Consider the following 121,896-nt stretch of genomic DNA (forward strand, 5'->3'; position numbering starts at 1 on the left):
TATACATTTTTAAAATGACAACTCCAGAAAGGGATGGTATGATTAGAGAAGCCGAGGAAAGGGCTAGAAAGGGAAAAGCAATAGTTAGAGAGGAAATACATGAGGAGGTACAAACTAAAACTCAAAATGATAATGTAGAAATGGAGGATATTGATTACGATGATTATGGAATTCCATATGGGGAATTCACTAAACTTGAAACTCGAATGCAAAATATAGAAACACAGTTAGGGGTTATCAGTGAAACATTAAAAACCCTAGCTGAAGCTATAACAAAGATAGCCAATTCTCAATCGGTATCTATTATTGAAAAATCACCGATTCCTCCTAATCAAGTTGAGAGGTCTACCTCTCGACTTAGAGAAACCTCAAACATCCTTAAGGACTTAAAACTGCCAATTTTCAATGGGGAAGAAAAGGAGCGTAATAAAGATGTGATTAATATGTTCTTGCAAAAATGGCAAGACTTTCATCGACTCAGGAATACACCTCCTAAAAATCAAGTCGTGGAAGCAAGTCTTTCCCTTGGAAATAAAGCCTATAAATGGTGGATGAGCCTCAGGGAGAGTGATAAAATTCCTAGATATTGGACTGAGTTTGAACAAGCCTTCCTAAAAGAGTTTTTACCAAAAAATGAATTAGAAAGAGCGTGGGAGGCTTGGGACATTTGCACTATGGGTAAAAACACTCTAGTCCAATACATAGCGAATTATAGGGAGGCAATCCTTAAGCTAAAGGGAATTGATGAATTCCAAAAGATAAGGGGTTTCATGAGAGGTCTCAAAGACAGAAGTGAAATACTTGGGACATATAATATCCCAAGAAGGGGTTCATATGGACCCTGACAAAGTAAGGGCCATATTGCAATGGCCACATCCTACAAATCTAGAAGAATTACAAATATTCTTAGGTTTGTCAGGATTCTATAGGAGATTCATCCAAGATTACGCTAAGATTGATGTTCCGATGATGGACCAGCTTAAGGGGAAGGGAAGCACCTTCATATGGGATGAACCTCAAAAGAGAAGTTTTGAAAAATTAAAGGTAGCTATAGCGGTAGCTCCTGTCTTAAAAGTGGTGGATCCCAATGAACCATTCGTGGTTGAGACAGATGCCAGTGATTTTGTTGTTGGGGCAGTACAAAAAGGTCGACCAGTGGATTTTGAAAGCAAAAAGCTAGATCGTGCCCAACGGAATTACTCGGCATATGAGAAGGAACTATATGCTATAGTCTATGCTTTAAAGAAGTGGAGACACTATTTATATGGTGCAAAATTTGAGATCATATTTCATCAAGAAAGCATTAAATGGATTTGTAATCAGCCAGAGCTTAAAGGTAGAAAAGCTAGATGGGCTGAGTTAATGCAAGAGTTTGATATAAAATTGACATATAGGAAAGGGAAGTTTAATGTGGTAGCAGACTCTCTTAGCCGAATGCCGAATGTTAATGAATTGAGTTTTACTCAATTTCAGAATGATTTCCTAGAGTCCTTAAAAGGGAAATGTGAATTTGATCCTCACTTCTCTGAAATATGGAAAGCAATTAAAAACAGGGATCCAAGTAATCGAGAGGCTTTCATTGAGGAGTCGCATGGAAATGGCGACACACCACAGGTTGGTGATAAAGGACTCAAGTGGAGAAAATATACTATTGAAGATGGCTACCTACTCTATAAGGGCAGAGTATGTGTCTCGGATGATAATGACATTAGGCACCAAATCCTTTTTGAATGTCATGATAGTCCGAGTGCTGGACACCCGCGAATTCAGAAGACATATGTACTTCTGGAAAGACAAATCTTTTGGCCTGGAATAGGTAAGGACGTTCAAGATTATGTATTGAAGTGCCAAAAATGCCAGGTCAATAAGGCTGAACGCCTTAAGGTAGGAGGTCTCCTACACCCATTGAAGATTCCATCTGGCAAATGGGAAAGCATCTCCATGGATTTCATTATGGGACTACCTAGGACACAGAGGGGGCACAACTCTGTGTGGGTAATTGTGGATCGGTTGACCAAGATGACTCATTTTATTCCTGTCAATGAAGACGTTAAAACTCCAAAATTAGCTAGGCTATTTGTGGAGCATATCTATAGATTGTATGTGCTACCAGCCGGTATTGTTAGTGACCGGGATAGCAAATTTAATAGCCATTTTTGGAGGGCTGTGTTTAAGAGATTGGAAACTTCATTGAATATGAGCACCGCGGAACATCCACAGAGTGATGGTCAAACTGAAAGAGTCAATCAGATCATTGAGGATATGCTTCGAGCATATGTAAATAAATGGCAAACTAATTGGGAATAGTATTTGCCCATATTAGAATTTGCATATAACAGTGCCAAACATTCAGCTACAAGTTTTAGTCCATTCATGATGATGTATGGATTTCAACCTAGAGCCCCAATGACAGTGGGACTTGAAAAAGAGAAGGTTCAAGCGGCCAAAGACTTTCTTGATGATATGAATCAAATGCTTAAGTTAGCTAAAGATAGCATAAGAAGAGCTCAAGATAGAGCACAAAGTTATGCAAACCCCCACCGTAGAAAGTTGGAGTTTGAAGTAAATGAGAAAGTCTACCTTAAGGTACCTGAATCTTCAGAATCTCTAAAAACAGGTAAATGTCCGAAGTTATCTCCTAGGTATTGTGGACCATTCACAATACTTAAGAGGATTGGAGAACTTGCTTACAAATTAGCCTTACCTGAGGGATGTAGAGTACATCCAATTTTTCATGTTAGTAGGCTAAAAAGAAAATTAGGAGATGATGATAATCTCATTGGAAATGAAGTCCTAGTTGAACTTATTGAACCCGTATCTTTACCACATGAACCAGAAAGAATTTTAGATACACAAGAAAAAAGAACGTGACATACTATATGGAAAGAATGTCTGATTAAGTGGAAAGATAGATCTGAAGAGAGTTCAACATGGGAAAAGGTAAGCAATCTCCAGAGGAGGTTTCCCAATTTTGTTTTCCAGGACGTAAACAATTCTTAAGGGGAAGGGAATGTTACGTCAACTGTAATACCGTGACATCGGTGTAACGGGGAAACCATGAGGGCTTGACAATACTTACCCGTGTGGCTAATGAGGGCTAGGGTCTAGGGGGAAATCCTAGGCCTAGGCAATTAATGGAAGGGTGCATTAGTTGAACCTAAAGGGGGGTTTAATGGTAAGGTCCACTTGGACACATGGCACCATGAGTGTTGGCCACTTGGGAGGTATTGAGCAAGGGGGAGGATTCTAGAAAGAGAGTTCCACATGGTAAGTAAAAAACCAGAGGGATCTCACGGGATTCCACGGTTGGGTGGAAAACCAGCAGAAGCCCTCGAGGTCACAGGTCTTATATCACTTGACTAAATAGAAATTGAAACTAAAAAGTGCTCATCTAGATAGATGACTGACTTGCCATTGTGGTTGTCACATTTTCATTAAGATAGACTTAAACAAATAGTAGAAGATTCAAGAGTTGAGAAATCAAAAAATTCAAGGCAAATGAATTCTAATTTATATGCAAAAAGAATGATCATTTAGTAAAAAAGGGGGCTTCATTTTTAATTGAGAGTACAATAAAAGGTCATCTTGAAGTGAATTTTTGCAAGCTAATGTTGTGTCTTGACAAAACTTTGATGCTCCATGTGCTTTGAATTATTGTGTTGTTGAAAGTTCTCACATACAAGCTGTAGAAAATTTCCTAATTTTTAACCCTCCTTCCACCTTTACTATGTAATATGCACAAGGCATATGTGATATGTACAAGGCATATATGTTTATGCACAATGCATGTGTTATTATGCACAAGGCAAACATACCACTTTCATGCAAGATGTCATTGTAGGTTCTATGTATCAGTTGCTTTGGTGAACTGGAAGTATGTATAGATGGAAGAGCCTCTTCTTGTATCTAATTGATAGTTTACTCTTGTGATTTGAGAGGAAAATATAAAACCAATTGTGAGTAAAATAAAGTAGAGTGGTGTTAACCGCAATGGTTCATGTAAGCGGAGAAGTAGGAGTGGGTGTGAGGTAGGTGATATTCTATCTACCTTGGAGCCATATGGGTCCAAGTTCTTATAATAAGAGAGTGAGAGAAGTGAAAGAGAGTACAAGGGTTAGACCTCCCTTCAAAAGGTGGAATGTATAAAAGGCAAGAAGTTTGAGTTTAGTCTTCATTGTGTACATGCAACTTTTGGAATACAAGCTCTCTCATTCCCTTCATTCTTTGGTGATTGATACTTCTTGCTTCCACTGTGTGTTTCCTTGTGATTGGAACTCCCCTACCTTCAAAATTACCTCCCTGATTGGAACTCTCCAACCTTCAGAATTACCTTCCCCTTCGCATCCCCATCCCCATCCCCTTCTCTCTTTCCCTTCCCTTTTTTGTCCTCCCTCTCTTCACTCTCGTGGAATCACAGTGACATAATTTAGTGACATAATGCTTGGGTGACATAAGTGTGAGGCTCGTGCATAAAAACATCCCACAAGGAGCTTCTCAAGAGTGGAGACTCCGATGGCATTCTTCCAAGATCCCCATGATACATGTTTCACAGTTGGAGACTAACATTCTTAGCGCCATTGCTGGGGAGTTTCAAGTATGCTTCTGTATTGCATAAGATTTCTATCATTAAGCACGCATTGCACAATGCTTTCTAGCATAACTAGGAGTGTTGTTAGTGGAGTATAGAATTGGATTGAAGGGAGAAAGTGTGTATTTGAAGTTAAAAAGTGAAAAATGTCATGTCTACTTCTATGGTGATTTTTTAGTGTTTTCTGTCATCAAATTATAGGAATAGCTAGCTTGGGTGATTACTAAGGTTAATGTGGTTTCAAATCTCATTGAAAAACACTAAAACATGAAGTTGAATCAAATTTGGTTGAGGTGTGAGTTTGTTCCTAGCCACCCCCTTTGAAACTCTCCCATTTGTCGCTTTCAACTTTTTTTTTTTTTTTGGAGTTCTTTATGTGAGTAGGTAGAATAGGTAGCTTAGCACCCCCTAGTGCTCAAAAACCTTGCAAAGGAACTCAAAAATTCTCAAAGACCACCAAAAACCATAGCCATACTTTGGGTTGTTGCTTTATGGCTAACGCAATGATGATCTAACATAGCGCCTTGACACGTGGACTACCAGTTGTCCAACCACCCCCACCCACCTCACCTAAATACACATAGCATTAAATGAACTCACAATTGTCACATCAAAAGTCAACCTACTGCTTTGAGGTGAACGCAGTGACTCTGAGCCTTTTGCATTAAGGAGTCATCCACTGTTGTGTTATATACTTGTTGCATTTCTAGTTGTTACTTTACCAATCATCATGTTAACTCACCCACCTCTATGTTAGGAGTCAATTCTTTAAGCATCAAGAAGTTGCTGCTTTAAGGCTAATGCAATGTCTCATGAGGTCCCTACTTTAAGTCTAATGCACTGATCAAATAACACTACAACGACTCAAGAAGTTGCTACTTTAAGAACCTGTAATGTTAAGAAGTCATTGCTTTAAGGCTAACGCAGCGTTTGCTGCCTTAAGGCTCGAAAGACACATTGATTGACTCTGATTGGGGAAACCAAGCTTAGTGAGCAACACATGCATTTGAGGTCTAGTATGGTGATAGGAATTGACCCAGAGCTAGAATAAAATGCTTCTAATAGTATTCTTACCAGCCCATCAAACGTCACACTATCAGTTTCATCTTGGATCTTGACCTTAAGTTCTTATTTGGTACATGGTCCCGCATACACAGAGTCCTTGAGTTTGGATGATTCCATGAGCTTTGACACTGAAATGGGGGAAAACCTGAATCTTGAGGCTACTATGCTCCTAATTCCAACTCTATTAGGTAGGCTAATAGGAATTGGCCCAAAGTTAGAAGATAGCACTTCAAATAACATCCTAACTAGCCCATCAAACATTGCACTATTAGTTCCATCTAAGATCTTGACCTTAAGTTCTTATTCAGTACATGGTCTTGCATACATGGAGTCCTCGAGTTTGAAGGATTCCATGAGCTTTGATGTTGAAATGGGGGAAATCCTGAATCTTGGGGCTACTATGGCTCTTAATTCCAGCTCTATTAGGCCCCAGTCCCCCACACCACCAAACATAGCCTCACGATTAAGGGAGTCATTCTCTAATTTAATGGGTCAGTTTGGCAAGCCCGAGTATTTGAAGAGCAACAAAATCCTCTGCCAACTTTTGCATCAACTAATGCTCGAAGTAACCCCATGCCTGCCTTGACTGTGGGACCTACAAGGCTACATGCTCAATTCTATGAGGGTGAACCATACTTTACTAGAACCTCTAAGCCTTGTGTACCTAGGTTTTGGTCACTGATTCTTAAAGGGCAAGGAAATGATAAGATGGACTTTGAGAAAAATACTCTTTCTCACCCAATGGCCCCTTGTCCCAATCTATACCAAACTTGGGCATGAGCCCGCAAAGGCAATTCTTTCTCTACGATCACACCTTATAAGCCGATTCTTAACGTGAACATACCCATGCTAAGGTGCATACTGATGAGGCTAATACACGTGAGCCCACCATGTGTGTTGGCTACAGGTCCTATTAGGCTACGACTATCTAACACAATACCTACACGGCTGACAATCCACCCCAAGGGCCACCCATTATGGCTCCATGCCAACCCCTCAAGCACCTTCGCCTACACCACAAACAATACTAGCAGATGAGGCTATGAGGATCCTTGTGCAAGCACTAGAAAGGGGGGCCATGCCACAAGTTGTTATGGGAAGAGATACTAATGCTTCAAGAATCTACCTAGCCACCCACCATATCCAAGCTCATAACTGACATCTTAGGAGAAGGAGATCTAATATCCCATGTTGAAAGTTAGAATAGATTCGGGGACATTGGTGACTTAGACAAGGTGGCCCAGCAACTCAAGGGTGAGTTGGGATGTGAAGACCTCGGTAATCCTCACTCGTTCTACTCACTTTGCAAGATGTGGAAATAACGAGACTTCTCACTGTAGGTACCCGAAGTCTATGCCCCCACCTATTTATCAACAGAAGCAACCCTACCTTTTATCGCACCACCAAACCAGTACAACTAGGACCAATTACTTATACATGGAGCCCCCTTAGCCAACAAAGGGCCACCTAGGGTTCAAAACCTATCATTTTCACCATTGTCCTAGGATTGCAACCCTTGCCACACCATGGATTACTCCTATAAAATAGGTTATCATTGACTAGCCACCAAGTGAGTGGGAGGATCCTAACTATGACGTTTTGGTGTCCAATCCCTCACCATACAAAAGTTCTATTTATCAGACTAGCTAGGTAATCCATGCAAGACAAACAATATATTCCAGTGTATCAAACTGGATGTATCTCCATGCAACCACAACGGTGGGTTGTTGGAGCTATTTTAGCGCTATTTTGGTCCTAAACCAAGGAAATTGTATTCCTACTTTACTGGTATTTTAGTTCTTATTGCAGTAAATCCTAAATGAGGGCAAAAGTATTCTGAGCCACCGCGGCAGTGGCTGGAGGCCTGGTGGTGCCATCCAGATAATTCACTACAATTCATCGAGTAACAATTGAGAAAAAGAGATTACAATGTACATCGACATCCAATAACATGTTATATAAAAATTAACAACTTATACTGAGCAAAAAATAAACAGAGGATCTTACATTTATAAAAACTCAGCAAACAATTACTGAGAGCCTTAAAGGCCAAAAGATTACATCTAGCGACCATAACCATTCAAATATAAAAGTTAACAACAGTGCATACTCAGAGCCTCAAATTGAACAAAAAAGGATTACATAAATATAATAAAAACTCAACAATTGCTAAGAGCCTTAGAGACCAAAACATTACATCCAGCGAGCCAAAAGATTGTTGACAACCTTAGAGGCCAAAAGCTTACAACCAACCATTGCTGAGTGGTTATGACTGTCATTCAGCAAGAGTGGAGGAGAAAATGGAGAGGCCAAAGACCATGCACATTGCCAGGAATCAGATTACGACACCCCCACCAAGTCGAGAGTACTTTGCTGTGAAAATCCTAAGGCCTTTGTTGATGTCTAGGAGAAACCCATATAGTGCAACCATAAAGAGGCATATAGATATGGGGGGAATCGACCATGAGAACGAAGGGTGTCTACTAGTGCCAACATTTCTAATCCAAGTGAGTGCAAAGCAATAACCTTATATGAGAAGGCAGATAGCATTGGGATCATAGTGCATTGAGGGGTGGTAGTAGGCATGGTGAAGATGAGTGGGTGAGTAGCAGATGAGTGATGAGAGTTGGAGGAGGGAGCATGGAGCAAAGTAGAGCAGGGGTGGAAAAGAGCTAGAGGAGGGTGTGTGGAGAAAATTAGCAGAGAATGTGGAGCAAAATAGCAGAGCAGGAGCGGATGGCAGGAGCGGATGAGAGCAACATAGTAAAATGCCAAATGCCAGGGATCTTATATATCATAAAGCTTGAGCCACAGTGGTGGCTGGAGCCTGAGGTTCCATCCTTATTAATTGCAAGCCACAGTGGTGGAGTCTTAACATATGGCGGCCTAGTAATCATGAAGTAGACATCCGATGGTGGTAACTGGTAGGTGAGTAGGCCACTGTGGTGGCGGCTAGTAATTAAGTGCTAGCTAGGTGGAATCTTAGCCATGGCAGATGTGGATGATGAGAGCCACTACCACCAGGCAATAATTACCACAAAATTAAATCATGAAGCCTAATCACCTCTAATCACTCATTACCGTGCACTCTAGTACTCTAATTGGCAGGTGAGTAACTATGGGCCACTGCGGTGGCTAGTAATTAATTGCCAGCCCGGTGGCATCTTAGCCACCATAGATGTGGTTGATGAGAGCCACCACCACCGAATAGTAATTACCACAAAAGTAAATCGTGAAGCCTAATCACCTCTAATCACTCATTACCATGCACTAGACTAGTACTCTACTGAGCATGCAAGCCCAGTGACTAGTAATTTACTACACTTGTAGTAATCATGCATGCAAGCCTAGTGGTGGGTAACCGATAGGTGAGTAATCATGGGCCTCTACAATGGCTGGTAATTAACTGCCAGCTCGGTGGCATCTTAGCCCCATAAACGTGGTTGATGAGAGCCACCACCATTGGGTAGTAATTACCACAAAAGTAAATCACAAAAGTAAATCACGAAGCCTAATCACCGCTAATCACTCATTACCATGCATTCTAGTAATCTACTAAGCATGAAAGCCGAGTGACTGGTAATTTACTGCACTCATAGTAATCATAGCCCGGTGGTGGTAACTCTAGCAAGTGAGTAATTGCGGGCCACTGTAGTGGGTGGTAATTAACTGCCATCTCGGTGGAATCTTAGCCACCACCATAGATGTGGCTAGTAATCTTAGACGCCACCACCTCTAATCACTCATTACCTTGCAAGGTAGTACTGCCATCTTATATTAATCAAGATTCAATCCAACTACCACGGTGGCTCTCACCTTGATAGTTCCTTGTAGTCGGGCTACAAACTTAAGCCTCCACTATTCCATTCCCTTCATTGTTTCGTCTTATATCCCTCTCGATCGTTTCTTTCTCCCTTTCTCTCAGACTGCAAACTTAAGCCTCCACTATTCTATTTCCTTCAATGTTTCATCTTCTATATCTTCTCAACCATTTCTATCTCCCTTGCACTCTTCCTGCAACTTCTATCCCCTCTCATAATGGACCTTGGAAAGTCCAGGAGCTCCTCACACAATATTTCCTCCCCCTTTGCAGCACAGTGTGAGATCTTCTCCTCCCCTGGTCATGACATTTGGGAGCTCCTCACTCGCTCTTCAAAAGCCCAATTTGGATGCTCTCAAACTTCACCAGGTTGGTATAGGAGGTGAATGTGAAGGAGGGACAAATAGTCTGTCAAGATCAGAAGATTACCATCACTGAAAATGTGATTGAAAATGCGCTAGGCATTCCTAGAGGCAATTTGCAAGCACACTTCTTTGAGAAGTAGTGGAAGAGATAGGATATTATAGATGCATACCCCAATGCTCATATTAGTAAAGATGGTGGAGTCAAGCTTTCTAGCTTGCCAATAGACCTCCAAGATGTGTTGAAGAAGACAATGCACTTCTTTCGAGAGGAACTGTGAAGTTCTGGTAGGTTCAAGCAGAAGTAGAGCAATTGAAAGGACGTGATGTATCTTTCTCAAGGGAAATCTCCAAGAACGTGATAACTAACCTGAAGAATTGTGTGGATGGAAAATCCCAATTGTCATCTCAGTTCGCTGGAGTTGCAAATGCACCTGATGACATCTAACCTCAAAGGGATTTTTGAGCAATACAATAAGAAGATGTCTCAGAAGGTGATTTTTCTACAAGAGAAAGCCACCAATGCAACAAAGGCAACGAAACTTGAGAAAATCCTCAGGGAGGGGGCAAAAGCCTAGGTAGAGGAGGTAGAAGCGAGGACCTTGCAAGCACGAGAGAAAGATGAGGCCGCTGCAAAAATGGTCAACATGGAAAGGCATAGAAGTGAAGAAGAAGAGAAGTGCATCAAGGAGCTCCAACATAGGCTTGAAGAAGTTAGAAGTGATGGGGACATCACCCACAGATAAGGAGCTAGCAATGATGTGAAAGGAGCTTGAAGATCAGACAACTGAAAGGAGGGTCTTTACAAATGACTCTACAACATGCAGAATGCATTGAACAGGGAGAATGCAAAAACCATATCATTGATGCAAAAGCTATGAGAGAGCTTCAAAGCAAGGAAGGATGCAGATTGGGTAGAGAGAAACCACGGTAGATAAGATAAAGAGAATGTGTAATTTTGGTGAGATTTGTACAATTCCTTGAAATTGGATGACACAAGGGCTTTGCGCGAGCTTGGCATGGCTCATGAAAGTTTTGAAAAGTAGTCCTCCATTTTGATTGAAGCCTAACATAGAGTGGATCTCTTGGAAGAGGCCTATGTAGACACTGCTAAACAATTTTGCTAGCTTCAAGTGCAATTGCTAGAATTAGATAGAGCTATTGTAGTGAGTGACCAGCAAGTGGAGGCGCTATAGGATAACGTCCACCCTCAGGATGAGGCAAGAAGGAATCAAGAAACATCTTGTTGATGTACAAAGTTAGACTCTGGTATTGACAACAAGAATAGTTCAACTAGATTACTATTCTCTTCAGATGTACCACGGTAAGGCATACATGGTCTACCATCTGCACATCATAGATGAGTACATGATTTAATGGCCCAACTGTGGCCACCCTCTGCATGTGTTTTGCTTTGGGACATTGTATTGTAATTTTCCACTGCCCAGGTCATCGAAACATAAATTGTGCATGCCTTCTATAGCCATCTACAAGCGAGAAAGTAGATGTTGCAAGAGAAAGGGCCACTTGGGCCTACAAGGCAAAAATGAAGGGCCTTGAAGGAAAGAACTAGCCACCTTAAAGAATGGAGCCTAAAGGGAAGAAGACCAAGCTGAACTCGAGAAGAAGGACTGATCCCCCCATTAGGGCCAATCCTCCCATTAGGGAGCGGACATAGCCCAAAGAGCTCAAAGCAACTTGATAAAGGGAGATCAAAGTAGAAAGAAAAATAAGGAACCAGCCGCCTGAAGGAAAGGAGTGAGAAGATCCCATCCTCTAAGGGACCGAATGTACCCAGAAGAACTCTAATTGATAGAATGCAACTAAAAGACCTCAATGTATGAGATGTATATATTCAATTATCAATGAAACTACTCTTTACTTATTGCTAGAGTTCTCAAATGTTTGCAGCCATTCGAACAAAAGTTTCCTTTATACAAAAACTATTTTAGGATCTTCCTTTATATAAAAAGTTATTTTAGGATTGCAACCAGCACGGTGGTAGTACAATATAACTAGTCTTAGAAGTTTGCTTTGTTTTAGGATTGCAACTAGCACAAAGCACGGTGGTTGGTTGCATACGATGTATGGGCCCTTGAGGGGTCCTCTTTATGGGCAAGGGCCATATTAGCATGCCATATATGTCCAATGGCATGTTAATATTGCCCTTGCCTCTAAAGGGGACCCTTTGAGGGCCATATCAACAATTGCATTTATACAAGCTATTTTAGGATCGCAACCAGTGCAGTGGTTGGTTGCACATGATATGTTATCTAGGATTAACTACCACCACTAGTGTGGTGGTTCTGTTGAATTATTACAAGATGAATGGCATACAATTCATTCATTCAGGATTTGTGGTAACCATCTTGGTGGTTTTACAAGATAAGTGGCATACATTTTCCATTGTTTGGAAATACTAAAACAAGCATGGTGGGTTTGTGATTTATTTAAAAAAAGCAAGCACTGTGGTTTTAAAACAAGTGTGATAGGTATTTACTATTTGGGATTTACATAAAACAAGTATGGTGGGTTTGGGATTTACTAAAAACAAGCACGATGGATTTGGGATTTACTAAATACAAGCTGAATGTAAATACATTTTTCATTTCTTAAAGGATAAGTGGAATACATTTTACTTAGAATGCATTTTCTTATACTGTCTTAGTCATCCACTACTCCAAGACATCTTTTGATGTGCTCGTGTGTTTCAGCCCATTTTGACAACACTCTTTCCCTTCTTTCATCTAGGCACAACTTTTGTTTATAAAATCTTATGTAAACTACGTATGGGTGGTAAGTATATATTTATCTTCTACCGCATATTTAATATGTTCAATCATTCAAATATTTTTTCATTCATATCTAACTCCTTGAATTTGGATCCATAGGAATCTGTGATTGGTAGGCCTCCAACCGACGACGAGTACAAAAATGCGTACAGGAATTGAGACAAGCCTTGCTTTAGGGAGATGGAGCAAGGAGGATATGAAATTGATTGACAGAAGGTGATGGACATCATATGAGTATACTCCAATCCTCATCGTTGTCATTTGAGTATCATCATTGTCTTACAATCGATGCTCTTATCTTATTTTCTAACTTGTTTCGTTCTTAAGGAGGCAACTTCGTCCCATCCAAATATCCAGACTTGCAGACTGGATCTCAAGCAGAAGAGAGGCTTGCAGGCCTAGAGGAGGGCAAGGGAGAAGGCCTACAGAGAGATCCACAGATGAGAAGAGAGAGGATGAGGCGAGTTCAAAGGAGGAGGAGGAGTAGTAGGACTCGGACATTTTGTCAATTTGTATTTTGGCCCTTTTGCCATTTTTTAGTGCAATACTTTAACAAATGTGCCATTTTGAACTTCGGCACTTTTGCCATTTTGTAGACATCTTTTGTAACATTGTAACATGACTTTGATGTATTACCTCCTTTTTGTAACATATTATACTACTATTCTAATTTTTAAGAAAATTGTGAGACTAAATGGGGCTGAAACAAGCCCCATCCTGATCCACCAAAAAAAATTTTGATATTCTATAAAAGCATCGGTATATACCGACGATTACAGTGTCGGTATATATCGACATTGATACCGATACTAGGAAGACTCAATTATCGATGCCCACACCGACACATATAACAACACATCCGTTGCCACGCGCAAAGCAACGGACACTTTCACACTTTGGACTTGCTCTCAAAGAATATTCTTTGTATGTAGCATCAGTATCCGTGTCAAAAAGTGGCCCATGTCTTGTAGTGATGGAAATTGAATGTAAAACCATTACAAGATTTGCTAGGAGGAATCTAAACTTTTACAAGCTACATTAACTTTTGATTTGTTAATTTGCAATCAAATGTAACTACTATTAAACAATATCAATCCCATACCATGGAAGCCGTTTGGAATTTGTGAGCCTAGGTAAATATTCAAATTCTTCAAGTAATAATTCCTCGACACATTTGGTTTTGAGAAACTTAAGCACAAGCTCGCGTTGAGTGAGACATACAATCTACCAAATCAACTATTTAGCCACCATCATATGTGATTTTACTTAACCATGTTTCTTGTGATATTGCTTCAATATAACCATGCATCAAGCCCCACTACTATTATCAGACTGCACAACCATTATACATAAGATATATGACTATGGTTCCTAGCAAAGAATGGTCATCAATAAATCTTTTTTTGGTGTGTGGGTGTTTAGTCTGATAAAGAATCCAAACTCCTAGTCGATAAGGAAACTTCTAACTATTCATCCATGTGCATCACCCAATTTTTGTTTTTTCAAATAGCATGTAGTTGAATGGGAAAAATGAACGATTTAATTTGTAGTGAATGTGAAGGACTTTAATAAGCTAGCACACCTAAAATGAATTTCTCCCCTCTCACTCCATAAGAATTATTTAACTCAATTCCCATACATAGAAACCAAGAAAAGGCCCAAAAATGGAGCCACCTATTTTGTTAGTCAAAGCTTAAGTGCATTGTATGCTTTGAAAGTCCAAAAGACTAAGCATTATTGAGTCATGTGTAGAAGATGGCATATTATTATTATTTTGGGTAGGATTGAAAATGAACAAAGCAAGAGCATTTAATGCAATCAAAAGATTGCAACTTGCATGTTTTACTAGGATACTTACTATAAAGTCAACGATAGACAACACCATTGTTGAAATGATTCTTGCAACCTAAGAAATCCTTAAAAAATACTTGTTCATTAGTGTGATCATATGCTCTTCTATTTTTGGAGTAATTTTCTTCAATCCAAACCAAACATTATACATTTCATCTAATTTGGGCCTAGTTTAGGATCCAAACGTCTAGGTTCATAACATTTTCCTTTACTTCTAGGACTTTGTTGTAAGTCTTACATCATTATTACCATGCCTCAAAGACCCTCAAAGACCTACCTAGTAAAGGGGTGAAGCCATGTTCTCCTAAGGGAGTGTGGGGGGTGCTTGGGTGTTGCTTATGAGGACCATTTCTAGTTATGCAACACAAGTTAATGTGTATTGTGGAGCATTTAACTCTTTGAGTGTTTGGTGTGGGAGAGGAAAATAAGATCTTTTTCACTATTACTAGTGATAAAAACATAGCCTTTGCAAATAGAGGATGTGAGAGTGCTCCTCCAAGGGATTCTTCAATGCTTGTGCATATGTTGCTAGCTAGGCATATTCCCTTGGGAAGCTCATTGGAACGCATGGATTTTTTTGTGAGGCATGAGCGCAGCCGGCACATCATCAAAACTCTTGATTGCTGAACTCCTTAAATCCATGGCATCTTTAGCTTTTATATTAGTATAAACAAGAGAATAGTGTGTCTAGTGAGGGGAGGGAGATCTATTGGCTTGACGATGGTGAAGCACAAGAAAGTCCTTTGGTGGCGCGAAAGATTTTGTGCAAACGGCCCATGTTTCCTATGTTCAATCCCCCTCCCGTAGCTAGTGCAGGATACACAAGTGCTCTCCAAACCAAGCTGAATAGTCACCCACCACATAGCTCTCTAATGATGAAATGAAAAAGAAATAGGACACACAAAGTTCTTGCAAAGGTAAGAGTAATTGTTGTGTACCACGTTAGGGTGGTGAGGTCAATAAGGGCCACAAGTAGGGTGAAAAGGGGAAATGTCGCAACCAGAGGCTGTGAAAATGCAAGAGGAAAGGGGTTCTACGATGCTTGTAGGTAGGTGAGTTGGAGCAAACATAGAGAGAGGTTGACCAAAAGCAAAAAAATGTCATCTTTTTCAGGCATACACATAGAAGCATGGGCACAAGAAAAACTAGGTGCAAAGGTGCTAGTTGTGTGCCACCTAATGAGATACCTATGGTGGGGGCACGTGGCAATATGAGGAAGGGAAGGGAATAGTCTCAAGAAGACACACTTGGACTTAGAAGAGTGCAACATGAACAATGGGCAATGCCAGGTGTGAACACACCATCAAGATGGTGGGTGAGAGCAACCTGAGGGGGAGAAGTGGCAATATGAGGAGGTGTCAAGAAGGGAGGGAATGGTGAGGTGCTAGGTACAGGTGGAGCCTCTTCTTTGATAAGTATTAAGGGGCATGCGATGCCATCTTCTTCATTATTCATATTGTTGCCACATCTAATAAATTACACTAAATTTTTTTCATCATGGCCATCATGTGGAGATTTATATATTGTAACGAAAAGGAGAATCGCTAAATATTTTGCCAACACATATTGCTTTAAGTGACTCTATCTTAGTTTTTTATACTCTGTCGTGGACAAATCATATTTTCTTCAAATAGCCACCAAAGGTTCATGCTTTTGGCCATTTATTACACAATGAGATAATTGAATATACATACCCAAACATCACCTCAAATAGAAAAAACCAAAAATCGTATCCTTCAAGGAATATATTCTTCAATTACCACTCAAGTACCTCTCTTAGAAAACAACATACACTATTTCTAAACACACTGAGAGACTATTCACGAGTATCCATATCAAAGCCAAGGGATGCACTCTTGATATCTTATGAACCATGTGCATGTAAGGAAACGGATTTTTTAATTGAAAGCTCACTAAAAGTATTTGAGAAAGGGGGGGCATCCTTTCAACTAACAAGAACATTAGGGTCCTTATAATATGAGTGAGTCCCTTGAGTATGAAATAATAAGTGTTCATAGAATTATGTAACAAAGTATCAACATTTAAGTCAAATGTATCGACAAAGGAAGGAAAGTTAAAAAATTATGCAACAAAAGTATCGACATTTAGGTTGGATGTATTTAAAAAGGGTGGAAGTTTTATGACAATATCCTCTTTCAACATCAATGACCAAGCATGGATTAAATTCCACCTCAACATTATTTATGCAAATAATGCATCAAATGAAATGAATTCATAAAATAACTCACCAAAATGAATTTATTCACATGGTTTGGTGCATGTATACCTTTATCAAGAATAAAAAATAGTATAGCTTATGTAATTTCAAACATCAAAAGAAACATTTAGAATGGACTATTTTCTTTAAAAATACAAAATTAGTTTATTATTATTACAAATGAACTTTAAAATAAAATCTTTACACAATACTACTTTAACACTATTTGTCAATGCGACAAATTATTTCCATATATGAATAATAATTAAATGCTTCTAAGAAATTTCATATAAAAGCTTGTGAAAAGGCCATTTTATCGCTTTAACACTATATTATTTTCCTATTATTTTAGTCAATGTTACATGATCATTTCCATATATAACTAAATATCAAAACAACTACAAATATTATTGTATATGATAGTAGTCCATGAAAATTCATCATACAAGAAATTGTGAAAAGTACCTACAAGAGTTCCATTACTATAAATAATTATTTACAATTTTTCTTGAATAAAATCGGATCATATTGCAAAGTTCAATTGCATACCAATGATTAGGCTTAGAATTATGTGGCTACTTATCGTAGATCCCAAGAAATGTAAACAACAATAAAATCAAAATTTTCAATGCATTAAAAAAGAATATTTAAATTTCATGACATTACAATTTTGGTGAGCACCAATCATAGATAAATTGTATACAAGCACAACCTCTTGTGCAATGTATGCTTGTTAGGCCGCATTTCATAATTGGCTTAGTTTGAGTAGCTTGAGCACAACTTGGTCTCTGAGTGAGGGATATTGTCTACGAAATCAACTATTCAACTGCCATCGCACCTCATTTTACTTAACGAATCATCTTTCTTTTAATATCATTTCAATATTAACCCAACATCAAGACCCTAGTACTATTAACTACACATTAAAATGGGAATACTATTATACATAAGAATACATGACTATGGGCCCTAATAAAAATATTTCAACAACATTTTGTGTGTGTGTCTTTATTGATAAAGATAATGACCCAGTGACACATGTTTTGTGAATAAACTATTCATCCATGTTCATCAATAGCTTACGTCAAATTGTCCTTTGCAAAAAGCAGGTGATTAGGAAAAATGAAAGATTCAATTTGTAGGAAATGGAAGGCCTTAAATAAGCTAGCACAACTTGAATGAATATAAGGATATGTCTCCCCTCTCATTCCATAAGCATTGTTTAATATTTTGCCCATACGTAGAAACCATGAAAAGGCCCACAAAAAGAACCACCCATTTCTTAGGCAAAGTTTGAAGTCACGGCCCTATGCTTTAAAAGTTCAAAAGACTAAGCATTATAGAATCGTGTGTAGTAAGATGGTAGATTAGTGAATATTTTTCTAGGATAAAAAATGATTAGTGGTGAGAGCATTAATGTAATCAAAAGATTGCAACTTACGTGTTCTATCATGATGCTTAATACAAAGTCAATGCCATTTTCGAATATATTCATGCAAACCAAGAAAGCTGAAAATTTTGTTGTCTTACTTACTATCATCACATGCTCTTCTAATTCTGGCCTAGTTTTCTTCAATAGAATCCAAACATCAAGGGTTTTTATAAAATTTCACCTAGTTTTCTTCTGTAGAATCCAAATGTCAAGGTTACTTAACATGTTTCTCTACACCACACCCTTCTATAGAATTTAAATGTCAAGGTTACTTAACATGTTTCTCTACACACCACACGCTTCACGTCTAGGGCTTTGTTATAAGTGTTACATCATTACTTCTATGGCTCAAAGACATAGGAGTCCTTGCCTAGTAAAAGAGTGAAGCCATGTGCTTCTTAATGGGGACTGTGGGGGGGTGCTTGGTTGAGGCTTGGTTGTTGCTTATGAGAATGGTTGCTCTTTATGCAACGTACTTTAATGTATCACATGCAGCATTGAATGCTTTGTTATTCCCTTAATGGCTAGCTTGGGATGGATCACAAAGGAAAATGGGATGTTTTTGGGTATTACTAGTGTGAAAAACAGAGCCTTTGCAAATAGATGAATCTATGAGAGTATGAAGTGAGAGAAGGGCTTCTTCATGGATGTGCACATTGTGGTTGCTAGCTTGATGGTCCTATTTGATTTTTTGGAATCTCACACGTTTGCAATGACGTTGTGCACGCCCATTTGTTTTGCCTTTTATATGCCAAGGTTCCCCTGTGCCATGTCAGGGTGCTGATGTCGACAGCTAGTTCCTGCGATGCTTGTGCCATATTGCTAGAAAAGTTGGAGTTCATGTGAAGAGACATTGGGTGAAGGTCATCTTTTTGGGCATGCATAGAGATTGCATGGGCACAAACAAGTTATATGGGCATGTAGTAGAGGTAGGTGGTAATATGGGCAGCTATGGGAGGTGCCTACAGGGTAGCCAGTAGCTCAGAGTTGGTTTTGTTGCTGATGACAAGCGGTTCTCAACTAGTAGAGAAATATGAGGGGACACGTGGGAGGTGGTAGTGGTTTTCTGACTAGTTTAATGTAGAGATGACGTAAACTAATCAAGTAATGTCAATCGTCATTACGAGGTAGGGAAGGTCCATCAAGAACTTGCCCCGCCAACTGATCCGCCTGCCCAGCCGTCAAGGTCAAGGCGTAGTGAGAGGTCTTCATTCTGCCGATGATGAAAATGATGCTCCATCTGTTTCAGGCGGTTTTGGAGGTAATAATGGTGAGCACCAACCTTAACGGAAGAGTTTTTGATCCAATGGTCAAGATCAGGATCTCGGGACTCTGGGAAAGGGACACGTATACATGCTAAAAAGACACTCATCCTTAGGCAATTTATACACCAAACGGTGCCCAAGGTTGGGTGGTTGTTTAGACTAATAGAAAAAGCCACAATTTAAGGTTTGAGCGGGCACCTCTTTACACACAGTGCCCAAGCTTAGACCTTCTAATCCAATGTGGAGTCCACGTCATGCCCTGAGAAAGGCCTTGCCTACCGATGGGCAGGGCTAGATTCTGCCAATCACCATCATGATTTGGGTCCCCCACCTGCACACTCATCCAAGGCCTCATTTTTACAAAAGGGGTTTGCACTTGGGTAGTGTGTAAAAGGGGTGCCCATCCGTATGATCTCACAATGGGCGACCAATGTGTAACGGGGGGTGCCCATTCCAAGTCTGCCCATGAATGTTTTTGGGTGCCCATAGTTTGGGCACCCTTTGGCGATGTGTAAACAGCCTTATAGTGAGGATGAGTGGGCGGTGTCAAGAAGGGAGGGAAAGGTGAGGTGGAATGTGACACGGGTGCAAGGGAGTGTCTTGGTTGTGTTGATCAATTTCTCGTCCACGAAGCTTGCCCCGTCGACTGATGCACCTGCCCGACCATCAAGGTCAAGGCGTAGCGACAGGTCTTCATTGTGCCGCCAGTGATGAAAATGAGGCTCCATCCGTTTCAGCCGGTTTTGGGCACAATAATGGGCGAGCACTGGCGGTGAAGGAAGAGGTTTGATCCAACGGTGAAGGTAACGAAGGATCGCGGGACTATGGGAGAAAGGGACACGTGTAGAGGCTAAGAGACACGCAAGCGAGTGATAGGATGAGGGGGGGAGGTGTGTCAAGAAGGGAGGGAAAGGTGAGGTGGAAGGTGACACGTGCGCAAGGGCTGATTTCTCGGCTTTGATTTGATGCCATCTTCTTCCATTTTGTTGTTATCGAATTTTTCTGCTGCCGACGACGGAATCCAACCGACGTCTATTTCTTTCGATCATTCTTCTCCAATCTTTACGTCCGATCGCACCATCCTCTCCGGCCTTCCCCCCCGTTACTGTTGTTGATCTCATCGAATCATCGCTCGTTTCGACTTTGCAGCAAACGGCAATTACCGAGTCCAATTCTTCGCAGTTACACGCTTTGGATTTAGCTCCGCCATTCATCCACTACGTCCCTCCGGATTCAACGTCCGTCCTCCTTCGATCGATCGTCCATCAATTTCCGATCACCGACGCAATATACTTCATGAGCCTCCTGATCCCTGGTCAGTTTTCCTGGTTCTGTTACTGCTGCAATGCAACCTCATGACGGAGGAATCACGACGAAATTCGTTTCCGCTGGCGTTCATGAATTATGCACAATGCCTCAATTAGGCCAGGAAAGAAGACGAAACGCCCCTCGACGTTCATAGGTAAACGATGATGTTTGCAACGGGAAATTTAAGTAATTTGTAGCTCCGGAAAGATCACAAGAGGTTCTTGGACGACTCCTTCTTGGCGTCGACATGTGGAGAATTAGCTAGGACGAAACAAAATCACGGAGATTGTGAATCATTAATTAATTTTGGTTTCTATTGATGGCTAACGGATGATCTTTTGATCTCCGGCCGTAGCTGAAAATCGTGGCGTGCAACTCGCGAAAGCTCTTAGATGATGTGAGTTAGTTCTGTGTAGTTGATCGGCAGGAATTTGAGCGATTTCTGTGTCGGCAGGAATTCGAGGTTGCAATTCTTGCAAACGGAACCAACTGCTGTGTGAATATACTCTGTCGATTGTTTTGTTAATTCGCCGTAGATTATTGTGCAGTTTCCGGCGGTTTGTTGTTGTTCTGCTTCTGATTCTCCATCATTATCATCTGCTTCTTCTTCTTCTTGTCGTGGAAGCTGCAGCCAACATCTGACTGATTAGAATCGATCTGTCGTCTAATCGTCAGTCGCATTCCTGCCTCAGAATCTGCGCTTTGCAAATCTACAGTCTCATCTTTTCTGTCTGCATCTTCTTCCATCAACTAGATCACCTCGAATTCATCGCGCGTTCTCTGCATCTTTCCGGTTCTCGCCGGCTTTTCTTACAATTCCGTTGCATTACTTCTCGACTTCTCGTAATTTCTCATCTACTTCCGAATCTCAATACCCGCTTTCCCTTCTTTTCACGCCTCTGTCGGCCATTCCTTCCGCATAATGCCGGTAACCTTCCCAAGTTCCCAATTCCTCACTTTCCTTGCCCTGGGAGCGTTGGATCGCTTCGGATTTGATGAGCTCACCTTATTCGTACGTTCTCATTTGCGCAAGGGGATTTGTGCACAGGATTATTTACCCTTTTGTGGGGAACCTACCATCACATGATTCTCACGTCTTCCTCCGCCTAAATTTCTTTACGGAGCCTTTGAGTCTGCCCGTAAAAAGGAAACGTTTCTCTATCATGACCGACTGTTCCCGCGTCTGAACCCCGGGCTTCCAAACTCCATTGCGACTTAGTCGCCTCGAAGAGCTCCAGTCGGCTGATCTGCGCTTCACTATAATCTTCCCTTACCCATTCAAATTACACGGCCTAATTCCTCTCTTAAACATGCTGAGGGATAGTTAGTTGCTGACTCGGCGAGAGGAGGATCTTGGTAGTTTTAATCCTTGTTACGGCCGAGATGTTCTTCTGCAAAGGGATGGGATGGACAAGCTGGAGACAGCAGGTGAAGAAGGCGTTGGTTGCCATGGCGGTTGTCGTGACAGTGGGTGCACTCTATCAAAGTTGGCCTTCTGGCAGTTCCACAGCTGTTTGGTTGCTTCCTTCGTTTGTCTCGCGTACTTTCTTATCCTCACTCCAAGCACAGTCTTCCGCGCGCGAGAGGCCAAATCTTATTCTCTCTCCAGAGCGAGTCGCTGAATATGAGGGAGATCATCTGCCTCCGGTTGGCACTCCGGCGGTCCGGGTGTCGAGCGTAATTCAAGAGATTAGGAGAGGTCATGACGCGCCTGCAAACCTGTCAACAGAAACGGTGGAAGTTCAAGCAGCAGGTGATCACAGTCGGCACGGCAATGAAAGTGAAATGGATGCAAATCTTACGACAACTTATTTGGCACAACCCAGTCCTGCTCCGTCTTCGGGTTCTTCCCAAGATGGGGAAAGCAGAGGTAGTTTAATCATTGATGAAAAGGGTGAACCTACTGTGAAAATTCCTGAAATCGGTGAGGTAGGCATGGGTGTACCTGCTGCAAAGCCGCTGCAGGAAGCCAACAATAAAGGATGGTTGGATGTCCTGAGCTTGAACTCCACGGAAGAGCATGTACAAGAGAGCTCTCAATTTGAAAATAGAAGCAAGATCAGCGTGAATTCATCCGTCGTCGAGATCAGTAGAAAGGACGTCGACAAGCCGGTGAACTCGACAGACAGAAGTAGCTCCGCTTTGAATCAAATGGTAGAAGGCCATCTCGAGACAGAGTTGAACTCCTCCGCGATAATCTCTGCACCAGCTCCTGAGAAAAGCGTCGATTTGCAACTTCCATCGGTTGCAAACCAGGTAATTAATCTCTTTTGCATATCAAGCATGTGAAATATGGAGCTTCAAAGGCAGAATCAATCGAGCTAATTCTGGTGTTTCCCATCTGCAGCAACCGAAATGGCCGCTTTCGAAGCTGGAAGGTGATCTTCATACTGTCAAAGAAGCTATCGCTAATGCTCCTCTCGGCACTTCTGTAGATTCTGATTTATACGCACCTATTTACCGCAACCTTTCGCAGTTCAAGAAGTAAGTTATCGCGCCGTCCGGTCTAGAATCTGGATTAAGGCTTCGTTTCTACATCAAATCTGTGTGTAGACATCTTAATGTGTATGCGGATGGCGAACCGATGAATTTGCAGGAGCTACGAGTTGATGGAGAAGATCTTCCGAGTGTACATATATAAGGAAGGCAAAGAACCTCTTCTCCATACAGGGCCGATTGTTGGCATTTATTCATCGGAGGGAATGTTCATTCGTACGATGGAGCAGAACAAGCAGTTCGTGGTGAAGAATCCCGACGAGGCGCATGCGTTTTTCTTGCCCTACAGCGTAGCCAACATGGTGACGGAGCTGTATGTGCCGGAATCTAAGACCATGCTCCCGCTGGCGACATTCATCAAGGAGTACGTTGAGCTGATTGCGGCCAGACATCCGTTCTGGAACAGAACTAAGGGTGGCGATCACTTCTTCGTCTCATGCCATGATTGGGTAAGTGCACGCATTTGCTTTGCGTTAGACGATTTGCTGCCGATCATTGAAATTGTGCTTTGTCAAGCTCCAGTTTTTGCACAAATCACACACCGATGTTGCAGTTTCGTGTTGAAAGATATTGCAAGATTCACATCACTGATGGTTTAACAGAAATTGCGTCAAATTTTACATCTGAAATCACAAGCCGTAGCTAATTGCAAGAATCATATGATTTGTGGATACATATTAAGAAAGTCCCCCAATGCGCTTGCGTTTCGAAAATGTAGTAACTGGCAAATTGATGTAAATCAAACTAACTTCAAGCCAGATGAATTCCCACTCGATTTCTCTTCAGTCTCTGATCTATCGATCTCCTCCTGTATTTTAAAGCCTAACATGTTGCAGATCGTCCCTGCGCCTCTGATTGGGTAATTACGGGTAGCAGTTTAGAGATCTGGCACTACTTTCTAACTTGGCTAATACTGGCCTGTTCTAATTACTGTGATATAGCTATCCATCTGTGCTTGAGCTATAAATTTAAATAAGAAGCTACACATCAATTATCAGATCCAGAGGCAAATTTACAAGAGGCACCTATGATCACATCTGCAATTATCAGATCAAGAGGCACAATTTTCATTTGAATGCACCTATGCAAACAAGACAGACGTGGGATCTGATAGAAATAGGCTAGTTTGCTTATGAATTTGTTATATGTGATTGAACGCACAAAATGGTCGTATAACTTGAAGGCGGCTGCAAGATGCCTAGTGATTTTTACATTAATGCGACTTTGCAGCCCAGATTAACGAACGGCTTCGTGACACTTATTATTGAAATTAGTCGCCTATTATCACCCAAATTATTGTTCTATTAGTGGCTCAGGAATATGGCTGGTTATTTTCATGCGTGATTTTAATGATTATGACATAAACTGCTTCGATTTACAAGTTCTCGTGACCATGGTCTGTTGATTTTAGTTCTACTTATAGGCATGATTTTGAAGATGGTCAACTGCTCCGATATACTAATTCTGCCAAAATCTTATGCATGAGTTTCGTGAGTATGCTTTAAAGCTGCTCAGGTGTACTAATAAAGTCTGCCAGCATGAGTTCTAGTCCCCGATTTGCTAATTTTAGTTCTAATTCTTGCCGGCTTACGCTGCTCATAGTCTCCAATTTGCTCATTTTTAGTTCCTTTCTGTGCATGATTTTGATGATGGTCTACTTAATGTCGGCACATTTTCATGCTGATTCCGAACATTTTCATGCTAAGTTCTGAAGTATTACTCTGCCGGACCATTGTCTTACGGACGCCGCTAGTTCGACTGCCGGGATGATGGGCGACGATAATTTTCGCTGCTGATTAATTATTCTGTCGGAACTGTGAAATCATTTTCATGATGGAGAGCTAATTTTGAGGTGTTCCAATTTGGTGCAGGGACCGGCAACGGCAAGGGATCACAGGGAGCTACGGGAAAACGCCATCAAAGTGGTGTGCAACGCAGACTCCACAGAAGAGTTCGCCATCGCCAAAGACGCCTCCCTGCCTGAATTCTACCTCCACTCGGAAAAGAAGCTGCCGGATGAACCCTCCCTAGGTGGACCCTCCCCCGGCCGTCGCCAATCCACACTGGCATTCTTTGCCGGCCAGATGCACGGCCGCGTCCGCCCCTTGCTTCTGGAGCACTGGGCGTCGCCCCGAGGTGGCCCCGACATGCAAATCTTCGACCAGCTCTCTGCCTCGGAAGCACACCGCATGTCCTACGAGCAACGCCTCAAGGCCGCCAGGTACTGCATCTGTGCCATGGGCTACGAGGTCAATAGCCCTCGGATCGTCGAGGCTATCTATGCCGACTGCGTCCCCGTCATCATCGCCGATGGATTCATCCTCCCCTTCTCCGACGTGCTCGACTGGTCCGCATTCTCCATCACCATCGCCGAGGCAGACATCCCCTCCCTCAAAACAATCCTCCAGAGCATTCCTGACCGACGCTACCGATCTATGCAACGCCGCCTTCGCCTCGTCCGTCGCCACTTTGTTTGGCATCGCCCCCCTCATCGCTACGACGCCTTTCACATGATCCTCCACTCTGTCTGGTCCAGCCGTCTTCGCCAACTCCCAAGTGTATAGCAAACCACCTACCAACGTCCCTTGTAATCACATTTGATTCCCACCAAATTGCACCCATTCAACTTAGTGACTAGCAAATTCACAATTTTTCCACTCCAAAAGAAATAATCTTGTATACCCTTAGTACAACTCCCACATTTGGAGGACCCATAGTAATGACGATTTGCCACCTACTTGGAAGAAATTAAAGGCCTAGCAAGGAGACCTTATGGTCCTCTCGTTTTCCATCTTTTTGAAGAGACGTGTACTTCATAAATTCATTGATTTCTCTTTGCTTCCATCAAATTCCCAATACTCAGACAAAATATGTACACCCACGTTATACTATGTACACCCACGTTATAGTCAAAATTAATTTCTTAACTCGTTGGGAGTGTCCATATCCTCAATTAAGAGCACTATTAATCTTGGATTACAAATAGATGATAGGTCAAATATCAAACGTTGGGTTAAGGTTCTAAAGGGAGGAGGAACCACTAGCAGATCACGACCAGATCACTTTATACTCAAGGAATGAGGCTTATTGACTAGCTTTTGGGTAAGGCTCCATCAATGAAAACCACTACAAGCTAGATTATAGAACTTAAAAGCACAAGTAAATTACAAAATCATTTAGTTATGGCATTAGAAACAATGACTAGAAAACATGGTTTCATGAAAATATAGACTAGAAAACATGGTTTCATGAAAATATAGGTAGCACATGTATGCCCCTTTGATGACATACTGTGGATTTTGTGTAAATTCAACTATGTTGGAAAACTCTAGATCACGGCTACTAATGTTATCACTAGAAATCCAAAGCAATAGTTGGAATCTAGGTTTGTACTACATTCTTTTGTCCCATGGAAATTGGACTTGCCAAAATAGTTGGTTAAGGAATGATAGAGTTTTTTTTATAATAAACTGTCGGCTTTGATATTAATGAGGACACAAGCGTGCCTCAAACAGTACAACTAAACGAGAAGAAAAAAGGGAGGGGGTCAGTCCCCTAAAGAACCCCTATCAAAAATGTGGCCAACTGGGAGGTAAGGCAGAGCCCAAGGCCCGTCAAAGAGCCTCAATGTGGCTAACCAAAGCTACTACTATCCTAAGACAACGCAGCAACCAGAGCTACTCTAACAGTTTCCACACAAGCTAGGGCCACCAAGTCACTGCTGGCTTTGATTTGGACTGAGTCTACCAGGAAAGATGACATGAGGCGGAGGATCCTCGGGGCACCTTGTTCCCTAGCCAGGTTAGCGCCAAACGCCAGTTGATTGCGGCTAATCCAGTTAGCATAACACGTCGTCCCTTAGATCAGAGGCCAAGTAACAACCACCGTGGATGAGCAGCCGATGGTCTGACAAAATATGAAGAGGGGAGAGGAGAAGAGTGGAGATGAGGAAAGAGGGCACAGCTCGAGAGCACACCACAAATGACTAACTGTACACTAGATTTAGTTGAAAAAATAGAATATATACAAACCCTTTTAGGATTCGGATTAGGGAAAATCTAACCCTTTCCTTTATAGCACTCTATAAGGTTAGTGCTATGCACATATGATCATGTGATGGTGCTATGCACACATGACCCGGAGGATTCAGAAGGGGAACCTTACGATATCACGTGAGTGTACACTAGGGGGGTTTTTTGCAGATGATGCATAAGCTTATACATTAGGGGTGGGGGCCCTTTTATGTTTTTGCTAATCTTAAATTTAAGTTAGGGGGGTGGGAGGGGGGGGGGGGGAACTAATCTTTACCCTAGATGTAGACTCGATGTAGAAATGACACACCAATACTCATTTGATAAGTTAGTCACTGGGTCTTCATGAACTAAGCCCAAAACTAACACTAGGTCTCCTTCATTGATGGTGATTCTTATTGTTAATTATGGTAATCAAAGAACTAATCGTGGCTAATTAAAGGGGCTAATGTTTAGAGAAAATAACAGAAAAGGCTATGGAAAAAGGTGTAAGAAATGCTCCATAGTAATGCATTCCTTCAAGCAAATTAAGCATAACATGGCCACATGAACACCACCACACCCACACCTATACCCTCTCACTCTTTCACTCTTTGATTTTGACCACAAGCTGGTTCTCCTAAGTTGTCCTTATTCTCTTTTGGCATTTGTAAATATTCACTCTATCTTTCTAGTACACTTTGCTTTGCACACTTTGCAAAATTGCCCAATCACCCAAAGACAAAGAGACTATCTATCAGAGGATTAAATAAAAAATGGAGTAATGGAAGGCTACATGGAGTCCCAATGTTGTAGATCCAAGAATATGGATTTTAAGGGTGGTTCAAATCAAGAAACTTGAGATCCAACCTTGTAAGTCATGATATAAATAGTCTTTCATAATATAAAACAAATATATCATTAAATCATTCTCTCTTTAATATAGGTTTACTATTTTATTCTAGTGTCTATAGTAGTGTAATATACATGTGTCTTTTCAATATTGCAACTGTGTGACCGCTATTTAAATAGTGAAGTTCTTAATAGAACCCTTCATTCAGGATTTGTGATAGGAAGGAAGTCATGTGACCGCTATGTGTAAGTCTTGGGACAATCTATGAGAGACGATGACCCTAGAACTATCAAAGCAAAGATGTGCATTGAAGGACACCATTACAAATGCCTTAATACACTATGGATCAGTGGCGGTGAACCTAATAACTAAGGAAACCATGATAGATTTGGGCTTGGAAAAGATGTTATAAAGTAATTAGGTTAGTTGGCTTGCCAACAAAAGTAGAAATTAATTGCCCTCCCAAGTATGTGTACACATGTGGCCTATCCCATGAGTGAGGGCTTTTCACACGGTTGACCATACTCTATGTTTGCTTAACCATGGTGAAATGGAGCCAATTTTATCCCCAAAAATGGAGGGGGGAAATGGGGAAGCGAGGGAAAATGGGTTTCCTATCCTGCACATGACTTTTGCCCTATCTTATGCCCTGTACTTTTGCCCTATCTTATACCCTTCGGCTTTGTTCCGCCTCTGCCCCTTTGCTCCAACAGAACAGTCTTGTCTGCCTTTCAATCCTCTCCTCTCTTCCCCATTTTCATCTTCGAGGCTAGCCCATGTCGGGCGTCTTCGGACAGACTTACCACTTTCTCGTCCTGGGAGACCTTGTCTTTGTGGCTACTACTTTCTTCTTTTTTGGGATGTCACTTCTTGTGAAATTATGGCGTTTTACCTTTTTGCATTAATGTTGCCCTTGATGGTCCCAGTGCTCCCGCTGCGCCTGTAGAGAAGGCAACAACACCCCCGCCACCTCCATCGAAGCGACTATCCCCCGCAAGGTAAGGGATTTTGCTTTGTTCAGGCACTTGATCGTCGTGATTATTTGCTCATTATCTTTGATTCCTTCCTTTATCGATAATTTTTTTAGTAACCGGGTCCTATTCTCGTTGTGCTTGCATGGTCATCAGTCATACCTGTTTTAGTTTAGTATTTACCGTAGTATCCTAGGTGGTTCCGTTTTCATATGAGTGTATAATGCCACAAATAATAAGAACTCGTCTTAATTCAGAGCTTTGATTGCTCAGGAAAGCTTCACCACCTGCCTCAGAATCTCAGGTCTTACATGTGAGCAACCTTATTGGATGGCTCTTATGCCATCTTATGCTGGAGTAGGAGCCTCAGGGCAAGGCCTTGCTTTAGACGTTTTGACTGTTGCGTTGTGAACCACAGAGGGTTTTACTCAATCAGATCAAGGCTTCGTAAGAAGTCATGGTTACATGGAAGTGGCTTGATGAGCGGGGTGCTGCCTGCCTACCGAAGCACGAGGAATGCAAGCAGGTTGGCAATGACAAGGGCCTTCAGTCCGCAGGGCAGAGGAAATGGTACTGGGCGAGAGTCGTTTTCAATCTGGCAGTGGCTGGTTTCTTGACTTATTTGACTGTCACCGGAAAACTCAACTGGTTGTCTTTTTGGTACAACCATAGGTTTTGCTCTTTGCTTTAACATGAACAGACATTGCTGTACGCTAGCCACAGAGAGAGAGAGAGAGAGATGCTAATCTCTAATCTCGGGGGGGTCACTCATCATATGTAAACCTATCACATGAGTTCAACAGAAGGATATTTTTAATTTCTCAAAAATTAATATACATAAGGGAGCATTTAAAATGAACTGTAAAAAAATTTATAGATTTGTATAGAAAAAGAGTACGTTTTATTAAGGGAAAATTTACAGGTAAGGGATTTTACAAATAGGCCTCGAACGCATGTGATATAGAGGGTTCATACATAGTGACCCCCCCGAGTCTCTAATGGATGTATTGGCACGCAGCTTTTCCTCTTGGTATTAGCTTGGTTTGCAGAACGAAGTCTGATGACAGGCCGTGTAAGTTGGGCTACCTTCTTCGTAATTTGGGAGAGTCTCCGTAGCACGAAAAATATGCACGTTGTCGATTGCCTTCTATCACCCCTACAAGGTGCTAGATAACGTTATTTAGAGTTCGTTTGCCTAGTCAACATCGATATTCATTTTGATTTTTTCTTTCAACAATATCCAATTCGCTTTGCTTGATATGTACGATAGAACTGATCATAAATGTAGCAGTTACTTGAAAACGACGTGCATTGTTTTGCTTGTACCACTGGGTTTGGCACATCAGCTAATTAGTACGGTCTTGCAATGCAGTGTCCTAACTGTGGGGGAGAATTTCAAGTTTTTGAGTATGTTACGTGCACCTCTCAACACAGAGACCCAAAGTAGAACTTGTATGTACAAGTGTATCAATCTTTGGGAGTCTCTGATCATCGAATCCTACCATTGATTGTTGCCCATGAGTCTGATAGAGTAGGGGACTTGCCAGAGAGCCGGAAAATCGTTTCAAAAGCATGTTAAAAGACCTTAAATGGCCACAGCTAGCTGTATATACCACCTTGGGCATTCCCATTCTCTACACAATTAACTGGCAATGACTCCATACTCTTTTGCAATCTTTTTAGTTCAAACCAGCCAGCTTTCAGCTAGGACTTTCAGCTAGGACTTGGTGCTATTAGTGTGCTCTCAGCCTGCTTGGCCTTATGTGTGGTTGACAAGGTGGGCTTGAGAATCCTACTCCTTGTTTGCATGCTTCCATAATCACATTTGTAGCTGTATATCACCATACATGTCAATAGTTTTATGTCCATTTCATGCTTCATTTTGAACATATTAATGATGATTTTGTGGTAATTTGTTCCTCATTTCCTTTACTTTACAATAGGTTTTGCTGCTACTGCAAATAATGCATTGAGGAGGCCTATGTTTCTACTTCAACTCACATGTTTTTGGTTGGAATTTGTTTACAGGTGCTGTAATTTGTTACTAGTTGCTAGAGTAGCTGTAAGCTTCAAAAGGAGATTGTTGGCTTGAAGCAGCTCTGATTCTTCCATACTTTGCTCTAGGTTTTATGTCCATTTCATCCTTCATTTTGAACATGTTAATGATGGTTTTGCTGTAATTTTTTCCTCATTTTCTTTACTTTACAACAGGTTTTGCTATCCATTTGAGATTATCTTGTTGGGCACCTTTTTTGTTATCTAGCCCTTTTATAGGAGCATGGAGAGGCATGATATTGTGATTGTGTTAGATGAGGGTGTGGCTGAAAATCATGTGTTGGGATATGTTCATCTTAAAACCGGTGGTACCTACAAGGACTTGAGAGAAGAGATCATCCTTGATAATCTCATCATAGATGAGTTTATATTTTTGGGAGGATCGAGGAAAATTCCAATAGGGGCCAAGCAAGAGGAGAGATAGATAGTTGATGTTGCAGAAATAACCATCCAATTGAAAATGGAATATGATACACGAGGCAAACGCCAAAAAGTGGACTCAGTTGGAGATAGCAATAAAATGCAGCCAAAGTGTACAGTGTCTCCAGATTTATGTATGCATGATCTTGCTCAAGGGTGTGAGAGGTACAATATGGTGGATGATTCGACTACGTGTGGTAGTGTTTCTAAGAATCGATTGAAGAGTCACCTTGCAACACCATCTGAGGTCAAAAAATGCAGAGGGAGATTAAGATAGCCAAAGAAAAGTTAAGAGCAAAAGGCCGACATGATAGATTTAAGCTCATGTCAAAGGACAAGGATCGTAAAGCATTGTTTCAGATTTGGTGTGAGGAGTGTGATTGCTCTTATGGTCAAGGGGGTCCTGACACTTTGTATAATTACACACACTCACACATCAACTCAGCATCCCATATGAGGATTATTGGGTTATGTGAGCAAGAGAGCCATAGAAAAGACAGCCTTGGTTCATTGGATGACATTATGGAATTAGGAAAAGAAAAAGTAAATGAAGCAATGTTGGAGGTTTCAACCTTTGCAAGTGAGAGTAATGTGGTGTTTCAACTAGTAACAGAGACTATTGGAGATTATAGCACTCTATCAAAAGTCTATATAAGCAGCATGCTAGATATCTCCAACAATTATTTCTGATTTTTAATAGAGATGTTAGGTGTAGCTAGTCATATGGCTTTTGGCTCTCTCTCCATTAGGCAAATTTTCAAGCTTCTATTTTCAATCACTATTTCTGTTTTTTTATAGAGATGTTAGGTGTAGCTAGTCATATGGCTTTTGGCTCTCTCTCCATCAAGTCTATTGGGAACTTAACAGATTCCTCCTTTGCTCACAGAGAGTAGCTTGCTTGCAACCTTGTGTTGGGGTTTTTGGCAAGGGTCATATAACTATGATGGGAATGTGGTTGACTTGAAGCCCTTTTTGGATGATACTAAGGGAGGTGGCAAATGGCACAATGAGCCAACAACTAAGGCAACAATTATGATGGGGACAACAGAGTTCATTGAAATTAATGGCACTTTCCGTCATAAGGATTGCAAGCGGATATGTTTGGAGGGAACATACTTTGATAATTTGCAATGTTGTGCATGTGCTACTATTCCTAAAGAACGAGACTTTCGCATGTGAGTGTATCGACAAATTCGATCTTTAGACACTTGTGGATCAAGAGACACAGGAGGTGGTAGACGGTTAGATTATTTGACTCATTTAGAGTTATTGAGAGTAGCAAAAACAAAGTCCACAATGGTTTGGGTATTGAAGAAGGAGATAGCATTCACAAGAAAAGTTGATGCATTGAGCGTGAAGGTTAGAAGTCTTCGGGAGAGCACTATGGAAGCCATGGTGAGGAAAGATGTTAGAAAATTTTGTCAAGATATAATCAATGCTCATGAGCTAGGTCTGTTTGAGGGAAAGAAGGCATTGTGGAACTTCTTTGTTGACATTTCACAAAACATTTCAAGAGTAGGTCAAGGGAAGAGATATTCCAATACAACAAAGGAATTATTTGAGACTATCAAGATATGGGGAGGGACAAGGTTGCATAATTTCTTATCACTTAACCTTGGAGGTCCACACATGTCCACCACAATGAGGTCCACAAGAAAAGCACTTTTCTTTCGAACTGGTTTACAAGAGGATATATTTCAACATGCAAGAGAAGTTTACACTTGTCACATGATGAAGAAAGGTATACCCTTGGGTAGTGTGCCAGTTCTTCTAGCTGAGGATGAAACAGTTGTGAAAAGAATGGTGAGATGGGTGGCACGTGATGATACTTTGGTTGGCTTTTGTGGTAAAAAGCTGGAACACACTTGCATTCCAGACTTTGCCGTGCAAGTTGGTGATGGTCAAGATGGATATCTTAGAGTTGTGGATGCTTTTCAACATAATGTGATTGCTCATGCAACGGTATTGATAGTGAATCCTCTTCTTGAATGCTTGCCAAAGCTAGTTCTATTGGTGCAATTGACATGTAATAGGTTTGATTCCATGTTTGTCAGAGAACAGTGGGAGAGCATTCAGCTTTCTTGGAACATTTTTCTAAGGGACGTGGTAGGTCCATTGATAGGACATGCTTCAAATGGAGATAGTAGGCGCAGAAAAATGATGTTGCAAGATTACTCTTCTTGTCAAGGTCCCAGGTTGTGCATTCCTTGGAAGGGTTGGCCCTTTATAGCACACATCACATTTGATGGGAGTATCAGTGGTTTGCATGATCAAGACTATATCCATAATGGAAAGAAACTTATCAATCCTTTGCATAGTGCATCTAGGAGGTTGGTACTTGGTAGAGAGCTTGTGACTTTGAATCATGTAGCAATTGTATATCAATTATTCAAGGTTGATGAACATGGCTTGCAAGAAGGGGATATTGAGAGGAAGGATAGACAAAATTGGAGAGCTGCACAAAGGATTGATGCAAAGAAAGTACAAAAGTGTTTGAAGTTATTACAAGAAGGCTATGGTGCTCACCAAGAGCGGACATTGGGCACACGTATGTACTTATCAATAGTAGCATCTTACATTGATATTTTCTTAAGACCTACCTTAGACTTGTATGGTCGTGTGAAAGCTACAGGAAAGGTGTCTTTCTTTTTCAGGTATGTAGAAGTTGCTACCATTGCTATTAGTGATATATGAATAAAGGATTTTGAACATATTTCCAAGGTTTATGTGGCTAATACTCATGGTTCTTTCTATATGTAGGATTTGGCGCATGTGGATCACTAAACATGATGCATACTCCCTAAAGCAAAACTTTATCAGTAGAGAAACATTAATTGACATTCAATTGTCATGTCACTTTGTGGTTCTCTTGATAAAGACCTTTAGGGAAAAGCATCCTCACTTGCACGTACCCCTTTCTTGCACGGGATCGGATGCATGTGAGAATTTTTTCAGCAAGGTGGGTGGAATGGTTCGGAATGAAAGATGCTATGATGGCTTTGATTTGCTGAGTAGTACAGGAGCACTTAATAGAATAGCAGAGTTTCAAGCAGGTTCAATTCTTAAATTTCCAGTAGCTCATTCTAAACAAGAAAATATATGGGCTACTTTGGAAAAGGAGAATGGCACTCCTTTGGCCAACCTGGGAGACTATGCTTGTGTGAGTAGTGACAACCATATGGTATCTGCATTGAAAGAGGGATTATTAGAAGCAAAGGCCATAAGTGAGACACTTGGTATGCGCGATGATACTTTTTGGAATGACTCATGGGAGGAGGGAGATCTCTTAGAACTCTTCAACCCTAATCTTGAATATGTGGATGAAGATGAATCATTGGATGATGTTCTACTTATAGATGAAGATAATCACTTTGATAGTGGTGTTCGAGGTGATCTGGATGAGGAAATTACTAGTGAAAGTGAGCTTCGTCATGTGATTGATTGTCTAATTGATGAGGAGGAGAAGGTGGCTAGTGAAATATCGCCATTTGTTGAAGTGGATGGGAATCCCATTTCTAAAAGCACACTTGTCAGCCAATTGAATGGAAATCCCACACTATCTAAAGATAGATTAACAAGGGTGAAAAGTGGAGTGTATTTTTCTTTGGAGAAGAAGGCAATGATTCATACAGGAACATGTCTTGGTATAGGATCTGATTGTGCAGCAGTATTGTTTGAAAGCACATCAATAAATGCAAACAAAAAGACAAGAGGAAAAGGAAAAGCTGGGAATACTAGTAAGGGTGCTGTAAACGGCATGTGGTACCTTGGAAGGGTGGTAAGCATGAGGAGAAAGGTTGGAAATTGTCTAAAAGAGACAAGAGGCCCCTTTGATCTATTGGATAGGCCTTTGAATGTTCAAATTCATTTGTCATGGTATCAACAAGCAAAGGGAACTAGGATCTACACATATGACCTTGTTAACAACCAATGTGTGGATTTGGAATCTATAATAGCCTTGGCCAATCTCAACTATGATCGACAAACAAAGAAATACCATCTTGATGAGAATGACTACAAACTTTTCAATGAATATGTGTAGGGCAGAAAAGGTACATTTTCTATTTTTTAAATTTTTGTAAAGTTTATCCATTTTGAAGTCGTCCCTTCCCTTCCCTCCTTCCTAGTCCATTTGCAGCCCTACTGCTCCAATCTCTGATGTAGATGAAGGTAACATATGTTTTTGTTAATGTGCTTTCAATCCTTCTTATCACATAGGGATCCTAGGTTTGCAGCATGTAACTTGACAGGGAGCTTATGTTTGTTTTGCAGGATAAATTTGTTGGCAAGCTATGTGCCATGATGCAGCATTTATGAGAAGATGCCCATAGATGTGTCAATGCTAAACTTATGGATTATAGACATGGATTGTTCGGGTATTACTCTTGTTTAATTTTTAGTTTTTCTAGTAAACATTCAAGATGCATTTTATGTTTTCTACTCTATCAAATTTTGGTTTAGATTCATGGATTGTTCAGGTGTTACTCTTGTGTAACTTCATATTTGCTGCTATTAAACATCCAAGATGCTTTTCAGCTTTCTCATTCTAGTTGTTTTTGAAGGGAGAAGAAACTTGTTTATATTAGTGTGTAATCATTCTTATACGCTATATATTGGGTCTACTACAGCTTTCTAGCTTGTCCGCCCCAATAACAGTGAATGTAGTTGCTGTCTACACTATTCTGAGCAAGTTTTGAGAGTGTTGCCAATTATGGGAAAGGATTTGGAGCTGTTTACCTCTGTATTTGGCAATATAACATTCAAATTAGTTCATGTTTTGCAAGTACAAGTCTGCATTGGAAGTTCAGTGAGGTTTGTGCATTGTTTAGCCAAGCATTGGCTAGTGGGTTAATGAGATTTTGTTGGTGCAATACCATTCATAGCATGTGAATCAGTGGGCAGTTTATGCATACATCTAAGATGGTTCAGAATCAAAATCTGAATCTAAATTCGAGAGACATGTTTGAAGTTTTGGCCTGGGAGGATAAATTGGATGGAACCAAGTATTCCATGTAGAGTTTTATGGTGAATAATGTGTTAGTTGGTAAGAGTATATGGGGCTATGTTAGAGGTGATGAGGCTTGTCTTGTAGATCTAGTTATTGCTTCTGCTACACCTTTGTAAGGAGGTAATGCATATGATATGCAGCTAGCTTCGATAAGGCCAGCTACACCTGTTGCTCCCATTGAGGATTAGAGGAGATGGGATTAAGGGATGCCTAGGCTATGCCACTTATAGCCTTGTCCATTAAAAGGATCATCATACCTCGTATCTGTTCCTCCAACATACTTGGAGAATATGAATTGGGCAAGGAAGGAGGCTAGGCTTACTTGAAAAGACATCTTGATAGTATTTCAAGAGCTTTACGTATGGAAATACATTGGTGGATATGTATACTCTTTGTAGATATACAGTCAATACGTATGCAAAATGGTATAATGTTGCCTTGGTTAGCATGTCAATGTAGGTGATTAGCATGTAATGGATGTAATGCCAACAAATGAGTGCTCTTATCATCACTATTAGGCATGAATCAAGAACATCTATTTTGATAGATGTAACTTTAACAAATGCTGTTATCATCATTATTAGGCTTGAATCAAGAATCACCATGCTAACCATGTATGCTAACCATGCTAACCATGCAGAGGGTGTGCAGATGACAGATGGATGTTTGACAAAATATGATAGCCGTCTTATAGTCTTGTTGTTTGACAAAATAGGATAGCCGTCTTGACGTAGGTTTAAGGAAAGGGGGGGAGCACACTAGACTTTTTCTTGTACCTTATAAGCTTAAATAGGGGTGTTTTATAATCCTACATGGATCCTAAATAGGGGGTTTTCTTGAAGTTTATGCACGCAGGTGACGTCCCCCTTTAATGAAGAGTGAATCCCCCGAGACACATGATCACATGATGTTGAGCGTGAACTCTCAACACCTTCCCTCAAGATCAGCATCATGAAGTAGGCCTTTCCTCAAGATGATGATTCTGGGGAATCGAAGAAGGACTGAGCATTACACTCCATCACATCCCTTTAATGGGAATGTCCTTCCTCTGCGTCAAACCAAGAGCTAATCGATATTTCTCGATAAGCTCTTTACCGAGTGGTTTGGTAAAGATGTCTACAACATTTTCTTTGCTATCACAATGCTGCAGTGTGATGAAACCAAGTAACACTCTTTCTCTGATGAAGTGCTCTCTGACATCAATGTGCTTTGTCCTGGAGTGATATACTGGATTCTTGGCCAATGCTTGAGCCGATTGATTATCACAGTATATTGTTGTTGGCTTTGAATCATCAAAGTAATCGGTTTCTGACAATAGTCTTCTTAGCCATATAGCCTCACATGCACTTGTAGTGAGTGCCCTATATTCTGCTTCAGTCAAAGACAAAGAAACAGTTGGCTGTTTGTTTGACAACCATGATATAGCACCTTGACCAAGGAAAAATGCATATCCCTGTGTCGATCTCCTGGTCTCATGATCTCCGGCATAGTCATTATCACAGTATCCATGCAATTGTAGATGACTTCCTCTGTATTCTATCCCAAATTGTCTTGTACCTCTAATGTATCTCAAGACTCTTTTAGCTGCATTCCAGTGAGACTGTTTTGAATTTGCCATAAACTATGCTAGTGAGCTTACTGCATAACAAATATCTGGCCGGGCGATTATCACATATATAAGAGATCCGATGAGCTGCCTGTAGTATCTGTCATTGACTGTAGGCTTTTCTGAATCTTTAGTAAGTTTCAAACTCTGTTCCATGGGAGTGGCTGCAATCTTGCAATCTGCCATATGAAACTTCTTCAGGAGACTGTCAACATACTTGAGCTGACTCATTAATGTGCTATCTGAATCCCAATTGCCATATTCTGATTCCTGAGATCTAATAAGTACTTGAAATTGACATGACCAAATCTCTTGTGCCATTTTGCAGATAGTGGCATCTGTTGTGGTTGAGCTGACATGGCATGCTTATTTGGTATTGTAGCTAGCATTCTGTATAAGCGTCCTTCCTTGACACCTTTTGCTACTAGCTGACATCTTTTGGATTTGTCTCTGATAGTGCATTCATCACCGTCGAAGATGACTTTGTATTTGTGTTCCGTCATTTGACCTACTTACAAAAGGTTGTTGCTGAGCTTCGGAACATAGAGCACATCTTTGACCAATCCTTTTATACCAGTAAAATTGTTCATAGAGATAACGCATGTCCCTTGAACCGGATTCGGTGTATTGTCCACTGTGTAGATGACATTTTTCTGACCTTCTAATGGTTTCATCTCTGTGAACCATTCCTGATGATTTGTCATGTGAGATGGTCAATGTACCAAGGATCCTGTTCCACTTGGTCGACTTGATAGCTGAAATCCTCTTTGGGATTGAAATCACTGTCTAGGTACACTGTATCAGTCTGATGCAATTCCTCACTTGCAAGAAACATATTTCCATGTTCATTTGCAAAATGACTGTGACTAGAATGTTCACCACGATGATTTCCTCTGTCTCAAAAATTCCCTCGATTACAGCAGGATTGACCGCCTTGGTCGTACTGCTTCTTGCGACAATCTCTTTCATAGTGTCCAAACTTGTGACAGTAGTTGCACTGAATGTTTGACACATTCATTCCCTCGTCCTTGGAATCTTCCTCGATTGGAATGATTTCCTCTTTGTTGATTCTGATGTTGCTGAGGATGATGCTGATGCTGATGTTGATGCTGACTTTGATTTTGTTGCTGATGATGACCACTTTTCTGATATGATCTACCTCTGTCTTTGCCTTTGCCTCTGCTTCTATTTGAAGCTGTGAATGCTTGATCACATGCAGTGATGATGTGGCACTGTGCCTAGCAAGAGGTGTGCCAGTGGAGCCCTGTGTTGAGGTGAAGTGGTCACATGCAGTGACTGTGAAGCACGCAGTGACTGTGAAGCACTGTGTATGCCTATAGAGGTCAGTGCTGACTGGACAGCTGAGGTGGCACAGATGATGTTAGCAAGGTGACATGGTAATGATGACGCGGACTATTGACGTGGACTACTGATGTGATTGATGATGTGGCAATCAATGATGACGTGTCTGTGCTAACGTGACACAAGTGACGTGGTTGATGACGTGGTAGTCTCATAAGACTGCTGATGTGGCCTTGTAGATATGAGTGCCACTTGGCAATATGCTGGTGGTGCCACGTGTCAATAGGCTAACCAAACTAGGCTAACCAAACTGTGGTGACCAAACCTGAGGTTCAAGTAACTAGCCCTATCCTCAAGTCCTACCACGTGTTGGAAGGAGGGCGATCGAAATCTTATAGATTCTTACGGAATCTTGGAGATCTCGTTTGCCTACGAATTTTCGTCACTGAGGTTCCATCGTGTTCGTGGAGGCAAGACTTGCTGTCGTGCAGGAGCGTTTGGAATCCGTCACAATCGAAGGAGGTGGCTGAAGACCTATGAATAGTCGATGGAGAGTCACGTTGCCTTGGCATTGCTCTTGGCGACGTTTCGTGGAGCCGTTGGGCTTCGAGAGGCTTGGAGTGATGCATGATGCACAGGAGAGAGAGCTTGTATGGAAAGTTCTGAAGCATTGCCCGTGAGCTTGGAGATCGAGCTGATTAAGTAGCTCGTGGACTAAGGATTCGCTATTCGCGTGCAAGTCTCGACACTCTGGAGCATCGCCCGTGAACAGATTAGTTGCTGCAAGGCTATTGAAGCTTGGGCTTATGGCAGTTATTCGTGGCTGCCCTGTAGCTATGGTCATTGAAGGGCGCTACTATAGAAGCCGCTTTGCTGCATGTGCCTCAACGTTGGCCAACGTGTTGGAGTCGAGCTCATAGTAGGCACGTTGATGAAGCTTGTAGAAGACTGCTTTTGTCGAAGATGCTGTGACTCGTGAGCAGCTTAAAGTTCGAGGCACCTTAGTCATACGTAGATCTCAGGGTCTTCAGAAAAAAACTCACAAGGTGTTGAAGATCTCACATCACTCAAAAGAAATGAATTCTGAATCCTCACAACAATTGAAATCTTTCTCTCTTTCTCTTGAAGAAGAAGAGCACTAGATATCTCTCTCTTACAATATGGATAACCACTCAATCGCTCAAAGAACTCTCAAGAAAATGAATGGACGGAAATTCCTCTCAAATGGACGGAATTTTTCTTCTTAACGTGGATGGAATTCTCTCTACGGAAGTGAAGGAACTCACGATCACTCAAGAGAACTCTCAAACTCTCAATCACTCTCACTCTCTCAAGAATCGCAATGCCTCAACGAAAGGCAAGGGAGCTCTGATACCATGACAAAATATGAAGAGGGGAGAGGAGAAGAGTGGAGATCAGGAGAGAGGGCACAGCTAGAGAGCACACCACAAATGACTAACTATACACTAGATTTGGTTGAAAAAATAGAATATATACAAACCCTTTTAGGGTTAGGGTTGAGGGATCTAACCCTTTCCTTTATAGCACTCTATAAGATTAGTGCTATGCACATATGATCACGTGATGGTGCGATGCACACATGATCACATGATGTTGAGCGTGAACTCTCAACGTGGTCTCCCCGAGTAGTGACTATTTCCAGGTAAGTTTCCAACCAGACATCCACCAGATGCTCTGATAACTCCTTCGAGTTTTCTCCACACCTCATGGGAGACATGGCAGCTCTAAAAGAGATGAGTCACTGATTCCAGCGCCGTCTGGGAGAGGGGGCACAACGGGTTCACCGCAAATCTTGTAGCCAGTTTCCCACGAACTGGTGTCCATTGGAGCAAGATTTTCCATAGGATACGGTAGTTCTTCCTAACACGTCGCCCCTTAGATCAGAGGCCAAGCAGCCACTGTGGATGAGCAACCGGTGGTCTCCCCGAGTAGCGACTATTTCCAAGTTTGTTTCCGGCCAGACATCCACCCGGATGCTCTGATAGCTCCTTCGAGTTTTCTCCACACCTCACGGGAGACATGGCAGCTCTAGAAGAGATGAGTCACTGATTCCAGCGGCGTCTCGGAGAGGGGGCACAGCGGGTTCACCGCAAATCTTCTAGCCAATTTCCCACGAATTGGTGTCCATTGGAGCAAGATTTTCCATAGGAGGAACGTGAATTTCCCTATAGGGTAGTTCTTTCAGATGCTTGTCAAGCACAGTTCCCACCAACACCGAGACCGCCTAAGGCCCCATTTCAGGTTGGGATCAATTGTATCTGCCACCTCTTCCAAGAGGGATCTGTACATTAGCCCCACGGACATTTTTCTCACTTGTGTCTTGCCCAAGAACCAGTGCAGCAGCCTTCTCTGTTCCTCTATGATGCAGTTGGGTGGCCAGACCTCTTAGCAAATGGCGAGCATTCGATGCATCAGCGTCGTTTCCCTAACTATCAATGAGAAATGGCAGCTTATGTCTCCTATCGTCCACCAATGCTCCCTACTTGGGATCCAGATTTGTTTCCAGTGATGCAACCCTTTTTTGAAAATACTCCTAGCACAAGGAACGTCCAACCAGGCAAAGGGCTTGTCACTCACCCCAACAGCCTTGCTCCACCATATGCTCTCCGCGAGCCTACATCCCCCCTAAGCCCGCCCAAAGGCTTCAAGCTAAGCTTGGCTACGGCGATCTCCCTTAACCGAGAAGGGGAAGCCTGAAAAGAATCTTTCATACCATGACAGCCCTCTCCAGATCCCCACTCTGTAGCTAGGCCCCGTCTCTATGAACCAACGCGCAATCTCAACCCAAGGCAACCCACCAGCAAACAATTTTGGAATCCACTTGCTGACCAATGCCACGTTCTTAGAAACACATCAGGGGTTCCGAGCCCTCCTCTCCGCTTGGGAAGTTTAAGTGCATTCCAGGGAATGTAGTGCACTTTCCCGGTGCTCCCCTCCGCCGCCCATAGGAACGATCTAAGAGCTCTTTCTATGACTGCCCATTGAGACTTATGAAAAAGGCACACTGAAGCCACGTAGGTCAGCATCGCCGAGAGCACATGTTTGATTACCAAGGCTCGCGCATTCCATCTCAGGGGGAGGCCACTCCATGCTTTGAGTTTGGTAAGGAGTCTCTCTCTGAACCATTGAAAGCACTGATGCTGTCAGATTCCAGGGCCCAAAGGGGCTCCTGGTATCAAATTACCTCTCCCTTAGCAATCCATTTGACAGGCATGGGGACTAGCCCATTAGCCAGCTCATTGCTAGCCGATCGAATAGCAAACGACTTATTCCAGCTGCAAATTGACCCCGATGCTACACAGAAGGTATTTAGGCACTCATGCAAGGTCTCCACTGATTCTGCATTCTCTTTGCACAGGGCCATCAGATCGTCAACAAACATCTGAATGCTCAACGAGGATCCAATAGGGAGAATGAGACCTTCAAACCGGCCCAACTGACCAGCCCATTTGATCATGTGAATTAGGGGAATTGAGGCTAGAGCAAACAGGAGGGGGGCTAAGGGATAGCCCGGCCGTATCGATCGACGGAGTTGGAAGGAGCCAACCACACCCCCATTTACACATAGGGCCGCTGAGGCATTTCCAAAGAGAGTCAACACCTTTCTGACAAAAGCATCTCCGAACCCTAATTTAGATAGGACCACCTCGATGAAGTCCCAACGGATTCTATCATATGCCTTGTCCAAATCAATCCCCAGAAAATACGCATAATCGATTGCTGCACTCACATTCAGAACATTGTCGAAGATGTCATGGCCTTTAACAAAACCAGCTTGTTCTAGGGTCCACCACCTGGCTACAAATCGTTTGAATCCTGAGCGCTAATGTTTAGCCATGATTTTATAGGAGGTGTTCAACATAGTAATGGGGCGCCAGTCACCTGGAAGGATCCTGTTTGGCCTCTTAGGAAAAGTTTCAGGAGCCCCGTATTGACATCGATTGAGAGGGAGCCTTTGGAGACTGCGGCATTGGCCATGGCAGCTAGGTCAGGGCCCAAACTATCCCAAAACTTCAGGAAGAACTCAGAGGTTAGGCCATCCGAACCTAGGGATCTGTCCTTCTTCATCCTCTTCAAGGCCTCCAAGAGTTCCATCTCGGAGAAGTCCGTGGCCAGCAGTTTCCTCTGAGATTCCTGGACTCTAGGTTCCAGCATGCCGATCAAATCCGACAGACTTTGATTTCACGTTTCATTTTGATCTGCAGGGGCGCCCACTATACTACTGAGATGGTTCTGGAACACCTGGGCAATGTGCCAAAACTCTAACACTAGCTCTCCATTCGCCCCCTCAACTCTGTCAATTGTGTCTTGTTGTCTCTTCCTGTGGAGGGATTGAAAAAAGAATTTAGATGGGCAGTCCCCCAATTGCAGCCAGGTTTGTCTGCTGTGGGTTCGTGCTGCCTCGGTTATTTCTAGCTCACTGCCCTGTAGTTCCAGCTCCACTTCCGTCAAGAACGTAGAGGCTGTGTGGTCATTGGGGCTGTTTAGCACTGCTTGTCTTAACGACTCCTTGACATAAATCAGGTGCTGGAGCCCCCACTTACAATTGACTCGTTGCTTAGCCCAGGCCTTCGCTACATGCAGCACCGCCCTTATGCAGAGATCCCATCTGGCGTATGGATCCTCTGATTGGACCCTTGATTGGGACCAAGCCGCCCGGATGGCATTGCAAAACTGAGCAGCAGCCAGCCACTTGTTATTGACGGAGAAGGGAATATCCAGGGATCTGCTTGCCTTAAAAGGCATACTGAACGACCAGCAAACCGGAGATTGAGGTAGAGGAGAGGTATCGTCCATTCATCGGGGCAGACATCCACCATCCCCCACCGGACGCATCAAGTCTGCGGGCAATGAAGTCTTGTCCTTTGCGCCTGTTAGACCAAGAGAAGCCCGTGAGCCCAGAACGGTCGAGCTCCAGGCAGTCTGTCAGCCCGCATTCTAAGGCAAGATCCTCCCAAGCTTCGAGATCGATAGCCGGGGGTGGAGTAACACCATTGAGCCTGTCCTCCATAGATTCCGTAAAATTCCAATCTCCTGCAAGGAACCAGTTCTCCCCTTGGATTTTTGCCTTTATCTGTATCGGATCGGCCTAGTTAGGGATCTATTTCGCTGCCGGCATCTCTTGAAGGGGAGGGCGAGTTTTGCCCCCCTGCGTCTTGGTATGGGCAGAGGCTTGTATTCTGGTAGTGTCCCTAGGTTCGAGGGCTGAAATCGGGGGGGTTACGGGGGGGCGAGCTCACCGGGCTGGGCAATCTTTGCTTTGCCTTTGCGCCCTACCACTTTCCAAAGGTTTGGTTCCTGCAAGCCTGCCCTCTCATCGAACTACCCAGAGCTTCAAGAAGCCACGGCACTCTTCTCCTGCGGTGATGGCTGTTGGGGCGGATCCTTACCTTACAATGGAAGCCGTCGTCGACCTGTGATTCCTTTTCTTTGGCTTCGTTGGCCAATCTGATGTTTTCTGCTCTTCGGGGGCAGTTTCTTGCAAAATGAGTCGTCTCTTTGCAAATGTAGCAAGCGTCCGGGAATGCTCCAAATCGGACTTGTTGGGCAAACGGAGCTCCCCCAGAGAGTTTGATGCGGATGTAGTCCGGAGTTTCTTGGCTCCTATCCCATAGGATGCAAGCTCTTCGCAGGTAAGAGGTCGATTTTGAGGGGGGCGGTACCACCAAAACTCTTCCCAGAGTCGCAGCCAGTCGTTCCACCGATTCGCCAAGCACAGAAGGTAGATTAGGAAAATTGATCCAAACCGGGCATTCGTGAAACAGGAACTCGTCGATGCGAAATTCCAGACTCCATGGAACCGGGCATTCGTGAAACAAGAACTCGTCAATGCGAAATTCCAGACTCCATGGAATAACCAACACCGCCGCCCCCGCGAACTTTAAGGCACACCCAACCAGTTCGTTGCAAAGAAGTTTTGAAGCCATGCGGAGAAGGAAGAAGCCCTTACCGAGGAAACGGGCTGAGTAGCCCAGGGGAGGGATAGCAAACTCGAACGTGATGAGGTCTTCCAACTCCCGCAGAGAAGGGATTCGGCCCATAAAGAAAAGGTATACGCCCCCTTTCGCAAGCCTGGTAAGCTCCGGCTTAACATCCGGCATATCGAGTTTGCATACCACTGCATGAGGCTTGCCATTCTCGCACCACAGCTTTTTAGCCGTTTCCCGCGCTCTTCGCTCAGCTTCCGCCACCAGGAGGCGTTTGGCGAGCTCGTCGTCAATCTCTGAGAATCCACCACCAAAGCGTTTGGTGAGAGATGGCTCGTGGTTCTTGCCCTCTGAGTTGCCTTCGGGCTCATTACCGCGCTCAGACTCCCCTCTGTCATCTTTTCGATCGACATATCCGGTTCGTCCTCACAGCATCGCGGGCGCTTAGCTCGAGTCCTCGAGGCGTGCACATGACAAGGGCGGAGGTTCGCAAGCTCACAGCTCTTCAGCCTCACCGTTTAATCTCCAACCTCCCACAATTAGGGCTTCATTCAAGGAATGATAGAGTTTTACTATACTACCTTATAGATTTGTCTCGAATTGAGTAATCTCGTAATAGTGGCATACTCCAACTAGGTCCTATCCATACAAGTGCAAGCTTGACAAAATCTTCTAGCATTCATTCTTGCAGCCTTACTTCAACTTCGATGATCCAAACGTCTATGATGATCGCCTTGGTTAAACTTCATTTACTAATTGGTACCTTTTACTTGTGTTATTATGGATATGTGTTATGCCATTTGTACTTTGCTATACACATTCGAAACTTGCTTGCTTACTTTTGAAACCCTTTTTTTTTAACTGAACAGTTAAAAAACTATTGCATCTTCCAATTGAAACCTATTAAGAAACCAAATCTTTCTTTATTTGTTTTTAAATGGCTTCATGTACTATTGAATTTTTTGTTGCTCTTAGATTATCTTGGGCTATCTTATAGTTTTTCCATTCTGTCACTTTGCCATTACTTAGCATCTTCTGCAATTAGCATCATTAGCAATCCATTTGGCTATTTGTTATAATGGCTTTGCCAATCCAAGCTTGTATTTATTTTTCTTGCATTTGTGTGTTGTCACCTTCTTCTCATTGTATATAGCATGCTTTTAAACCTTGATTTTGTTAAAAAATTTGCATTCTTCATGTATATTTAATCACTTTTTGTAGTTCCAAATATCTTGATTACTTATTTTTATGTTAGCTTGTAGAATGTTACTTAAACAATATTGGTGTAAAGCATGTTAATGTGCTACTCTTTTTATGGTTGTTAGCATGTACCTCGCATGTACTAAATAACATATTTTGCTAGCATACAAAAAAGAATATATGAGGTCTATACAAAAAACGAACGTGTGAGGTCTATACATTGTAATGCAAGTATACAAAACCTAGGCGATAGGAACCAAGGTTGGGGTGTGGGTAAGGGCAGATACACCTAGGGGCTGCTTTCAAATATTGAAGCTTGCATATAAAATGGTTGCATATGTTATCTAGTTTTAAGTACTTATGTAGTATGATTAGGGTATATGCATTATGATTTTTGCATTTTAATCACAACTTAATTGGAGAGAGAGAGAGAGAGAGAGAGAGACATCTTTGTCATACATGCTATACTCAAGATCAAATAGTCTTAGAAGTCCTTCTTCTTCCTTAATATTCTAGATATCTCCATCCTCACATTTAAGGCCTTCAACCTTGACTTGCACTATTGGTAATTTTCTTCTAAGAATAATACCACAAGGCATGGCATGTCTAGAAATTCTAAGATGAAATCCTCATGTTCAGCTAGCTGATGTGATTTAAAGTCCATTCTGTACATTCACATAAAGGCACAACCTTTGTTAAAGATTTATTTAAACTTCGTCTTATACATTAACTCTTTATCATGAATCCTTAAGAAATAATATGGAAATTTCATAAGGCATTCTTCCACAGATTTGTATAGGTTGCTTTTGAATGGTCTACAATTGATGTGTGCCTTATGTAGGCATTGTATTGAAATAGAACGAAAAATAAGTGCTAGTCTCTAGAGGGATAGGCCTTTTTTGTTCCTACATAAGAAATGTGTATGCTACATTGCTTTGGGATTGATAGGTAATTTTTATCTCTTTTCTTAATGGCCTCTATGCCCACAAGGTGATCAGACTAGATGGGACCACTCTTGAGGTCAAGTCTTTGGACTCTCTCAAAGAGGGTGGTGGCTTTGCTCCTTTTTTTTCTTGCATGCATTTTGTAGCGATCTGATTAGAAGAGTCTTAGAATTGCAAGTTGGGAGAAGAAGTCAGTCTTAAAATTTGGGATGGCAGAGAAGCGAGCTGAGCAAGATGGTAGCATGGTAATCTAGACTCTATGTAGTGCCTCTTGTGAGGTCGAGACCAACTGCCCTCATAGGCATTTTCCTTGCTTCTCCCAAGCCCCACTTAGAGCTTGGCTACGAGAATGGTTCTTGGTCCCTACACCCACAAGGCGATGGGGCTAGATGAGACTACTTCTAAGGTCAGGTCCCTAAACTCTTTTGAAGAGGGAGGTAACTCTGTTGGCTCCACTTCTGCTGCAGCCTCAATTAAAATATTGACCTTAGAGTTTAGAAACTCTGTTTGGGGGCTGTGGTTAAATTCAGCTTCATCCATCAGGGTGTCTTGTTGTGGCATATGTCTCAACTTGGCTCGCATGCCCTCCATCTCTTGGGCCATGGCTATATAAGCATAAGCTATGGAAGAAAAGGCCTCATATGGCCTTTTGGCAATCACATGTAACCAGTTTTTAACATTTGCCCATAGAACTTGAGATGTTTCAATCAATTGGAGCTTCAGGTTGGCCAACTCCATTGAAGACATAAAAATACCATCTACCTCTTTGGCCATTTCTTTGAGTGACTGTTCTACTCCTTCCAGGGCTTTAATTCTCTCTTTGAGCAAAGTGTTTTCAATCTGTTGATCTATGTTGTCTACTAAAAGTCTCTCTAGTTAAAGAAAGAACTCCTCCTTCATTTCATCTAACCACTTTGTAATGGTTGATAGACAATCCTTTTGAATTTTCACTTGAGCACGTAGCTTGGATACCTGTTGTTCCTGGGAGTTCTTGTATTGTGAATATTCCTCCTTGAGTCTTTCCAATTCCTCCTGAGTCTCCTTCAATTGCTTGTGTTGTTCCTGCTACATCTACATCTCTCTCCTTTTGAAAGTCCTGAATCTATCTTGTTAAGGTGAGATGAACATTGTGCTGCTAGCTGTGGAATGACTTGAGAATGGTCATTGAATGCTCAACCTCCAAATTGGAAACATTGCCAATGTGCCAACTGAGGTTCTTTGCTTCACAATGGTCGGAGTCATCGGACTATCGGATGTATGTTTCGGAGTGTCAGAATGAATATTTCAATGTCCTCTTCAGTGTCTTTGATCTACACTATGGGCTTGGGAACTGACATCTTTCCTGTTGTAAGCTTTGTCTTCTTGGCTTTCTTTGCATCAGAGGGTCCAGCCAACAATTCTTCTCCTCCGATAGGAGTATCCCACAGAGTGCCGGTGAGAGGTTTCCCATAAAGCATTTGATTTTCTTCTTTTGCTTTGATCAACTGTTGCACTACTCTAGACTTCCCTTTGGGGTCTTCATGTGGATCGTGACCCGCCTTGGTTGTTTCTTCCCTATCGACCCTGGAGACATCGAAAATCGACGCCACAGGTCCGAAAAAGGGCAAAAATGCCTGGAATGGGGGATTTGCACAAAAACGCGATTTGGACAGATGGCACTTGCATTTTTGTGCAAATCCCCCATTCCAGGCATTTTGGCCCTTTTTCGAGCCTTTAGGCATCAGTTTTTGGTGTCTCCAGGGTCGATTTGGTGGTTTTGGCTCGCTCCGGATGCGCTGGCAATGTCAGAATCATCAAATACTACACAAAAAACCAAGGATCTTATATATGCATTTAATGTGAAGCATGAGTACTAGATTGACATTTTTGCAGTAAGTAAATATATTTTATGGCATTTCCCATATTTTGAGTGCAACAAAAATAGGTAAATAGTGAATTTCTTAGAGGGCCCCAAAATGAGTTCCCTTCTTTCCTAATAGCTATTCTTCGTCTTGACTTGTCTTTGTTTGGGAGAACCATACTAATCAGTTCAAGGTCCTCCATGTCTTTCTTTCAAGGCTTTTTCGAATGGGTGTCTGGCCTTTCTTCTTCCCCACATCGCTTCTTCTTGAATAGAAATGTCACTAAGCAAGTCAACTACAAGCTGGATCTTGTGTTTATTGATGCATTGGCAAGAGTGAGTGAACATTTTGGGGCCATATAGAGGGCAATGTATCTTCGAAGTGCGAGTAGGGTGTTGGTGAGGACTCCAAATCACAGAAAGTGATCAGTGTTGAAGTGCGTGTGCTGCTTATGATTGACGGTTGGCACTTGTGAACATTGGAAGCAGCCAATAAGTGTCGATGGAAGTGGATGATTATTGTGCGTGAGGAGTCTGGATGCAACGGAGTGTTCGACGTATGTGCCCGAAATGCATGAGAGACCTTGTCAAGGGTAAGTCTGATGGGATCCTGTACATCCGACTTCTGGCCTAATAGATGTTGCTGGGTGCTCATGGTCAAAAATGTTGGACGCATGTGGGCGTAGCAATGGTGGAGTGGGATCAGATCACATCTGATCGGTATTGGTCAAAGCAATGTTGGATGTACCGTTGGGCTCCCAAAAGAGTCAGTGTGGGTCGGGTCGGCATCGGAAAGCCTTTTTTGTTTAGTGCCTTGCAAAGTCGGATCTTGGTCAAAATTGGATAGAGTGCAGTCGGATCTCGTGTATTTTATTGTACCTGTCGACGGCGAAAGCTGCTAAGGACTCTATGGGCAATCGGACTGCTCCCTGCTATCATTGTATGCCGTCTTGTGACTGGATTGCAAGTCGGGCCTGCGGGTCCTTTGTCATGTGGACGGGGTTCCTTTGCCCAGATGAAAGTGCATGGTCGTGTATGTCTTTCCGCATTGCTTTTGGAGTGTGTCTACCACTCCGACTTTGTGAATGGGCCCATCCTTGTGGACTAATTATCGCGGCACCGCTGCTCCATGTTAAGCGTGTGAGACTACGCTCCCATTTTTCTTGGCGGGGTCTTAGAGGTGACAGGGTCAATCGCGAAGTACAATTGGCATTGCAGCTGATTTGGAAATTGGTCGGAATATCTTTGTTCTTCTTGCTTGTCGGGCCGGATCAAGATTTGAAGAGCAATCATATTGTTTTCTGTGAGAGGCAGTTGTTGTCTTTTCCAAAATTTCACTATTCCCTCTTGTGTTTCCATGTCATCATGATTTTTTGTTATTCTTCTTTTTGCTCCTTTTACTTTGGGTCTATCAAGGCATTATACTATTGCATTGATTGGTGTTAATTGGCTTGTGATAGTTGGCATTACAAATCCAATGATATCATTAAATTCAGCGATTGGCTGGCAGTCAAGTGGTGTACACTGTGAACTTTGTGCATTTGTCTGCTCTTTGGGTGTGTCGAAAGGGTGTCGGATTGCTGTCAAATGTAATTGCAGAGTGCATTTGCTACCTATATCATATTGATAGTACTGACAACTTGATAAATATTAGAATAGGCCTGGATACATACCAGATTAGTCTTGGTTTCTGATACCTTGGGTGGTGCCTAAATACCCCTCAACACTCCACCCAAGGCCTGGCCGAGAGATTTGTCTCTATACCCTATGCCCACAAGGTGATGGGGCTAGATGGGGCCACTTTTGAGGCCAAGTTGGACTCTCTCGAAGGGGGAGGTGGTTTCATCTACTTTTTTTTAATGCATTCTAAACCATGCACAACACATCATGTGCAGGTTGAATTAGCATGTGGATTTTGTACATCCAAATATTATATTGGATTTGCAACCTTCCACACAATTTTTTGTGAGATGGAAGGTTCTGCTAGCTTAAGCATAAGCATGCAAACTAATAGTGAAACAATGCAAGCAAGTCAACCACACACTTAGAGAGCAAATGCTAGAGCAAATAATTAGCCTACATGAGAGACAAATGGAGACCATAATAGAGAGCACTAATAGGTTGAGTAATTTCAAGAAAAAGGTCATACATGACACGAAGAGGATGCTAGAACAAGATGTCAAAACCCATGGGCTTGTCAACATTGTGAATTGGGATTCTAATGCATTGCTTTGGGTCGAATACCAAATTTGGTCCTACGAGCTTATAAGTAAAGAACCTTAGAATTGAGAGCTAGGAAAAGAAGTCAGTCGTAAAGTTTGGGATGGCAGAGAAGCAAGCTGAGAAAAAGGCAAAAGGTACAATAGTGATGAAAGAAAGTGTGCTTAGAGATGACATGCAAAGTCTACAACAACGAGCTAGCCACAAAAGAAATGCCACTTTTGTGGCATTTATCACTAAGAAAGAGATTCTTGTAGGTGAAAAGCAGAAGGAAAGCAAGAGGATGCAATCAAAGGCTTCGGAGATGTGGTGCACAGATTTAACTTCTTTTGTGCCAATGTGCATCATTTAATCCATGGTCTTCTGGATGGAGTAGCATGCCAATGAATAACCTTGGTCAGCTAGATTTCCAAATGCATATGCACAAGAATATTATTCCGAAGAAGAACAGCAACAAGTTGATCATGTGTCAAAAAATAAAGGACAATGACAATGATGCCTCCATAAGTGAAATCAAACATTTGGTGGATTCTCTCCTAGATGAACTGTTCAGTGAACCCAATTATTACCATTGATGGTAATACTCTCTTCAAGTCCACATAGGTAAGCTAGCTTAATGGAAATCCCACACTGTCTAAAGATAGACTTACGAGGGTTACACAAGGATTATAGTACTGTAAGGAAGAGATACCTCTTGCTACATCAAATGAGAACCTATTTGGAATAGGGTCCAATTGTGATGTATACTTTCAAGAAGAAGGCAAAACAAGAAAAAGCAAAAGGAAATGCAATCCAAACTCTTTGCAAAGAAAGAAGACAAGCTACATGGTATCTTGGATGAGTTCAAAAAATGAGGAGAAAGGTCGATGGGGGATATGTGGAATATAAGAGAGGGTTCAACCTCTCAAATAGACCTTCTAGAATAGAAGTCCAACTTGGGTGGTATCAAAAGGAAAAAGGTTCAAGATGCCTCACATATGACCTTATAGACCTTCACATGACAGATATTGAGAGCGTCATTGCATTGGCAAACCTCACCTGTGAATGTAATAGCAATAATTATACTTTGGATGAGAATGATTGGAATGTATTCAATAGATTTGTAAAGGGGCATTAAGGATACTTCTTTCTCTTCTTCTTTATAGTCCTATCTAAGAAAAAAACTACAATATTATTGAGGATCTAGCTTGATGAATGTGCTTTTTAAATTATCATTTTGCAAGACCTTCAATCATACAAGTGGATGATTTGCATGGTTACTTCCATGATTTCCTCAACCACTTAGCCATACACTCTTCTATGGTCCCGTCCCCCCCCCCCCCTCCGAAACCCCTAGACCAATTCTCTGTAAGGAATTTGTTATAGCAAGGTCCTATAAGATGCAACAAAGTAGGTTTGGATACTGGATTTCACATGGGTTACAATAAGGTTTTACATGGATGTGGAAAAGCAAATCTAAATGCTATGGTTCAGTACGGGTCACAACAAAGTTTTGCATGGATGCAACAAAGAGAGTTTAAATATTATGTTTTGGCATCAGATACGATAAAGTCTTGCATGAATTCAACCGTAGAGGTTTTAGTACTACATTCTTGTATATTATCAAGGGTTTTCATGGAAGCAAAAAGTGCCAAGACCCTCTATGAATGTGGCAAAGCACCATGGTGTTTTTCCATTCTTGTAACAATTAAAACGCAGAAGCAATTAATAAGTTTGGGATCTATACAATTCATTAAGTTCCCAATATTAGGCATACTAAAGCTCTAGATGTTGGTATTTGACAAGAAACATTTGTTATGTATTGTCATAAAATATTTTGTCAATTTGACTAATCCAAACATATGGTTTTTGTAACATTTTGAAGCATATATGTCATTTATAAAAGTTTCCAATCTTTGATGAAGAATTCCTATAAATATTGTTTCTTTCGGCTTGCACGAGCTCTTGCATAACTCAAGTTACTTTGCATACCTCTATAGTCTTGAAACTTGGTGTGTATGACACACATGCTTTAGCTTCTTTGCTATTTTTTTCTCTTACTTTTGGTATACATGTTTTGCCTTGTTTACTCTTTGTTTCTCTTAACATTTTGGCACTACCATCAAGGTTGAACTTGCATGTTGCCTATTATTGCAATATAGTAACTCTCTTTTGTGTGTATAGACTCAAATAACATGCATGTTACATTCCATATTTCTGATATTGCCTCCAAAAAGACTCAAAAAGTAGTTATGTACCTTGCACATAAGGACATTAAAAATTCCTTTGGGTTCTATTAATTTTGAGAAAATTTACTAAGGGAACGTAAGGAAATGCTAAAATAGGTTACATAGGGATTTAGAAAAGAAGCCTTGAACGCACGTGATATAGCCATATTATACTAAGTGACCCCCCTGAGGTTCATGTTTAGCATAAGGAAATTAAATGTCAAAAACAAAGGATCTAACATCTTTTGAAAAACATACTCCCTTGCTGGGATGATATGATAGGGAGGAGCTACATGGAAATACAATTGTTTCAAAAGTAAGTAGCTATTTTGATGCAATTCACCAAGACTAAATCATTTAGTCTTTTGGCATGCAAGACTGTTCCACAAAAGTACAAATTTACAAGGCAAATGGTTTAATGTAACATGATAATTTCGTGGAAGCCAACTTTCTAACAAACGTGATGAGTGCGCCAATTGTCTCTTAGCTAAGATGTAAGTTCAAGATTGGCTCCGATGATGGGATAATGTTAGATTCCTCGTAAAGAAGATACAAAGCATGTTTTGCCAAGCTTAAATAAGTTAGTACATGGCTACACAAGGTTTCAACCATTTATCCTTATAGCATTGTCTTAAATACTACACACATGGAGTATATGGATGTATGAAGGCCTTTTGTTTTCTAGACTCATTAGAACCTAATAAAGGCGTACTTGGCCATCGACATTGACCCTACAAAATATTTGTAAGCAAATAGACTAGCTTACAAATTCTCTCAAGGACCCAATATTGCAAGCCAAGCAATACTTTATATGGTTTTTATAAAGAGATATTCAAAGGCCTATTGCTATTAACTTAGTAAGCCTTTTAAAGAAATGTTAAATTCCCTTCACCTAATATAGGAGCATACTATGGGTACATAGCTTTGAGCAACTTTCTTTCTAAAATGACGAAAACTAAGGCATTATCTTCGAGAACTAGAGAAATATATCTTTGTATTATCCAACGATCCTTTTAGAGACAACCAAACTTACTTTATGAGATATAAATAGCACACTATCTTCCATTGATCAAAGTAATGTGACTTGACTGCAAACCTAGCTTAACAATACTTGATAGATTTCCTATTAGACTACTACAAAACATTAATATCAACTACTTCCATATAACATGTCCTCTCTCTCTCTTGTTGAATGACACTTCATATTGATATCGTGATGTGATCAAGTTTCTGTAGGCAATTGATGCACGGTAGAGCGATTGTGTTACAAATTTTTACCTTATCTACACATTTAGTCACCAATGATCCAAATACATTGTCACCTCTAATGCTACAAGCACATCGATGCCCTAGTTTGGTTATTGAAGTGACAAGGCATAATTCGGCATTAAAGCCAAGGACCATATATGAATACTCTTTGAGATACTCCATTGTGACTCATATTATTTGAGGTTAAAATTTATTGAAAAAATTCACTAATTCTTCTTTCACTACGAAGCGAGTTAATAGCCCCCTAGCACCCAAGTAGAAGTGCCTAGATGACAATGCATGCTTGTACCTACAAAGCATGAAGACTAATAGATTTCTCAATCAACCAAAAGAGAGAATACCTAAAACGATAGTAAAATTCTCAACCTCGAACACCTCAACACCAAATACACGATGTTGACACTCAATTCTAGCAGTTGAAACATATTGAGCCTTCCCCCATCCCCAAGCACTACGAGGGCACAAAAAAGTGAAAGTGTTATACAACAAGCATAATCTTCTCATTTAAGCCCAATTTCAACTATGCCATCATGCATTTTTGTGCTGCCAATTGTTCATTTTCCTTTGAGGCATTTCTTGGCGAAATAGTTCAACTTCCATAAGCCTCACATTTATCGTAGAGAATAGCTAGCATACATTTATGATTTGATGTCTTTAACCACATATTGATTCTGGCAATAGGGAGTGTACACTAGTTGTGCAATTAAAACTTCATCTCTAAGCTTACTCACATCATGCATTCCAACTATACATCAGCAGTTAGATCTGAGGCCTCACAAGATGGGGCCAATGGAGATTTTGAAATGTAGTGAACGTAGGACCTTGTTTAAAGTTGCCTTTTTGTAAGAATCTATTGTGAGCCTTCTCTCTCTTGCTGCCATGTACACTCCTACATCACTATAAAAGCATCCCTCAGTGTCTTCCAAAGCTGCATAAAGATTTCCAATGATCCCAAATCCCATCAATGTTTTGTATATGAGATAGAACTCTTGTGAGTGTTTCTCTCTTGCTTACTTGTACACTCGCAATTCACTCTGAAAGCATCGCTTGCTCTGAAAGCATCGCTCAGGTCTTCCAAATTTGCATATAGGTTTGTCAATGACCCAGTCCCTCAATGTCTTCCAAATCTGCATAAAAGTATCCAATGACCCCAAATCCCATGAATGTTACCAAAACAAACTCATCTGCACCATTCATTTCTTGAATATGAGATATTATACCAGATAATAACCCAAGTATTCAAGAAGAACTCAGACGTCTGATCAAACTATGACTGAAATCAACATAATATCGTAAATTACAAGTCCACAACACTACCAAGGATAAATATAAAATTTCCACGATTGTATGCATTTGTTTTTCTTGAGGTTGCAAGCCTTTTTTTAAATAACCACTCTTCTATTCCTCATGAATCTTCTTTATCTGACAATGATATAGTACCTGTCTCACTGTCTCGGCAATTGGAACACATGCTTTTGCTTTAGTGTCCCTCCTTATTAAAGACATCACCTCAATTCTGCTACAATCCTTAAGTCTACATACACCTGGCAACTCAAAGTCTACTAGTTGTTGCCGTATATAAAAGTCATTCTCAGTAGTAGGCATATATATATATTTTTTTTAAAGGATGAAGATTAATGCCTAACTTTTGTGATTTGAAAATAGCACCTCACATAATAATCATTAGAGAATTACACGTGTGAAATTATGTTAAGGTATATAATGACCTCGTGCATCCTCTGTGTTAACAATTAGTTTCAGGATGTCCATTGCCTCTAGAATTTCCTTGAATATATTCATCTTGTGAAGAATGCCTACTAAAAGACATTAAGATGAATAGATGTGAATGATGTCACAACATTGCCCAAACTTTGGCAATGTAATAAGATCAACAGAAAATAAATTCTTTAAGAGAGCTTTGTCTGCCTTTGAAATTTTGGATTGTTGTTTCCAAAACCAGTATTGTTCATGAATTCATGGATGGTGCTAAACTTGAATTCAGCTTAACAAAAATTTGTAAAATAAGGCGTTATCCTAAATTTGCAACTCACTACTATGGTAGAGTCACAATGCTACTCTGACAAAACAAGGCTAGATGATGGACATGTACATACAGGACTATCAGGACTACTTGCAGAGAGTAAAAGTTCCATGGATTCATAGCATAGAAATTCGTCTCATCTATATCATCCATGCATTCAAAATAATAGCCTTCCACAACCCTTACTGAATTCTCAAAAGCACGATCATAACATGTAATTCAAGCATTATTCAGCCCAATAGGATGTCAACCTACGTGTAACAAAGGTCTCTTGTGTCTCAGTCTCCTCATCTTTCAACCTGGCATTGATGTCTGAACAAAAAGAGTTCAGTGTCCAGGTATGGAGCATTGTCAAGTTTTACAGACATTGGTTTTGGCTTACTTGTCCATTAATATCTATGTACTCTACCAGGTTATTCAGCCTGACTAACTTATGTTTCTAACTCCAGAACAAAATTAGCCATTACCCGATGCGTAGCTGAGAGGGTTGATGTAAGCTCTTCACAAAAAATTCAAGTCTTGCAATCAGCAAGTCACATCTAGAGCTGAGCTAAACCAGTTGTAATGTAGTGCACATAATTGCTAATACAAGAAAAAGATGAGGGAACATTCAAATACTTAACATCAGAAGCAGTGAATTTTTCTTCTTCAGAGAGACAATGAGGACAAAACATGGTACCAACAAAAAGCTTGTGCAAACATAAGTTATAAACTTGTCTATTGCCATTTGAAAAAAAATCGACAACAGAGGGACAAAAGCAAGACGAACAGATTAAGCTTACAGAACATAATGACTGGAAATCATACCTAGTGCGAAAAAGTTTGTCCAGAACGTGTCCAACCGTAAGTGCGAAGCAATCGAATCTGTGACAGCGAAGGTTATACACTTTCAAAATATGATTTTCATAGAAAATTTACTTCTGGAAGGTGGAACTCTCAATCAAACCATGTCAAACATATTCATAAAAATTTGAAAGAAGCATATATTGCCTGCATTAGATTGTACCTGAGCAAATGCATAGATAGCCTTAACCACTCTTGCATAGTCAGTACCAACAGACCTGATCACAATCTCAGCAAGGAACGTTCCCCACAATCTGCATTGGTAGTGATGGATGGTTAGAAAACTAGGAGCACACATGCCTTGGTCTATTAAATACTATACACTTGGACTTCTAAGAGATGATTATAATAACATTCTGCTAAAAGTAAAAACAAAGGATTCCCAACAAGATATCATGAGCACATATTGAAGATTCGCTAATCTTTTGAAATACAGGAAATGGCCTTCATAGTCCTTCATGGAAGCTCTTCCAAAAAGATGGAATCATGCTCAGCACTACCCTTCTGCTAAAAGTAAAAACAAAGAAATACAGGAAATGGCCTTCATAGTCCTTCATGGAAGCTCTTCCAAAAAGATGGAATCATTTTGCTAAAAGTAAAAACAAAGGATTCCCAACAAGATATCATGAGGACATATTGAAGATTCGCTAATCTTTTGAAATACAGGAAATGGCCTTCGTAGTCCTTCATGGAAGCTCTTCCAAAAAGATGGAATCATGCTCAGCACTACCCTTCTGACCTCATTTCAGGATGCCACACTCTTAAAAACTGCCTAGCTACTCCAATTTAAACCACTAAATTTCATCACAATTTATTGCTCGATGTTTTGCCATTCAAAAGTGGCTTTTTAAGGAACGTCAAAGTCGGTTAAACATCAAATCTATGTATGTACACATGTATGCATTCACACAGAGTAGATAGATAGGTAGGTAAATAGAAGATATATAAAGAACAAGAAAATTCGAAGCCTTTTATCATCCTCCAGAGATCAAAGCATGGTCTATGGGAGCATATCAAGATGCATGATCATTGTAACTAACTGTGTGTACGTGCTCTCATGCCAGGAAGCATGTGCTTCAAGAGATGTTTAGTGCTCTTGAGGACCTCATGCCTGCTTCTCTAGTGCATTGCTACATCCAGCTCAGGCACAAGAAGAGGATGCTGCAGGAGTTGACCTTGACTTTATGTGATGTAAGAACTAATCTGTGATAGATGCATGTCTCTGTGCAAGAGGTCTGGAAGGTCCTCGAATAAATCTGGCTCATGGCAGTGTGTCTGACCTGCTAAAGAGACAGGAAAACCATGAGCGCATATCGTTCAGATTCAATCACCTCCACGTCTCTCAGAATGCATGGTTGTGTATATATATATCCTTCATCTGTCAGTTTCCCTCATAATCCATGTGAACTGGTGCGAGTTGCTGTCACCCTTGCTGAGAGAGAGATGTTTGTATGTGCATCACATTGACATTACTCTTAACAAAAATGAGGATTGATGTGCACACAATATCACTGGTGTTTTGTCTTGCTCTCTGATAGCACTCGTGGCGTAGCTGATCAATCAAGTATGTTTTGTCTTCTTCTCTGATACCACTCATGAAGGACTATTTCCTGTTGTACACCAAGAGTGATCAAACCAAGATTAGGTTTGTTGTGCTACACTTAGAAGATTATGCCCATACTTGGCGGAGGCACCTCCAACAAGAGGGGACTCTTCACACTTGGGAGAATTTCAAGGAGCAGATGTTCCAGACCTTTGTATCTCCCGTTGCTAAAGATAAGCTGGTGTGTGAATGGTATGAATCAACTCAGCAGGGTACAGTGAGAAACTATATCAGAAGGTTCTGGAAGCTAGATTTGTTTGCCCATGGTATTAATGATAAGAGTAAGCTGCTCAGGTCATTCATGGACTCCATCCCAGCATAGCTGCTGATGTGTCAGCCCAAAATCCCAACACTTTTAAAGAGGCCATGAGACTAGCTGAGCTCTATGAACCCAAGTATAATCTGACGGAGAAGGGTGTGGGCACTGGAACACATGGACAGAAAATCTGTGAACAAGGGTAGCCCTTCAATGGTTTCCGAGCAAGTGGTCCCCTCTACAACAGTCACTCCTATTCCTAGATACCCCCTTGTTTATGGCAGCCATTTGGGAAACCTCAAGCCCTACAAGGCTGAGGAAGCAAAGCCTTCAAACAGACTCAGCCCCAGGAAGACCCAAAGGACAAGAAGGATAAAGTGGTTAAACAATTACCCCAGGCCATTATTGAGGATAGAAAGAAGAAAAATATCTGCTATCTATGTGGACACCAGAACATAGAAATTTGTGCAAGGCCAACGAAGGAGCTAAACTGAGCATGATAATTGAGAATGAGGATGATCCCATTCCGGATGACCCTGCAACAACAGAGCCAGAATTCCAGGAGTGTGGAGGCGAAGATTAGGGTGATGTTGAGTCTCCAAAAAGGAACCCTCTTTGCTTCATGTGACACCATGACTTATGGTGACTACCAATCTAATCATCCAAGGAAATGCCAGCAATGGAGGGTTGAGATTATTGATGACTACATGGATGTTGGATTCAGAAGGGAACCCTTGTGTTGATGATGATGATCTGTTTTGGGACACCCAATCTGTCCTGTACAGCATCTCTCCTCATGCATTCATGGGAAAGTGCCCAAACACTTAGACTAAAAGGGGCAATCAATGGTAAACCTGTTCATATCTTGGTGGATACTGGGAGCACCCACAACTTTATTAATTCTAACTCTGTCCAAGTTTCAGGTTGCATCCTACAATGATTGATCATGGACGACAAGTACAAGTGGCTGGTGGGGAGCATTCTCTTAGGAGAAACTATTGTCATTTCTTTTGAAGGGCTATGAAGCACCTCAATTGGCTGTCATTTCTTCCAGAAATTTGGCAAGAGACCTCAAAAATTGTTTGTGCATTCTATGCCCTTGATCTTATCCAAATCTGAGGATACGAAGTCTTGGTTGAGGATCATAGATGCAGGAGGTATTGCAGCAATATGCAGATGTGTTTACCAATCTTCCCCATCATCTCCCACCTCAAAGAGACATTGAGCACTCCATCACTCTTGAGCCAAGGTCCAAACCAGTGAACACAGCTCCCTACAGGGTGTCAAGAGTGCTAAAGAAAGACTATTTTGGATGGACATTAGATGCAGAAAAGAGCTTCCAATAATTGAAGGCTACTTTCTCGTCAGCACCCATATTGGTATGCCCTGATTTCTCTCCTACAAAAGGAGGCAAGGCCAAGAAAGCCTCTTACTTGAGTAACATGGGCAGGCTGAGGCCATTCCATGATGCATTTTACCTTGTTGGGATCCACCCTGATTCCATTGCTGCCCATAATGTGTCCCATACACTCCACCTCTTTTGCCATGAAGGTACACTTACTTGGCTTAGCATAGAGCTGGCGGGTTCTTAAAACCTCCAAATCTTATTCACATATACGAAAGACGATCCTCCTTAGTCTTGAGAATATCATCAAAGAATACCAAACCAAACTTGTAGAGGTAAGGCTACAGAACTTTATTCACGAGGGCTTGGAAAGTGGCTGGGCATTGGTAAGGTCAAATGCCATCACCTCAAATTGGTACAGCCCCCTTTCAGTTCTGGAGGCTGTCTTTGGCTCATCCTCCTCCCTCATCCTAATCTGATGATAGCCTAACTTGAGGTCTATCTGAGTGAAGAACTTGGCTCCCTTCAATTCATTTAAGAGATTATCAACCCTAGTATAGGAAATCTGTTCTTTATGGTCATTTTCTTGAGGTCTCTGTAGTCAAAACACATCCTTAAGGATTGGTTGGTTGCAGTCCTAAAGTAGCCCCATGCAGTGATTGCCTATGAGAGTAGGAAGCTGGATGCCAAGGAGATCACTTTTCACCTATGACCAAGAGATGTTGGCTATACTACACGCCATTGAAAAGTGGCACCTCGATCTCTATGGCAGCCACTTCAATGTCAAGACTGACTATAGGACTCTATAATATCTTATGTCACAAACCAATCTTCCTCCCAAGCAAAGGAGGTGGCTTTCTGTCATACAAAACTATGGTTTTGACATTGAGTTTAAAGCAAGGAAAGAGAATATAGTGGCAGATTCTCTATCTAGGATGTGGTCATGCACCCTAAGCTCTATTACAGAACCCTAAGGCTGCTGTCATTTTCTAGGACCTGCGAAATCCCTCTTGTGAAGACCAACCTAATTACTAACTGTACAATGGCTTATTATGGTACAAAGGGAGGATTTTTCTTGTGGAGAATCCCACCTACAAGCTGCTAGTCCTGCAAGAGATGCACTCCTCTCCTATGGCTGGTCATATTGGATTATTTAAGACCTATGAAATAGTGAAGCAGAGCTTTATATGGAAGGGGTTATGAAAGGATGTATACAAGTATGTTCAAAGCTGCACGCCCTGCCAACAAAACAGGGAATTGAACCTCAGGCCAGGAAACTTGCTTGAGCCTCTGCCCATTCCAGAGGGTAAGTGGACCCACATCGCAAACTGGTCTATCTGTGACAGCTAGGGGCTGGAATATTATTTTTGTTGTTGTGGACAGGCTCACAAAGGCAGCACACTATATACCCACAAAGACACAATATTCAGCCTCTATGGTTGTTGCTCAGTTCATGGAGAATGTGTTCAAATTACATGGCCTCCCACACTAAATATTAAGTGACAGAGAAGCTGATACACTCCTCACTCCAAGTACTGCTGACTACTGACAAACTGATGGCCAGTCTGAAAGGGTCAATAGGCGGCTGGAGTACCTTAGACATTTTTGTTTTGATACCCAGACCACATAAGACAAATGGCTACACTTGGCTGAGTTTTGTTATAACACCACCAAGGACACCTCCCTAGGGATGAGTCCGTTTGAGGCCATGAATGGGTACAAGGTTCATGTTCCCTCTACAGTTCTCGATGGAGCTATGACTAACCAGCAGGCCATTGATGATTTGGTACATATGACAACCTTACTTCCGCAATACAAGGACCACATGGTTAAAGGCATGAAGGCATATACTGATGGAGGAGTCTAAATAGCTTCATTGAAAAAGAATACAAACACTAAGCTGGCCCATAGATATTATGGACCCTACAGGTGTTGCAGAGAATTGGGGAAGTGGCATATAGGTTGGAGCTGACCCCTTCATCAAGGATTCATAATGTGTTCCATGTCTCCTTTTTGAAGAAATACTTGGGACCCACAGACCAGGTTATGGAAGAGCTGCCTCCCATGGATGAGGAGGGCCATATTCAGTATATACCTGTGAGGATCATTGGATTCAGAGACCACATTCCCCGAAATAAATCCTACATCAAGTGGGGTTTCCCAGATGATGAGTCCTCATGGCATCCCTCTTCCATAGTGGATCAATATCCTTGCTCAGCTGATGTTTCGGACCAGATAGTAGGCCTGAGACTAACCCTAACTCTAGATTAGGATAGCTAGAAGCAGCCTAAGCTAAGTCTAAGCTGAGAGGAGGGTCCGAGGGCTAAGCAGAGGAAAATAATGGACTGAGCATACTGGATAGCTGAGAAGGAGGGAGCCATGAACTGAACAGAGGAAGAAATAGGTGCTTGAAAGGAAGGCTGAATGGAGGGAGGGATCAAGTACTTGAGCGGAGAGCTGAGTGGCGCAAAGGCCTAAGCAAAAGGCTAGGAAGGCTTATTGCAGGGAGGGAGGGGGTGAGAGAGAGAGAGAGAGAGAGACAGAGGGGAGAAAATGTGCAAGATTTCTAATCAACATGTTCAAATGAGTAGCAGAGTTCAAAAGACAACATGGAACCCTTTCCTTCTCATGTTGATACAATGACAATAAAATGGAGAATGTCACAGGTGAAATCATCACACGAAGACCCATTCACTGGATGGCTATAAAAAATTACATAATGATGCCAATGGTCTCTATGAAATGCATTATAAAAATAAGAGAACCTGTTTTCACCCCTCTTTTGTTAAAAACCATTTTCACAGTATCTTACATAAATCTTTCTTTCTTTGACAACATTGGAAATGTAAATTATCACAACACAAAATATTACGGTTGGGTATTAGAAGTAACACTGGAGGGTGCACATTTCCTAAGTAGCTTCAGAACATGAAACGCTTACAGTGGGCCTAGTAACATTGATGTTCTTTGCAAAGCCATATAGCATGATGCAGCCTTGGCAAGACCCTAGACCTCAAATCACACAAGAAAATAGTGAGAATCAATCGAATGTAGATATCATATCAAGGTCTGCATTTCTATATTCTTAAAAGATGTTTATTGATTTTCAAGGTAGCTTCAAGTAGGGTACCTGTTTTGCTGTGAGCATGGCAACATGGGTCTGTAATCTTGAGGCTGCAGCTTGCCCTCCCTTCCAAAAATGAGGAATGTTTAGGAATTATTTATAAAAATGTGCCATGATAACCAAGAGTAATAGTTGTGAATACAATGTATCCCACTTCTGTGGTGAATGCATGATGGATCTATCAAAAACTCAACTCTCTCTCTCTCTCTCTCTCTCTCTCTCTCTCTCTCTCTACACCCATCCACAAGGCAAGGGATCCCATGAGCCCGGAGAACTACAGGACCATTATGATTGGACACTTCATGTCCAAGATTTATGCATCAGTACTTGATTCCGAGGTCAACAGATTTGCGGAGTATCGAGGACTTAGAGCAGTAGGACAGGCCGGATTTTGGCGTGATCATGGAACCATGGACCACATTCTCATGCTCAAATGTATCATCGAGGAGGCAAGGGCATGGAAGTAGAGGGTTTGTTGTTGCTTTGTGGATTTCCGCAAGGTGGTTTTCACAGTTCCGAGAGCCCGCCTCATACGGCGCCTACAGGATTTAGGTTATGACTAGGAGATCATTTGGGCTGTCATGCCACTTTACAAGAGAGTTTCAGGCAGAGTCCGGGTAGGATCTGGGTGGACAGACGAGATCATGAGTACTATCGATGTCAAACAAGGGTGTCCATTATCACCTACCTTGTTTGGCCTCTACATTGACGAGCTTGAGACAGTGATGCAGACACAGGGGGGAGTAGGTTGCTCTCTTGCGGGCATGCTGATCCAGATATTGCTTTACGCAAATGACGTGGCTCTCTTGTCTTCCTCAACAGAGGGGCTCTAGAGACACCTTGACGCACTACAGTCCTTTTGTGAGTCTCATGATTTGAAGGTCAACCTGGTAAAACCAAGGTTATGATCTTCAATACATCTCGAGCCTTCATGCGCCAGGAGTAGTTCACATTCGATGGGTCACCTATTGAGATAGTTTCATCATACACTTATCTTGGGGTTGTCTTTTTCGGACCCATCTTCACTATGAGACCCGCGATATGCAAGCACGCTTGAGCAGAGGATATGCTTCATTAGCCAGACTAGAGAGGCCGTGCTTCCGCTCGCACTTTCAAGATCCACGGACCAAGGGGTTGCTTTTTGACTCCCTGGTCCGTCCAGCGGGGATGTACGACAGCCCATGTTGGGGACCAGACTTGTCGGATATAGAGTGGGCCGGTGTAGAGCGGCTACAGGTTCTCATGTTATCACGGATGATTCGTGGTAAGCCATATGTTCCTCACCAGATCATTCAGGCTGAGTTTGAATCACCCCCATTACAACTAGATGCGGCATTTCAGGTCATCACGTATCTGTACCGAGTCAGGGAGTATGGGGATTACACCTCTGGGCATAGCACGCTACCATGGCTAGCATTGTCCTCTTCTATGGCACTTGCAACAGGAGGGGACCAAAGGTGCTAGTACGCACGCACACAGAGATGTTTTGAGCGACTAGGGCTCCACATGGATGGACTACCTCCCTTCTAGTACAGCATGGATGCTTCGTTTTCTCCCCTCCTATCACACGAAGTCAACCAAGTTATCCCTAAGCATCTCTTACAGCTACACACATTTCGGACCTGGTTGGGATTGAGTGAACTCCTAGTGAAGCTTAGCTTCTACAAAGATCACTTCTTACATATCATAGCTGAGGGTTTCGTTGACCCCCCACGATACACGCAGATCTACTTACCCCACTCACTGAGGATCTCTATTGGGCAGTTTCGGGTCTCTTCACATAGACTTCGTATCGAGAGTGGCAGAGTAGAGCGACTACCCAGGGAGAGACGCATATGCACATTATGTGACATGCAAGAGGTTGAGACAGAGGAGCACTTCATCTTCAGGTGTCCTGTTTACTATGAGATCCGAGGGCGTTTCTACTGCCTCTTCAAAGATAGCTATGGGATTTTGGCCCGATTCCTCTCCTACCCAGACCAACGATGTTTGGTAGGTTTCATTCATGAGGTACTCAGGCATCACGAGAGGATACTTCGAGCACGGAGACAGGAGCAGACTTTTTCCTTGGCTGATCCCTCTCAGAGCTCTATCACGAAGTTTTTTCAGCCAGATCACATGGACCCCCACGAGACGAGGCCTCCACGTGAGCGTGACCCGGAGCCAGTTGCCCGACAACTCAAACAGAGGGTTGACACACATATCACACTTGGGGACATCCCCTCCCTGTTTAGAGTCAGAGCCCGATCGATAGGGGTCACAGTAGCCTTGATTAGACGCAGAGCTATGACCAGGAGACGTGCTAGGGCTGCACCTATGAGTGGCCGACAGCACTCTATCGCCGATATCATGCCCCCATTGCCTCATCCACCCTGATGTCCTGATGATGATGATGATGATGATGATGAGATTGATATATAGTCGATCACCGACATGACTATGTTGTGCTTAGTACTACCATTTTGTATTTTTTGCATTTTGCATTGGTGTGGATGCTCATTTAGTAGCTCCACCACCATAGCTCGTTTGTACTAAGTTTTTCACAGTCTCATAGACCCATCGGTCTTCCAAATACTTTAATAAACTTTCTTTCTTTCTATGCAACCAGCAATGCACGTCTGATTGAGCAAGGCATATGCCACACTTGCTAGACTCTAGCGGCAGTGCTTTGACTCTCACGAGAAGTTCACACCTCCCGCCTGGACGACCTCATAGTTGGGTGGGAAGGGGCGTGCAACGAGTTGGACCAATTAAAAAAGGGGACCCGGACTAGATTTACGAAAAGGTTTGTCCGGCAGAAGGAGGCCACCCACTAAGAGGGTGGCAAAACAATCCTACTGGGGATTGAGCCCGGTCCAACTAGCTCAGAGGGACCCCTCATGTCACTCAGCCAACGGCTTGTTGCTATAATAAATGTGCAGTTCTTTTTTTTAACCTTTCTTGCAAGTGGTGTGAACCACCACCCACCCACACGTCTTTTTCAATGCACGGATAGGAAATAAGCAAGTTGGCTTGCTTGACTTCGCCGATGGCAGAGATCCATATATAGTCCAAGAGCTAGATGCAACTGAGCTCAGGATATTGAGACATTTGCAGATGCCCCACAGGTGACAGGATATGGACGACATCTACTTGAGCTAGGGGCAGTCCACGACCTGATCATTTATAAAGGTCTTCAAAGATGGCCATCTTCTAGAGGACTCACCTGATTACCACATGGTGGTGGATGTAGTACGGTGGACTAACTACTAGGCCCACTAGATTTTGTCTCGCGAATACACGACTTTGTCATCCCCCCCCCCAACTCCGAGCTGACCACTCATACTTGGCCTTCCATATCTCTGCCATTATGCCACCTACAGGGAGATCCCCCCCGCACCTACACGCATCCAAATCCACTTTGACCGTGCCCTTGACCCAATGTACATGAGTCACTTAGCCAGAGGGCTCCCGGCTCTACTTGGAGATGATGTAGACCTCGCCAATGCCTCCAACACCCTTGTCTCTCTGGTACAGGACCCTTCTACCATATCATTTCCCACGACCAGACCCATGCGGGTCCAAGATGGGAAGATGCCCCAAAACCTTTGGTTTGATGACGAGTGCAAAGAGGCGAGAGCCCACTTGAAACAGGAGCGGGATTTGGGTCACCTGACACCACCCGAGACACAAAGGATCTTTCAACGATTGACACGCCGTAAGAGGCGGGCCCTCACACATAGGATAGACAAGATTGTCACATCTTTTCGAGGAGGAGACCCAGCCACCGGATGGGGGTTTCTATCAAAGGGGAAGCCACCTATTCCCATCACCAATCCAGATGTGTGGCACACGTATGCATGTTCCCTCTATGATGCCCAGATGCAAACACCATCGGATATCTCCTCTATGCCTAGGCCCACTACTTCACCACATAGAATGTACGGGCAGCACTTCGCAAATTACACAATCGGAGAGCGCAGGACCATGAGGGCCTACAGACCGAGCACTTTGCACATGGACAGAAGGTCCTAGCACAGATGTTCAGCTGGGCTGTGTGTCACAATTTCCCACCTACTTGGAGTACTACCACTATTGTACAGATACACAGCCGGAGACCCTATAGAGACTGGGAACTACCGTACCCTCATCTCTAGCCAAGATTTATGGATCAGTTTTAAAGAGGGAGCTCAGCAGCCACACAGAGGCTCCGAGACAACGCGCACTAGGGCAGCTAGGATTCCGGAGACAACAGGAGGGCTATCATTGAGGAGGCGAGGTCTAGACACCAGAAGGTCTACACATGCTTTGTAGACTTTCACAAGGCTTTTGACATTGTCCCAAGGTCCCACATGATTAGGAGACTACATGAGCTCCAGATTCCAGAGACATTGATATGGAGGATGATGAGCATGTATGAGTCCAACAGAGGCAGAGGTCGCGCCCCAGGTGGTCTATCGGATTGGGTCGAGAGCACAATCAGAGTGAAGCGGGGCTTTACATTGATAAGATCACTTCCTTCACAGACCGCCTGGGAGGCAAAGAATCACTACTGGCCTATCTCATGATACAGATATTGCTATACGCCAATGACATAGTCCTTATCTCATCCTCAGCAGAGGGGCTGCACACACACAGAGGAGCTGCACACACACTTGGAGGCCCTAGAGGTATTCTGCATAGAGAGAGACCTGACACTCAACCTTGGGAAGACCAAGGTTATGGTCTTCAACACCTCACATGCAGTGCTCCGTCAACTCAGCTTCACTTATCGAGACGAGCCAGTGGAGATAGTGCAATCCTACACCTATTTAAGAGCAGTCTTCACAAGACCCCTTTTCACTATGACACATGCAGCCCATGCACAACTCACACGGGAACGAGGTGCCCTAGCCCGATTGGAAAGACAGTGCTTCTAGGCACACTTTAGATCCACCGACAAAGTGTTGGCTCTTCGATACACTAGTGCGGCCGACTGCCATGTATGCAGCACCCTTTAGGAGATGTGACAGAGTGGAGGAGATTTGAGCGGCTACATGTGACTATGAGATCTAGGATGATTCAAAGCAAGCCCTCAGTACCACATAAGATAGTACAGGCAGAGTTCACCATGACACCACTGCAGATGGATGCCATCTTCTAGACCGTGACATTCATTCACAGAGCCTGGGACTTACCCCATTGGAGACTACCGAGAATGGCTCTGGAGTCATCCAGACGACTAGCTGAGAGCGGGGCAAACACATGGTATGCACTTATATCCACATGGTTTGCCAGACACAGGATTCAGATGGACAAGCTCCCTCCCTTTCAGTACAGTATGGATGCACCCCCTAAGTTGATTCCACAATATGAGATTAACCGTATCATACGGTTAGACCTCCTCCAGCTCTACACATCTTGGGCTTGGAGGGGAGATCAAGAGCTCCCTACCAAGACCCAGTTCTACCGCGACCATTCCTGAGAGTCTCGGAGGAGGGATTCATCATCAGACCCCAGTATCTTGAGGACAAGGGTGTCTCACATGCACTGAGGATCGCCATTGGGCAGATGCGGGTTTCATTTCATCAGCTGAGGATTGAGACAGGGAGAGCAACAAGTATATCCAGAGAGCAATGGATCTGCATGTTATGCACACTAGGAGAGATTGAGACAGGGGAGCACTTTCTCTGCTCCTACCCAGCCTACTACGAGATCCGGGGACGATACCATTGTCTTTATCAGGATGGGAGTGGGTTCGGTCCACTGTCGCGATTGATCCATCTCCATGACCAGGTCTGCATTAGGCTCTATCTACTTGAGATGCGCCACCACAGAGTACGACAGATTAGGGAGCAACAGGAGGGGACCAGACCACAAGATACATAGGCTAACCAAACACAACGGCATGTCACAGATTTCTATACATTTGAGTCAGCTCCATAACATAGTGAGGTGGAGGAGCTAGCTGATGTGCGGGCGGTATGGATTGCGGAGAGAGGATTGCAGAGGCTGCCCGTGACACGGGGAGAGACCAGAGCACACTCGATTGAGGTCTGACCTATCACAGCTTCCTCAAAGGAGACTGCCTGAGACGAGGGGTCACTCTGAACATAGATCATCGGGTTCACAGATCGAGGAGACCATGCCCTCCTCCGCCACCACAGAATGAGATGGCCAAACAGACGTAGATCAGAGACATCTTCGCTGCTCATAGACGAGCCACCACAGTGCTGGGTTTCGGATTCTGAGTTCCAGTTCCAGTTCCAGCTCTCTTCCTACTTCAGATAGCACATGATATAACATGGCATGATATGATATGATATGACATGTTTTGTATTCGATTTTGCTTGAGCTATTGAGCTCTTATTTCAGCATAGTACTCAGCAAGGGCCTTAGCACACCCTTTGCTCCAGCCCTTTGCGGCTTGTATGAGTCTTTTCCCTTTTTGGTGTTTTCCACACTTTGTCCTATAGGCCCGCAAGGCCTCCCGCGGACGTTAATCTCTCTCTCTCTCTCTCTCTCTCTGCGAGCCCACACATGCAGGCATGTGTGTACGTGTACACGTGTGTATGTGTGTGCATGCTCGTGCGTGCGCGCATGTGTGTGTGCATTTGTGAGATTTTATCAGATTAAGACTTCAAAATTCTCATTGAATAATGTTACAACTTTGTGCAGATATCGCAAGCATAATCACATGATGTCCAAAGAATAGAATGAACAGTCAGTCCACATTGCTTGACATCAAATTTTCCAATTCAAACAGACATATAAATCTCCTGGTTCTGAATAGATTTTAAGTTCTTTTCAAATTATATGATGACTTAAATATGACATTTTGTAAAATTGTCGATAGTTATGTATCTACTGATGATGCCTATAAAAGTTTAAGAAATTTGTTACCTTTCTCAAGACTTCTCTTGTGACCTGATAGCGTGCTCTCTCTAAAAGGACTTTTCCTCCAATTCTCCTGGCCATCTTTTGAAGTTATCACCATTCATACATGAGAGCCATGTCCCAATTTCAAATAAAATGTCAAGAAATAAGGTCCTTTAAAAGCAGTAGAAACTTTCAAATTACACAAAAGAACACATGCCCCCAAAAAAACCATCATCATAAAGGATAATAATGCTCATTTGTTTTTTACCATATTTTGAAGGGTCGAAATTGTGAAGACGCTCCCTCCCTGTAATTGAAAAAGGGAAAACATCCAAGCGTGACATAATCATCATCATTTCCATCTTTATATTTCAGCAAAAGAAGACCAGGAACGAAAGCATAGGACCTTAAAGATATTTTAAACACTCGCAAGCCTTTGATATTAGAGATGGAAATAAGACATCCTGCCCTCGGCTTATCAATTACAAGCAGATATCATTAAATTTTAATTATAATGACAATCAATGTTGCTGGGCTTAGGACTGAGACGTGACAAGCTTGTGTGGCCAACTAGGTCAGCCAGTAGTGGCTGAAGAAAACCAAAGCTAGAACAGATTCCAGAATGACTGCATTTTGGTGATGCACCTGATCCCAGTCCTGAGGATCTTTCACCCTTTTCCAATGCTTGCACACAGCCAAAGAATGAGGGCTTTGTCTCATACCAAATGATATTTGAGCTTTTAGTCAGGGTTGGAAAACCATGGTTGATTTCCTATATATGCCGCCATCTTCCTAGATATGCCTCTTGGGACTTTTAGTCTACAATATGCCTCTAGGGACTCAGCCTACAATACTAACAGTGTCTCTAAATCAAGAGATATGTAGATGCCTGAGTCAATCGTATGAAAATGTGGATTCCCTCGTTACAAGGTCCTTGAGAAAGGGCTTTGTGCAGCAACTTCCATCTAGAATTGGTGACCACACATCTCAAGTCGCGATAAGAGTACACAATGTAAATTAGCAAATTAGTCAATGAGTGCAGGTTTGACGCATGCACGGACAGGAGGGGTAGCAGGTCTCTGAATAGTATTGCAAGTGATAAAATGGGCAATTCAAAGTATTAGGTAATGCAAATTGAAGGAAGGATGAAGCACCAGAGAGCATTCATGTTAGCAATCTAGAGCTAAAAGAAGTAAAAACAAGGCAAATGTAGAAGCAAGAGAAGAGATGTCGAATGAGAAGAGATGTCCAACTTCCCATTGATCGTCTCTCTTTTTTAATTCATCCGCTTCTTGGACTCAAATGTGGAAGGCTATATAGTGATGATTGATGACCTTGTTGACGTTGAGACCCAAAATCTAAATAAACTCCCATCAATTTCTTCTCCAAAGCACATGCCACTTTCATTTATTTTCTCAGAGACGCCAACGTTGAGTGTGGTTGACAACTGTTAGTGATGAGTGCAAGGAGAGAAAGTAGAATAAATGAACAATCCAGATATATGTGAGGGAAAGAGTGAGAGGGAGTGGAACGATGGAGACAGAGAGAGAGAGAGACACTAGGAAGTGTGGGTGTGTAAAATGTGTTGAGCCACACCACAAACTCAAGAGTTTTATTAGGATTAGGTATTCACCCTATGACTGTCTTAAGACAGTCATAGGGGTCATAACTTTTAAAGGGTGGCAATGTGCCTTTACCCCAACAACCTCCCACCTAAAGGCCAATGTGCCTAAAGGGGAGAAAAGGATAAAAAGTACAGCAATATACAGTTACTGTATACAAGACCATAAAATAAGAATGGTCTCATCCTAATCCCATGATATGGCGACAATGTGCAAACCGCTCTGTAGGCAAGCTCTTAGTGAGCAAATCTGCAGGATTATCATCAGTATGCACCTTCACAAGCTCAAGCCGCTTGTCTTCAAGTACCTCCCTGATGAAATGGTATTTCACATCTATGTGCTTGGTCTTCTGATGAAAGACCGGATTCTTTGCCAACATGATAGCACTCTGACTATCACAATGCAAAACTGGCATATCTCCTGTAATGCCCAAATCTCCCACCAGCCGAGTAAGCCATATTGCTTCCTTGCAAGCCTCAGTGGCTGCAACATATTCAGCTTCAGTGGTTGACAGTGCAATGCATTTCTGCAACCGAGACACCCATGATATAGCACCTCCTACAAATGTGAAAATATAACCGGTAGTAGACTTCCGGTTATCTGCATTCCCTGCATAGTCTGAATCTGTAAAACCATGCACCAATGCATCCTACCTACCATAGCATATGCACAAGTCTTTAGTACCCTTGAGATACCTCAAGACGCCTTTCACTGCTTCCCAGTGCCGCTTGCCTGGATTTGCCATATACCTGCTGATGACTCCCACCGCAAAAGCAATATCCGGACGAGTGGCAACCATGGCATACATCAAAGAACCAACTGCAGATGCATACAGAACCTTGGCCATCTCAGCCTTATCATCATCTGATCTGTGGCTGTCCTTACTGCTGAGTTTTAAATGTGGAGGAAACGGGGTACTAATAGACTTCCCCCCCTCCATTTTAAACCTCTGCAGTACTTTGTCAATGTACTCCTTCTGTGACAGAAACAAAAGTCCCTTGGACCTGTCACGAATAATCCGCATACCAAGAATATGGTTTGCATCACCCAAGTCTTTCATATCAAAAGACTTATGCAGTTGCTTCTTCAAAGCACTAATCTCCTGCTGAGATTTGCTGGCAATCAGCATGTCATCCACATATAGAATGAGTAGCATCAAACTGCCATCCTTTGCCCGTTTGGTGTACAAGCAGTGATCGGTCTCACACCTATGATACCCTTGGGACTGCATGAAGGCATCAAACTTCTTGTACCATTCTCTTGGCGCCTGCTTGAGTCCATACAAGCTCCTCTTGAGCTTACACACAAGCTGCTCTTTCCCTTTAACAGCATATCCCTCTGGCTGACTCATGTAGATCTCATCATGGAGATCTCCGTGAAGAAAAGCAGTCTTCACATCCATCTGACATAAATCCATGTCCTCATGAGCAACAAGAGCTAACACTGCTCTCAAAGTAGTCATCTTGACTACAGGGGAAAAGATTTCATCAAAGTCAATGCCCTTATCCTGCTTAAATCCCTTGGCAACCAATCTGGCCTTATACCTCGGTAAAGCAGACAGGGTTATCTACAGCAGCCTGCTGCTGCATATTAATGGGCATTCTTTGCTGTCCGACATCATCATAAACAACCCTCCTGTATTCCACAGGTCGCACGGGTTCTTTGTGTACACAATCCTCTTTAAAGATGACGTCATTGCTGCGTATAATCTTCCGTTTGACAGGATCCCATAACCTGTACCCCATTTCACCTTCGTCACCGTAACCCATGAAGATGCATCTGAAAGACTTTGGCTCCAGTTTGGTGCGCAGTTCTTTGTGTACATGAGCAAAGCACTCGCAGCCAAACACACGTAAGTGCTTATATGAAGGTGGCTTGCCAGACCACACCTCCTCTGGCACTTTCAACTCCAAAGCCTTGTTCGGCGACCTGTTAATTAGGTGAACTGCTGTTTCCACGGCTTCTGCCCAAAAGCCATGGGGCAATGCAGCATAAGACAACATACATCGAACTTTCTCCTGAATAGTTCGATTCATCCGCTCACTCACACCATTTTGAGATGCATTATGAGGGGCTGTGAGTTCCTGTTTAATGCCCTTAGCTTCGCAAAACTGTACAAAAGCATGTGACACATACTCACCCCCATTATCGGATCTGAGGCATTTCAGCCTGCGTCCTGTCCGATTCTCAACTTGAGCGACAAACTTCTTGAAAGCATCTAAGGCATCGCTCTTATGCTTCAAGAAATAGACCCACACTTTGCGTGTGGCATCATCAATAAAAGTAATGAAATACTTTGCACCCCCTAGTGATAGATGTGGCATCTCACACAAATCAGTGTGCACTAGATCAAGCGGTGCTCTATTCTGGGGAGTTCTCCTCTTATGAGGAGTCATAGAATGCTTTCCAAAAATGCAATGATCACAAGTAGGCAAATCTGAAAATGAAAGAGACGGCAGATAACCCAAACGTGACAGTTCTTGCATTCCTTTAACGGACATGTGTCCCAACCGGCTATGCCACAATGAAACCTTCGGCAGCTCGGTTATGGCAACAACATGATTACCTGCACTGGAAACATAATACATCAGAAGAACATAATACATCAGAAGTACATAATACATCAGAAGAACATAATACATCAGAAGAACATAATACAGCAGAAGAACATAATACATCATGTCTGTCACTGTCACTGTCCTCTGCTGCAACATTCACTGCATCCAAGTCATCTGCCTTGGCCTTGCCTTTGCCTTTGCTTCCACTGCCTGCATCCTTTGTCTCAGCCTTCTTGGCTTTCTGATCCCGTATAAACTTGAAGCACTTAGACTTCACATGTCCCTTCTTGCCACAGTAAAAGCATTCAATATCCTTTTTGCCACGGGACTGACTGCGGGATTTGGACTTGCCAACAGATCTCCCCTTCTGCTGAGTCCTACCTCTTTCCTGTACCTGCAAAGCATTGGAAGACTTGCTGCCCATATTATTCTTCCTGCTCATCTCCTCCATAAGGAGAGAGCTCTCCACATCAGCATACATAAGAGTGACATTTGAATTTGACAGAGTGGTCTTGAAAGTGTCCCAACTCTCAGGGAGGGTACACAACAAGAAAGTAGCCTTGAACTCCTCATCAAGGTTCAATCCCTGAGCAATAAGCTGTGTAAAGATGGCATTGAACTCACTCAAGTGTGAGGTCATAGCTGTACCTTCCTTCGAAGGTCGACAAGCTTCTTCAACCAATAAACCTTACTGGCTGAACTCTTTTGGGCATACAACTCTTCTAGCCTCTGCCATAGGCCATAAGAGGTCTTTTCAGCCTGAACATTGAACATAAGAGAATCAGTGAGAGTAAGCATAATAGCAGCCCTTGCAGACAAATCAAGCTCCTCCCACTCATCATCTGCCATCCCAGATGGCTTGACACCCTTCACCCTTATGGGCTTAGAAATCTTCTTTAGCAGAAGTACATTCAAACACTGTTCTGCCCATAATGCATAATTGTGTGCCCCTTCCAATTTCTTTATGTTCAGTATTGAAGATTCACTTCCCCCTGATGCCATATCAGATAAGGAAAGTGCCTGACTCCCTGTAAGTCAAAAAATGACTAAATAAAATTCTGATTTCTCAGAAAACCTGCTCTATCAAGAGCCAGGAGCACTCACAATAGTGCTGTTTTTACTGTCAAAAAATCTGCAGCAAAACAGAAAATTTTCCCTCCAGTCACTGTACCTTCTGACACATTGTATCGTGCTCAAATAGGCATAAAACAGTAACTTCAGAATGCTGCAGCTGTTCCACAAGTGCTTTATCAGTGCATCATCATCTGACGAAGCACAAAACACTGCTGTCCTGGACACTTCTCCCACCTCAGATGAGGTATTGCACTGATTTTATATGCATAAACCGCTTGTCATACACTGTTTTGTCCACTGAAAAAGGCTCCAAACACCTCAGCCTGTCACAAACCTGCAACAAAGTATGGGACAAATCCCAAGCAATCACCCTTCTGCCAAGGGGATAAAAGGCATCTGAAGGTCTCAAACAGTAACTCAAGTGCTCACAAGCAAAATCTGGGCAAAAGCCCCTTGATTTGACACCTGTACCAAGTGAAAAACACCTCAACACTGAGGTAGCATACAAAAAACAGCGCTCTCCTGGCACTTTCACCTGACAAAGTAATGCATAAACTGCCTGTGTGCACAGTGGCAACACAGATCCCAACGTACAAACACCGAAAAGAAAATCTTTTGAGCACTGTCAACGATGGACAGTTAGGGACCGAGTAAACTCGATGCGCCCTGGCCAAGCGTGGCTCAACTGAGATTTTCAAAGTGTCGTACACAGAACGTGACCTGCAAGAAATGTCACTAAGTACACTGCGGAAACAAGACCAATGTGGGCACCCTGGCTCCACACTGCCTCAAGGCATACACTGCATACACTTCCAGGCAAAAGCCCTTTGAAATTGTCACCCGAAAACTGAGATTTGCACTCAGCAAAAGCATAAAAGCCCTCTGCAAATTAAGGCATCTGACCTTCCCGAAACAAAATAACTGTGCAACCACCACACACTGTGGCACTAGTCACCTCAAGCACGAGGGACACGAGTGTACTTGCTGTACCTCAAACACACAGTTTAGAACTGAAAAATTCCGGGAATGCAGAGCAGAGTGCTCTCTCTTTTCCTTCTTCCCCAAAAAAAAAAAACCTGTGCCTGATGTACCTTCTGTACCTGCGTAGGGTACCTGCTGTACCATGTACCTGCGAGGGCACGGATCCCCAAAAAAAAAATTCGACCTATACATGCTTGTCACGGCGTCCGTACAGCCGCGTCCGTACAACTGGTACGGTATGGCTGCCTGTACGGCTTCCGCACAGCCGGTACGGCTGGCCGTACCTGTCGCGGCTGGTCGTACCTGTACGGCTGCCTGTGCAGCCTGGTTGCGCGGCCGGTACTGCGCGCTGCGCGCGGCCGGTGCTGTACGGTGCGCGCGTTGGCTGCGCCCGCCTGGTAGCGGGTAGCAGCTAGCTGCTGTTGCAGCTATAGCTGCTCGCGCAGCTGCTCCTGCGCGCTGGCTGCCTCGCCCTGCTCGCGCGCGCTGCTGCCCTGCTCGCTGCTGAGGGCACGAGGCCCGAGGGGAGAGGGAGGGGTAGAGAGAGGGGTAGACCGAAGAGAGAGGGAGAGAGTGGCTCTGATACCACTTGTGAGGGAAAGAGTGAGTGGAACGATGGAGACAGAGAGAGAGAGAGACACTAGGAAGTGTGGGTGTGTAAAATGTGTTGAGCCACACCACAAACTCAAGAGTTTTATTAGGATTAGGTATTCACCCTATGACTGTCTCACCCTATGACTATCTTAAGACAGTCATAGGGGTCATAACTTTTAAAGGGTGGCAATGTGCCTTTACCCCAACAATATATAACTGAACAATCCAAGTAGAGAATGTAGAATAAATAGTATTTTGTAACAAGTCCTCTCTTATATAGAGAGAGAAGCATCCCTTTTCAACTGTTAGTGATGAGTGCAAGGAGATAAATTAGACAACTGTTAGTGATGACAACTGTTAGTGATGAGTGCAAGGAGAGAAAGTAGAATAAAAGAACAATCCAGATATATAACCGAACAATCCAAGTAGAGAATGTAGAATAAATAGTATTTTGTAGCAAGTCTGCTCTTATATAGAGAGAGAAGCATCACTTGAAAAGGGTGTGTATGGGCTTGACCCTTTATGAGAGGGTGTACAATTTATAGCTACAAATAGATATGTCCCTCTTCATAAAAGTGTGTGCCACTTGTTAGACACCCATCTTCATCAAATTAACCTCATCTAAGGACAAGTCACATGGTAACTAAGCTCCCCAAGCGCCTGCTACTCCCCTCATCCACTTCCTTCCCCTTCAGCTGTCATCTTGCTACCCTCTCAGCCTGCCGCCCCTATCCCGCTCCTCCCCTTTACTGGCTTTCAGTCGCACCTTCCTGCTCAACTTCTCTCTCAGCCCACCCCTCTTGCTTGGCCTCCTATCCGCCCCCTCTCAGCCTTTCCCTTCTGCCCCTCTCAGCCACCCCTGACCTTAGTTTGCACCTCACCTCCTCCTGCTGGACCCCTACCTGCCCCATTCTGTCCCCCCCACCCCTCCCTTGCCCTCATTTCGTCCTCTCATCATGCCCCTCTCTCAATCTGCCCCTCCTCAGACTTCTCAGCCCACGTCTCCAATCGACCCGACCTTTCCCTCAGCCCATCCCCTGCCCTTCCCTCAACTCTCCTTTTCCCTTTTCCCTTATCTCATACTCATCGATCACCCCCCCCCCCAAAAAAAAAAAAAAATCACTCCGTCTCGTCACACAATCTGACCCCCTTCTCCTCACTCACTCACTCACACACTCCTTCACCCAACACACAGTCCTGTCATACTCTCACTTTTGCACACACACCCACATCCTTCCATTACACATATGCCCTCACTCACTTTTTCACTCTCTACCTCTAGCAAGAGTGGAAATGATTTAACCGAGATTTGAATCAGCCCTTTCATCCTTGACTAGCATACAAGCATCTAGCTAGTCCCCTTCCACCTCCACCAGCAGGGAAAATCATTCTTTCATGCAAGACAACTCGAAGGACACCACTACAGAGCATGGCCACACTTAGGCAGGGTTTTTGGTTCTCACCCTTTAAGAAACCAGGCTAGGTACCTCGAGCGCTCAGGCCCAGGGCAGCAAGCCCTCCTCCTCCATATCCTCCTCCTAAACCCCCATCATCAGGCTCAAGTTTGGAGAGTGGTGCTAGACCACAAACACCCCCACCCCCCTCTGCCATGCCACATCTGCCCTCCACTCATTCCTACTTCTCCAAACTGTTTTGCAACCATTACAAAGAATAAGGAGCCTTTTTGGGAGAAGGACGATATGGTGATGACAAGGATATTGGAAATCTCTGTGATGATTTTAATGTTGAGGTTAGAATCCTAGCGATGAGGACATATAGGGGTATTTCAGCTCGAACAACCCCCCAGTCTTGTTGGTCCAAAAAAAGGATGGAATTTTCTGAATGTATGTAGATTATCGTGTGTTGAATAAGATGACCACTAAGAACAAGTTCCCATTCCCCGTATTGATGATTGTCTGGACCTTCTAGGAGGTGCTACAGTTTTTAGCAAGATTAACCTCAAGAGCGGATATCATCAGATCCGCATACGTCCACAAGATGTACATAAGATGGCTTTCCGTACTACTTTTGGGTTATATGAATTTCCGGTTATGCCTTTTGGATTGACCAATGCATCAGCCACTTCTAATAGGATGATGGATAGAAATTTTAGGCCACACAGACGCACTTTCTTTGATGATATCATCATGTTCTCCAAATCAATCGATTTGAAATCTGGAGACTTTCCCTTTTTGTGCATGACATTTCCGAGAGGCTAAAGTTGCATTCATGGTTTACAGCATCTAGCCACAGTTTTCTTAGAAATTCGCAACCATAAGCTTTATGTACATGGTAAGAAAAGCGAATTATCTTGGTCATATCATTTCTAAGGATGGTGTGTAAATGAATCCTGCAAAGATCCAATCTATATAGGAATGGCCTAAGCTGAGACCCGTACATGAAGTACGCAGTTTTCTAGGGTTATGCTCTTATTACAAGCGCTTTATTCGACATTTTGCCAATATTGTACCACCACTCCGTGATTTGACCAAGAAAAATACGGTTTTCAGACGGGGGGAACATCGAAAAACATCCTTCAACACTCTTAAGGAGAAATTGACCACTGAACCCGTTCTTGTCATCCCCAATCTATATAAACCATTTAATGTAGACTGTGATGCATGTGGGGATTGTATTGGAGCTGCTCTGCATTAGGAGGAGCATGTGGTGACCTACAAAAGTTAGAGGTTGCTAATACTAAGAAGCATTTGCAAGTTTATGAAAAATAATTGTTGGCTATTATTCATGCTAGGACCATCTGGAAACATTATCTTTTAGGGGCTGATTTCACAGTCAAGATTGGCCATCAAAGCCTTGAGTATTTCTTAACCCAGACCAAACTCTCTGAAAAGCATATGAAGTCGGCAAACCTTTTGTCTATGTTTCATTTTCAGATTGTTCATAGGCCAAGAGTGCAAAACAAAGTAGTGGATGCCCTATCTCAAAGGCCCCACGTAAATAATTTTAGTATCACTTATCATCAAGATCTTGAACAATTGTAGACCTAGTATTAACAAGAGGGAGATTATGCAAGTGTTGAGTCAACCAACCTCGGGAAGGATGATTGCTTGTGTGTTTCTTTTGGCCAAGTATGCGCAGAGATATTCATCATTTTGTTTCTGAACGCCTTGTTTATCAGAAAGTTAAATATGACAGGCATAAGACACCTGAACTATTAATGTCTCTTCCAGTACCGCAGACACTTTGGGAGAGCATTGCAATGGATTATATTTTCAATCTCCCGAGGTAGAAACACGAAAATTATGGGATCTGGACTATCATTGATAGATTCACCAAGAACGCACAATTTATACCTGTTCGGAAAACCATCAACCTGATCATATATGGCTTAAGGTATTTTTAGCACAAGTTTTCAAACATCATGGTATGCCTAAGTCCATAGTAAGTGATAGAGATTGCAATATGACCAGCCTATTTTGGAGAGCTTTGTTTGATAATATGGGACCTAAGCTGGACTTTACTTCTTCCTTTCAATCCCAATCTGGTGGGCTAAGTGAAATAGCCAATTCCACTATTTTACACATGCTGAAATGTTATGTGACTGATCAAAAGGCTGAGTGGGAAAGATATCTCCCATAGGTGGAGTTTGCTTACAACAATACCATCCACAGCTCCACAGGGAAGGCCCCTTTTGAGGTAATTTATCATAAGGTTATTCTCCCACCCATACTTAGGACAAAAGATGAAGTTTTTGCTGTTAATCAATATGTCTGAGATTTGAAAACAGCTCACAAGCAGGTTAGGACAGCAATTGCCTATCTCAGAAAAAAAGAAAGAAAGCTGCAGGTAAGCATCAGAGGCAGCTAGACCTTCAAATTGGCGACTGTGTGCTCCTCAAATTTGAAAAGTTGAAAGATAAAAGGTACGAAATATGTCTATCCAAAACTGTCCACCAGGTATTCTGGGCCATTTTCGGGTCACAGATGAAATCAATGAGCTTGCTTACAGGCTGGATCTACTTAAGCATTGGAAGATTCATAATGCATTTCATGTGAGTCTTCTAAAGAAGTAAAAGGGTTCTCAGCCAACTGAAAGAGCCACCAAAAGTGGATGAATTGGATGAAATCCTTCTTTAAGAATTATTCAGCGCTTGATGCCAAGTGGGTTGATGAAGGTTATTTCGCAGAATACCCACAGATCCTACACGTGTATAAGGAATGCCCTGGGAATATGAATGCTTTGTTGGAAATAATGAGTCACATAGAAATGTGAAAAAGTTATTTTAAAAAGTCCAGATATTAATAAACAGCTTTGGCATTTTTCCTTAGAATACACTTCTATTCAGAACAAAATCAGCTACTGAAAACCCCATGTAAGGCTGAATGTTTTTCCATAGGATTTTCGGTCTTCCTCTATAAGAAAAAACACAGCACAATGCGATTTGGAATGCGGAATCCTTGGTCTGCAAGTAAGCATCTTTAGCACTGTGTTGCATTTAGCAGGAGAGAGCCAGCCTTGGATTGCAGGGCTAACCAATTTTGTAAAACAATGTGCTTTTTTAACTTCGAATGGATTAAAACTATCAGACGAATGCAACATTTTAAAAAAAGGAAGGGTCACCAGCTAAAACAAGTAAGCAGGCTCATTAAAATTTCAATCCAAAGAAAAAGTATAATCTACCTAGACTCAATGAATCAATACAATGGAATATTAAGTACACTTTCTCAATTATCCTCAACCTATTAAACAAAACAATTGCAGTCACTAACTCTAATTGGACTTAGGAAAGCATCAATATCACTTAACATATCTATTGATTAAATTTCAGTCTACACTATATAGAAGATCAAAGAGCATTTGAGGCACCACAAACAGGAGATCCTATTCTAGTCAATAAATACAACTCAAGCAAAAAGACTCTATCTTCACAAATGCTTGCTTGGTAAATAAATAACTTATTCCTTTTTTGTGTAGTACCAAATCTACAAGAGCATTGTTGTATGATATCACCTTTAACATGACCTTCAGGATTTCTTCACCACCCAGCTTGAGAGCCACAAGTAGGTAGGAGCGCAATTTTTTAGGATCTTGTGGCACATGAGCTTCTTTAGCTGGAAACGTTACACTCTGGTGCTTCCAAGGAGATCGTAAAAATGATTCTGATTCATTGCTGCATAGAAGCTAGCTTAAAAGTATCAAACATGTGGTCACTGGACAAAGGACAGAATGCAAGATCAAGAAACCATTCAAAAAGCAGAAGCAAAGTCCTATGGTTTTAAAAAATCATTTCTATTAAATTTACATTGAAACATTCCTAGCAATAACAAAGGAAACCCATGTCCTTAGGATGAGCGCTGACATTCATTAGGTTGGCTCTTACGATATAAAATTATAAACATAACAGGAGAGGATATCAAAGTTTAATAGCAGAATCTTGTGTTTGGGAGTGGACTGTAGCCAAGCATGCTCAATAATGTGCCGCCATTACTCCTTAGTAATCGAAGAGCAAGCTAGGTTTTGCATTATGCCTCTATATGGAACTGTTGGCAGTAAGGCTCATAGGTGATGCTAAATGTTTAGGTTAGAATGGGCACGTGATTTGACTGCATGAGGAGGTGAGTTCATATGTGGATCATTTACAGCTATTGGTCCATGCACGAGAAGGGAGTGATTGGTCATTCTATGCATGAACGAACACTTGGCAAGTGATGGCGCAGTTATCTGATGTGGAGAATTGTAGAAGCGGTGATGGTGACTTCTATATCTATGATAATGGCAATAGAATCGGTCTTTTTGTCCCTTCCAAGCTTCCAGAGCTTGATGAGAGTCATTTTGTGTCGGTTGTCTTTGTGTTGCAGCTGCACATAATGCAGTAGAGGTCTTTCTAGGTATAGTTGATAGCCAGTCTTCTTCTCAGTTGTAATCACAGCAACAAGGCCGGTAGGCATGCGCTGTTAGTTCTAGAGTCTGATCAGTTTTTGAGTGCTTACTAAGAAATTGGTTGTCTCCATCTGTGTGTCGATTTATATTGAGTTCTTGATTGCATGTGGACTTCAATCGACCTTTCATGAATTAATCGTGTCGTCACATGAGAGGAACGGGTTGTGTTGTTAAAGAATTGCATGCATTATAAACAAAGCTCTAAACCTATCAAGAACAAACTTAGAAATACGGTTAGGTGAAACCTAGTCCCTTACAATATAGAGTTTATCCTCAAGGACAAGAATGTCTAAAGGAGAGTTGTATGTTACACTACAATTCACATGTGACAGCATACGGGCGACACCTGCTTGAGTTGGGAGCTGTCCACGACCTCATCATCTAAAATGGCCTTCAAAGATGGCCATCATCTGAGGGATTCACATGCTTCCCACATGGAGGCAGGACTAGCACAGTGGACTACCTACTAGGCCCATTGGCTTTTGTCTCACGGATACATGATCTCACCATACCCCCCCCCCCCCCCACGTGGAGCCGACCACTCATATTTGGCCTTCGATGTTCTTGCTACTACACTAGGAACAAGGAGAGTTCCTACCGCTACCCATACCCAGATCCACTTTGACCGTGCCCTTGATCTAGTGTATGTGTGTCACTTAGCCAGAGAGCTTCCGGCCTTATTGGAGACCGATTTAGACCTCGCCCACGCCTCAACCACCCTTGTCACAGTGATACAGGATGCTACCACCAAATCCTTTCCTACGACCCCATCTTCACGGGTACGAGATGGGAAGATGCCTCAAAACCCCTGATGATGAGTGCAAAGAGATGCGAGCCCACCTCACATGGGAGCGAGCCTTGGGTCAATTGACGTCACATGAGGCACTTTGGATCTTTCAGTGGTTGACACACCGCAAGAGACGAGCCTTCCTCACACATAGGATGGATGAGATCAGCAGATCATTTCGCGGAGGAGACCCAACCACTGGGTGGGGATTCTTCTCGGAGGGGAAGCCACCCATCCCCATCACTGGTCCGGGCGTGTGGCACACTTATGCATGCTCTTTATATGATGTCCCGAGGCAAACACCGCCAGACATGGCCTCTATGCCCAGGCCTACTACCTGTCATCTATTCACTACGCAAAATGTGCGGGCTGCACTTCACCAACTCCACAACCGGAAAGCATAGGATCACGAAGGCCTTCGGACAGAGCACTTCGCACATGGACAGGAGATCCTAGCACCGATCCTTGCACATATGTTTAACCTTGCAGTTTGTCACGGCTTCCCACCAGCATGGAGCACCACTACTATCATAACGATACACAAAGCAGGAGACCTCATGGACACCGAGAACTATCGCACCCTCATGATTGGCCACACACTGGCCAAGATCTATGGATCGGTACTAGAGAGAGAGATCAGCAGTCATAGAGAGGCACGGGGGCAACGAGCACGCAGGGCACGCAGCTTCAGGAGGTAGCACTCTACACTAGACCACATTTTCACTCTGAGGGCTATCATTGAGGAGGTGAGGTCCAGACATCAAAGAGTCTACACATGCTTCGTAGACTTTCAAAAGGCCTTCAACACTGTTCCATGATCCCGCATGATCAGGAGACTACAGGAGATGCAGATCCCAAAGATGCAAATTTGGGGTGTGATGAGCTTATATGAGTCAGTCAGAGGCAAGGTCCGTGCCCTAGGCGGTCTATCCGATTGGGTCAAGAGCACCATTGGGGTGAAGCAGGGCTGTCCTCTCTCACCGACTCTCTTTGGACTCTACATTGATGAGATCACATCTTTCATAGATCGCCTAGGTGGCGAGGGCTCATTACTAGGGGATCTCCTCATACAGATATTGTTATATGTTGATGATATAGTCCTTATATTCTCTTCAACAGAGGAGCTACAGAGAGATCTGGAGGCATTAGAGGTGTTTTGCAGAGAGAGAGAGATCTGACACCTCACAAGCAGTGACTCACCAACTTAGTTTCACCTATCGTGGTGAACCGGTGGAGATAGTGTAGTCATACACATATTTGGGAGCAACCTTCACAAGACCCATCTTCACGATGAAACATGCAGCCCAGGCACAGCTCACACAAGGGCATAGTGCTTTGGCTAGAATAGAGCGGCAGTGTTTCCAGGCGCACTTCTAGGATCCACCGAAGAAAGGCTGGCTTTTCGACACACTAGTGCAGCCAACTATCATGTATGCAGCACCTTTCTAGGGGTGCGATCTTCCGAGGACACACTGGAGGAGCTTCGAGCGGCTACAGGTGATGATGGGATCCAGGATGATCCAATGTAAGCCCTCAGTTCCACATGAGATAGTACAGGCAAAGTTCGCCATGACACCTCTCCAGGTTGATGCCATCTTTCAGACAGTGACTGTCATCCACAGAGTCTGGGACTTACCCCATTGGAGACTTCTAAGGTTGGCCCTAGAGTCATCCAGACGACTCGCAGAGAGCGGGGCAAACACATGGTATGCACGCATATCTACATGGCTTGCCATGCACGGTATCCAGATGGGCAGGCTCCCCCCCTTTTAGTACAGCATGGATGTACCTCCTGAGTCGATCCCGCAAGATGAGATCAACCGTATCATATGGTTAGACCTCCTCCAGTTTCACACATCCTGGACTTGGGGGGAGGAGCAGGACCTCCCCACCAAGACCCACTTTTATCACGACCAGTTCCTGAGAGTATCAAAGGAGGGATTCATTATCAGACCCCAGTATCTCAAGGATAGAGGAGTCTCCCATGCACTGAGGATTGCCATTGGTTGGATGCGGGTTTCGTCCCACCAACTGAGGATCGAGATAGGAAGAGCAGCGGGTATACCCAAAGAGCAGCGGGTCTGCACCCTATGTACGCTGGGGGCGGTTGAGACAAAGGAGCATTTTCTTTGTGTTTGTCCAGCCTACTACGAGATTCGAGGACGCTACCACTATCTCTACCTAGAGGGCAGTGGCTTCGGTCCTTTGTCACGATTGATCCATTTCCATGACCAGGTCTGTATCGGGCCTTATCTAATGGAGATGCAATGACACGGGGAGACACTTCTACGACAGATCAGAGAGCAGCATGGGATGGTCAGACCACTACAAGACATAGAGGGTGACCGGGCACAGCGACACGTCATAGACTTCTATACATTTGAGTCAGCCCCCGGACACAGTGGAGTGGAGGAGGAGGAGCTAGCCGATAAGAGAGCAGTCTGGATGAGCAGCCGGCACATTACCACCAAGAGAGGGGCGCAAAGGCCACATGTGACAGAGAGCCCCCAAAATACACTCTATTGAGGTCCGACCTATCACAACTTTCCTCAAGGGAGACCGACAGAGACGAGGGGTCACCCTAGACATAGCCCAGAGAATCCAAAGAGCGAGGAGACCGCGTCTCCCACCGCAACGCGAGACAGCTCAACAGACATAGATACGAGACATCTTCGCAGCCCACCAAAGAGCCATCACTATACCAAGCTTCGGTTTCATCCCAGTGCCTGGATAGATTGATTGATTGATATGGCCCACTCTGCAGTTGTAGTTGACTTTTTTTTTTCCTATGATTATGATCCTGTTAGCATAGATTAGTACTCAGCAAGGGTCCTAGCGTACCCTTTGCTTCAGCCCACTGAGGCTTGTATGAGTTCACTTTTCTATGTACATTGTCCCATAGGCCCGTGAGGACTCCCGTGGACGTTAATATATCTTTCTTTCTTTCTCTCTCTCTAGGCATCTATTCCACAGTGCACCACTAGGATCCAACTGGCAAGGCAACCTTAGACATTCACTTCTAACTTGACCCAACTGAAAGCAGCAAAGCATCCAAACCAAGATGCAAATTGTGCTCAAGGTAGCCTCAAGGCTTTCACATGCATCAACACTGTCCACTCTTTCCTAGGCACACCCTTACTTTTGAGTGCTTGCTTGAGCCTGTGGGAACTAGAAAGGACTCCAAACACAAGGAAAACACTGCAAAGACATCAACCATGTACCCGTTGTCCATGGAAGAGGAGCGAGCTCTGCTCTCACACCTGTCCCCTTTCAAGCTCTCAACAAAGTGCAGGTGTGTTCCAGCCTCCAGGTAAAGAGAAAATGAAAGAGATAGAGAGCGGAAGTCAGGCAAGAAAGAGCTGTAGACAAAAAAGGCCAGCATATCTATCCTGACGTTTCTACCTCAAGATTTGCGCCAGAAAATCCGCCTCGAGAAATGTGCCTACCTCAAATTGCTCACAAGGACCTCCTCGGGAAGCATGCCCGCCTCTAACTGCGCACCAAAAGTCCGCGTACAGCTCGATGTGCAGTCCGTACAACTCCAAAAATGAGCCTTGGGATGTGCGTCTGCATTCCGTACATTGTACGGATTGCTTTGACATGTGTGCAGCAGCAGATTAGGTAGCAAAAGCAATGCAAGAGCTGCCAACAACAAAAGTGCAAGAAATTTGTGAAGCTGCATGGAAAATTGCTCCCAACTCCTTCTGCGGGCTTTGGAATGCTTTAGGAGGGTGAGGGAAAGAGATGGTAGGTGGTAGGAGCACATGCACACACATGCATGCCATTTGGCCCTTCATTAAAGTCCTAACCACCATACCAAGGAGAACGTTGGTTGTCCTTGGCCCAACTTTAGGACCCCTCTTTAATGCCTTTGCCTTTCCCCTAAGACCTAGTGGATACACCTAGAATTTGCCCCTAGGAACTTCTAGGAAGTTTGCACTTCCCTAGCCAATCCCTCACGGCCAAACTATTACTTGACTTAACCATGGTTAACCTTGGGTTATCCACGGATTGAATTACACTAGACTTTTCACGTCCCCGTGACATACCCTCCTCTTAAAACAGCAAACTACCCAGGTTGCTGCTGAAAACTTACACCAAAAAAATAAAGAAAATAGGCAGAAATTGCCCATACCAAAATATAAATCATCTGTAAGATACAACCTGCAATGATAATATGGGCTAGGAGAGCCTGAGAGTCCATCCATAATCAATGCATCCTCTATGTGGAGTGTCTAGAACACTCATCATCGAGACCTCACAATAGAAATACTGTCAGCAAGCAGCATCTCGGGTGAGACAATCGGTGTCATCAAGCGATCTCACATGAAAGGCATTGTGTATCATCCAATTTTACGGTAGCTTCAACCTGTAAGCTACACCATTAATCCTTTCATAAACCTAGAAAGAACCATAGTACCTCATGTTCAGCTTTGTGTACACTTTGTCCTTGCCTTTCATCTTCCTAAGTCTGGCTTTCTAGAAACACAGCAGCACCCAATCACCCTCTTTCAAGAGTAGCTCGCAGCAATGTTTATCTGCTGCCGTTTGTGCTTCTCCTAGCTTTTCTGAAGGGCTGTTTTGACCTTCTGGTAGGCAACATCCAAACTTCCCACAAATCTTTCCGCTTGAAAAATCTTCTCTTTCATATGCAAAATGGGATGTACCTTCTGTTCTCCTGCCACAATCTCGAAGGGTGCTTTCCCTATAGATGAATGTATAGTGTTATTGTACGCAAACTCAACATGTGGCAGAAATTGCTCCCATTTCGATTGCTGGTCTGAAACATTACACTTGAGAAGATCAAGGGCAGTGGAGTTGGCTTCTTCTGACTGGCCATCAAATTCAGGTGCCAGGATGAAAAGAGGATGACAAATTCAGTGTGGTACCCATGTTCTCAAAGATACCTCTCTAGAAAAGACTTTCCATCCGCGGGTCTTGATCACTGACAATCAATTGAGGCATCCCGTGATGTTTGAACACATGAGACATAAAAAGTCCCGCCATTTGGGCTGTTGTAATCTTCTTCAGTACGGGAATAAAATGGGCCTGCTTGCTGAATCTGCAAATAGATCCCATCATGTCCCGATGATGTACGTGGAAGATCGCAGATGAAATCCTTGGCAATGCTCTGCTAGGGTCAATCGGGAATGGGTAAAGGCTGCAGCAATCCAGCCGGCTTCTGTCTGTCATATTTCACCTTCTGGCAGGTGATGCATGTTCTAACACATGCCTTGACATCCCGCCTCAATGTCGGCCAAAAGAAATACAGCTTTGATGGTCGCATCAATGCCTCTGTGTCCTGCAAAAGGTGGAGCAAGACTCTCGGTCAAACATTTGGCCTCAACTAGTGCGTGACACACAATCTGCCATGCATCATATTAAAAAACCCTCCTTGAGAGTATAGTGCTCATGCCTATGGCCCTCAACCAACTAATCATAAATCCATGTAAAATCAGCATCATTGGCATATTGATCCTTCATGGCATCAAGCTCATCATGACATGCAATGGTAATGGCTAAGACTTGCGGCTTAATAGACACTGCATCTCGGGGGGGCTTTCGGGAGAGTGCATCTGCAACAACATTCTTCTTTCCAGGCACATGCACAATCTGAAAATGAAACATAGAAAGAAAGTTGGCCCACCTCATGTGCTTTTCGGACACAATCTGCCATGCATCATTTAAAAGAACCCTCATTGAGAGTATAGTGCTCATGCCTCTGGCCCTCGACCAACTGATCATAAATCCATGTAAAATCAGCATCATTGGCATATTGATCCTTCATGGCATCAAGCTCATCATGATATGCAATGGTTGTGGCTTAATAGACACTGCATCTAGGTGGGCTTTCGGGAGAGTGCATCAGCAACAACATTCTTCTTTCCACGCACATGCACAATCTGAAAATGAAACATAGAAAGAAAGTTGGCCCACCTCATGTGCTTTTTGGACAGCTTTCTCTGAGTGAGAAAGTACCGCAAGGATTGGTGATTGGTCTAAACATAAAATTTATCACCTAAAAGATAATGCTTCCAAGTCGAAAGAGCATGTATGACAGCCAACATCTCTTTCTCATAGATGCCAAAATTCATTTCAGCGTCCTTGAGCACTCTACTCTCATATGCCACCACTCTACCGTCCTGCATAAGTATCCTTCCTACGCTATTTCCACACGCATCAGCTTGGACAGCGAAGGGCTTGCAAAGATCATAACATGATCGGATTGAAGGTTTCAAACTTCACAGCTGCCCCTCCCTCCTTATAATCCTTCAGCTTGCTTTGGGGGTAAGATTATTATAAAAGGGGGCTGTAAAAATGGTGGAGTCATCATTGATCCCGCAATTTGAGCCATACCACCAGTACCCATGGTGGGGTTAAACATTCCGGGTCCCACTTCCTGCATCTGTGGCATATTCCAAGTCTTGCCCATCATTAAGCATCCATGTCTGCATACCAGGCTGCATCCCAAGATTTGCATACATCATGTTGGCATTAGCAAGAGGCATTCCTCCCATCATATGCTGCTGAACATTCTGCATTCCGGGCTGCATGCTGCCCACAAAACTGCCTGGCAGTTCAGGTCCTTCCATGGGCTGTCCCACCATTGCTTGGAACACTAAACCACCTCCAAAATACCCTAGAAGCATCATAATATTGGAAAAACTTGCTGTCCCTGATTCACTGAGTGAAAGTTATTGGCATTACCCATTCTAGGGGCAACTGTTCGCCTGGGGAAGCATGCATGTGAGTCTTCTTCTACTTCTTCTTAGATGTCTTCTTGCATCCAAAAGGAGCAATACTGCCAGGAGGGGCATTACTACTAGGAGGAGCTTGTAGTAATCTCCCCGAGACTCTGTTGCAACTGTGACAAGGCTCCCACTGCACTTTGCATTCGCAACTAAAAAAAGGCATTGGGATCAAGCTCCTCAGCCTCATCTACCTCATCTCGTAAGTCCTCAATGGCATGCTCAAGAGGAACACGTTGTTCCCCACTTAACTGCTCCTCATCACCCTCACTAAAAATGAGCCTTGGGACGCGCGCATGCAATCCCTACACTGTACAGATTGCCTCGACATGTGTGCAGCAGTAGAAAAGGTAGCAGAAGCAAGCCCCTGGGACTGAATCATACATGACCTAATGGATACACCTAGAATCATAGTTTTTCCCATACGTTCCCATACGCATATGGCATAAGTATGATTGGAGTTTGGTTCAGCCCCTAGGGCTGAATCATACATGACCTAATTTTACAACCAAAAACTATACATTAGACACATTTAATGAAAGAGGGTCACAAAACTTTCAACTTCAAACTTGTCTTAATTTTAAATTCATGAAATTGATCTAAAAAGTGTTTCATAAATATCTGGGAACCCCGTCCCCCCCCCCCCCCAAAAAAAAGGCAAGTATGATTGTCCGTACCATACGCATACGGAAAATTTATTTCATACACGTATGGTTTTCAACTTCAAACTTGTCTTAATTTTAAATTCATGAAATTGATCTAAAAAGTGTTTCATAAATATCTGGGAACCCCGTCCCCCCCCCCCCCAAAAAAGGCAAGTATGATTGTCCGTACCATACGCGTACGGAAAATTTATTTCATACACGTATGGTTTAGCCAACAATACGCGTACGGACCCAACTATGCCTAGAATTTGCCCCTAGGAACTTCTAGGAAGTTTGCACTTCCTCTAGCTAGTCCCTCACAGCCAAACTATTACTTGACTTAACCATGGTTAACCCTGGGTTATCCACCGGTTGAGTTACACTAGACTTTTCACGTCCCTGTGACACATCTGGTTGATGGGCAGCTAGCTAGGGAAGCCAGGCTGATAGCCAAGATAAACCTCTTCTAGGAAGTATAAAAATTTGATATTTAATGAGCTTTGATTTGCCACTTCACTTCAAGATAAAGGTGTGCAGCCTATGCCCCAGCATGGGGATCACTCAGGAATCCATGATACTTTCTCTATACCATGAGGTGGTTCTATGGCAAATGCTAAACGCCCCTCTAGTGCGGCCCTCCAAGCATTTCAGACGGAGTAGTATGTACCCTAGGATGGCAATTACCTCAACATCGATGGCACATTCTCTACACGGCCAAGAAGTTCCATGGTAGATACAAGGGCACCATCTAGTTTGTAACTCTCTGCACCCTTGCAAACGTAGCCATCTATTTTTGTTTGGCCTACTAGGTGCAACTTCATTAGTTTGCCAATGAGTCTCCCTGTGAGCACCATTGGCCTGTACACCTCGTGTCACCATGCTTGGTGCGGTGATGTAGTGGTTTTGTCAACTAGATCCTCTAATAAGAGCATTCTATCAGGAGAATGAGCCAAGGGAGGCTGGTCCCTGACCGGTGACAACTGGGAGCTGCTTTCTAGGAATCACACAGCTTTGACCGATAATGACCCGCTTTCCACAAATAAGCCGACTTTGGCTGATTCCCCATTGTCCTTGGACCAAGGGAGCAATGATAGTGCCCTGAGGGTGCCAAGTCGAAATAATTTTTTACCATCCATAGGAGGTAGCACTATCAATTCCCAAGTCCAAGAGGACCCTAGGACAGTCATGTAGTCAGAATCTATTTTATGCAAATGCCAATAGCCAAACTACTTACTTACAAAGTCCTTTGGGAGAAGAATGCTGCAATTGGTGAGAGGGAGATTAACTTTCACAAGTCAAGCTAAGTAACACTCTAAATTTGATCAGATTGGACTACTTCGAGAGTAAAAATATGGCTCTTGTGACTAAACGGATATAGAAGGTATTAAAGGGCCCTATCAGGGACACTTGGTCAATGAGGTCGGGTGCCCTACGTTTAACTACATATCATCTAAACACTACATGGGAGCAAGGAAAATGAAACTCTAAACACAATAACAGAACTTAAAATTGCATATCTAACTCAGTTTTGAATCACTCCCTTGAACATGTATCCTTGTTCCCCCTATTTTGCTCATCTTGACACTTTCCTAAGCTTAAAAACTCTCCCCTTGACCACAGCTTTGGCCCATTCATCACCCGATCTTCTACCTCATGCTCTCTTCCTCTCCACAAGTGCGTGCATTACAGAACACTCCTTCCCTCTCATTATTCACCTTCCCATTCATTTTTGCAAAGATAATAATCAGTTACATTTCAGGAATGAATATGACAAGTGTTGATACTTAAGCCTTCTAGCAATGCTATAATATCTTCAAGCCCTGTAACTCGGCAACATGAAAATCCTTACTTTCTAAAGCAAGTATAGCAGCCAGAGATCTACTAATCTTGTTGCAGCTAGAGTTACAAATGCATTGTAGAAATTCATATATGCAGGAGGTTCATGCAACAGTAAAAGGAATGTTTCACAAATATTTAGTATGGGCCGGCTGCTTTGAACAGCTGGGTACTTCTTTTTTTCCTCTGTCCCTACCTCTCCCTCACAGCAGCCATGGCCTTGAGAAGTTAATGCTCTGCAACGCATTATGTATGGCAGGACTCAACATTCATAAAGTGAAATGGCACAATGATACAAAAAACGCCGTGTTATGACTTGTCTTCAAGCCCACCTCCCTTGGAATGAACACTGAGGCACCAGAAGCTGCCATGCAATATCAAGCTTGCTGATGGTGGGAATTTGAAAAGATAAACTATTCAATGAGATTCAACACCTCACTAACAGTCACGGAACAAGTTGTGGCATCTACATGAGACCCAAGGAGGGGATAGTAGTTCAGACATGTTGCAAGCCTCTTTCTTGGTGCATAAACTGACTGTCACACAGCCTCCAATCATCCACACCTAAGTAAGTTGCACGAAACATTTCCATGCAGGAACCTGGGGTTTTGAAACGTCTCTGAAACGCCTGCATGTTTTGTCGAAATTGCTCGCTTGAATATGTAGCCAAAATTTTATTTTACTCAGCCTACCCTGTTGTCTTAGATGTAAGACGTGTGTGCATGCAGGGTCAATTATAGAATCGCCCACTATTCAATTGTCCAACAAATTCAGAGAGTGATCCATTAGACATGTGATTATAAGAGAGCACTGACCAATCAATGGTGGATTCTTGGCGGGCATTGAACAGATGATCATCAAAGATGCAATTCATATAGTGCACCGATGAATCAGTCATCACCCATGCAAATCATCTACTCCGAGTCTTGCATCACTCTTGGTGCTTGCGCTATGCACCCACATGAATACCTATGTTGCATGTGTAGAGGATAGCTTTATCGATGCAAGACCAGGCCATCATCTCCACCAATACCAGCTAATGTTGCCTTTTATCTGGTGCACATGCAGATTAGGAGTTTTGGAAACACCCCAATTGTGGAAATGCCACGTTTCAGCAACACCCAATTTAGGAAACGCTGTGAAATTTCAAATGGCATTTCCTATGTTTTTTGGACGTTTCCTGGAACTTACACATCTAAACTTTCTGCAGCATCCATATCTCCACCCTTTCCACAAAGTGGAGACTATATCTGAAGTGGTTCACCTTCAGATAGAGTCTCCACTCTTCAGGCTAATTCGTTCCAGGCTGAAATAGATTTCAGACAAAATGATAATAAAGAAACGGTGTGTGAAATTAATCATATAATCCTTACTTCAACTATGTATTAACACCTTATCTGTATGTATTATAGAAAAACAAAACTATATTATATAATATATGTTTCTCCTGTTGAAAGAATTCTGCCAAGTTTCATTATTTTCTTAGGAACATTCAGCAACATGCCTAGAGGAGACCAACTTGTTGTAACCAATCTAAAGGACCCGATTACAATTCAGAAGTTATTGGGTTTCAATTGATGGAACGGTGCTGCTCTAGCAAAGAGAAGAAGAGAGGGTTGGTTGGGAATTTCTTTGGATTTGCATTTCTTTGGCCCCTTGAGGGAGGAGGGAGGAGGTGCACATGAGAAATGCCACATGGGATGGCAGAAGCACAGAATAGATGGCTGAGGACGTCAATTGTCACCTGGAATATTGCTGCAGCAGGTGCAGAAAAATTTCTGCCTCCAAATCTTCAGTGGAAAGTTTCACTGCGCAAGGAACATTTAACTTCATACGGACACACAATAGTACATCTCGATATGTTGGTCGTTTCCCTCTGCATCAGAATCAAGAAAGATCAGCTTGTATCTCTATTCTTGTTCCCAGTAACTTTGTAGTATTTTTCCTTCTCTTTTAACAGCACAGAGAAACTACTAAAACTGACCAGCCAAGCTGCAAGTATTTAATAAGGAGCCCCCAGACACATACCCATTTTTGTACATCTAAAATAGCAGACAAGACGTAGAGGAAAAAGAACAAATGAAGATTCATCTACAAATCTGCATAAACACTTGTGAATTTGGAATCAAGTGCAACAGCCCAGTGGTTGCTTTCCCACAACGACAGCCAAGAAATAACACACATAAGTATTATACACCCTCTTAGGATAAAAGCATAACAGATAATATTACCGTGTTTCCCAAAATGTGCAATTCAAATATAAACTCACAAATCATCTAAAACAAAATTATAAATACCTTTCTTGGTTGTTCCACCACCTATAGCCAGATTTACACAGAATTAATGGAAGCCACAGCTGGACAGGATACACGTTGCACCCAAAGACCTTAAACAAATTATGAATGTATGTACCATTCTCCCTAAGGTCACCCGCATTCCCATTCAGGATTTCTCGTCCCTAAAACTCCACCTCCTCTGTCTTGTTTTTTTAAATGGCCCCATAAGTTTCTTCCCCTTCAGATAATTAATCCATTTGTACTGATTAAAAGACAGAACAAAAGGACCACTTGATTCTTACTCCACTTGTGTAACTCTATGCCCATATGGTCTCAGCACCTTGATTGCACAGCTCTAAAGCCATGGGATAATAGAAACATAAGGTGAAAATTTTATGTTAAACTTAGCCCTGTGGGACACAGGAGAAAAGGCATGATTCCTGCTCTTCCTCAGTACCTTGTGGTACATCAGCTTCCGATTTCGCCACCTCTTGGATGGCCAACCTGGGGCGGGGTGGGTTCGGGGGTTGAACAATCTCCTCCTCCTCAATCTGAGGCTCCTCCTGGGGTTCAAGTTCCTTTTCCTCGAAGACAACATCCCGACTAATAAGGATTTGCTTCTTTACTAGATCAAAGAGTTGATAGGCCTTGGATTCTTCGCTATACCCAACAAAGATACATTTTCTGCTCCGGGAATCAAGCTTGGTCCTGTCTTCCTTGTGCACATGCACCCATGCATTAGAACCAAAAATGCGAAGATGAGTGATAGGGGCTTCTTACCATAAAATGCCTCACATGGAGTCGTGTCCTTGACGGCCTTCGTCTTGGTCTTGTTGAGAATGTGTACGACTATATTGATAGCTTCACTCCAATAGGCTTTAGAAAGGTTCCTACCTCGGAGCATAGCAAGCCCTGTCTCCGTGGTGGTTCTATGCTTCCTCTCGACTACCCAGTTTTGTTGAGAAGTATGTGTTGTGGTGAGTTGTCGCTTGATCCCATGCTTGCGACAAAATGTGTTGAACTCATTTGAGGTGAATTCTCCCCCCCTGTTTGTACAGAACGTCTTGACATCCTCCCCTGTCTCCTTTTCAACTCTGGCCTTCTAGTCCTTGAACTTCTCGAAAGCCTGTGACTTTTTGGCCCAGGTCATTCCACTGAAATCATCCACAAAGAGAAGTGAGTACCTGGATCCTACCCACGATGCTATAGACATTGGGCCACAAATGTCGGCATGAACCAACTCAAGAGGTTTGTGGGAACTTGTCCCTGTGTTGCTTGCCTTCTAGACAAGCCCTACAGACACCATCCTTGCCTGTAATTGGTGGAAGTCCATCCACCATCTTCGACTTTGACATTTCAGCCAAGGTTCCATAGCTGACATGACCAAAGCGCTCATGCCAAAGTTTGGACTTTCCGTTGTCTTCATGAACCAACATTACACTGAGGCGGTACAGTCCGTTCTCTTCAATTGCTTGAGCCACCATCTGTCCATTTGCTTTGGATGTCACGGTGACCTTGCCATCTTGAAAGAGAACTGCCATGTTGTTTTTGTCCATCTGACTTACAGACAGTGAGTTCTTGCAAAGGTTGGGTACATAAAGTACTCCAGAGATATCATTCTCCTCACCCGCGGTTGTAATGAAAGGAATGCTACCGATGCCCTTCATAGGACACGTCCGGCTATCCCCGATAGAAACTTTGGAATCCGGGTGTATACTTTCCATGGTTTTGAACTAAGTCTTTCTGTTAGACATGTGCTTTGAAGCACTACTGTCAACATACCAACCCTCTTTTCCTTCACTGACTGCATACGCTGAACAATGTTCATTGATTAAAAACACCTTTCCAGTCGTCATATTGGCAGAATCATTCTTAGGCTCTTCTCTGTTCCTGGCTTCTCTCTTCCGCTTCTGATCCGCCGCCTTCTTTCGGCATTCTTTGGCGGAGTGGCCAAGCTTTTCACAGGTAATAGCACTTCATTTTCTTCTTTCGGTCAGCGCCCTTTGACTTCTTGAACTCCTTTGGCTTGCCTTTTCCAGGCTTGTCTTTGGCCACTAATGCCTTCTCGTCGGTTTGCGTAAAGAGTTTCTCTCGAGCCTCCTCCTGAAGCAGGAGTGGGCCAAGCTCCTCAAAGGTGATTGGCTTGGTTCGTTGACCCGCAGTGACCGTAGTCACAAAACTTTTGAAACTCCGTGGCAACTTGTGGAGTGTGAGCAACGCCAATTGACTCGAGTCCACCTTCTGACCAACCACTGCGAGCTAGTCTCGCACGACTTTCACCTTTGTCGGATGGTCATACACACTCTCACCCTCATTCATATCAAGATTATAAAGCTGATGCTGAAGAGTAATGATACGGTCTGTATTATCGGTTTCATACAGCTTCTTCAGTATGGCCCATGCCTCTGAAGACGTCTCTGCCAACTGGATATGAGGATTCACAGCATCTGCTGTCATGCCAATTAGCATTGCTAAGGCTTGAGCATCCCTCTCCTCCCATGCACTAAGTTCATCCACATCTGCTTCAAATAAAACTTCACCTCTTTTGTCCACAATGTCCTCCGGCTTCTCCTCGGTCCCAATCACTATCTTCCACAGCTTCCGTGCTAATAGATGGCTTCGGATCTTGACTTTCCAGATTGGATAGATCGTCCCATCGAGCTTTCCAGCTTCACCAAAATTGAGAATAAATGAAGAAGGAAGATGACTGGAGAAGGAGGAAGGACGAGCACTAAGTGTAGAGGCTTATGAACGCTGATCCATCTCGGTGAATAGCAAACTGAAAAACTGAAGCAAAAAAAGATGTACTAATCTCCCGTGCTAGCCTGAGCTGAAAACAAAATCGCCTTTCAGCCAAGGGACTCCTTCCTTCAGAGAGTGCTTTGATGAAGAAGAGTTGAGAGCCTATGGCTCTGATACCATGTTAAAAATCAAGAGGGAATCAATCACTCATACCTCCACCCAAGATCTCTCCAACTCTTACACACACTCAAGTCAGATAGATGATCACAAATGCAACAAATACTCTCTCAGAAATAAATATGGACGGAGAGAGAAAGAGAGTATATTCATCCACCAGATGGTGGGCAGAAAAATAGCTCCAAGGGAGCAGTACAAAACACAGCAGACTGCTGGAGAAAACTGATGGACTCTCTCTCTCACAACCTGCTCCATATCTGAGTGCTGAACACAGCCTTGGAGAGGGGCTTTCAGTCTTGCACTGGATCATGGAATGAATGGAGGAGTAGGCCTTTTATAGGCACTGCCCAGGCCCCTTGAGTTGACCGACCAGCAGGGTCGGTACCCTGTCTGGTGGCCGACCACATCTGACACGTCCCCAGCACTCCTGAAACCTCTGATCTGCAAGCAAACACAAGAACACACCAACGTGAGGAAACTGAGCAGGCTGCTCACCACCCAACCATGACATCTACGAGATGTGATCCCGAATCAGGAGATGTCCCCTCCGAGCCACAAGCTGAGCTACTGGCACGAACTTCCAACCAGATCCTAACTAGCCTGGTGTCCCATACCACCAGGTCACACTGTGAAGCCCGGGATCTGCTGCTGGGCCTTGGGCTATGCTATGATGCAAGCGCGCGTCCGCGACTCAATCCAAATCAGACCTAGCACCTGGGAATGAAACTTGCTCCCATCGGCTCCCCAGAACTGAACCTCTGGGCCCCTTATATAGACTCGGGTCCCAAGCGCCAAAAATAGCAAAGACCTCTAACTAGTTCGTGCCCTTGCCACTCAACCCGAGAATCAAGCTTGCCTAGCTTTAAGCCTCCCCAGGCTACCTGAGCTAGTCTTGTGTACCCAGTACACGTCGGATACCAATCCGTGTATATGACATACTTCCCCTCCTCTAAGAACTCACTCCTGAGTTCGCTTAAAAACCCAGGAATGTCCTTTGGAGATTTTGTAATTTCTCCCATGTTGCATCCTCCTCAACACGATCCTTCCACTTGATCTTGTATTCCGTGATAGTTCTATTACAAATCTGTCTTTCACGAAATTCAAGAACAGTCTCAGGTTCGTGTGGAATAAAAGTTAAATATGTAACTTCTATTATCTCTTGGGGAGAAACAAGTTGATCATCCGCACCCAATACTTCTTTCAGTCTACTGACATGAAATACCAGATGTACTTTAACATCAAGAGGCAATTCTAGTCTATACGCAACTGGTCCAATTCCTTTAATAACCTTGAACGGACCACAGTATCTGAGGGATAACTTCGGAACCAAACCAGTACTTAGGCTCTTGGATTCCTTGGGAATTCGCAAATATACCATCGTTCCTTCAGAGAACTCTCTAGGTGAACGATGTCTATTAGCATAAAATCTGTCTCGATCTTAGGCACTTCTAATAGACTCCTTGGCAAACTACAACATTTCCTGCATATCTAGCAAGAAAGTCTTTGCAGCATCATTTTGGATTCCCTTTAACCCAACCATAACTGGTGACTTAGGTTGAAACCCGTACATAAGCATAAAAGGACTGTAACCAGTACTCGAATGCTTTGCACTGTTATAAGCAAATTCTATCATAAGTAGATAATCTTTCCATGAAGACTGTCTCTTAGAAACATATGCCCGAAGCATATCTTCAACCAATTGGTTGACTTTCTCTGTACTGCCATCGGATTGTGCATGACCTGAGAAACTCATACTTAGAGTAGTTTCTAACTTCTCAAAAACAAGTGTCCAAAAGTTACTTATAAACTTCGAGTCGCTGTCACTGACTATGTCAGAGGGCAAACCATACAGCTTAAACAAGTGGTCCACAAACTCATGAGCCAGCTAAACAGCTGAAATAGTTGTTCTAGTAGGTAAGAATCGAGCCATTTTTGTCAGACAGTCGACTATGACCCAAATGGAGTCATGACCCTTGTGCGTTTGAGGCAAACCAGTAATAAAATCCATGGAAATACTTTCCCATTTATTACCTGTAATTTGTAATGGCTGTAATAAACCCGCACTTCTAAGGCGTTCTGCCTTAGTAACCTGACAAACCCGGCAACCTACCACATAGTTTTCAATAAATGCACGCATCTTAGGCCAATAAAAGGTATGCTTCACAAGAGATAGAATCTGATGTATACCCGGATGTCCAGCACTAGGGGCATCATGACACTCCCAGAGAATCTTGGATCGAAGTTTTAGAACATCTAACACACAAATATTTCCATTCCGGAACAGCAAGCCGTTCCTAATCATCCACTGATCTCCCGCCGCCTGTACCGTAGGGGGCACAATCCCTGAGTCTTGGTCAACCATGAAGCTCCCATCCTAGACTTTCTGCCAATAAAAACTAAAATGACTATCAGTTGCGCAAAGCCCTCTTAAGGATTGAAATAGGTCTGAGGATATTTTCGTAAATGACATAGCATTTACAAACTTGACTCGACTTAAGGCATCCGCCACACTATTCAACAAACCCTTCCGATAACGTATTTCAAAATCAAAATCTTGCATTAATTCTGCCCATCTAGCTTTCCGTCCCCTCAACTCAGACCCATCACACACATACTTGATTGATTGATGATCGGTCAATACAAGAAACTTTGAACCATACAAGTAGTGTCTCCAAACCTTCAGTGCATACACGACTGCATAGAGTTCTTTTTCTAGTGTGGGCCAACGATATTGGGTGTCGTCTAGCTTCTTACTCTCAAAAGCTACAGGTCTATCCTCTTGGAATAAAGCTGCCCCAATCGCAAAATCACTTGCATTGGCCTCTAAAACATAAGGCCGGGTAGGATCGGGTAATCCAGAAACGGGTGCTTCCTTCATAGTTAACTTCAAGGTTTCAAAAGCCTTGTTCAATGCATCATTCCAAGAGATCAGTTGGGTAGACCTATGTCCACGACCTTTCAATATGTTTGTCAGGGGTGCCGTAATGTGTGAATAATCACGCACAAACTTCCATAGAAATACTGTAAATCCTAGGAAAGAACAAAGTTTCACAGTCTGAGGGATAGGCCATTCTAAAACCTTCTGAATACAATCCAGATCAATGCTAATACCTTCAGAAGAAATCTTGTCTCCTAAGTAAATGATCTCCTTCATAAAGAAGTCACATTTACTCATCTTGGCATAGAGCTTATGCTGTCTTAGAATAACTAAGACAATCCGGAGGTGTCCTATGTAATCCTCTAGCATTCGTCTATATACCAAGATGTCATCTAAGAACACTACAACGAATTTGCCCAGAAAATATCGGAACAAATCGTTCATCATTTGCTGGAAGGTGGCAGGAGCATTGGTCAAACCAAAAGGTAATAAAAGAAACTCGTAGTGGCCATACCTAGTTCAGAATGCGATTCTATCTATGTGTTTAGCATAGATACGGATTTGGTGATAACCCGTATGCAAATCAATCTTAGTGAAATACTTCGCTCCGGCCAAACGGTCTATTAGATCATCGGAACGAGGTAGAGGGTATCGATTCTTAATTGTCACTTTATTCAATCGTTTATAATCTATACACATTCTCCATGAAGTATCTTTCTTCTTTCTAAGAGGACAGGTGCTCCCCAAGGTTATTTACTTGGGCGAATATAGCCCATATTCAAATAATCATGTAGCTGTGAAGCTAACTCATCCTCCTCAAGCTGGCTCATCCTATAAGGTGGAACACTAATAGGTTGAGCCCCAGGTACTAAATCTATGCAATGGTCTACTGCCTATTCTGGAGATAAACCTTCCGGCAGTTGAGCAAGGAATATATCCATGAAATCATTTAACAACGTTCTCAATTCACAGTGTTCAAACACACTTAAATCATTCTTGTTATTAACAAAGACAACAAATGAAGAAAGCAGATCAAAACATATTGATAGACATCATAATGAGAAGTGTAATATATTCCGAAGCTGCATCGTAGATACAATAGGTCCCTGAGAAGAGAGAATATTATCACACTGAATACAAAATTAGATGTCCTTATCCAAAAAAGAAAGAGTATGTTCCTTCCATCCAGTCCGAATATCGTGGGTTTTAAACCACTCTATTCCAATTAACAAGTCCACATGCTCCAAGTGCAAGACATAGCACGTAAGAGCCACTGTGTAGTCTTCAATCCGGATAGAAAGCGCTTCAATCTTGCGATCCCAAAACTGCTTCCCAGCTGGAAGTGCACCTCATAGGTGTGATCGCTAGGTATCGTGGACAGCCCCATCTTCTGCACAAGTTTGTAATTAACAAAGCTGTGAGAGCTGCCTAGGTCAAAGAGAATGTGAACTCTTTGGTCCCTAACTTCTCCATAAACTCGGAAAAGATCATGGGAACCAAATAATGAAGTATTAAAAGGCAATTACAAGAAAGTGGGCAGGTAATGACATTTACAGAAATACATGTCATCGAAACTTGATTAGCTCCTTTAACTTTAGTACTTGGACCCGCATGGAGTTTCAGTCCTGGCCCTTGCTTTTGGTTATTGCGCTTAGGACAATCATTCCTAGTGTAGCCCTGCTCCTCGCAGATGAAGCAACGTCCCTCTTTCTTTAGCTTCAAGGTACGAAGGAAACGGGCACGACCATTCTTCGCCTGAGTCAAATGTTTCTTGGAGGCGTTGTCTATAGACTTCGACTCCCTGGTACCAGTGGTAGACTGGAAGAACTTCCTCTTGTTCTTCCCACCCGTGTCGGCAACTGTGGTTCCCTTTGCGCTGGCCATGGTATCATCATAAATGCACGTGTAATTCATGGCCTCTTGCAACACGGTACACTTGTTGTTCTTGATCTGTAACTTGTAGGAGTCAGGCAAACCATCCACAAAGAAACCTAACAAGGTCACTGGATCCATCTTTGTAGCTCTGGTTTGCAAATCCCGAAACCTCTGAAGATAAACCTCAAAAGTCAAATTCAGCTTGGACATATCAAGGGCTTTGAGCTTACCTACGATATCGTAATCTTCCTCCTCCTTCAGAAACTCTTTCCTGAAGACCCCTTCGAATTCTATCCATGTTGCAGGCTTGGGTTGAAGTTTCTTCCACCACAATAAAGCCTTTCCTGACATAAACCCGACTGCAAGCTATATTTTCTTGTCATCTGGGTAAGGGTGAAACTGGAAGTGTACTTGCCACTTGTGCAACCAAGTGTCAACAACCTCCTTGGTACGAGACTTCTGATCTCCGGGAAAAGGATCTGGAGTGATGTTCGGACCTAACACTGAAGCCATGGCATCCACATGCGTGGGCGCCTGAACAATGCTAGTCAAAAGTGTGAGTGTAGTTTGAATCCCTTGGAGTTGCTGTGTCAACCCCGTTTGATTCGTGTTAACTTGCTCAAACTTTCCATCAAGAGCAGTGGTAAATTCACTAAAGGCTTTTTTCGTAATCAGATCGTCGTAGAGACCCTGGTCATCCTCCGCATGGTAGTTCATATCCTGGTCTCCCATGGCAAGCTCAGGGTCTACAGAATCAGCCATGACTGAAATCTGATCTGAAAAGAAGATAGGCTAGAGAAGAGAAACAAGCAGGTGGCCTTGGAGCTAGGAGGTAGAAACGAAGTGAAAGCTGGCCAGGAAGGAGGCGATGGAAGAAGGGAAAGCTGGCCGATGAAGAAGGTAAGCTGGCTGAGCTGAGCTGACGATTCAGCTCAGATTCTTGAACCTGAGACTCCACTCCTAGCTGTCCGTACGAAGTGCTGTAGCAGGCCGTACAAGTTTTCTGGATCCCGGGCGTGAAGGTCTAGAGGGGCTGGAATTCTACGCAATCTACAGGCTATGGGAGAAGGCAATTTGGCCGAACTAATAGCAGGAGAGCAGGCTTTTAGTAAAGCCCTGCTTTTCCAAAAGCTCACCCTCCAAAAACAAAGGGGTAGCGCTTTTTTAAGCCTCCAGGCCCCCCCGAAAAGCAACTGGCCTAGATTGCGATCTAGCCCTATCCTGTTGCGCACCTTCCTGCGCTCCCCTTCTACCTACCATCACAACCCCTGAGCAGCCAGCCGACATGCGGGATCCCCTTTGGTACCCAACTCTACACTCTCTCCTGACTCCCTTCTAACGCCTCTACCCGGACCTCACTACTTCCTCCTAGCTACACCTCTCTCCCTCTCTCTCAACCTATCACTTCTTGCAATGAAATCACCTTGCACTCTCTCTCTCTCTCCTTCCTTCTATCCCAATCTAATACCACTTCCCTTAATCATGAACCAGCAGACACTTGCAGGGTTTGAGCACGAATTTCGAAATTAGGGCATACCTGGAGAAAAAATCGTCCAAAATTCTCGCAACAGAAGTTCCTACCTCAGGAGTTGGCTCTGATACCAACTAACACGTCCCCAGCACTCCTGAAACCTCTGATCTACAAGCAAACACAAGAACACACCAACGTGAGGAAACTGAGCAGGCTGCTCACCACCCAACCATGACATCTACAAGATGTGATCCCGAATTAGAAAATGTTCCCTCTGATCCACGAGCTGAGCTATTGGCACGAACTCCCAACCAGATCCTAACCAGCCTAGTGTCCCATACCACCAGGTGGCGCTGTGAAGCCTGGGATCTACTGCTAGGCCTTGGGCTACACTATGATGCAGGCGCACGTCCGCGACTCAATCCAAGATCAGACCTAGCACCTGGGAATGAAACTTGCTCCCATCGGCTCCCCGAGAACTGAACCTCTGAGCCCCTTATATAGACTCGGACCCCAAGCGCCAAAAATAGCGAAGACCTCTAACTGGTTCGTACCCTTGCTACTCAACCCGAGAATCAAGCCTGCCTAGCTCTAAGCCTCCCCAGGCTACCTGAGCTAGTCTTGTGTACCCAGTACACGTCGGATACCAATCCGTGCACATGACAACATGGGCCCTAGAAAACCGACCAGGGTTGGCCATGTTCGGTGGCCCTGGTTGGGCCGACTTGGCCTACCACAGGCCCCTACATAAGGGTGCCCTGTGCAGCCAGTCTGCGCTGCTGCAGGCGCCTCCATGTGAGGCCTAAAGCCCTGTTTTACCTGCTGTTGCAGGCTGCAACCAGCCCGTGTGCTGGTTGCCTATGATGCCGACCTGAGTCTCTCTCTCGCCAGCCCTCCTACCTCTCACTGCTCCTTGTCCCCTCAAACCGGGGGCTCACAGGTGGGCACAATGAGTTTCTAACACTCCTTTCATGATGAAGAATTGAGAGTTAAAAACGTGGGCATGGAAGTGATGCTCCACTACTTGAAAAAAACGTCGCTACATTCCTCTTCTATCATTAAGCAAGCCCTGTGTTCTTACTTGCACAAATGATGTTCTTTAGTATTTGTTTTCTTGTCCTACACCAGATTTTGCCCATGTAACTTTGCCACCTCATCATTGCTTCTTTGTAAAGCGTTCTTAGAGGAAAATGTAGTACATTGCAGAGATGTAAAGCTATTGCTATGGCTAGTGAGTAAAGCTCTAGTTCTGTCAACAGCTCAGGAACACAGCGTAAATGATAATAGAAAATCGCATTTCTTTGCAATCTCAAAAGCTTCCAACTGATCTCTTTTCTTGTTCATGGCAGTGCAAAATCAAAGTAAATTGTAAGTAAATCCATTTTTCTTAGCTTGTTAGTTGACTTGTGTTCAACAGTAAGAGTCAAAACTGACCTTAGAATTGATTTGGCATCTGCACCAAGGAACAAGAACCTGGATTCCAAGCGTTCCATCAACGCATCTCTTCCCTCAGGCTCATCCTCATGCCTCTTGTCATCTATATAGATATTTCGAGAGCCATCTCCTGGTGTCACCGATTTCAGCAATGGACTTAACAAGCTGCCATCAGACCAACAAGATCCTTACAAAATTTGCCGACAGCTGAAAGGTAGGCAGACCACAACACAACAAAAAGCACAGTGCATTGCAGTGATAAAGCTTCAAAGACTAGACATGAACATAGGTATACTTATAAAGGTCATCACTGACAGTAGGTGAAACACAATCTTGATTTCGTGGCCTTAAGTATATGCATTTTTGTACAACCATGCATGATAGGGACTTCAATATGTATATTGTAAGAAAACTCACCTTTGACCATAAAGAATGTTTGACAGCTCAAAAAGCTCATCATCACTAGCCAGCTCAAGAACAGCATGTAGATCTGGATCCAAAGCAGCTGCACAATCTCCAAAACCAGACCTCATCAGAGCCTTTTGCTAAACGACTTTGATGCTAAGCTCTCTCCACTACTACTCTCTCTCCATCTCTCTGCAAACTATCCAATCTCTCAATCTTCAGTACTGATCTCTCTCGATCTCTCTGCAAACCATCCATTCTGCAGGCACTCCCATTTTACAAAAGATCCTAATATTGTCGTAACAGGAATAATACAGCTCCCAAAATCCACAAAGGACCACAGCTAAGGGATGAGAATGAACAATATACCACATGAGAATTTTACAGGATACCCCTTGAACTGATGGACTTTAAGGTTGCATTCATTGATACAACACTTCAACAGAAAAACAGCTACACAATATCTGCATCCTAAGAAGTAGCACAAGCCCATAAACACTAGAATCTGATTTTGATCAGAGCCTTTGAAGCTGAATTAACTTACAGTATTGATCCCTCTCTCTCTGTAGGCAAAGGAAAATGAAGGCACTTTTCAGCCTACAAAGCAAAAGGAAAATTTTCCACATCTGGAATTGGGCAATGTGAAAATCTGTATCCACTACACTAGTGCAAACCGTCATTCTTTATAGAGTGCAAAAAAGGTTTCTAATCGAAGAGCTAGGAATTAAGGTTCAAACTCCCTACCCCAGCTTACTAGCTCAAACGGGCATGCTAACACTAGAAGGGTAAGCCCTAGGCTAACACATCAAATATCTAAATACAGAAGCAAAAACGCTTAATGACAAGCTCCCTCGCAAAGCCAAGGAAGCAACCAAACACAAGGGCTAGTACAAAACAGGAATACAGTGGATGGGATATAGGGCAATCGATGCATCAGAACTTCCGCACACCAACATTGACATCAGAGAGTTGGTAAAATCACAGCCACACTATGGCAGGACCCAAAAGAGAAGATGGCCTTCTACAAAAGAGACAATGTTTCCCTATGGAGGACACAACTATCTCAATGAGAACATCTCTCTCTTTAAAAGTAAACTAATATGCCAGCTACAAACAAGCTCCAAGTAGAGACTTGTAGATGGAAAAATGTGCCATGAGAGGATCCAGTCTGCAACTTATGCCCATCACAGGACATGGATGACGAATGCCACACACTCCCCACCTATCAGCACATCAGGGGAAAATGCGATATAAAGTTGTCCACACACACGAACTTGCACATCCTCGTCGACCAATTACCGAAGAGAATAGGAGCTTACGTCAAGGAGGTACTAGCACATCAATAAAAATTCTTGGACCGAGCACACATGCCTGCACGCATGCTCAAGGATGCAAACACATGAAACTACTATTGTTGACAGCTATTTTAAAGCTGCAACATTGTCATGAATCCACCTTTGTCTTGTAGATCTTGTTGTGTATCGATAATAATCATCTCTCTCTTGGCACACCAACTTTGCATTGGAGGTGGGTGGGCTGAGGGCATACTAGAGAGGGTCGCATCCATGCTTCATGTGATCGGCAAGACATTGAGTCAGAGGAGTACTTTGCTTTCGTGTGCCTTATATACTATAAGAACCAAGGTCGCTATTGCTGTGTTTTCATGGATGGTTTTGGACCCCTATCTAGTTTCTTGTCCTACCTAGATCAAAGATGCCTTGCAACTTTCATTCATGAGGCTGTCCAACACAAGAAGCGCTTCATATGCTCAGTACCTAAAGCCTCACCATCGAGTATTTAAGGCTAATCAAAAAGTAGTCCAAAATCTATTCATTCAAGCTACAACTGCTTGTGAAGATTGAACGATTTCATTTTAGTCTCACCCAGACGAGCATCTAGCTAATAGGGCAACGCACCACTTAAGATAGAAAGAATTCTCGCAATACCAACAGGCCGCAACATGGATGAAAACTTCACAAGGTGAAATTTGCATGTCTACTAATACGTAGAAGCATATATCTAGATGAATCCAAGAACATGCCCAAACTAATCCTCTAAAAACACAACATAGTGGAGTTTCACTCTCATGATAGTCAATCATAAGGTTGAAAACCATAAACTCCATCACGCATAGCAGGGACTAGCTACTATGGCATCCCCACTGACGTCATCAACGCCCAACAATGGGTGTAGACCATAGTATAAACATATGCTCTCACATACAAATCCACACACCCACACATACTTAAGCATCCATTTATACAAAGTCTTCGTACTGAGTTTCTAGCGGGCCTAAATCTAGTGGTAAAGACAATGCTAATGTAGTCGCGTGCAACCATGTTGTGGCTTTCTTGGTTTTCCACACATTTCTCTTCCTCTACCATCTGTATCTCTCTCAGCCCACTTTCTCCCTACAACTCCTCATCCTCTAGTCAATGTAAGCTGCAAAAGTGGAGGACAACGGTGCCACTCCAGTCATTCAACCCGAAAAAGTCGAGGTTCACGTCACTTCCCTCCGGACCTTGTACAATTGACTGATGAAACTCATCGGATTCCTTAGAGGCTTGCAGCTTCGAGACTGCATGTACACCAACATGGCGACTTTGGGTGTCACAGGTCAGGCTACTAAGCACACAAACCATACTCTCGGTGAGAAAACCAAGAGTTTGCTAGCAGCCAACAATATACCAAACTACTTGTGGGCTAAGGCAATAAATACAGGTATGTACCTTCTTAACCCAAGTGCTATGAAATCCATACTAAACAAAACTCCTAAAGAGACCTTTAGAGGTGTAAAGCATGGAATGGATCACCTAAGGATATTTGGTTGCCTTCCGGTGGGGAGCTGGTTGAGACAGATAGGCCAGGACGGACGCTGTCAGATCTGCCATGAGGTTGAGGAGTCACCAAAACACTGCCTGTGGAGCTGCACTCGCGCCCAGGAAGTGTGGAGGTGGACTTTCGGGATTCTCACTCGCGCAGCACCAGAGCTAGGCTTGATCACGTGGGGCGCGTTCTATTGGTGCAGCACCGCACCTGGTCTACATCACTTATTCGAGGCATGCCAGCAGGACCCCACTTTCCTTATCACGCAGGGTACATGGGGGCTGCTCGAGGGTATCCCGCAGCACCTAGCAGAGGCGGATACAGGAGTTCAGGAGAGGCAGCCAGTCTGGGAGATTATTAGCAACATAGCAGGGTGGCACATTTGGACCTCGCGTTGCGCGCAGATCCTCGGTGGCACCTCCTTATCGACTGCCCAGATCATGACTGATATTTGGTGCGAGATTATTCATACCCTCAGAGGCCAGTGGGACCAGATTCAAGGAGATTCCCGGTCCGCCGGTCAAGAGAAGCGGAGACGCTTCCTCCGGACTTGGAACACTCAGGGCCTCTTCTTCGAGCAGAGTTCGCAGGGCCTTCGGTGGCGCTACTCACCACCCCGATGGCTGTTCATTCACACTCGCCTTATCCCGACGTGAGAGAGTGATTTATTGTGTTACCTTTTAGGGCTGTGTCCGATTTGTGAACGCAGCCCGTCAGCTACAAGCTGACCTTTTGTATCTTGTTCTCGAAGTAATATAATTAGCACTGTTTTTTCGGCAAAAAAAAAAAGGATATTTGGTTGCATAGCTTATGCTCATATCCTTGATGCCACCAAAAAAAAAAACTGCATAATAAATCCATTAAAGGCATATGTGTTGACTATAGTGATGATCACAAGGCCTAGGGATTTGGAATCCTGAAGCATGCAATATCATCACTAAGCACCTGCTTTTGGGGAAAGCCCAAGATTTTGGAGAAAGCTCAACTCTTTAAACAAAAGCGCCTATTCTAGGCAAGAAAAGCAGGCCCGGCTTTAAGAAAGCACATGCTTTCTAGTTGGCTGGCCTAGTCTATAAATCAAGGGCCTCTAAGCTCCCAGCCGTATTGAGAATTGTAGGCAGGTTTTCACTCCGGCACACTAGCTAGGACAGTTCTCTAGGACGGGTGTACCTCTGAGGATTCAGCTATGCCCGCAGCCGCCAACCCTCACAAGCGCGCGGTTCTATGATGTGGGACCGGGCAGACTACTGCAGCCCTAGATCCCAAGGGATCAGGAGATGGACAAGGTGTTAGGCCAGGTGGGTTGGCAGAGGGTCAGAGTAGTGGGACGTTTGGGCAAGGATTGGTCGATCAACCCTTCTTGCATCACAGACCTAAATGCCCCCCGCTGGAGACTATGGTTATGGGAGGGTCGCCCTCTCGGCGAGATACAGTGGGACCCCGGAGAGTGGTTATGGCCGGTCAGAGCAAGTCTCTCAGAGAGAGTGGAGGAGGTGCCTTTCTTCTTGTACACCACGCGGATAGGACGTCGCCTCCAGATGGACGCAATGGCCTAGACCCCTTCGTGGGAGAGACACTAGAGTGCACGGTAGGTGCTCGAGGAGATTAGATCCAGATTTTGGGCCTGTCTGTGGTCTTAGAGCCTACGTCCACGGAAGATATCCTATTTCTTTTGGATGTTCACACACGGAGGTCTCCCAGTGGGCCCGTGGCTTGAGCAGATACGGGTGGATGGCAACTGCCACAGATGTACAGTTAGAGCCATGGAGACTATTCCTCACTGCTTATGGAGCTGCCCAGCAACTCAGAGGATCTAGCTCGAAGCGCTTCGGATTGTGGCACGACTTTAGAGCACGCAGAGAGATTTCACGTGGGGTATGGCGGCTTGGCTTACAGAGGGGGGCCATGCCTTCTCCATAGACACGGTCTTGCCAGCTTATTGGATACAGGGTCAAAGCATTCACAACATTGAGCTTCACTTGGTTACTCCCCCCCCTTCTCACCATCCCCCTTAGTTGAGAGAGGATAGTGTCTGGGAGACGGTGGCCAGCATCATGGCTTGGAACATCTGGGTGGCCCGTTGCAGCTGGGTCATGGGCCAACACCATTTTTATCCAACGGCTACGCTGGTTGCCATTTGGCAGGATATCATTTATACGTTGCGATCCATTTGGGAGCACGGCATTCCAGGTTCTCGAGCTACCGACAATAGGCGGGCACGTTTTTGCAAGGCTTGGCCTGCAGGTGTATTTTATGATCTCACGCCGCAAGGGATTCGCTGGCTGTATAGTCCACCACCGTGGTGGTTAGCCCCTGTTACAGAGAATCCCTAGGCAGTGAGCTGGGATCTCTGGCAACAGGCGGGTTTTCTTTCAGCCCGTTTTTTGTTTTTGGCCACGATTGGCACCTTTCCGGTTTTGCCAATTTGTATGGTTGGATTTAAGCATTGATAGAAGTTCCTTTTCTCTGTTTTTTTTTTTTTTTAAAGAATTGTACGCAGACTCTGCCGCCTTATACAAAGAAATTTATATTGCAATAAAGACCTGAGAGGGGGGGGGGGGGGGGGGGAGGGGGGTTCAGCCCTTATTTCTGGCCCCTAGTGCTGTGTTCTTGTTTCTGTCTCCTCTCCCATCTACTCTCTACAGCGATTCACCTATCACCTTCATCATTGAGTTCCTAACAGCACTGTCCGGAGTTTCCAGCCTCCAGACGAGGTCTACTCCCATCTGCAATTTGCCCCAAAGTGCTGTGATTCATCCCCTTGCTGCGATTGAAGTTTCCGACCAATTTCAAGCTTGTTTCCAAAGTGTGATTTGACTCCAGTAGCTGCATTCTGTTCCAAGAGATGAGTTTGCAGTGTGGTTAAGGTTTCAAGTTTGAGGTTAAAGGCAAGGAGAAAAAGGTCTACAAACTACAAAAAGCTTTGTATGGTTTGAAACAAGCACTTCTTGATATACAAAGGCAATATAGTTCTTTGGGTTAAAATTAAAGTAAAAAAGCATGGTACGTAGACCTTATGTCCCAGATTTGGACATCCATAATGTTGAGTCATGGACAGGTTAGAGATTCTTAAGGGGCCACATGATGTGGCAAGCCCCCCATACATCTATCATGGATGAAGGGGATGGTTGCCACATGGCACAATTCCAATAGTATATCTCTTGTGGCCTTGCCACATGTCACACACATTCACTCACTAATTAGATGCGAGTGTTGCATCTAGTGCATGTGTTTGATTCATTCTAATTGGGCACACTATGTCAGTGGGCCCCATAGGCTGTGGGGCTGAAAGATACCCAGCATCTAGAGGGTAGTAGAGCTGGTACAGAGCCAGCAAAGGGGCGCCTACATGGAAGGGCCCTTACAGGTCCTGGGATGGGCCTGAAGGTCCGCAGCAGCCTAGAACACCTCGGATACATGTTGGCAGAGGGCAGAGTATGGAGGCAGTAACAGACTGTCTGTCGTCAGGGTTGCAGCAGAGTCAAACCAGTGGAAGACTGCCACAGGGCAGGGTCAACCAGCAGTAGCTGGTAGCACACACAGACTGGGTTGGCCCAGTCTGTGACAGGTCCGCAGTTACCTGCATCTGGTCAGCCATACTGGAAGGCTACAAAGCCTGTAAAAGGCCCCATTGAGGAGGCATTCCTCAGTTCAGTATTGAAGCAGCCCTCAGCAAATATTGGGTTCCGCAGGATACATACCCACAGGCTGTAGGAGAGTACATGTGTGCTCACCCTAGAGCAAGCTACTGAAGACTGGAAGAGGCACGTGGTGATTCAGGAGGGTTTCTACAGCAGTGGGGTAAGCAAGCATAGCTTATATTGGTGCCATAACTCAGCGGATGTTCACTGCAGGTAATAATTTCACCACTGCTTTCAAGGTGAGGTTGAGATCTATTGTGGCTGTACGTCTTTGTGTTATCTGAAGTGCTCTCTATATCTTCTTGTTGTACTGTGGCATATCTTCTTGTGTTCTTAGTGGGTGATTGCAAGGACATTAATCTATCTACATGTTATATTAGCTATGCTATGCTACAGGCAAGTGTAGGTGTGTTTTCCAACAGTCTAGTCCTCTCATATCTCAAATCAAAAACCTCAACAGCCAGCCTTTCACCATTTTATTCAACAGAACCACAAACACTAAACCACTTGGTTTAAACACCATATACATTTTATACATTAACATTTCATGGTCTCTCTAAAGGCTAACGTCCTCCAAGACTTTTGATTTAACTCTATCACAGCTATCCCAATATGCCACATGCCAGACATCTTTTATCCACCTCCATCATGTATCAGAACTGAGTCCTCAAGGAACCCTTTCTATGTGTTCAAATGTATCATCAGCTATGCCAATAGATGATGCTAGAAAAGTCCAGTATTTTGTCTTAAAGAACAGTCAATGAATTTACATGTGGAATTTGCATTCCATGAAGATGTACAAAACTGACATGACACAACCTCACTGAAAAGGAAAAAATAATATCCCAAAAAATTAAGTGCTCAATGAACACTCATCATATGTTTGCACGTACAGCTATCCAAATAGATGATCCTCAGCAAGCTCACTTTTTCTCCTACAACCACATTCAAGCAGCAAGCACTCCAGTGAATTTACATCTGCAAATTGTATCCCGTGAAGATGTATGACAAAAAGTCGTTGAAGAGGGAGAATACTTTTAATGGAGCGCTTTATTTACCCAGATGTTCATACCTAGTGTTGGTCCATAGATCCATAGAAATAGATGCCTATTGAATCTCCAATTCCCTTCTGCCTTCCCATTTGTCAAATTCGTGTGGATTCATATGCTTCCTTTTAATTTTATCTTCTTTGCTTAATATGCCAGAATCGCATAAGCCAGAATTGAAAGATAGTGTTTTGTGATGCCCAAGGAAAACACACATGCTTGAAGCGAATTTGAATCACGAAAATTCCACCTGTTACCATCATGGAGTTCCATCGACGATGGCTTGTGACAAATACATGCCGTCGACTTCCAACCAATAATTTGGTGCTCGCTTGCCTTCTCAGAAAGCCCACAATGGTGTTTAAACACTTCTGTACATGCAATGGGTTGCAAAATAAGAGTGTAAGAAATAAAAGAGTACAAAGACCAGATGGAAAGGAAACAGCCTCAAAATCTCCACTCGTACAGGAACTATGAAGATACATACATAAACAGCAAATGAGTTCCTTTATCTCACACCATGATCACAATTGTTTACCAAAGTCGTCCTTGTGTGACACTTCTCCTTCTGGAAAGAGAATAAGGTTGAAGTGCAGCAAATAACAATATGATATCTCAATGCATAACTTCAAAGCAGTTTCATGATAATTACTTGCACCTGGCACAGAACTTGTAAAGGAGAAGACGAGAGTAGAAATAGTCATTTTGATACGCAAAATAATTCAATTACTGAAGGCAAACTCCCTTTGGTTGAGATACAGCTAATGAAATGGTTTTAAAAAAGGTAAGAGGTTGAATACAGGTACCATAAAGCAGCGCTCATATCATTTCCAGAACTAAGGTTAATCAGCTATGATACTATCAGGGTGAAAGCATCTTCCAGCAACCTCACTAAAGCAACTATAGGGCTTCACATCCAACAGAATCCACAAATGGGACCAAAAAAAACTATTCAAAACTATTTTGTCCCTTTTGAAGCACAACATGTATTACAAGCACATCTACATCCTAGAGGTAGAAGGTGTTGTCATAAGCACTTTACAACATCCTGCAGAATACATACTAAAGGCGGAATTACAACAAACTGTCAAAGAGATCATGAAAAATGAGAGACTAAGTATGTACTGGGCTAACTTGTGTATCTCATTTTTTCAATAAATGACACATACATATCTACCTTAACATTCACACACTCTGCTGAAACTATAGCATGTCTTTGGTGCTACTGATCTACTCATTGTAGGCCTTGATTCAATTTTCTTCGTGATTTCCAAAATTGCATAGTAGTAGCACCAAGGGCACTGCATGTCATTTAACTCAAGGCTGAACATTTCTGTAACATATCTTGATTAACTCTCTTCAAGCCTTGTCAACATATATACTCAGAATTTGTCATCAAAGGCATTATATTAATCGCTGCTGTTGTCCTTAGCTGCCGAATACAATCACTAACTTCTTGAGACTGTTTGCTGTCAACAAGTAGAAGTCAGAACAAAGCATTGAGCTCCTAGACTCCATGCCTTCAGAAAGGACAATGGAAGTGAAACCTCTTTCGCCTCTCTCTTCTCCGCTGTGTTGCAGAAGTATTTTGGAGCTAAGAGGCAAAAGGCCAATTGGTATCCCCCCATGCTCGATGAAGTGTAGTGTCCACTTTTGGGCCTCAAGGCTGACGTAACTATAGTGAACAAACTGAGAACAGAAGGGACTGTGGACTGCTCCTACACCTGCTGTCTCCTCTCCCCCTTGCCATATGCATGCACGACAAGAAGGCCAAAGCCTCCTACTTATAGCGGGAGATCTGGAGGGCCGACAAGGCCCCATAGTTATCAGGGGATGGAAACGTTCCAACAACGCTGTCCAGAAAGTCAGCCAAGGTGGGCAGCTCCTTGAGCTAAGTCTGCAGCACTCTGTAGGTCACCTTCACCTCCTGTATATAGGCCCAAGGGTGGTCCTCCTGCTGCTCCTTCCTGCACTTGCATTGATGCTCCAAGTGATGTGTAATGGAGCCCCATGCCTATTACTAATGCACTCCTCATATGGGAGCTCACAAGTGGGGAGGTGACCAGTCCTATTCCAACAAAGACAGCTCCTTTCATGCTTTCCTTCTATCATCTGTGATCCAAAACAAAGGTAGCAGCCTCCAAAGGTGAATGATATTCTATCCACCAAGGAGGCGCCCTCAATCCTCCTTCCTCCAATCATACAAAGTATCCACACTTTGAATTGTCTGAAGTACCAAATCCAACCCTTCAACCTTCCCAATGCAAGGCTCATCCCCATCAAGAAGCCCTCGAACCCCTGCAGAGTTACATTCACACCATGCATCCCACTTAGAAGAAACAAGACTCTGCCTTGAATAAGTTTTCAGCTTAAAAAGTCACTGCAACAAGATGACATTTAAGTGAAAAGGGCTAGAAATCAGTGTTCAAGCACCCTAACTCGCTGGAGCCAGCAACTCGAGTTCTGCAGCTCCAAGTTCATTGCCTTCATGCTTTCACACAAGCACCTGACTACCAAAAACAGCCTTCCATGTGCTGCATGATCCTGATACCGTGCTATATAGGTCCGTAGCACAGCCTACAAGGCTAGATACATAGCCGCTCAGGCTCCCATGGCTGACGTACAGCCTACAGGCCTGCTGTACAGCCAGTACAGCCCTGCCAGGCTGCCATAGAGCCAAGCCATATTGTTGTAGAGCCCTGATAGGTGTCCTTACAGCCTAACGATGGCACAGCAACACATGCCCTCCAATAAATATGCAGCGATTTCTCCCAGAAAACCACGACAACACGAAACTTTCCCTAAATCAGTTCTAGCATGATTACGCAGCTGAGGAGCATTAGAAAACTCGACTCAAGCAAAGTCTCAGAAGAAACTCAATTCAAATCTAACATCTACTGACTCAGGGAGTTCCAAGACACGATTGCAACCAAACCATACAAACAAAGCAAACAAAGAACGTGTTCATGAACAGGAAGATAAAGTTTGCTCTGATAGCAAATGAAATAGCCCCTAACAGTTTAGTCATCACTAACCTAGGGGTTCTAGGATCTCCTCTACCTCCATGCTAACCTACAAGATCAACAAGCGTCAGTGTACAAGCACAAGGACACCATGGGTAAAGGCAAGTGCATCACCACCCAACCGTAGATCCCTCAAGATGACCCCCGAGCTAGAAGCCAGGCAACCTCTGACCATAGTCCATCCCAAGGTAAGACTACACATCCCATACCACAGTCCCATCTAGACACAGATGTTGTTAGGGAGACATAGGCTTGGACGGGCCTTCTAAGAATACCCAATTGAGTGATGGCTCTTACATATATGCTTATGTGTGTAAAGCCTAGGACTACCCTTAGTGTAGCAAAGGTACCACATGTCCTAACTGTCCCAAGTTTAGGATACATTACCATAGTTTAACCTAACCTCCATAACAGTAGCCATGTTATGTCTGGATGTGGACATAACATGCTTCCTCAAGAAGGCACTCACGAGGTTAACCTGACCTTCATAACACTAGCCATGTTATGTCCGGGTGTGCACATAACATGCTCCCTCAAGAGGGCACTCAGGAACGAGTCAAAGAAACCCAATTATACACCTGTATGGCTTGCTTCTCCAACTACCACTCCTTAATAAATGTAGCACCAAACCTTCACACGATCAGGCTCATGGAACCCGTGTTGGGAAAAACACCTCTCCAAATAGCAGTATCCAGCTTGTAGAAGTGGGAGAGAAGAAGATACAGCACCATAGAGCAGCCCTATTAGGCTGCTGTAGTTAGCTAAGGAGCAGAAAGGGACTGTAATGATAGTAGAGAGCAAGAACTCATATTGATTCAAATGTTTTGAGAGAGTGTACATTATACTGCTAAATCGAATTGAAAAACGTGTGTTTTTAGAAGAGTTGTAGCTCTTGTTAAAAATTGTGCCTCGTGGGAAGCATCCGATCAAAAGGGCATAGCCTTTCATCACTTATAATTCAAAGGTTATTAAAGGAATAGGTCACAAATCTGACATCCCCTCCCACTCAAAAGAAGACCGTGATACAACAGGCCATATGAGCTATTTGACCTCATCATTGCATTCAGTTAGCTTCTAAAAACCATTCAAAATGTAAATAAAGAGACAGTATCATGCAATTGGAAAGCAGGAAAGACTCCCCACAAATCCCTCTATTAAGTAAACAGCTACTCACATTGTGAAGCAATTCAGTTGGGACCACATCTTGGTGACCTTGTCTAAAAACAAAAAGCCATAGGATCGTAACGATGTGGACCCTCTAAAAAGCCCCAATCTACCCTGTGATAGGCTTTTTCAAAACTCCAGGTGCAAAATAACAAGATTCTGAAAACTTCCATCTCAATTTCATGAATTAAATGAGGGAAAACCAAATCCAGAGGCTGATGACCTATCTCTTGTCTTCTATGAGAGGCATGACTTTTCTTGGGCTATCTTGGTTTCGACAACATTCAGTAGAGTTCTGCTCTCCGGATAAGGTTCCATTGTCTCCCTTCAGACCTATGCATGCATCTATAGATACCTCATGGGAGATTCTAGCGAGCATTGCAGCATGGCATATCTCGAGAGCCAGGTGCACAAAGGCATTGGATGGAGCACAAGTCAATCCATCTCATACTGTAGCCTGCATCATATGGAGGACTGGTACCATACATACTTTGATGGCAAATTGGATGACTATGCAGGGTTCTTCCCGGGCAACCTCTACCAGGAGGGACATTTGGGGATGGAGGGGACTCCCTTCTTCTCAGAGTCTAGAGCAGGGTTGGGTGGCATTTTCAGCCTCCTCCTTGCTTTCTTTCCAGTTTGTACTGAGGGTTTTCAGCTGACCCATTCTGGATGGTTGTTTTGTTCATGCCATGCATGATGTATATCCGCTCTGAGCATGCTCTTGTGATGTTTTTTCATACTTAATAGAAGTCTCTTTCTTGAGGGGGGGGGGGAAATCCAGAGGCTGATAGCCTTCACCAAGGCAGGTGATTGGAAGTCTCTGGGGAAGCATTGGGCAGTCTTCCCCCTTTGGGTTGAGAACTCCCTTGTAAGCATATGTTCCAAGAACTACATTTAGAGTGCAGTTTGGGGAGATTGATTCTGGTTCACGCAATGTATTCTCATTCATGTACTTCATGCCTTCTAAAGTTGGATTGATATGTATTAGCCCATGACAAGAACAAAAAAAAATGCATTGGGATCTAGCAATGCACTGTTACAAGAGTCCTCAAAAGCCACCAAAACCACCTTCAAACTTTGGTTAAGACAACGTTATGAACTGAAAAGGCCACTGTAAACAGTAATTGCAGCTATTCTTGTGACTGAGGCCCATCTAATCAGTAAGAATAGGGTTGCAACCTAAGCTGACAATAGCTCAATAAACCATTGAAGTAGGATACAAAGGACTGTTTCGAGCAGTCCGTGAAATAGGTCTTCTGTAACGTAGTGGACTGGTTTAAGAGAAGATAACGCAGGCAATGCAGGAGCGCAGACAAGGATGAGAAAAAGGAATTTGATGGGGCTGTTGTACTACTTCCAATGCTTCTAATCAGCCCACCATATATTGTTTGATAACTGATGAGAAATCATTTCAGAGATGAGGCATAATGAGGCCTTGTTTGCATTAATGATTTCATATCTTTGAATAATGACTACCGTGCTTAAACTTTATTTACCGTGCTTGAAGTTCAAACTTTGGATCCCCTGAAACGTCGAGCTTTGCAAGTAGCGTCCTTGGCGTTCAAACTTTGTATTCACTTGACTCCCCTGAATTCCCTTGCGCCGGCCCAGAGATATAAGTACGCATGACAAATACATGTGCTCATGACCAATCCATATGCACCTTTTTGCACTAAGAATCTCACGCCATTCGCAAATCATGAGGTATCCCAATAAAATCCTAAAAAGAAGAAGACCGATATGCTCTCTTACATGTGTCCCATTTGTCCATGTTTTTGGATTGTCAAGTCTTTATCGATCGTCTGTTTACACTAATCAATGGCTACTTACATCTTCGCTCTGCTTATGAACGCTGCGTGAATTGCGTTTGTAAGATCAAATTGCATTTTTTTTTCTCAGTATTTTCGAGGGTGCTCACTACAGAATAAGCATGATCTCCTGCGTGCCCAAATACTGGATGGTAGTCGTAAAGATATAATTAGCTCTGGTATAGAGCTACCTAGACAGTCCTGGAGCGCTGTCTGGAATGAAGAGTGACTGAGTTGAGGCGTCCGCGTGGCGGCAAGCGTTCAATTGATTGACAGACAGAATTATGATCGCAGGAGCACAGAAAGGAACAGCAAAAAAGCAAAGGCGAGAGAGCGATGGAAAAATCGGAATCGCAGAGCTGAAGATTGGATGAATGAAATTCGAATGGTGCCCGGGGAAAAGAGCAAATGCAGAGCAATCGAAAGGCGAGGTGAGAGGTACTGACCGGGCGAAAGAAGACGGAAGGAGGAAGAAGGCGAGCGAAGGAGCAAGGAAGAGGGGAGGCAGTGTGGGGAGGAAGCCATGGATGCGTTGCCATGGCTGCTGATCGCCAAGCTCACCATAAGGGATCAAACTCCAACACATGCTCACATCTTGTTTAGCATGCACAAACACTCACTCTTCACTCTCTGCAATTTACATCCTGTTTTCAAATGCGCCTCCTCTAGTTGCTCGCAATCATTATAGGCCAAGGATTTACACCACGTGCTCACGATTCTATCTTGTTCACCTCCTATGATTGCGGGGCGCTTTTGGCACTTTCAATTTCAGTACAAATGCACACACACACGCGCGCACAAAAAGGATGCGACAGGCGCTACCAAGGATGTGTCAGAGGAGTTGGCTCAATGTTTGCCGATGCCAGTGCCTACAACGTTTGTCCAGCACCCCCCCCACCCCCAACAAGCTTGAACCATCCTCCCCAAGTAGATTCTTGCACAAGAGGCACTTGGAACTCCTATTCACTCTTTGGAATTTACATCCGGTTTTCAAATGGGTCTTGTCTAGGTCCTTAAAAGTGTAAGAGTGGTTTCACAAGCGTCCCACCACGAATGCTTGTAACCAAGGAAAGGTTATCCAAACAATGAAAGTTTGAGTGTCCGCTATGCATTCACAAAGTTTGCACGCTTACTCTAGCTTGAGCCGATGCTCGGGGCCTTGAGGGTCTCAAGTTCCTTCACTCCCATTGGCTCAGAGTCTCGAGACACACAACAAGCACAAGTCCAAAACAAACTTACATCTTAGCATGCACGAGAGCAACTTGGAACTCCTATTCACTCT

General features: G+C 43.3%; 2 protein-coding genes and 1 pseudogene across 4 annotated transcripts; 2 read left to right on the plus strand and 1 right to left on the minus strand.

Moving 5' to 3' along the window:
• The first annotated feature begins 22,150 nt into the window (after positions 1 to 22,150).
• LOC147901682 (putative glycosyltransferase At5g03795) lies at positions 22,151 to 26,003 on the plus strand. The gene is made up of 4 exons (XM_087375221.1): positions 22,151 to 22,957; positions 23,049 to 23,185; positions 23,298 to 23,646; positions 25,069 to 26,003. Exons 1-4 carry the CDS (start codon positions 22,151 to 22,153, stop codon positions 25,759 to 25,761), a joined length of 1,986 nt encoding a protein of 661 aa, XP_087231347.1. The 3' UTR covers positions 25,762 to 26,003.
• Positions 26,004 to 34,273: 8,270 nt separating this feature from the next.
• Positions 34,274 to 44,072, plus strand: LOC147901683 (uncharacterized; annotated as a pseudogene).
• An 11,396-nt stretch (positions 44,073 to 55,468) lies between these two features.
• Positions 55,469 to 121,252, minus strand: LOC147901684 (uncharacterized). 3 transcript variants are annotated; one of them, XR_015541006.1, is made up of 14 exons: positions 121,061 to 121,252; positions 114,867 to 114,987; positions 107,116 to 107,203; positions 106,699 to 106,863; positions 95,590 to 95,721; positions 82,900 to 83,059; positions 71,368 to 71,406; positions 71,124 to 71,198; positions 64,269 to 64,328; positions 64,080 to 64,144; positions 58,098 to 58,188; positions 57,899 to 57,955; positions 56,065 to 56,177; positions 55,469 to 55,947 (listed from the first exon to the last, which is right to left on the minus strand). XR_015541006.1 is itself a non-coding variant. In XM_087374793.1 (13 exons), the coding sequence occupies exons 1-12, from the start codon at positions 121,151 to 121,153 to the stop codon at positions 57,899 to 57,901; spliced, it is 1,146 nt and encodes a 381-aa protein (XP_087230919.1). In that variant the 5' UTR covers positions 121,154 to 121,252; the 3' UTR covers positions 56,024 to 56,177. The 3 variants fall into 3 exon arrangements, 2 of the variants coding, with proteins under 2 accessions (XP_087230919.1, XP_087230920.1); XM_087374793.1 differs by lacking the exon at positions 55,469 to 55,947 and having other exon boundaries at positions 56,024 to 56,177; XM_087374794.1 differs by lacking the exons at positions 55,469 to 55,947; positions 56,065 to 56,177 and adding an exon at positions 57,228 to 57,673.
• Between the last annotated feature and the right edge of the window lie 644 nt (positions 121,253 to 121,896).

This window comes from Dipteris shenzhenensis, chromosome 5, assembly GCF_047967505.1.
Source record: "Dipteris shenzhenensis isolate YYH24624 ecotype China chromosome 5, Dip_SZ_1.0, whole genome shotgun sequence".
NCBI classification, from domain to species: domain Eukaryota; kingdom Viridiplantae; phylum Streptophyta; class Polypodiopsida; order Gleicheniales; family Dipteridaceae; genus Dipteris; species Dipteris shenzhenensis.

What these genes read in the sequence shown, in the direction of transcription:
- LOC147901682 (XM_087375221.1), top strand. Translation starts at nt 22,151, where the DNA reads ATGGCGGTTGTCGTGACAGTGGGTGCACTCTATCAAAGTTGGCCTTCT. An exon ending in TTCCATCGGTTGCAAACCAG is followed by an intron (nt 22,958 to 23,048) that starts GTAATTAATCTC and finishes TCCCATCTGCAG; the next exon opens with CAACCGAAATGGCCGCTTTC. An exon ending in TCGTCTCATGCCATGATTGG is followed by an intron (nt 23,647 to 25,068) that starts GTAAGTGCACGC and finishes AATTTGGTGCAG; the next exon opens with GGACCGGCAACGGCAAGGGA.
- LOC147901684 (XM_087374793.1), bottom strand. Translation starts at nt 121,153, where the DNA reads ATGGCAACGCATCCATGGCTTCCTCCCCACACTGCCTCCCCTCTTCCT. An exon ending in TTTCGACCCTTCAAAATATG is followed by an intron (nt 71,199 to 71,367) that starts GTAAAAAACAAA and finishes TAACTTCAAAAG; the next exon opens with ATGGCCAGGAGAATTGGAGG. An exon ending in CTATCTATGCATTTGCTCAG is followed by an intron (nt 57,956 to 58,097) that starts GTACAATCTAAT and finishes TCGCTGTCACAG; the next exon opens with ATTCGATTGCTTCGCACTTA.